The 144,179-nt window shown below is 36.0% G+C and overlaps 1 protein-coding gene and 2 long non-coding RNA genes across 4 annotated transcripts; 2 read left to right on the top strand and 1 right to left on the bottom strand.

Moving 5' to 3' along the window:
• Positions 1 to 32,946: 32,946 nt before the first annotated feature.
• On the bottom strand, positions 32,947 to 62,906 carry LOC130680315 (uncharacterized). Its single transcript, XR_008993268.1, has 3 exons — positions 62,506 to 62,906; positions 50,979 to 51,146; positions 32,947 to 35,677 (listed from the first exon to the last, which is right to left on the bottom strand). It is a non-coding gene; the product is annotated as an uncharacterized LOC130680315 (long non-coding RNA).
• Positions 62,907 to 64,623: 1,717 nt separating this feature from the next.
• LOC118913829 (uncharacterized) lies at positions 64,624 to 73,889 on the top strand. Of its 2 annotated transcripts, XR_005025365.2 has the most exons (4): positions 64,624 to 64,732; positions 65,690 to 65,824; positions 67,185 to 67,377; positions 73,766 to 73,889. It is a non-coding gene; the product is annotated as an uncharacterized LOC118913829 (long non-coding RNA). The 2 variants fall into 2 exon arrangements; XR_008993367.1 differs by lacking the exon at positions 73,766 to 73,889 and having other exon boundaries at positions 67,185 to 68,260.
• Positions 73,890 to 84,987: 11,098 nt separating this feature from the next.
• On the top strand, positions 84,988 to 85,575 carry LOC118919005 (olfactory receptor 14I1-like). The gene has a single exon (XM_036898391.2). It carries the CDS (start codon positions 84,988 to 84,990, stop codon positions 85,573 to 85,575), a length of 588 nt encoding a protein of 195 aa, XP_036754286.2.
• Positions 85,576 to 144,179: the final 58,604 nt, after the last annotated feature.

The raw sequence follows: 144,179 nt of genomic DNA, 5'->3' as shown, positions 1-144,179 counted from the left end.
AAAGGGTACCCTTTAAGGGGGGCATTGATTATGAAGAAAAGCACTCATGTAATCCATATTATTTTTCAAAAGTGTGCACACTTTTCCAGCCTTGCACATTTATAGAATGTAGAAAATTATATTCTTGTATTTATGAGATGTATTTGTAAGTCATGTTTAAGTATTTTCCATACATATTCTTTGTATTCCATACATATTCAGGTTTATATTTTGGTTTATAAACCAAACTAAATATTATTTTAGAACACATTCACTTGATAATCTGAAACTCTCATTTTAATTTATTTGATATAATAAGTAAAAGCCAAGTTTCTTCCTTGGTAGCCTTGTTTTATCACTTTACTCATTTCCCGGGAAATCTCACTTATTTTCAATCAAAAACTTACTTTGACTTAATGTTTGACAGAAAGGTGTCATCAGATTACAATATTCTCTTGTCCTTGAGATTCATTTTAGTCAACATTCTAAGTTTGAGTTTTGCTATCCCATTATCTGGAAGAAGACTAAGATCAGCATCCCCACCGGAGACCCCTCTGTCTGTCTTCCAATGTAATGCTGTGTCCACTTGGGCTCTTTATTCCTTATCACAGACAGTAATGTCTGGGGTCACTCCAGACTGTTTTTCTCCTTCATGGATAACATCTTGGCAGTTATTTCTGTGGATTCCAATTTCTGAATGTCTCTCCTTTCTTTTTCTCTCTAACATTGGTATAGGTGGCTCATAGTCTTTTGACTATTAACCTGCTCTCTCTATGCAGGAAGCTTCTGTATGCAGGAAGCTCAACAGTGAGGATCATTGTTGGAGAAAGTCACAGAGAAGGATCAGATTGGACCCACAACAAATTCATCACTGTCAACTTTTTTTTTGAAGGAGTCCCTACTTATGCATGAATGTTGACTATATCTATTTGAAAATTTTCACTTTCTTGAACATTCAACTCACCACATCAGCTTTTAGTTCAACAAGGAAAGTGTGAAATTCACCACCTACCTGATGGAGAAAAGACAACAGGTATTGCAATTGTACCACTTTCTTGATACCAGACATAAAACCTACCTACATATCTGTCCATCCAATTCCCTTTCGTAAAAATAATCTGTCCATCTTCTCATCTCATCTATTTTATTGTCCCTGCCTTTTTAAAGACCTTATATTATAAATCCCCTATTTCCTAAATACTGTTTTCCCATTTTTTAAAAATTCACTCAAGGCTCTCTCATAAAAAAAATCAAAACAAAAAACTCAATTTAAACTCTCATCACTCCTCAGCTAATCTCTTTGTTTTTTCACGACAAAATTATTCAAAACATTTTCTCTACTTGGTGTGTTTATTTCCCCACCTGATGATTTCACTTACCTGAACTTAAGTTTCATCCTGATAGTCATCTATTCAGAAGTTATTGAAACTGCTCCTGCTAAAGTATTTATAACCTGGAAAATTCTCATCCTTCTTTCCCTTTTAGCAGAATTTAGCCAGTTAACTATGCCTTCAGTTTCCCTCATTATCCCAGTGTGGCTCCGGGAGGAAGGTGATTCCTCACCTGGGCAAGTTCCCTCTAACTCTGATGAGACTAAAGGAAGACAAGGGTAAGATGCTGGGGACAGGGTTTTTTTATTGCTCATGGTTCAGCCTCTCTCTCTCTCTCGATGTGCTCCCAAGTCATCCCTCTCCTGCTCAGCGTGTTTCCCGCCCCCACCCACTTGGCCCCACTCCCCAAAAACCATCCACCCTCCCCCACCCCTTCTTCCAGGAGGAACTCTGTGGTCAGGTCCCTGGTGACTGGCAGGCACTGACCAATTATTTACCAGGAACAGAGGGGAGGAGAGAATGTCCATTACTCTCTACCCCTTACCCCAGATCGGACCGTGGCTCTGCTGTGGCAAACATCCCACTGATGTGCAAACAGGCCCTTATATGCGTGTCCTATCAAGGTCAGGTGAGAAATTCTGGTTGAAAACTTCCATTTGCCCAACACCCAACAATCTCTTGACTCCTTCCAGAATGACCATCTCCTGTCCCTCATGCTCCTCAAGCACTTTGTGCAGTTTTCCTCAGCTTGGAGAGTTTTTCCTTGTTTAAGTACTGCATTTCTTCTGATCCCTGCAGAAGATTTCCTGATAAACCAGACTAGAGCACTGCCTCAAACCTGCTGCCTGTAGCAAGAGCTCATTAAACCGTTTATTTCTCCTTAACCACAGTTTCAGTACTTGCATTGTCACATTTCTCTGTGCTGTCATTTGGCTAGTATCTTCCACCTCCCCAGCTGTAAGGTGCATTAGAGGGAGTGCAAATGACTCATTTGTGTCTCTGAATACTTGCCACTGTTATATAACACATACAACAAGTATATGTACAATTAATGAATGCATATGGTAGTATAATGTGATTCTGTTGTTTAGTCACTTATTGAATCTCAGATAGGTCAGTTATGGACTTTTCAAGTTCATGGATTGACTGTACTCTCATCTTTACTTTCCTAATCAAAAAATATTGATTAAAATAAATTGAGTTGTATGGAGGGTCCAGATAATGAATTATTTAAAATGAAGGTAACATTACTTTATTCTAGTTAAATTATTCTGTCTCTTAAAAAATGATTACAGGAATTATTACATTTATCTTAATTCCTGTGTCAAAATGTTTAAATAACATTCAACGCTGAATAATACCACACAAATGAAACAACAACAAGGGCTTATTTTTCAAGATAATGTGAATTGAATGGAATAACATATTAATGGGAAATCTTATTAATTTTCCTAAAATTAAAATTTTACCTATACAAACAAAACAAGCTTTAAAAAAGTAATGTTTTAAAACAACACAATTCGAGACATCATAAATAGAAGACAAAGATAAGTAATTCACAGGAATGCTCTGTAACTATATAAATAATAATATTTCAATAATTATTTTGGTAATTAGAGCATCATCATCTTCAAAATATAAAATATATTTATAGAATTGATCCATAAAATATATTACATATTTACTAAATATATTTAAAAATAAATATATAAAAGAAAAAAATTTATAATATTAAAAAATAGATTTACACTCACACATATTAGGGAATTAAAGATTAGGGATTTGAAGTCTAACCTAGCTCTTTGTTAAATTAACTATTATGTAAATCAGACAGCAATCCCGAGTTTTCTGACACATAAATTTAATGGGTGGTATAACTATCTAAGGACCTGCAAACTCTAATAGTATAAGTTAGTATAACATGTGATTATACTAATTAGTGTGTTATCAAATCTAAGCAGTCAGTTCATGTAGGTACAGTAGTTTTATATATAATGAATAGAAAAAAGAAACTGGCTCTACTGTCCTGCTGAAATTACAATTTTGCTTTCTATCCAAACTGCACAAAGTGTCAATCAAAATAATTAGATTTCCAAAATATTCAAAAGAGTGAAACAGAATAAATTGCTGATTCCTTCATGAAATCTTTGATAACAATGGTCTTAGATTAAATAATGTTACTATATTAAAACATTGAAATTTACCATTCAGGAATATTTTCATAAAATAATGTATGAATAAAAAATTTTCATACCAAAAATTAAGTTCAAAATAAAACCTTTTACACTTAATTCAATTCTTAAATTTGGTTGACATTTTAAAAGTGTAATAATAAAAACACATTAAGTGTGGGAAGTAAAAGCAAGTGTCTGACTTCCAGTATGATAATTGTTTAATTCAAATAACATCAAATTAAGTTTAAATGATCTTCAAAGAAAACAGAATGACACGGACCACGAAGAGACATTGTCATCTTTTGCCAGAGTTAAGTATTCCTTTGATAGCATCCCAGACATTATGACATTTTTTTGCATAGCATTTTATAAACATCACCTATTTTTGTGAACAAAACTATTAAGAAGCTGTGGAACTGTTGTCTTTTATATTCCTTGCTATGCTATACCTACCTAAAATCATTTACAGTTCTGGAGGTTAGATGTCTGAAAGAGACTTCATTGAGCTAAAATCAAGATGTCATCTAAGTTCCTAATGTATGCTCTAGAAATAATTGGTTCCTTTGTCTTTCCCAACTTCTAGAGGCTACCTGCCTTCCTTAGCTCTCAGCCACTTCCTCCATCACACATGTAACATATTCAAATCTTTCTTCTTGACTCAAAATCTCTTTCTTCCCTTTTATAAAAGCTCTTGTGATTGCACTGGGCCTCTGAATAAACTTGGACATGTGCCTCCCCTCATGATCCTTCACTCACAGCTGGAAGGCCCCTTTTACCATGTGCACTGGTTCTGCTGATGAGGACATGGGCCTCTTTGGTGGGCCATTATTCCACCTATCACAGATGCCTATCAGAATTTCAATTTCACAAGCACGTATGTGTAGATATTTGAAGATAACACATTTGTAATCTAGAGGAGCAATTAGATGTGGTGGAAAGAATGCAGATGTCAGCGCCATTCACAAGAGGTTCAGATCCCAGAGCTGTCATTTGCCAGCTACAGAAGTGGTGGGAAATTATCCATTCTCTAAGTCAGCTTCATAATTTCTTGAATGAAGATGTAAATAAAATGTAAATTGAAGGATTCTTATGAGAACTACAAATATCAGACCTAGCTCATTGTAAAATGCTAATTTCTGTTGATATTATTATTATAGATTAATTAAAATTATTCATACATACACTTGAAATTCCTGAAATTATTATCCAGCTCCTTTTCTCTGCTCCTCTATAATCTAATATAGATGTTGCTGTGGCTAGTTATTTAAAAACTTCGGTAAAACTTGAAAAGAAAATATATTTAGGGCTTAAATATGAAGATCAGTGTAAAGGCAGAGAAAGCTATGACTTTCAGATATTTAAGCTAAATTCTAAGTTATCAGTAGGGTTTTAGTCAAGCATGTAGGGTTAGAAGGGTATTTCAGAAAGATTAAGTAGCATGGAAAATAAGCACATATGCTTGAATGAACATATATGTAGTTAGTTCATTTTAGATTATACAGTACTAGATGAGAATACTTTATTTTTTGCTGCTATCTAGAACATTCGCCCATGTAATTAGGGCCTCAGTAACTGTCTCAATGAGACTGGTGACCACAGTATCCAGTGCTGAAGTTGTTCAGCTTTTATGTAAGTTCTAATTAAAATGTAAACATGTTTGCACCATATAGCAAAACTGCTTCAGAAATCCATTTATTTCTCTCTTGTTTCTAATCATGTATTTTTATTTCATAAATATCCACTTGCAACAAAAATGAGAATTTCAATTTATGAAGTTTGCTATTTGAAGTAAGAATCACCCACACAAAAAAAAGAAAGAAAGAGGAGAAGATGAAAGATGAGGAGAAAGAGAAGAAGGGAAGGAAGAGGGAGGAGAGGGAAGAAGAAAAATAATAAAAAGATACACTCTTTGGTGTATTTCATGTTTGTATTTGTCCATTATCCGTCCATCCTGAGCCTGTAATGTATACCACACTGTCCTAAGCAGAGCATGACTTGTGAGAGGGGAAATGTGCATTGGTGCAGAAGAGGGAGCATCTTGGAGGGGATGGCTGCCTGAAGAGGACAGAGGACCATGAGAACACAGGAAGTCAGGAATGGAATGGCCTGCGTGTAAGACACCTTTGTCATTTAGCAGGACTAGGTGAGGCGCCACTAGAGGCGCTCCTGTGCACGTCGGTAGGAACCACACTACAGAAATGCACACGCCTCCCTTATGCCTCCATAAGTTTTGTCCTCATTGAGAGCTCTTTTCTCTAGATAACTGTTCTTCCCAATTTATCAGCTCATTCTCAAAGACTTCCCTTTCTTTCCTGGTCTTATCCATTGTTTACCAATCCTCCTTGTCTTAGCCACTAAGCTGCCAGAGCACCTGCCTCTGCCTATCCAGCCTAGGATCAGTATAACTGTTAGTCTGACATCCCCTCCGTACGGGCTTCTGAGCATTGCAGGAGACAGACCAGGACCTTGTGGAATTCTGCCGCTGGGTATCTGTGGTTTCCAGTAACAGCTCGTTCCTAAATATGCTCCTGCTGAGTTTGCTTTACTGATCACATCAGGGCTCTCTCACATCCCTTCCTCTCTAGTTATTGCCAATATTTTATAGGTGCTCTATGTACATGCTTTTTAAAGATGTGTGCATTTTTTATGTATGTGTATACCTGCATACAGCCTAGTTCTCCGCAAATTAGGATTTTTGTCGCTGAACTTCATGAAAACAAATTTTGTGGTACATACTGTTTTGTATCTGGCTTTTTTTGTATTTCTGTAAGAATGGTAATATTTCTTCATCCATCAATATCTGGAAGAATTCATTAGTCCAGAATGGAGTATTTGTGCCTGGTGTTTTATGGGAAGATTTTAAATTATGAATTCAATATCTTTAGTAAATATGGGACTATTTAGATTTCCTTCTAGTGCTGTAACCAATTGTTTTGTTCAAGGAATGTGTACACTTCTTTTCTGTTCTTGTATTGGCAGAATGTTTGAATTGTATTGCAGCTTTCCCAAGACATGGTCAGTTTTGGTGTTTGCATACTCTTTTATGGAATTTCTTAAATATATTAACCATAGTTATTGTAAAATGTTTAACTTCTAACTTTATAGTTTGTATCCTATCTGGGTCTCTTTATGTTCTTTCTTTTATCTCTCATTTATTAGTCATTTTTTCCCTTCTTTCCATGTCTAGATGTTATTCTTGCTGTTGCTGTTAATTATTAATTATTTATTGTGTGCCTGTCATTGCAAAGAATATGTTGTAGAGGCTGTAGCTTATGTGACCTTCATTTAAATTTGGTTGACAATTTCTCTGTTAGATAATAAAATTGCCATTGACACACCTGAACCCTAAGGACTTGTTTTAGATGAGTATACTCCAGTTTATCCTATCACTAAAGCACGGTCTTATGTGTAGGGCATTGTTTTTCTTTTCCTCTTCATTGACTGACTGGGGTGTTTATCAGAGTTTCTCCATTTTTATGTAATTTGAACTCCAATGTCTCTTCTGTTTTTTTTTCATCAATATCATAGTATCCTAATTGCTGTCATTTTGTAATAATACTTGATATATAGTAGTGAAAATACAAATTTAGTCTTTGTTTTCTCTGTTATCTTGGCCTTTTAATTTCCCTGTTATTTTTAGAATCAAGTAATAAACTTTTCCATCCCCCTAAAAACAATTCTGTCTAAATGTTTTATTTAATTAATTTATTTATTTTTAATTTTTTCAGATTTCCAGTTTTATTTGTACTCATGTCTCTGTGTATTAAATTACATATAAGTTTATGATACATAATTTTGTGCATCCACCATTATAGTCAAAATACTCATAGTACCAACACCCTAAGGGTCTTTCCTGTTGCTCTGTGACATCCATACTCACCTGACACCAGATTTCCCACCCATTCCAATTCCTTACCATTAAACTTGTTCTCCATTTCTAAACTTCAGCATAAATAGAACAATATATGGCCTTATATATTTTTTCATTCATCATAATTCTCTTATTTATATTGTTTTAATTGTCTATTCTTTTTTATTATTGAGTAGTATTCCATAACATGTATGCACTAGTATTTGTTTAACCATTCACCTGCTGAAGGACATCTGGGCTGATTCCAGGTTTAGGCCATTATGAATAATGATGCTATAAACATTTATTGTACAGACTTTTGTGTAAACATGTATTTTTTTCTCTGGAATAAATACACAAGAATACAATTGCTGGGTTGAATGACAGTTGCAAGTCTAGTTTTTTTAGGGAGCTGCCAACGTTTTCATAATGGCACTACTATTACATAGCCCCACAAAAGATGCCTGAGTAATCCAGGTTTTGTACATATATGCTAATGTTTGACATCATTACTATTGTTTTTATTTAATCATTCTATTAGGTGTGGTGGTAATATCCCATTGTGATTTTTATTTGCATTTCCCTGGTGGATAACAATGCTGAACAATTTTTAATGTGTTTGCCAACTGTACATCCTCCTCATTGAAAAGACCCATGTCTTTTGCCTAAATTCTAATTGGACTGTTTACTATTTACTGTTGAGTTTCTTGTATGTTTCAGGTACTAGTTCTTTGCCAGTCATATCGTTTTAAATTTTTTCTCCCAATATGTAGCTTGTCTTTTTATACTCTTCATGTATTGTGCTTTTGATATCAAGTCTGAAAAATTGTGGGCTGGCCTTAGATCCTGAAGATGTTTACTATTATTCTTAATAAGTTTATGTTTTCACATTTAAGACTATGATGCATTTAATTTTTATGTAATGTATAAAATTTACATTGAGATTATTCCTCTTTTTTCCTTTTTTAGCCTATATATACCCAATTGCTCTAGCAATTGTTGAAAAAGCTGTTTTTTCTTCCATTTAGTTTTTTTTTGGCATCTTTGTCAAAATTCAGTTTGGTGTATTTGTATGGATGTATTCTAATACTGATACCACATAATCTTGATTAAAGTACCTAAATAATAAGTCTTTAAATCTAGTAGGCTAATTCCTCTCACTTTTTACTTCTTTTCCAAAATTATTTTAGCTAGTTTAGTTCTTTTAGCCTTCCTATATATATTTTAATCTTGCCTATATCTAACAAAAATAATGGGTTGGTGTTTTGATGGGAATTACATTCACCCTCCCTGTACATAAATTTAGGGAACATCTGCATCATTACTTTGTTGGGCCTTTCAACCCATGATCACAGTGTGGCTCTCCACTTACTTAGGTCTTAGATTTCTCTCATCAACACTGTAGTTTTCAGCATAAAATACCTACACGGTTTTGTAAGATTTATACATAAATAGTTCATGTTTTGAGTGTTATAAGTGGTATTTGTTTTTAATTTCAGTGTCCATGGGTTGATCTCTGGTATATAGAAACACATACTGCTTGTTGATATTGATCACAAATTCACAGACTGGATCCCTTATTATTTCTGCAATCACTTCTTCATTCTACCTGTTTTTGATCATTGGGATTTTTCTATATAGCTGATCATGTCATGTGCAAATAAGACAATTTTACTTTATCCTTTCTTAAATGCCTTTTATTTCCTTTCCTTTCCTTATTGCACAGGTTGGAACTTCCAGTACTACTTTGAAAAGAATAGGGAGGGTGGTCATTCCCACCTTTGACCCAGTATCTGCACTTATTCTTTTGTCATTAAATATAATGTTAGCTGTAGGTTTTTGGTAAATATTCTTTGTCAATATGAGGAAGTTCTCAACTCCTAATTTTCTGAGAGTTTTTATCATAAAGGCATGTTGATTTTTGTCAAATTATTCTTATACATCAATTACTATAATCGTGTGATTATTTTCTTCTTTAGTTTGCTGATATTGTTGATTACAATGATTGATTTTGTAATGTTGAACCACCCTTGCACCACTAAAATAAATCCAACTTAGTTATGGTATATAATTTATTTTCTATATTGCTTAATTTCACTTTATAGTATTTTAAGATTTTTATGTCTATTTTTATGAGGCATACCAATCCGTAGTTTCCTGTTTTAAGCACACTCTTTGTCTGATTTGGCTATCAGTGTAATACTGGCCTCATAAAAGTTGATGGGAAGAGTTCACTCCTTTATTGTTTTCTGGTAGAATTGGTATTAGTTCCTCTTTAAAAGTTTAGTAGTATTCTTCAGTGAAATCATCTGGTTCTGAAGATTTACTTTTCAGGAACTTTTAACTACAAATAAAATTTATTTGGTTTTTATAAAGTTATTTAGATTGTTTATTTTATCTTCATGAACTTTTGGTAGTTTTTGGCTTTCAAATCATTGGTCCATTCACTTCAAATCATCAAATTCATGAGCATAAAGTTGTTTATATTCTCTTTGTTTATGGGGTGTATAGTGATATTCCTTATTTTATTCCTTATACATAAAATTTGCATCTTTTTGTTGAGTGTTTTGTTTAGAAGTCTATCAATTTTATTTTTATTTTTAAAAAGAAACAGATATTGGTTTTATTGATTTTCTCTATTGTTTTCCTATTTTCAATTTTATTGATATCTGCTCTGATGTTTATTATGTTCCTTCTCTGCTTGTTGTGGCTTTAGTTTTCTTTTTCTAGTTTCCTCAGGTAGAAAGTTAGGTAATTGATTTAAGACATTTTTTCATTTCTAATTTTAGCATGCACTGCAAACCACCATCTCTGTGCACTAAGGCAGTTTTGGCTGCACCCCATATATTTTGATAATCTTTTTGTCTTCATTAAGTTCTAATTATTATTTTAGTAATGTATAGTATCATTTTTTAAATCCAAGATTTCCTCCTTGACCCATGGATTATTTAGAAGTGTGCTGTTTCCCACATGTTCAGAGAATCCTCTTGTTCTATTAGTGTTTTGTTTCTAACTTGATCTTATGGTCAGACAACAGAGTTTGTATCATTTTAATTCTTTGAAATCACCAGGGCTGGTCTTAGGGCCCCACTATGGTCTTTTGGTGAGTGCTCCATGAAACCACCTGCCATGTGGGCCTTCTATCAGCTGGGTGGCAGATGATCCACTCCAAACTCCATCCCAGTAGACAGCCCTTCCAGTTCGAGCCTTCGAAATTTGGGTCCCAGATATGCAGAGCTTCAGTCGGTCATATCGCAGGAAAATTTTGTGGACTCTAGAAGTATTTTAGGAGGAATGGTACAAAAACCTTACTCTTCTTTAGATTTTGGCTTCTTCATGAGTTTCAGCATTGGTGTTTTCTTCTTATCCAGGTGGCTGTGATGAAGTTCTCTGAAGCCAGTAAGAAGCTGTGTCATCCTGGAGAGGTTTCGTCCTTGTCATTTGGTTTTCTTCAGGCTTTATCTTTCGTTGAGAACATATGATTGTGCCTCACTCTGCTTCACTACATGTTGACTTCTGTGCAGGAGGTCAATAACCACCTCTCTCAGGCCTGGAGAACTGGCCTCGTGTAGGGGATGAACCTCATGGTTCACCCCACCCCAGCAACTGGTTGTCTCTGGGAAAACTGCGATCCTCCAAGTGGCCCGTTTTACCTTGAACAGCTTGGAGAAGTGGAGGGAGGGGCCACGGCCTGCAGGGACCCAAAGGGGAGGATCTCTGCACCTAAATACAGGCTAATGGGAGTGAGAAAGCGTCAACACTCCTGGGCATTACCAGCGCTCTGCTAGCGGCAGAGGGAGCGCGGGAAGGTGGCGTCGCCTGAGTGAGGGAAGCCCGGAAGCTTCAACATGATGCCCGTGGGGTGAGTGGCTGGAGTGAGTGTCTGAATGTTTTTTTGCAATGATTTGGTTGCCAAAGCTGGGAGAATTGCCTTCTTTAAAATCTTCCAATACTACTGTGGACAGTGAGTGTAATGGGGTATGTGGGGGGCACTTGATAATAGGGGGAGTCTAGTAACCATAATGTTCAAGTAATTATTTTCTTTTCTTATAAATAGAAAATATATATAAAAATAAAAAATCTTCCAATACTAAGAATGGCATATATCTATATTGGGTCTTTTCAAATTTCTCTGAGTAATTTTTATAGTTTTATGTAGTATTAGATAGATTGAAAATTATGCCTAGCTTTTTGATGGTTTTCAATAATGTCAAATGAAATATATATATATTTTAAATATCATTTTACAACTTTATGTGACTGGTACCTAGAAATACAGTGGATCTTTATATGTATATAGATAGATTTTGATTCAGCAGCTCCAAAATTCATTATAAATTCAAATAGTTTATCTGCAGTTTCCTTTTATTTTTCAGAATATACATTTGTGTAGCTTGCATGTCAGATTTTTTTTCCTTTTAATTTTTCTATATATGATTTTGAGTTATTGACCTTATACCCCAGTACAATGCTGTACCTAAGACATCTTTTCTCATTCTGAAATCAGAGCTAAATCTTGCAATATTTTAACATTAATTAGATCATATCATACAGTTTTTAAAAAGACAACTTAATGAGCCTAAGAAATTTCATATTCATTTCTCATTTGCCAAAATATTTTCACTTCCTTTTATTTTGCATATATACTGAATTCTGTTCAATGCTTTTTTATCACTTATCAGTATGATTATATTATTTTCTTTATTTTCTTAATGTGGTAAATTACATTGAGTTTGGAAACGTTAAACTTACTTCAAATGAAGCAAGCTTGGGCATGATATGCTATGTAGATTTGGTTTGATAATATTTTGTTTAAAATTTTTGTATCTTTATGAGAAATGTGGGTATATGATTTTCTTTTCTCTTAATGAATTTGTCATGCTTTGGTATCAGCACTATATTTACTTAATCAAAGGAATAGAAAATTTTCTCCCTTACATCTTCTTAAGATAAAAAGATTGTATATGGTATTGGTATTTTGTTTAGGAAATATAAGGGGAAAATACACATTGATGTATCTATCTAGGCCTGGAGTTTTATCTGCTGGGAAGCTATTAGTCATATATTCAATTTATTTATTATATATGAGACATAAGATATGTTTTTATTTTCACTTTTTTAATATAATTTTTCATAACTTGTCTCTCTCAAGCTATTCGGGTATTTCAAGTCCATTTTCATATTTATTGGCATAAAGTAGTTCATATAGAACTCCTATGTGTTCAATATTTGAAAAGATCTGTAGTGATGTTCCTTTTTCATTTCTAATATTGTTTGTTTCTACCTTCTGTCCTTTTATTTTGATCATTCTTACTAGGAACTTACCAATTTTATTAGCTTTTTGAAAACTAACATTGATTTTGTGGAATTTCTTTTGGTTATTATTCTTCGGAGGTGTTCACTTTGATTTTCTTTTCTGTATTACAGATATTTATAATTATTTTTATTGGTTCTCTGTTTCAACCATCATGGAGTTTAATTTTATTTTCTGACTCCCACATTTGGATGGCTGTTGTGGGCCAAAATAAGCAAGTGTGTTACTTTAGTTGTTCTTCTCAACTATACTTATTTGACTTGATATTGTTTACAAAGTAATTTTAATCAACTGAAAATTATTGTTTTTATAAGCTCCCATTTCCCTAAAATTAATTATGCTTCTTCAAAGAAGAGTAGTAATTGTTGTATATAAAGTATGTTTCTTAATAAAACAAAAGATAAGTATGGATTTGGTTTATTTTATTACATTTTGAAATGATTGAAAAAACCATGTAATCATTTTTGGTATCCTTTTTGTGTCTGTTATTGACAATCAAGGAACTAGCTGTCAGCTAGAAAGTACAGATAGGAGATGAACGGGTTTAAATGGAACAATGACATATCTGTGAAATGCAATTTAAAGGATGAGATAATTTCACCAGCTTGTCTTTTCAGAAGCAAACACAAAAACACAGACAGAAATGTGTCGATGGTATAGACTTGCTTTAGGAGATTATAGAAAATCTCCTGAGTAACTTACAGATAAATGTCAAAAGCAAGCTCATTATTTTAACATCATTTCATTGGAATATATTTGCAGCCATGTTTTCATATATTATGTGTGGATTGTGTTCTCTATTTTAATACTGAAGAGTGTCTGCAACTATAAAGTATGTGATATAATGACTTGCTCTGAGGTCAGCAGACACTTGAATCAAAGAAGTCAATTTAATAAGTTTTAAAAGGACATGTAAAATAGTTTTCTCCCATCCAGGCCTGACCCTGATTTGCTTCTGAGATCAGACAAGATCAGGCACATTCAGGGCGGTATGACCACACACAGGAATGCAGCATTCTACAGGTAGGAATCAGTAAGAACAGCTTCTTCCTATGATTACTTGGAGATACTTAACAATTAGAGTAAGGTATTATTTGTTGTTCAGCATTAACTTTATTTGAGACTTTATAATTGGATTATGGACTTAGATAATATGTTTTAAAGGATAATCAGATAGACCTACTAAAAGGGAATATCTGCAGAGAAAATTTCAGAATATTATGAATAACAAAGATAAACACAAGAAAACGGAATCAAAGAATAGGTCTTTACTTCCTTTTTTACTATGGAGTTCTGATGTTAAAATTAAATAAAAAATGGAGTCTGGACTTGAGAATTCCCCAAGCAGACAAAACCATTTAAGTCATGTAAGCAAAAGTAAATCTATCTTATTTCATGAACATAAGCAAGAGTTATCTGGGGTCATTTCCTTTAAATGCCTCTGACAATCATAAAAGAAACTTGTCATCTTCCCAAAAGTTGTATGAGATGATCACTTTTAAACGATCCAATGCTGTCTTAGAAACCCCCGTTATAATAACCAGTCACTGTAAAGGGTAAACAACTTGCAAATTTTCACCTTATAAGTCATCCTGTAACTTCATGCCCCCGAGCTTCATATCATATTTGAACCTGAAGCCTCCAGTTCACGAGCTCTTCTTACAGGCACGATACGTTCTTATTAAATACTATCTATTGACTTGGTAGTTTTAATTTTTCTATTTCTGAATTTTTCAAAGTTCTGGCATCAGAAGTGAGACTCAAAGCAGAACCCCCAGTGATTCTGAGGCTGGGGAGCCCCCAGGTGCCAGGCAGACCCTCGGAGCCAACCGAGGTCACCGCTTCCTGGTGACCCCGGAGCTCCTGAGTAGGTCTCTCGGATGTGAGTCCCCAAGTTTATCGCGCATGCCTGCATCATGCTTGTTGAAGCTAAGTCACCCTCTTCTTTTCAAAAGGGAGGGAAACGTGATTCCCTGTTTCAGAACAGCTGTTAAGAAACCAGCACCCTCATGGTTAGAATGTCTTGTGGTATCTTCCTAGTTAACTTCACTGGAAAGTAAAGGCAACTAATAGTTAAAATTTATAATCAGTATGTAAAAATGAGACTACTTAGAACTTAAACTCCTGCTCCCTATATGTATAGCCACTATGGAACAGTTTTGTGCGTTTTTGAATAATGGGTAAGTTTTCGGACAATTTGGAATCGTAGTGACTGACCCCCTTGGAGAAACTAAGTAAGTTCAACTTTAGGAGAACGCTTGAAAGGAGACAATCCCATGCCTCTGAGATGATGGGATGCGTTTTTTAGTGCATATATAGAAGCTTCTGAAAGACAAAATCACTCCAAAAATAGCTTCTGTAAATAAAACCTCACAGTCTACAGTTAACTTAGTCTGTCTGCCAGAAACACAATTTAAATCCAGCTATTCTTTTGTGTTTTTTTATTATTGTATCTGAGACATGGCTAAAGTACTGAAATGAAAGCTATATGATCTTTGATTGTGTCGGGCTATATGTATATGTATATCCATGTATATATATTAAATATATTATAATTTAGATGAGTCCTATTTAATTAGTTTAAAGAAAATTAAGTGCTTATGTAAATTGAATATTCCTTAAACTCTCAGAAATATAGAAACTAACCCAAATGTTTTCAAGTGTACATGATCTGGGATAGTCTTTGACAAACAAAAACTAATTTAAGTTTGTTGGTTTAATAAAAACAGGCATGTCTTCAGAATTGTCAATATTAATTGTAAGGTAATCCTATCACTTCTATCTACATTTGTTAAGTCAAATAAACACACTATCTCTGTGTTAAAAAATTTATCAAGACAAATTAGATAAAGAGTAGCTGTTTAATGTCTAATCTAAGCATAATTGTTGAAAACAAGTAATTTAAATAAATGTAAATAAGATAAAAATTTATATTAAGTTGGACAAAATAATGGAAATTCACTGTATATCTAGATCATTTCCAAATAAGATAGTATACTGAGACATTGATTGCTAAACATAGGTTTCTGGGTTCTTAATTTTTTATAGAGACATAAGATGTTTACATCTATTAATGAAACTCTTATACAGTATTCTTATTTTTCATGAAAATATATATATATATATTTCCAAAAGCTAAATAAGATTCAGCTCTCCATGTAACAGGAAACAATTAGACAAGTCAGATTTTGACAGGTAAAAACTGTGTCTGATTAGAACTCATTTGATTTATTTGATTGATTAAATCTTGGCTCCTGGGAATCTCTGGGGAATTTTTCAGTCTTTGGCTATTATCCTCCTACAGTCATCATATTAACCTGTCTGGTGTGTTGTGTCTTCTCAGGGGTTTTGAGTGTCTCCGGCAGCCACTCACATCAGGTGACATCCACGAGGGTCAGATAGCTTGGAGGAGCTCAGTGACTTGACTGCCACATCCCTGATGACACTACTCCTGGTGGTAACCCTCCATTCGGAGGACTCAACTGGCAGAAACAGCAAATGTGAGATTCTTTGACATCAACAGTGGTAAGTGAAAATAATGCTGTGCTAGTTGAATCATAGATGTAATCCAATATGAAGGTTTACTAATGATTTCCAAGATACAAGTCATTTTAAAAAGAAAATTTCATGTATCGTAAAGTAAATGCATATTAGAACATGATTTAATTTTGTAGCTGTGCACTGACAATGAATAAAATGTTGAGAAGATAGAAATAGGTCCTCTCAAACACTTTCTGTGAAAATAGAAACTGGTACCCTTATGCAGGTTAACTTTATTTTGTCTTTCAAATTTTAAAATGTATATACAAAAATTTCCATATAGGAATTCATTTTATCAATATAAATACACTGGAGCACTGCTACCTGTGGACAGGTATGTTCAAAGCAACCTAAGACCAGAATCATAGAAAATACATATTAGAAGGATAATTCAGTCAGTTAAGATATGCTTAAAGAATGGAAAGCTGTGGAAGGGGATTCAAGATGGAGGCATGAGAGGTGAGACAGAGGCTTCTTCCTAAAACTGCAAATAATATGAAAATATAATGAATACAATGAATCCTGAAAGAGCAACAGGAAAGAGGACTGTGCCAGACTGCATACACCTGGAGAAAAGAGCAGACCTCAGGGAACAGGGTAACATACCAAAGCTGTGGCCCAGTGGGAGCCAAGCCCTTCCCCCACCCAGTTCACTGGCTGGAGGAAGAGAAATGGACTGGGGAGGGAGTGGAGGCCTGGGACTGCTGAATACCTAATTCCAGAGATCAGCTCTGGGAGCACAGACTTATTTTTCATGGTGCTTTCATGATACACTTGTGATTAGGTGATTGGAAAGCTAAGACAGGCAGAATTCCTGGAGAAACTGAGATTCCAGCCACTTGCAGAAAGCAGGGATCCATATCCGGCTGCTCTGGGACAAAAGAAAGGTGGGCAGTCTGAGAGACTTCCTAACAAGGAAGCCCTTAGTAAGTGGGCTGCTAAAGGGGCAAGGATTACACAAAGCTTACTGCTCAGGAGAAAGGACAGGTAAACAAAATTGTCCAGGTGCACTCTGCCCAGCAGGTTGGGAGCTTTCATGATCTTCAGGTGCTCCAGCTCTCTGGCTGGCTACACAGCTCCGGGGACCCCCTCCATGATATGTAGCCTACTGCACCTTTCTGCCAGCCAGCCCCACCTGGTTCACAAACCAGCAAACCCTACCCTGGCATTAAGCCAGCCAGAGGGAAGATCTGTCTACAGCAACTACAAATGCAAAGCATAGAGGCTTATACCTGTGTGCTGGGCCACTGGTTCAGGCAGTAGAGACAGGAATAGCAACTGGGAAGTAGGAAACAGCTCTTTCCTCCCCCCAGGCACCAATCCCACTCCCCTGCAACCCCAAACATTGCTTCAAGGGTTGAGCAGCTCCAGAGAGTAGAGCTTGTGGGCACTAGAGGGCACCACATACAAATATGAAACACCAAAGAAACCTGGTTTAGAGTAAAATTAATATAACTCCTGAGAAAGATGACATGGACTTCATGAATCTTCCTGAAAGGGAGTTCAAAATAAAAGTCATTAACATGCTCATGGTGGTACAGAAAGATATTCAAGAACTCAGGAATGAATTCCGGTTGGGGACCCAATCATTGATGAGCACAATGGAGGGTATTAAAAGCAGATTAGGTATGGTGGAGGTGATGATAAATGAAATAGAAACTAGAGAAGAGGAATACAAAGAAGCTGAGGCACAGAGAGAAAAGAAGATCTCTACGAATGAAAGGACATTGAGAGAACTGTGTGACCAATCCAAATGGAACAATATTTGCATTTGTGGATACCAGAAGAAGAGAGGAAAAGGGATAGAAAGAGTCTTTGAGGAGGTTATTGCTTAAAATCTCCCCAATCTGGGGAAGGAGATAGTCTCAGGCCATGGAGATCCACAGATCTCCCAACACAAGGGACCCAAGGAAGAAAACACCAAGACATATAGTAATTAAAATGGCAAAGATCAAGGATAAGGACAGACAGACTACTAAAAGCAGCCAGAGAGAGAAATAAGATCCCATACAAAGTAAAGCCCATCAGGCTAACATCAGACTTCTCAGCAGAAACCTTACAGGCCAGAAGGGAGTGGCATGATGTATTTAATGCAATGAAGCAGAAGGGCCTGGAACCAAGATTACTTTATCTGTCAGGATTATCATTTAAATTTGAAGGAGGGATTAAACAATTTCCAGATAAGCAAAAGCTGAGAGAATTTACCTCCCACAAATCATCCCACAAATCAGTGTATTTTGGGGAGACTGCTATCGATGGAAGTGTTCCTAAGGTTTAACAGCTGTCACCAGAGGTAATAAAACCACAGTAAAGAAAGTAGAACAGCTATTTACTAAGCAAATGCAAAATTAAATTAACTGTCCCCAAAATCAATCAAGGGATAGCCAAATAGTACAGAATATGATACCTAATATATAAAGAATGGAGGAGGAAGAAAAAGGAGGAGAAAAAGAAAAGAACCTTTAGATTGTGTTTGTAATGGCATATTAAGTGAGTTAAGTTAGACTCTTAGATAGTAAAGAAATTAACCTTGAACCTTTGGTAACCACGAATCAAAGCCTATAAAGGCAATAAGTACATACCTATTAATAATCACCCTAAATGTAAATGGACTGAATGCACCAATCAAAAGACATAGAGTCATTGAATGGATTAAAAAGACAAGACCCATCTATATGCTGCCTACAAGAGACTCACTTTAAAACCAAAGACATGCAGAGACTAAAAGTGAAGGGATGGAAAAGATATTTCATACAACTAATAGAGAGAAAAAAGCAGGAATTGTAGTATTTGTATCAGACAAAATAGATTTCAAAACAAAGAAAGTCACAAGAGACAAAGAAGGACATTACATAATGATAAAAGGGTCAGTCCAACAAGAAGATATAACCATTATAAATATCTATGTGCCCAACACAGGAGCACCAACATATGTGAAACAAATACTAATAGAATTAAAAGGGGAAATAGAATGCAATGCATTCATTCTAGGAGATTTCAACACTCCTCTCACTCTGCAGGACAGATCAATCAGACAGAAAGTAAGTAAGGACACAGAGGCACTGAACAACACATTAGAACAGATGGACCTAACAGATATCTACAGAACTCTACACCCAAAAACAGCAGGATACACATTCTTCTCAAGGGCACGTGGAATATTTTCAAGAATAGATCATATACTAGGCCACAAAATGAGCCTCAGTAAATTCAAACAGATTGAAATTGTACCAACCGGTTTTTCAGACCACAAAGGTATGAAACTAGAAATAAATTGTACAAACGTGAATAGTTGGTTGAGTGAGAGCAAAAAGTGCACACAAGAAAAATATTTGGCTCCTTTGTGTTAGACCAGACTGTACACCCAGAACCAGTTTTCTGTTTCTGAGCTATACTCTTCTCTCGCATAATACATGCATTTATATGTATTCATATATCATGTTATTCATACATTCAAAGATAAGTAGACACATATAGTATAACTAAACAATAGGTTTGAGTGTAGTATTGTTTCATAGGTTCAAACTCCTGGTTTTAAAACAAAAATCTAAAACAAAACAAAACAAACAAAACAAGTAGATTCATAAATACAGAAGACACACTGGTTGTTGCCATAAGGGAGGGGAGTGGGGGTATGTGCAGAAGAGGTCAAGGAGATAGAGGGATACAAACTTTCAGTATAAAATAAGTTGCACATGGGATGAAATGCACAGCATAGGGAATATAGTTAATAATATAAAACCTTGTTTAGTGACAGGTGGTAAGTAATGGTAACTGCTTTATGATAGCATTTAGTAATGTATAAAATTGTCATATCACTCACTATGTTGCACATGAAAAGTAATATTGTATATAAACTATATTAAAATAAAAATTATTTTTGTCATACCTGTTGTGAATAATTAAAATTCATTGAATGAATTTATTGTCTTAATTTGAATGCTATTAAGAGAAATGCATTTATATATAGATGAGAATATGTAAGTGGAAAAAACATAGTTTATCTACCCTTTGATATCTCAAGATATGCAGATTATTATCAAATTATTGCATTATTTCATTATTCTAAACACTAAAATGCATTAGAGATTTCTAGAAAATATTTCAAATTTAACAGAATAATAATCATAGTTGGGAATTTATTTTTAATCTGTGATACCTAAAACTTTATTTGAATAATGCAAGTAGACTAACTTTGAGATCCAAGTATTTTGGGGCAGGGTGGGCAGGGAATAACAAACATACTTCATTTCCTGGCAAATTTCACAAATATGTAATTTAGAGTTATATTTGTATCTGGTGACCATCTATCTCACCTTCCATGGTTCTGTTAATTACATGAATATGTCATAGTACCTATAAACTACATCAAATACCATAAAATTTCTCTTAATGTTTAATCTCCTCAAGTTGGATTTTATTCTATACATTAACAAAATTTTATTAGGCCATGTACATCTCAGGAATAGAGCGATATAGTATATTAAACAATTAATATTTGTTCTCAAGGCTACTTTTGAACTATTTAAACCTTGAGTGGTTACAGATCACTTAAATTACCAAAAATCATAATGTAAAAATTATTCTATAGTGATAATTGTCATTGCTCTTTATTGAAGATAAAGAAGTTAAGTTGTTACAAGGACACTCTGCTACCAGAGAAGAACATAAATTGATGTAAATGAAAGAGCCGTTTAGAATGCATTGCTCATGTGCTGCTGTACTTAATTATTCTAAAAGTGTATATTCTTCTGTCCAGTGTCACAGCATAAAACCTTGGAGCTATTTCTTTCTCTACCCTCATCACCTTCCGAGAGATTTATGGAAACTGCCTGGCAGTTCTCTATGAACAGAGCATCACCTCCTCCAACACATGTCGTCCTCTGATGCCAGACTAATCCTCCTAAAGCACTGCTTTCACTGTGCTCATCTTTCTCACAAACCTGCCAAATCCCCTAATGGCTTGTCACACTGAGTTCATATTCTTACGCCTTGTCTTAACCAATAATTTAAAAATATGTATTAACTTCTATGTTTGCTCTCCCTCCGGTGAGAATTCTCACAGTTGTCTAGACTCATTTTGAAACAGCCTGCAGATTCAGGGCAAGAAGTACAGAATTAGCAAGTGAAGGTGAGGAAAGAGAGCAGCAGAGGGAAAATTGTTTTGTTTTCCTTTCTGGTTCTTTTTCACAATCTTGGCCTTTAGAATTCAACTGACAAGGCAGTAAGATTGGAAGAGGAACTCTGTTCCTCTGGAGCTACGGCGTGGCTGTTTGGGGCGCTGGGTACCAGCAAGGAAGGGTGTCGATCCGATGCGTTCCGGTTTGGGTGGGGAAATGACTGAGGAAGCAGCACAGCAAGGACAGCACAGCACGGGGGAGAGCAATTTCAGATTTGGGGATTATGATTCTGCTGGGCTCTGAAGGATTCCAGAGTGCTGTTAACATTAGATTGGTGAGATCAAATTTGCATTATTTCAGTCTCACTGTTTAGTGAACTAGAGTAAAAAAGAAAAAAATCAAAGTCCCAGTGTGCTTTGAGAGTGACACTTGCCCCATGGAGGACATTCTATGAGTCAGGATTCATAATTTTGCTAAAATACTTGTTTTAACCTGACTTGAGTTTGTGCAAATGTTACAAGACAATCTGCTGTATGGCCACTAATGCCTTAAGGCTCACCTTGGAATCCTTTCAGGTAGTCCTTCATAATTTCTACCCAAATTTTTCCCAGCCTAGGGTGATACATACGTAAAGTTGCCCTTTATTTGTGTTATAAATGAAACATTTAACTCTTGATATTGCAGACTATGCCTTGAATTTTAATTATTAGTGCTTACCTGGCATAGAATCTGGCACCCAGGGGGCACCTTCAAAAATAATGAAATGTACCATTTGTATTTTAATGGATATTGGCTTCCAACTATGCACTTCATGCTGTTCTAAGAATGAAGGATAAAGCAGTGAATCAACAAACAAATAAAAATAATTGGTTTCATAGGGTTTACATTCAGTATAGGTATATAATAAGATAAAGTATGTCTAGTGGCAATGATAAATAGCTATAAATAAAAGAAGCATGGAAAATTAAACAGGCATTTCTGTATGTCCTTATTTTAAAGCCCCTTCCTTAAAATAGTATTTTCATACTCTGGTCTCAAAGCCTAGAAACTGAGTTCTCTCTCACACTAAATTCTGAAAAACAGAATAAGAAAGAAAAAAGGGAGTGAAGAACGGTTCAGTAGGGCATCGTCCCCTGAGTGGAGCTAATCAAACCTTCCTGAAGGGAGTAGGGGGAAGACGCCTGAGAAGTGTGGCAGCCGGTCTCCGCTGCCCAGGCCGGCTCCGCAGGCAGCGTGGGCGGATGGACAAGGGCTCGGGCGCAGCAGGGGCAGGGCGCTCTAGGAAGGGTGCTCCGCTCCGTGTGCCAAGAGAGCCCCAAACAAGGGTCAGTGTGGTAGGAGGGAAAGGGTGGAAAATCTGGCTAGGGGCTAAATTACATAGGACCGTCTAAACCACACCTTATTTCCACCTTTTCTGAGATGCGTATTATGATGACATGGTTCGCAGTCTAGGCTGCACATGGCTGTCCCCTGAGCACTTTGAGCAATATGAACGTGCAGGTTCGGCCCAGAGATGCAGATGGCTACCGAGAATCTTACTTCCACTCTTACAATAATAATAAAAAGACCCTGTGTGACAGTGGGAAACTGAAAATAAATGATTTCTTTAACCAGTAAAAAAATGGAAGGTACAGGGCAAAGAACCATGCTAAAATATGGCTGAGTGTGAGCTGACATGAGACTGTGAAACCTTTGGGGTCACTGATACAGGGGTGTGAACTCTCTTGCCGGCCTTTCCTCCACGAATCCCGCTAGGCACACACCCAGGAGATCAGGGAGAATTCGGGAAAGCTTCCATTGCGATTCTGTCTGGGAGAAGAGCAACCATTGTCCAAATGCCACCGAGACCCAATGCCCTTTTTTACCCCTAGGAAAAAGAGGAGGTCTTATTCTTCAGGAATGACTCGGTGAAGGGGTTGCTCTGGGGCATGGGTGGATGCTCACTGTGGCTAGAGGAAGAGATCAAGTAAAAAGTTCTATCCCTGTAATGCCAGGGTCCTTGTTCATGGAGCTGAAGAATGAACTTCACAAACAGTCAAGGTTGGAGAGCAAGGCAGAGGCTTTTATTTAGAGAGAAAGTGAGAGAATAAAGCTCCTGGCTCAGGTCAGGAGGGGACAAAGGAGCCCCTTGGTGGTGCACTGTCTAGGGGTTTTATAGGCATTTGAGAGTCAAAGGGCTAGGGATGCACACCTGCTGAGTGGTCCCAAAATGTTTACATTTGAAGAAACATTAAGTTTCTCATGAGTCTTCTTGGTTATTTACAAGAATTTTACTGCTCTGATTTCCTCCCAGGATAGAGCTTCCTGGTCTTGGAGCATATCACTCAAGGCTGCCTGCTTTGCTCCCAAGGTGGGCTGAGTTTTTGTCTGTTTGTTAAACTTACTTTTTCACTAATTGGGTTTTAAGATGCAATCCTATTTTTAAGATGGAATCCTTCCTATTTTTACTACATTTTTGGGGCTTGCTTGCTACATTGCCCAAGTTTTAAAATCATTTGTATAGGGCTGGAGGAAGAAAAACAGCACCTGGGTAAAGCCAGAAAAATAAGCTGGGCCCCTCACCAGGCGAAAGCAGACCTCACAATGGATTATCTTGCTTTGTTTTTTTCCCAGAGGCCCTCACCCTACTCTGTCTAGGCCCATGGTCCTTGTCTCACCAGGAGAGGAGCTTATAGACCTGTCATTGCAGATGGATAAGAGGCAGAGACACATGTAAAAGCCATTGTTAACACCCCCATTTAATCATGCCTGATATTTAATTGGATTTAATTAGAATGTCAGAGATTGTCCTTATCTACTTCCCTCCCATACCACACTAACATATTTTGATGAAGGATAACTCTAAAGCATATCTGAGACCTGTAGAAGATGGAATTTCTCTGGTCAACAGGCCAGGGAGAGAATCCAGATCAAAGAGGGGAGTAGATGTTGAGAAAAACTATCTGATTTCTATACCCAGTGAAAATTTCCTTCAAAATTAAAGAATAGGCATATTGAAACTCTATATACTATCTTAGCAACTGTTTTCTAAATCTAAAATTTCAAATAAAAATTAAAATTAAATAAAGAATAAGGTACTCTCTCAGCCAAACAAAAATTGAAGCAACATAGTGCCTGCAGACCAACTCAGTAGGAAATGCTAATGAAAACTATTCAGTTAAAAAGAATGTTTATAGGTCAGAGATGGATCTATTAAAAAAAAATCAGAAATAAAAATTTAAAAAGAAAATACATTCCTTTTTACTCTGATTTGTAATTTCTCTAAAAGATTACTATTAAAGCAAAATAGTAGCAATGTATTGTGTGCTTATATATCAAAACCTATGTAAACACACATGACAACAGAGCCCAAAGGATGAGTGTAGAGTGTAGCAAATGTATTACAAATGTACAGTAGAATCTCATGAAAGGGAATGAAAAGGGAGTGGAGCTAAATAACTCTGGAAAGAATGTCTTACCTAAATACTGTAGGGCCAAACATAAAAAAAAAAACTGTGCTTAAATACTGCATTTGGGTTGGTAAATTTCTTTTTCACAAGGGTATGATTTAACAATCTGGAAACAACTTTCCATGCATACTAAGACTGAACAAATAAGCAAATAAATTGTAGAGCCAGTTTTCCCACTGTCAAAGAATTTACAAATAATCAAAGGTAGGCTAACATAAAGACTGTCATGCTGGGTTAGAGTCAGCAATACAACTATGAACTCACATCTACTTTAATGTACTTATAAATAGATGTAGAAATATAGTTATGTACATATACATAGATTATATACATACATATATTTTTCTCTGTGAGGGCCTGGAAGCAGTGAAACCTCAGCAGCAATGAGCTCACCTAATCTTGGTTTCTAAAGGAAACTGGGCCCTTTGAGAAATGTCTGTTTCAATGACTAAGGCAAGGAAAATATAAAATAAACCTGACACATCTTAAAAAGTAAAAAAGTACAAAAACAAAACTAGAGTATTTCAAAAGGACACAGGAGGCAGTATGAAAGGGACCTCAGTGGCCAAAGAGGAAATAATTTGGGTGAAAAAGAGAGATTATAACCAAAGAATGAAATAAATATCCATGAATCCATATGATATAAATGATTGATAAGTAAATGAATAGGATGAGATTTTCAAATAAATGAGAAAATGGAAAAGCACTATTAAAACACCATTATAAAAATTGCTGATGCATTTTAGAATTAGTTGCTAAAAATTAGTGGATGAAACAAAAGAGAAACAAGACATTTGCAGTTCCAAAAAATCTCCCCCAAGATAGGTATTAGTTAGTATGATGGTTTTAGCTTATGTTCACAATTTCTTAGATACTTTTCCCTTTGGAGGTAGATATTAATTCCTTGTCCTTTAAGATAGCTATAGTTAATCACTCCTAACAGAAAAGGGAAAGGGAAAAATAATAACTTTACAAAGGAGAAATTAGCCTTAAGAGAGGTTAAAGCATCACCTTAACCAAAGAATCAAGGTTAGCATCCTGAGTAATATGTCATGTTAATGTCACATAACCTCACAGACATGGTGCAATGAGAAGGACACATCACTTCTGCAATGCTACTTCCAAAAATATATAACCTCAATCTTATTATGAGAAGACAGACCTAAATGGCTGGACATTCTGTAGATGGATGAATGTTCTAACCAGAACTCTTTAAAAAAATGTCTTTAAGATAGGTAAGAAACAAGGAAAGACTTAGAAACTTCACATATTAGAGGAAATCTTTTCTTCACAGATAAGAAAACATGAGGACTAAATGCAGTCCTGGAACAGAATAAGGACATTAGTGAAGAAATGGTGGAATCCAATTAAAGTGTCTAGTTAATTACATTGCATCAGTGTTACTGTTTTCAGTTTAGTTAATGACATTGCATCACTGTTAATTTCTCAGACAAGTGTAGCAGAGTTAAATAAGATGTTACACAAGAATTCTCTGTATTATCTGTGTAACTCTTCTGTGACTCTAGAATAATTTCAAAATAAAAGTTCTGAAGTTAAAAAAAATTCACTTCCTGTCTTTACTACCAAATATTTTAAAATAATTAATTTAAGCTCAGGCCTAAGGAGTGTTTGTTTTGTTTTTTAATTTGTTTTAAAAATGAATATGAACCAAGTTTTAATTAGACAAAAGTAGTTGTTAGAAGAAATAAGTAATTAGATTAAATATTTTTGATGAGAAGCAATACTGTTCCTCATTCATGACCCAGTGTTACATCTAGTGTGAGTCTCTTGAGTGTGCTGCTCTTTTAAAACTGCACTCAACCCTAGCTACATGATAGAAGATTAAAATTTCTTGGGTTATTTTAACTTTTAATAATCAACTTTATTGAGATATGAATTACATAAAACAAAACGCAAGCATTTTACATGCTGTTGGATGAATTTCAACAAACGTGCTTACCCGTTTAGCCACCATGTCATTCAAGATACAGCACATGTGCATCCCAGGAGCTCCTTGGTTCCCTTCGCATTAAAATTACAGGCCAGCATCCGCTCTGCTCCCCAGGCCCAGAGACATGCTGATATGCTTTCAGTCGAATTTTTACATAAATAAAACAGGATATAACATTTTGTGTCTGGTTTCTTTCACTCAGGGTAAGCATGTTGTTGGGTGTAACAGTTGCTCATCCCTTTCTGCAGACTTCTGTGTTGTGTCCAGTATTGGACCATTATGAATAAAGTTGCTATAAACATATTTACAAGTTTTTGTGCATTCATATGTTGTCATTACTTTTGAATAAATTAGTAGGAGTTAAATGATCATATTAATAGAAGTTAAGTTTATCTACAAAACTGTCAAGTTCTTTTTGAAAGTAGTTATAAAATTTGATACTCACTAGCAATTCATGAGAATTAAATTGTTCAGCATCACTGGCAACACTTAATATTGTGAAACTTTTAACAAGTAATCTTCCCAAGGAGTGTGTAGTGGTATCTCACTGTAGTTTAATTTTCATTTTTCATATAACTTTCTATGTCAATCACTTTTTCATGTGTTTATTTACCTTTCACATATCTTCCTCTGTAGTCTCTGTTTCAGTCTTTTCACAGTTTTTAATGGATTATTTACATTCTTATGATTGAATTATCAGCAATAGTTTCTCAAAATATTTCTCAGTATAAGTATTTCACCCCATGTATGTGTTGGAAATATTTCCTCCATGTGTGTGTGACTTGCTTTCTTATTGTCTTAACATACTCTTTCAAAAAGCATGTGTTATTAATTTTGATGAAACTTCATGCATCATTTGCCATTTTTATCTTTTTTTTTTTCCATTGATCATTTTTTATCTTTCATGATTAGTGCTACTAAGCCCTAAAAAGTATTCGGCCAATAAATAAATGGTGTTGGGAAATCTGCACTACATGCAAAGAACAAAGCTTGACCACTTACACCATGTACAAAAATAAACTTAAAACGATTGAAGACATAAGTGTAAGAACAGAAATTATAAAACTCCTAAAAGAAAACATAGGGAATAAACTCTTGGAGAAGAGACTTAGCAATTTTGGTGGGAGTCTGTTGACACAGGCAAGGTCAACAAAAGCAAAAATAAACAAGTGACACTATATCAAACTAAAAAGCTTTTGCACAGCAAAGGAAACCAACAAAATGAAAAGGCAACCTAGTGAACGGGAAAATAGATTTGCAAATGATATAAGTGATAAGGGGTGAATATCCAAAATATATAAAGAACTCATACAGCTCTACAACAAAAAAACAAACAATCTGAATACAAAATAGAACCTAAAAAGACATTTTTTCAAAGAAGACATGCAGAATGGTCAAGAGACACATGACAAGATGCTCAATTACTAATCATCAAGGAAACGCAAATCAAACCACATTAAGATATTACCTCATACCTGTCAGAATTTTTTTTTTCAAAAAGACAACAAATAACAAGTATTGGTGAGGATGTGAGGAAAAGGGAACCCCTTTGTCCTATATTAGTTGGTACAGCCACTATGGAAAACAGTAGAGAGATTCTTGAAAAAATTAGAAACAGAAATATCACATGACCCACAGTTTCTCTTCTGGGAATTTCCCTAAGTAATATAAAAACACTAATTCAAAAAGATTTATTCTTTCCTATGGTCATTGCAGAATTATTTACAATAGCTAAAATATGGAAGCAATCTAAGTGCCCACTGATGGATGAATGGATAAAGCAGATGGTGTGTGTGTGTGTGTGTGTGTATGCATACACACACAAATACATGCAATGAGGTATTACTTGATCATAAAAAATGAAATCTTGTTATTTGTCACAACATAGATGAATGTAGAGAACATTATGCTAAGTGAAATAAATCAGAAAAAGACAAATATTGTATGATTTCACTTATATGTGGAATCTAAAAATAAAACAAATGAACAAACAGAAGAGAAACAAATTCATAGATACAGATAACAATCTGGTAATTGTCAGAGGGGAGGGAGGTGGGGGCATTGGTTAAACAGGTGAAGAGGATAAAGAGGTACAAACTTCCCATTGTAGAATAAGTAAGTCATGGGATTGGGAAGTACATCATAGGGAATATAGTCAATAATACCTTAATAACTTTGTATAGTGACAGGCGGTAACTATACTTATTGCAATGAGCATTTTGAAGTCAAATCACTATGTGGTACATCATAAACCAATACTGCATGTAAACTATGCTTCAAGTAAAAAAATAGTAATAAAGTAAGACACCTACATCTTCCTTATGCACAGTCTTTTTCACTGGCAACTGGTATAGGATGAAAAATTTGAGATATGCAAAATAATCACCAAAGGGGGGGAAAATTCACTTCCAAAGCAACAAATCTTTGTATGTCATATTTGAATAATTAGAACAAAGTTGAAACAAAAAAAAAATTTTTGCCTAAAGTTCTAAAATACTTTTTCCATGTTTTCTCCCATTCATTTTGTTATAGATATAATATTTTATAAAATTAAACCTACTTTTCCTCTGATGTAGCTACCTGATTAGAATCTGCCTTGCTTAAAATGCTGTTCTCTCAAGATTAGATTAGAATAAATTAAGACTTCCATATCTGATCCATTCTCTCAGAAGTTGTATAAATATTTTAGTTAGATACGGGAAGCTTTGCTGTGAAGAATGACTCCAAATACATCTGCGGATCACTGGAAACTGGGCTCTCTATTTATTCATAAATGACAATCATGCTGAAAAATCCATGGTTATTCAATGTCCCTGTATTTTTCCTTAAAAGATTGAATTATAACTTTCTAAAAAGGGCAGGAGACATAAGTGAGATTATTAATAGCTCATGGTGTTGATATCTGATTACCATGAAACAGACTCAACCTTCTATTACTTCCAAGTGCTTTATTGCATTAAATTGCTAGTCATGGTAAATTTGGTGTATATTGTCTATTTTAGTTTTGCATGTTTCATTCGGAGTGTCCAGAGGGTGAATAACTGAGGAGAGAATGAGACTGCAGCCTCCCACCCATGAGCACACTTTTCACTGGGGAGTTTGAACTTTCCCCGTATCTGTTTAGATTCTTTGTAAGCATAGCTGACAGAATAGCAGAACATTCCTGGCATGCCATTTACTTGGCAAGGAGCTGCTATAGGCAGTGTCTTTCCAACCCCACGTCAGAAGCGTTCACGTGGGAAGGCGTGGCGCCCATAGAAGGACTCCTGGGGCCACAGCGCTTCTGTGCAAAGTGACGGGTGAGACCAGCTGTGGTGGTGCAGCGTCTGAATATGAATTTTTTAATCTAATGTAAATCCAATGTAAAGGCTTTCCAAATAAGTTAACTTACATTTTTATGCCACGGCTAAGAAATGAATGCTAGCTATTCTTTAGGACTTATGGTTTATACTTGAATTTATATATTTCTTTTCAAAGTTATGTATGTATGTGTGTGTGTGTGTGTGTGCATCGCATACATAAATGTATGTATATAGAGAGATTAAAAAAAAATTAGAATGGTGAATCTGGGAAGGATAAAAAGCTGAAAGGGTTTTCATGATAACGGCTCCTCCTTTCTATCCCCAACTCGCATGTCCTGGGTACCCTGTGAGTCAGTGTGTGCGCCGTATGAGGTTGCTTACTTGTATTGTCAGGCTGTCTTCCCAGACACACTCTCGATGTTAACGTGTCACTAACACGGACCCCGACCCCGCTACGCCTGCTGTGGTCACCGGCGCAAGGCCCTTTCCCTCCCCCGAGAAGGGCTGTCTGGCCGGGACTGACGGTTGTGGTGCTGCGGTCGCGGCTGCAGGGAGGCGAGCCCGGGACAGGGTCGGGGCCCGGGAGGGCCGCGGGGACAGCCCCGCCGCGGCGAGGCCTCGAGGCACGGCCGGCGAGGGGACCGCCCGGACAGCAGAGGCCGCGGTCCTGCGAGCACGGCCGCCGTCAGCCTCCGGGTGCTCGTCTTCGTTGCCCCTCCAGGGGACGCAGGGCCGGAGCACGAAGTCCCAGGGCGCGCCGCCCACCCGCGCCTGCCTTCTGCGGCCGGGGCTCCGGAGGCCGCTCCCGTCCCGCGGGGAAGAAGCCCCCGACCGCGACACGCCGTCGTCAGATCCGCGGGGGTCCGTCAGACGGGACATTCCTCCGGACGTATGACAGGGGCTGTATGACCGCAGGCGGCCCCGACTCCGGGGGCTTCCGGCCTTGTCCAAACTCCCCCCGATCCCCGGGCGGCTTTCGGGGACCTGCGCACGGCTGTGCGGCGGCCCAGGGGACGGGCGGTCTCCGCAGAGGCAGCGCCGCGGGTGTCGGCGCGGGCGGGAGGGGCCCCGGGCTGCGGGGTGTCTGTTGCGGAGTGGGGGGCTTCGGGGCGGCCGCCATCTGGGTCCCCTTCACATGGAAGGGTGAGAAGGTCCACCCAGGCCATTTTCTCCCCTTTTTACTTTAGCCATGTAAGGAGTGCTATTTCCATATTTCCCGGGGGTCCTAAAATTGGATTTCCTTTTGTTTTACCATGAGTACATACACAGATCTCAGTTTATTTTAATAAGAAAATACATGTGAAACTTGCAGATACTGTCCTTGGCACATAATAGAAACGCATCTTCTACTATATAGTTCAGTATCCTACATAGTATATTTTTAATACTGATTATTTATTACAAAGCCCCACCTCAAGATCTGTGTCCCAGCACCTCGAACAGCGCCAGGTCCACGGAAGACGCCTTCTAATAGTGTCTACATGGATTTTGTTTCTCCATGCTTTTCCTTTGTTTCCATCTGCCTTTTTCTTTCTTCATTACTTCCGTGTCTGTTCAAGGCACTTCTTGTGAGACTGTACAATAAGTAGTGGAGAGAGAAGATATTTCAAAGGGAAATAGATGCCAAATCACAAGAATGAACAAAGGAAATTACATTCTCATGGACTGGATGTACTTGTATGGGAAAAACAGGTGTCTTCCAATTTACAGCTGAGGGAATAGCAATGGAGAATAAAAAACACAAGTCCTTGTTTATCTATTGGTTTCAGTATTATCCATTACTATAATCTTTTATTGCAGTTGCTAGAATACATAAGAAGTAACTGATATTTCACTTTAAGCCTTTCATTTTTCCCCATTAATGGGTTAGCAAGATGGCAAACCATTAAATGTAATGTGAGAAAATTAGTCAAACACTAGAATAACCAAATGACTCTAACTACTTTCCTTGCCTCAGTACTAGAAAACTTATTTTCTAAATTGAGTAAAGTCAATATAAAATTTTTAATATTATCCTGAGATATTGAATCATAAGAAAAACATTCAGAACATGGGACATTATTGTTATTTTAAGATGGAGACTGGTTTTTAGTAGGTGTTCACATTTTAATGAACAAAAACTTCTAAGTCTTGTGAGTTGTATATGGAAATGTGTGTCCGTATGTGCACGTGTGTGTTGTAGGAGGGTGGTGGGCTCACGATTTCCTGGAAGGCTGAGGAGGTGGACAGTGGAGAGGTGGTTGAAGGATGACCCCACTAATGCTTTTCTCCACTTTTGGTCCCAGGCGAAGGTGATTACGTCCATATATAAGGTTACATTTTTTGCAATTAACCTTATTTTCAGCACAACTTAAAATCAGAATGAAACTGAGTGCCTAGAAGTATTGGTGAAAAGTAAGTAGAAGGGTATTTCTCCAGGCCATATATCCTTCCGGAGGCTTAATGGCATTACAAAAAATATGCAAAAGAAGGAGCAATGCTGCTGTTTTTAGAAAGCAGCATTCCATCATCTATGCGAGAAGGGATGGAAAAAGTCTTCAGCTTTAAATCCTGTAAGTATCAGCAACTTCTCTTTTCCAACAGTTATATATTCATTTAGGGGATATTTACAAACCATATATTTTGTTTGGTGTTTTGTGTGTGTTAATTAATCCAAGAACAATTTTAAAAAATGATATAGATAAGTGAATACAATTAAATTGATAGGTAGCTACTATTCTATATGCATAGAATAAAGCATGCAAACTGGATAGCATAAATAATTAAATCATTTTAAAATGGAGCTTGTTTTTTCATTACAGATTTATCTATTTACAAAATCAGGGTTATAATATCCTAAGGAACCACCAATAGCATTATATATAAAGATCTAGAATTCCACACTACCAGACAAATATCTTGGGTTGTAAAACCCAACGGCCTTATTCCCCCCTAGTGAGAAAACGAACGAAGGCCACGGCAGATCGATGCAACAAGCAAGAGGTTTATTGTTATTCCAGTTAGCTGGGGTCCAAGTGTCTGCCCGACACAGCGGGTTTCAACGAGGACCCCGAGCACTTAAAGTCAGAGGTTTTTATAGCATTTTCAAAAAGGGCAGTATTTTTCCACAAGCACATCACATTGTTTTTCCAAAAACATATACATTTCGGCTGACGCCACATCCTGGGGGTCTGGCGAGATAAGATCACCCTTGGAATGTTAGGGTGGTTCTTAGTAAGATAAGCTTGGCATGTATGATTAACTGATTGAGGTTAGCTAACTAAAGGTCACTGCAATCAACACTGGCTGACTAACTTGTTTTTCAAGGTTCTAATATTTTCCTATTTTCTTCCTTCTCGGTTAGAGAATGGTGTCTAAGCTTTTTAAGATGGCTACGCTTATGCTAACTTTCTATCCTTGATAAGGTTGATTCTTAATGATGGATTCCACATTTCCCACTTCTTTTTAAGGAGCATTCCAATCATGGAATGCTTGTGTGTTCTTGTTGTGTGAGTGAATGATATTGTTGCTTCAACATCAGCACTTGAACGGTACTCACTCTTTTTCTAACAAAAGTTATCAGCCGATTTAGTATACAGGGTCTTAAAGTGAGGAGTAGTACAAGAATAAGTAAATGCTCAGTCAAGGTGGATATCAAGGTTGTAAGCCACGGAGATCTAGTAAACTAGGACTCAAATAGCTCTTGGCTGGCTTCTCGCTCTCTCTTCCTTTTGATCTAGTCTTTCTCTGAGTTTAGACATTGAATCTTTTACTATTCTAGAATGGTCTGCATAGAAGCAGCATTCTTTTCTCAGGGCTGCACACAATTTTCTTTCTTTTAAGAACAGTAGATCTAATCCTCGCCTGTTTTGCAGGACTACTTCAGAAAGAGAGGTTAAGGATTCTTCAAGTTTGGTAATGGATTGTTCTATGGTTTTTAAATTTTCATTAATAGCTGCTCTTAATTTCTCGTAATGCTGGTTCTCTTGGATAATAGCGGCTGTCCCCGTTTTTACTCTAGCTGCAACTCTTACTCTTAATAGCACAGCTAGAGTCAGCGAAACTGGTTCTCTTCTATATCTCCGTCTGGGTTCAAATTCACTGATAGCATGTTTTTTTCTGCACAAGCGAAGCTTAAATGGGTTATCAGTCCGAGTTACTCGCCAATCCGGGTCTGGCTGGTGCGCTTTCTTCAGATGTGATGCGTGTACTCAGGAGGAGATGCCGTCTACTTTCACGGCTGTGGAGGTGGTCAGGAGGACGATAAAGGGTTTTTTCCACTGAGGCTCAAGATTTCTTGTTTGGTGTCGTCTCACGTAGACAGAGTCTCCCACCTGGAACTGATGGGGCACTGAGAGGTCTTCTGGCCGATAGGCTTCCTGGACGGAGGCCCACACTTCTCTCTGTACAACTTCTAGGGCCCGTAACCTTGGCCAAATTAGTGGGGCGCCTTGCGGCCCCACGGAGACTCGCCACTAGAGCCTGGCAATAGATGGTTAGTCGCTCTCTACTTTCTGGAGAATTAAAGTCTTAGTTGGGTCTGGTCAGCGGGAACCCTCTCTCTATATTATGAGGGAGTCGCGATGGTCGTCTATCAGTTCTAGGCACGTTCTTTCGTGCTTCCAGGAGGATCTTTTCTCTCTCTTCTCGAGGTCTCTGCACCTGCCAGGAAGCGACCTTCTTTACTCACCTGGTAAGGCTGCTGGGAACTCTGTAAGCAAGGTACTAGGCTAGTTCTTCCAAGGGGCTTTGTTGACTTTATAAAGTCAATCTTAGTTCTTTAAAGTTGTTTACATCTGAGTCTATGCACATGTCTCTCAGGTATGACATTCTAGCCAAAGCCCTGGCAGTATTACCAGTGTTCTTAATTAGTCTTCTCACAAGGAAAGCAGATTCTTACTAAACTCGTGCAAATAAACATACTGCCATGGAATACAAAAACAGTCACTGAAAGTTTTTAAACTCTGTAGGGATCAGGTAGAGAGAAGGATGTTTCAACTCTGCTTATAAAGACAGCTATTTACTAAACTGTTGTTGGCTTAAGAGAACAAGCTCAAAACACTCTATCAGCAACATTCGAAACAAAAAGACAAAACTATTTTTTTTAGTTTATGTAATCTTATGTAACTTATACCTGTTCTGCTGAAATCTAGTTCTTTACTAGTTTAGAAATAATAAAACAGTGACTATAAATGACAAAAGACTTACAAATGACAATGGTTAAAGATCTGATGAGAGCTTACTGTAAGACAGTTGACATAAGGAAATTCTGATATTTCTGCAATACAAAACATTCAGTAACAAAGTTTAGCATCATTCTCTTTGACAGTGCTTTTCTGGTAAATATATATATATATATATATATCAGATAAATAAGCCAAATTAGTCAAAATACTTTCTCTAATGAGAAAAAATTCTTCTGACATGTTCCAGGGGCCCTCTGGAAAATATCAGAGTTAACTAGAGGTAAAAGCACTTTTTTGCATTTAATTTTTTTAGAACTGTCTATCATTACACATTTATTGTCTATATACCCAGCACAGTAAACAAGATATCTTAAAAAGGTGGGGCAGCAGGGGAGACTGCTGCTGTCAGTTTTTAAAGACAATATATAGAAAGTCAAAATAATCTAGGTTACCAAGCATTCTTGAGAGAATGGTAGCAGATGGTAGATTCTTCTGCTTTCATCTTCAGGAGGGGAAAAAAAGGTACAATAAGAATTCACATTTAGCTGAAAGAACTGTCCAAACTCAAGGCAGAGTATAATATTACCAGGCATACAAAAGACCTGTTAGAGATACATACAAAGAATGAATATGGCTATAGTCGAATTCAATTTAAAAGTTTAAGCAGAATCTCAAATTTAAATGTCTCTTTCTTTCACACAGATATTCAGATCTGACCAGAAATATGCTTTGAGATGAAAGAGATCAGGCATTTTACCTCTTCATTTGGGGATTGAGAAATGATGACTTTTGGCTTTCTAACCAGCCATTTCATTCATGGGGTCAATAGTGGGTTGTGGTGACATGGAAATGTATGCTGGATATTTGGATGGTTTAAATATTATATACAATCAATAGCTTACAAACAGTGAAAATAATAAGAACATAACTCAGCATAAGTGTCTAAGACCAGATACAAAAAGCAGAGAAAGCGCTTAAGTCTACAGGTCTTCCCTGAAAGCTTCAAGAATGTTTTACTCTTTAATAGTAGATAGAGCTTTTAATAGAATTTGCATAGCAGTTTATAAGATCATTTGCATTAAAAAATATGGAGAGTCCTCCATGTTTTTTTTAAAACATACAAACATATCTACAGCATATAAATTAAACAAGAAGACCTGGTGGTTCTCAAAAAAATCTATTACAACTTTTCTCAAAAGTGGTCACACGTTTGTCTATCTAAACTTTTACAGTGAAACTTGTTTTTCTGGGAGAAACATAATCTTGTCTAGAGTCTACACAGTTTAATTTTTAAGAATAAATTTTGATTTGTTAACTAAGTGCATTTAATCAGCTAAAAAAAGCTTTGTTACTATTCTGCTTAGGAGGATAAATTAAGAAAACAAATAATCAGTAACAACTTTAATCATTTGTTGGTTAGAGAGATTTTTCTACTTATAAAAACATAAGGAATAAACAATTCAATTTTTCATGCCATGCAATCGTTTTCAATAACAAAATATTTCAAAGGCAAATAAAGGTTACACAGTTGTTAACAAACTTTAGCTTTTAGTTTTTTTAATATTAAGATTTTATTTTTTAAAAAATATTCTGGCAACTCACTGAGACTTTAAGCATGAGAAACTGCTTTTATGAAACAATTAGAGAACTCTTTGCAATCTTTCAACATTAAGAGCAGACTAACAGTTAAAGAAAACTGTTTTTTTGTTTGTTTTTTTTTAACTGGAAACAAAATTCTAATTTTGCTGTGCACTTGATATCAAGACTCACTTGCTTTAATTTCACATAGCACGACTATATCTGTAAGAATATAGTAATTTATTCTTCATTTGCCCCATGGTCTCAAGCACATAAACGGGTGAGAATTATGCCTGGGCTTGCCTGGGTTTGTCCCGCCTTATCTCTGAACATCTTGACCTTTTTCTAAAGCAACGGGCTGAGCGGATCCGCTACAACAAAAGGCACTACACTGCTGCACTACACTGCTCTCTCTTTGTCTCTGTCTCTCCGTCCCTCACTAACAAACAGCTACACTTTAGAACAAAGCCACTTTCTTTTATCAAAAAACACATTCTTTAGCATGCAGACGAGTTTCTATTCTTTATACTTTCTCTTCTTAAAACATACATCTTTTAGCATAGAGAAATGTTTTCTTTATTTAAGTAGTTTTCATTAGAACTTAAAATCATTTGATATTTTAACTTTCAGTGAACACTGAAAAATAAGCCACTGTAAACTGGTACACTAGCATTCTTCAGATTGATACATATATGAATATATATTATCATTTTTGGAAATGTGCTTTACAACACAATTTCTCATTAGGCACAAAATATGTCTATATAACTTAGCAAATTTTAAGAACTTTGATTATCACAAAAATTCTCAGGCTGTTTGCATATATATATACTATTATACATTAATACAGTATTATTATTAAGATGTTTATTTGCTACACTTTTTTACTTATTTTTAGCAACCATGTCAGATTACTTAGAAAACTTTTACTAAACATTAGACAAAGTCAAGCTTTTCTTTAAGCATCTTCTTGAAATCTTTAACAGGTAACATCAACTTAAATGACTTTAAGTAAACTTTGGCAGCTGATAACCACAAGGACATGCCCGCCTCAGGCAAACTTAAATTAGCATTAATGCTTAACATTTTCTATCATATTTTCTGGAAGTTTTAGAATGCCCAATTTTCACAAGCGCTTGTCTTTAAATTAATTTCATTAATACTATCCGGAGGTAGAAAGATATTTTTATTTACACACTTAGGGGGTCGTCTGAGTCTGTCTCATTTCTTATGTCAACAAGACTAAGACAAACAAGACAAACAACAAACAGGCGCCTAAAAAGAAGAATCTGCCGCGGCCGCGGAGGCAAAACTGAAACTGAGTTGAGGGCCTGTCAGGCTGCAGCGGCAGCCGACTTTCCTCACAGATGAGGACCTCGTCCTCCAGACGGGGGTAAGGGACGTCTTCCAAGACCCTTGGCCGGTGACCTGCCAGCGCGTCCGCCTAAGTCAATGCCGACCTAGACACAGATTGGAGCTCCCACAGGCTTCATACAGGTTTCAGGCTTGTTAGCTAACAAAAACACTGGGTGCGCTCACCATCCGGCAAGGCACTTTCTGATTAAACACAGAACATTCTTACAGGTTTGACAAGAGACACACGGACACAAACACAGTAATACCTGGCCAGGGCAAGCCTCTGATCCTTGCCTTGCCGTTCTTCCGGGGGGGGGGGGGCACGTGATCCCGGACGAGCCCCCAAATGTAAAACCCAACGGCCTTATTCCCCCCTAGTGAGGAAACGAACGAAGGCCACGGCAGATCGATGCAACAAGCAAGAGGTTTATTGTTATTCCAGCTAGCTGGGGTCCAAGTGTCTGCCCGACACAGCGGGTTTCAACGAGGACCCCGAACACTTAAAGTCAGAGGTTTTTATAGCATTTTCAAAAAGGGCAGTATTTTTCCACAAGCACATCACATTGTTTTTCCAAAAACACATACATTTCGGCTGACGCCACATCCTGGGGGTCTGGCGAGATAAGATCACCCTTGGAATGTTAGGGTGGTTCTTAGTAAGTTAAGCTTGGTATGTATGATTAACTGATTGAGGTTAGCTAACTAAAGGTCACTGCAATCAACACTGGCTGACTAACTTGTTTTTCAAGGTTCTAATATTTTCCTATTTTCTTCCTTCTCGGTTAGAGAATAGTGTCTAAGCTTTTTAAGAAGGCTACGCTTATGCTAACTTTCTATCCTTAATAAGGTTGATTCTTAATGATAGATTCCACAGGGTAGCACAGAAACTGATTTTTTACATAATATATTAGATTAATGTTTTTTGATATCAACAGATTTATTTAGACTAAAAGGAAAGGTGTGTAGAAATCCAAAACAAAGTATTAATTAATGTTGATATACACAGAAGTCTATTTAGAAAGTCTGGTTAGGAAGACCTAAAATCTATTAATCTTTTATATTAATAAATCATGAATTATATATATATGTGTGTATGTGTGTGCGCATATACATATAGTTGTTACACCACAAGAGGTATGGTACTTAAAGATTACTCAGATAATTATTTGTGTATTAATGGGTTCTGGTAAAAAATATGCTCAAATATTTGGGACAGAAATTGGTACATATTTTGTGTACTTGATTTGGAAGTTTTCTTTGCTCCAGATATATTTGACAGATATGCTCAGGTAGATATTTTTCTTCATATGTTTGAAAATTAATGATCACTTCTGTAATTCTTACATAGGTTTAACAGATTTTGAATTACATACAGAAAAAATGTTGCCTAAGCAGAGGTTGTTTGTTGTTTCATCTCAAATACAGACAATACTGTCTATCTTCTAATATCCAGTTATTCAATATAATTCTCGAATAATTTATAAAGTCACTCTGGTTGATAGATAGATAGGGTCTGTGTTGCATGTTAAAACTATTGATTACTTTTACAGAATTATCTCAAACACTAATAAATTAAGTGTTATGATCCATATAGTTTCTCATGGTCATTACTATTGACATAAATAATTCACAGGGAGTTTTTCCAGAAGAACGTCTGGCTATTTATTGGAGAGCATTTTAAAGCCTCCTTGGTGAGAGAACAGTTCTTGTAACTGTAAAAGACTGAACTTACACATTTCCCAACAGACCAACAGAAAATCTCTCAGGAAAAGATAAACTATATCCTTGGAAATGAAATTATCAAGTTAGTAATGCATCATTATTGTGTGTTTTCTTTCAGTGGTTAATATTCCACAATTCCCATTTTCCCACTTTTGAAACTCACTTATTTGGGGATGTAACAAATCAGTATCATACTTAGGCAATATGAGAAGTTCTAACATGGTAACCACCTGATTTTTTTTCAATATGTTACCTAACACATTAGAACTGTTCAGATACTGATACTGGTAAGTTTTCTTCATTAGGATCCAAACTGCTTCCTGGGGTCTAGGAATTATTCTGGCCCATAAATCATTTTCCTTCCCTTTCCACCACCGGAGATTTTGGGCTGGAAAAATTTGCCCCATTAGTCACCCCTTGTTCTTGCCTTTGCAGAGGCAGTTACATGAGCTTTTCTTATTATCTGCCTTTTCTCTCAGATCTTCCAGCTCAGCACAGAGATGAACTAAGGCACAATTTATCCTGAGATAAGGGAGAATAACATTTTTGTTGATTATTAGTGTCCTGCCTGCTGGGAGGGCAGGGAAGCTGGACTGCATGGGAGGCCCTGCTCCTGCTGTTGATAATGCTGATTTACGGAGTTCTGCTGAGGATATCAAGCACCTTATATATTGTAGGCATTTCCCTTCCTATTGCTCATGTTATTTAGACATTGCTAAGCTAGATGGCAGCTCCTGAATCACATGAACTCAAAGATGCTTATCTGTGTGTGAGTAACTTTCAAGTAATATACTTAAATTTTCAGTGAAGGCTTCTGAAGGTATAACAATTTTGGTAGAATGAGTAGTTCTCTGTGTACAGGACAGACCTGATGATGGGTCAGCAGGAAAAAGGATATGCTGGTGCTAAGTGTACCCATCGTAACACCACGTAAGGCACCAGCCACTCTGCCTGGTTGGGGTGAGGCTGAAGAAGAAAAGTGACTTACATTCGCAAGAATTCATCAGAGAGAATTTTAGCTTCCTTTTCCTCTTTAATACCTTATAATATTTTAGAATTTAATGACTATAGTTCATATGTCTTCTGATGATAGAGAACATTCTTTTTGTCGTTGCTTTGCAATGACTTACAACCTAGTTATTGTCCAGTGATATAACTGCACATCAACAGTTTATATGTCACCTGCCTCTGGCTCTTCATCCTGGAGAGATAAAAAATGAGCTTACTAGGCTTGCAATATTTTAGGGTAATTTCAGTGTTTGCTATTTTGGAGAATACATTGTGGTTTTTATGGTGCTTAATGGATTGTAGACTTTAATGAAATGCTGTCATGTGTTACCCACTGTATAGTATGTAGCAAAACATTCATTTGCTGTCACGTTTGCATAATTGATATCATTGGTGACAGTTCACTGACTACTCTGGGGGTGGTAGAGCTCTGTGGCAAGGGCTGTTTTTCTTTTTTTCTTTTTTATGATGATTGATATATAGAAATGAGTTGTGTAGAGAAAATAAACAGTAACCAAATCAGTCAGATAATAGTTCTGCTCACATATCAGATTAACTGGGATCAGTTTTTCTTCAGAAAGAATATTTGAAGTGTTATTAAATTCACTATGATCATTTGTTAAGGTCCAATTGATGTTGCATAGATGCACTGTTTATAAATCTATTTTAATTTTACCTGAATTCAGACCTTTGTGAAGCAAACATCGAACTCTGTGATTTCTAAATAAAGGACTACAGTGTAATGATGAGGGTTTCATATGGCCTTTGGGGGTAAAAAGAAACAAACAGTTGTTGACCGGGGTATATGTAAAGGATTTTCAAGCAGTACTGACGGTACTCTTGATACTACTACTGAAGTAGGGAACATAAACTTTATTGGCACTAATTCCAACAATTGTGTAATTTTCTCTGGCAGTGCTTAGCAGCCCAGGTTTATAAGCTCAATTATATTAACATGGCACAATGTAATCAAGAGTTAATTGTGCTTATAAATAAAATGGGGATTCATCTCAAATTGAGTCACTTTCCTGATTGCAGGAATAACTGCCTTGCTATCCTTCATTTGCTGAATAAAATCTTACAGTCCTTAGCTTGGTACTCAGTGAACACGCCTGTCCCCGACTCTCCCATTCATAAACATTTTTCTTCATCCTATTGCACTCTTAACAATGACTATGTTCCATTCTGCTTGCCATGCTCTAAACTGAGTGGAACTACTTACAGCTCTACGGAGAACCCCTTTTTTCTGGACTTTATGCTTTCATTCATATTTGCAGAAGACACACCTGATAGAAGGCTGTTATAAAAAATGTACAAAGAACTCTTAAAACTCACAATAAGAAAAATGCATAATTAAAAAAGGAGTGTAACTCCAGGGGGTGGAATCCTGGGGCAGATTACCTCCAAAACAGAAATCAGTCAAAGGGAGATATAAAGTTAAGAAACCCTTTCATTTCTTACAAGCAGTCGTCCCATCTCTCTTTTGATGTGGCTACAGCAGAGAAGAGCTCCACCCAACCGCTCTGGTCCAGATAAACCCTCTCAGGCCCTTGTAATTACCTATTGATATGTAGATGGACTATTTCTCTCCAGCTCTTGGAAACACCTGATATGCAGATACACTAAAGCCAGGTGAGAAATTCTGGAAATACTGCAATTTTACCCGCAATGGGCCAGAGACATTAACAGACACCTCACCAAATAAGATATGCAGATGGCATGTAAACATATGAAAATTGTATGTCATCAGAGAAGTGAAAATGAAAACAACGAGATACCACTACAGTCCTGTTAGAATTGCCAAAATCTGTGACACTGACACCACCAAATGCCGGTGAGGATGTAGAGCAGCAGGAACTCTTTGGTGGGAATACACAGTGCTGCAGCCGCTTTGGAAGACAGTTCAGTGGTTTCTTAGACAACTAAATATACTCAACATATGATCTAGCAATCATGTTTGTTGTAAATAATCCAAAGGAGTTGAAAACGTATCTCATACAAAAGCCAACATACAGATGTTAAAAGCAGCTTTCTTCATACTTGCCAAAGCTTGCAAGCAACTAAGATATTCTTCAATAGGTAAATGGGTAAATAAACCATGGTACATCGACACAATGGAATATTATTTGTCATTAAAAAGAAGTAACAGGAATAATAATAATAATAGTCATGATAATATCAGCTAATATTCATTGAGAAATTATGTGCATGATTTTTGTGTTAGAATTATATTGTGTGTTCTTGCCCACAAATATAATGGATATTGTACTAATGTGTAATACAAGGACTGAAGGACCAGCACTATGCAGCTACTAGACAGATGGATTTGTTTACAGAAGTGTCAAGTTGGATCTTAAAAGTTATTCTATTTCGTAATAAATTTTTATACTGATAACCAATTAATTTAGTATTTGTGCTATTAAAAGAACACAAGTAGGACAGCGAATGAGTTGAATAATACAACCCTGGTTTCCAGGTAAATAGAAAAGAGGACACATCTTGAGAATAATAAGAACTTGCCATCAATAATATTAGGCAACAATTTTCCAGGAATTATGCTAAACTTTTTATATGAATTACTTAAATTTCTTTCTATGAGGTGAGTAATGGCATTGCTTAAGAAATATATTCATGCTCAGGTAATTTGTAAATGAATAAATAGCACTGTATTTAGACCTTTTTGATGGCATAGTCTATGTATATAACCAATAAACTCAAGAGATACAGGAAAATTTGCATTAAACAGCAGAAAAGGAGGAAAATGAACCTACCCATACATTTTCAGAAAGTCAGATTAAGTCAGTCCAGGTCACCTCTTAATAGATGAGCAGAAACTGTAAAAACTGCCTGTTGTCACATGAAGGGGCAGAGCAATTTCACCCTCAGGGGCAGATAAAAGGACAATTTAGGTTAAAAAAGAAAAAGTGTTGACAATGTTGAAATGGAAAAATGAAATAATTTACATTGAAAAAGTAGGGATTTAAACTTCATAGAAACGATACAAATAAGGCAAATTCTAAGGAAATCCACCCTTTGCTGTGTTTTTCTTTCCTTCTTATACTAATAGATCTGCAAAGAAAAGGCAGACCACAAGGTAGCCAGTTATTCTGCCTCAGCCCATTATTCTCCATTTCTTGGTATTGATCACCTCATCCTCTTTCTGCCAGTCAATTTTGATTGACATTGTGAATAGAAAATTAGTTGTCTTCAACAATAAGTTCTTTGTGGTAATATTTGGAAGTATTCCATTATCGATTCTGATCTTTGGTAACTCTTCCTTTCATATGTTCACATTTTCTGTCATTTCTGTAACAATTTTTGAGCTTGTATAGTAACAGCATTGCTAAGCCTACTCAGCACAGCTCCTCTTTAAGATCTGGAATTTCCATTCATGGTATTATTAATTTTTAGTGACTGTGCTTATTTTTATTAACTGATGTAGGTCAACATTTATAATTAATCTGTGTAAAATAAAAGGGGCACATATTTTAAAAGGAGCCGTGTTTGCTGAGGTAGAGAATTGCAATTCAAAATCATCTATTTAATTACTGAATTTTCATTCATTCTTTTATACATGAGTTATTTTTGTTGACTTGGAAAAATTTCCAGTGAAGTAAGAATAATAATTTTTGAAGACCTCTGTCATTTGGAAAAGTCATTGCTTACATGGATTTTATGATTTAAGAAAAATCTGAAACAAACAAGTAGTTTCATTTTCTTGTTTGACCCAGGACCGGCAATTTTAAATGTGTATTTAAATAAAACTCTAGGGACCAACAGGAGATTGCCAAGAGATTACCTAAATCATTCAAAATATACATTCATTAATTGTATTTACATGGCATTCTAATACCTTTATGATTATAGGAAAAAACAAGATTGTTTTTATTCAGTGTCTCCTCAGAGGGTTCAGTGCAGACAGCATAGTCAGTTGGGCATCTCAAGGGGATGAATCCATGTCAATCATCCCTGTTCATGTCACTGTATCACTGATGGAGAAACTTTAGTGTAGCTCAGAAATTAAATCTTGGAATTCTTCTATTATATTTTAAAAAGCCAATCTGAAATATGAAGCTGTATGTATGTATTTATTTAAAATTGTAATGGACATGCCCTCAATATAGAAAATTACAATTTTTTCAATGATAGTTTCTTCAGTTTCTTTGCTCATCTTAGACTATTTTAATTTAAAAGTCATATTATTTCTCTGTTTTAGTTTTTACTGTTATAAAAATCATGTGAAATAGCTTGTTTTATCAAGCTAATCACTTTCCTGTTGGCTTATTTCTCTTGTTCTATTTAATATGGGAATTATTCAAAATCTGGTTATGTGTTTTGTTTTCTCAGAAAAAAGAGCATTTTTTTCTTTACATATACTTATTCATTCATAGGGATACAAAACGAAAGAACATTGTAAGAACTATCAACTTATGTGTACATGAAGCTTCCTCTCAGCATGTAATTTTAAAATTTCCCATCACTGATATTTAGCAAGTGGTCATGAGTAGTTGTACATAATGGGCTATTCTGATCGGTCAGGTAACTGTTCTGATATGTTTCTATAGATATTATAGATACTCTGCTAGTCTGTATATATTTTGAATATCAATTCTTCATATGATGCATAATAAGTAGAGCCAGAGACATATTTTCACTGAAAAATATAAATCAGTCACAACAGACATCTAGTGTCTGGTTTCCATTTATTAAGTGCTAGTCCACACCAGGTGCTGTGTTAAATGCTTTTTGTTCTTTAACCGTTTAAACCTTCACAGCTACTCATGAGAAACTCACTATAATTAACTCTTTTAAAGGAAAATGGAAGCATCAAAAGTTAAGTAAATTTTACAGAATTACATAGATAATCAAGGAGCTAAAACTCTAACACACCATTTGATACCAAAGCCCATAGTGTTTTAATCCCAAACTATACTGCCTCTTATAAAATATGAAATGCCTTCTTGTCTCTTTAAAGTAAAATTTAGATAGTTAGTCCAATTAAGACTGTTTTTAATTGGTGCTTGCATGGAAGATTATTTTTAAGCCACTAGTGGTGATTGATAAAAATTCATTGAAATCAATTTTATATGACTTCTCTGATCTGGACTCCAAAATGGTTACTTTTTTTCTATGTGACTATATTGATAAAGAGGCAGAAAATAGTTACTATTTTGTGAGACAGGGAAATGAAGAAATCACTGAACCAGAAGCAGAAGTTTTGTTATTGGCTTAACTTTACTTGGATGCAAGTATGTATTTAAAAGTAATTTTTGTTTCTGTGCTACAATGCTGGAGATTATAGGAAATTTAGTGAAATTAGGCATATAAATTGCTTTAGACTTCTAATGTAATGTTCCATGAATACGGTAATGGAATAATCTTGATATTAATTTCAGGAATAATCTTTGGTGTAAAAGTTTGATTTCATTTTATGTTAATTAGGATGGTCAGTCTGATTACTGCTTTCAAGTAATATTGCTATTGTGAGCATTGGTTTTATGCTATTTATTATTCTGTAAGAATTACAGACACTTATTAAGAAGAGTAAAATGTCATAAATATTTATCAGTGAGAGTAAAAATTAATAAGTTACAAAAGCTGAATTTAAAATCCTATATGTCATGAAAAAAAACAAAACCTGGAAAGTGGAAGTGGTTAGGAGGAGAGTGAAAACATGCTTATTTCCCGGGCTTTTATGATTGGCTGGTGGCAGACAGTTGATTTTTTTCCTTCATATTCCAAGTAGAGAAATAACATTTTGAGTATTATAAATGAATAGCCCTTGATTATTCCAAATGTAATGTTCCAAAGTGAATAACAGAAAAGATCCATTTCACATAAAAAGGAAGCAAAAACATTTAAAAACTAGAAAGTCTAAATGGTAAACAAAGACCAGATTTAAGGTGTGTGACAGTAATTATGTATTAATATTAGAAAGGAAATATAAAAGTTCTCAAATCCTGTTTTTAAACAAAGCTAATTGGCATAGGTTAAAAGTTAAAACATGGAAAGAGATATAAAGATGAACATATAAAAGCAAGAATTATTACAAGTCTATTAGAAACTTTAACTGCACATAAACAATCGTTACCTTAAACCAAACAGGACATTGTATAATAGTGAGAACAATGTAAAATTCAATAGAGCATTTATGCATCAAATACCACATTACACAAAGTAGCTATAAACACAAAAAGGATGAACAATTACAGATTCAAAAAGTTAATCATAAACACAATTTTACAGTGAAATTTTAACTATTTCTCTGTCTTCAATAAGTTTGTCAACATTATTACACTTTTATAGAAATATATCTTATTGTATTATCATTGTTATTACAGTAGTTAATAGACATTACATTTTATAGACAAAAGGGAAATAATCTTTCATTAAAAATTCCAGGTTTCATTTATAAATAAAATAAATATATTTAACCAAAATCAAAACTTCTAAAAATTTTAAATAATAAAAATATGAACTGTATTTAATCATAATATTAGAACACTTTAGTATAATTTTAAATAACAGCAAAAAGGAATATTATTACTAAGGAAAATAAAACATCAAAAATTAAAGAAAATGAATAGAAACTAAAATTATAGAATATGTAAAATTGATGATAGAAAAATATCTAATGAAACATGGAATGACATCACATTAATAATTGATAAAAGTTTGTAACTGTAAGAATTTAGATTATTAACATGTAATATTGAGGCCAAATTATCTTAACTCTGGCTGTATATTAGATTTGTATGAAGAATACCCCCTTAGGCTGGTTAAATTAGAAACTCTGGCAGTGGATCATGGTATCCATGGGTTGTTTTTTTAAATAAATGCAAGGGTTGTTTCTAATGGGCAGCAATGGTTAAGAAATACTACTCAAAATATCCTAATATTACAAAAAAAACCCAAAAAACCATAACTTGAAAAAGGGAATAATATAAAAGCAAAGGAAAATTTAATTTATTAGACAACAGAAAATATTTTTAAAAGTTAGAAAGCAAAAAATAATATAACTGAGAAATAAATCTATAAGCTCCTTATAGAAAGATTAGCAGAACAGATGAAATTCTCAAGAATCCCACTGATAAAAAGAGAAAATAGTAATATTTCAATTAAAATTAAGGAGTATTAAAAATAAATAAAGAATTAGTCAAAGGGGATATTCTATAAGATTTCATAAAGGCCTTTGATAAGCTGCAATACACATTTATTTTAAAATTAAATTATGTATAAAATGTTAGCATACACATTTTCATGAATGTGGGCAGTTGAAAAATCAACATACAAAAGTAAATAACATATTTACCTATTAAAAATGGATGCTTTTCAAATTTCCTTTTAAAATTCCAACTACAAAGCCATAAAGATTTAAAAAACTGTTCAAAAATTATATGAATAAAAATATAAAAGTTGACTTCTAAACCAGAGAAAACCTGCTCAATTTGAGAATACTCCTTTGTTTCTGGACAGGAAGGCTTAATTTTCAAAGAAATGAAAATGTACTCAAATTAATTTTTAAACTTTATATAATTCCAATGAAATTATTTTTAAAAATGAAATGATTTCATTCCATTTGAAAAAAGTAAAATAAAACAAAAATGTGAGACTACAGAAGAAGATGGGAGGACATGTACTGTCAGATATTAAACATATTAAGAAATTACAGTAAAGTAAGAACAACAAGGTATAGTATCTGGAAAATGGGTCCTCACTGGAACACAAAAAATGTCTGGAGTAGGTGTGATTTATGGCACCTAATAAAATTGGCATCTCAAGTCAGTGAGGAACCTTAATTTAATAAAATTTTATGTTTTTCTCTCATACATTAAATTCCTTGTGAATTGTACATGTGATCATAAAAAATTTTTAAATAAATATAAATAGCATGTTGGAAATATTTAACTGATTATTGTGGAAAATAACTTTCTAATCTTAAAAGCAAGAGTAGTTTATAATTCCACGTAGAATGGATAAACTGACACAAGAGAGTTGATTCTACCCTAATAAGAAAGAGACATAATTTAAATTCATAATTTGAAAGCCCATCAAGGAACTTAGTCACAACCAGTGGAACCCAAGTAGATGGCTGGCATCTCAGGGAAATGAGAGGACACAGGAAATGTTTTGCCTTTTGCAGAGGAAAGAAAAGGTAGCAAAGCCATTATAATCTCACTGTGGGAACAGTTATAAAAATATGATTTAATAAATGCTATTAATGTAAACAAGGATTTGTAAAAAAAACCCCAGCTAAATGGCCAAGAAACTAGAATTCACAGAAGATATATTTTTAAAGGTCAGGATTCAATGGCAGAGAACAGAATACACTCTGGTTATGGTTTAAACAGAAAGAGCCTTGATGACTGTGCACTTAAGTCACATGCTAAATGTTTAGAACTGTTAGAAAAAAGTTGGGCTTTAAGCAATGGCCCCCAAAGCCACACTCCAGACCTGAGTCAGAAGCTGCATCTTCTATGATCAGGAATCTGCCTAATTGGGAAGTTTCAGCAATGACTGCTTAAGTCACCATGTCACCATTCTCAAGTCCAAAAGCAGACAGGAATTGGCTGTTACAGCATCCAGCATTAGAACAGTTACATGCCTGCTGTCATCCACACCCAGAGACCACATACCCAATACCTGTGGCGGCCATGAAGCCAGTGTCTGTACATCGCAACCACTGCTAATATTTCCCCAGGAAAAATAATTCCACCCAGATATTTGCCATAAAGAGAGCAACAGAAATGAAATCTGTGTCTCCCTTCTGACGTCCAAATTTGTAATACATCTGAGCAATAGATCCCAGTTCCCTCCTAGCCACAACCAAGGCTTGCCAAATAGTCTAGAAAATAGTTTTTAGCTTCCCAGTCTCTGTGAAGTAGGCTTCTCCACTAGAAGACTGGATTGGTGGGTACCAACCAGTTAACCATAGAGACTATCACAATGTTTGCTCTGGGCCTTAAAGAGAAAATAATGTGCCAGCAGGACAAATTGTAAGACCTTAGGCAGAGAAAGCAATGTGTATAATGAGAAAGAAAGAAAACAAGTGAAAACAAATGGGAAGTTTATTTTCTTGAAGAATGAATACATTGGGTAACTGAAAAATATTCATGTGGATGGGTGGGTGGTGGGTAGAAGGATTTTAAATACCATTTTATAGTGATAAGTTTTTGCCTTAGGAGAAATGGGGAGCTGATGAAAATATTTAAAATGAAAGAGTACCAAATCCTAGTTTAAAAAAAACTATTAGTGATTTTCATGTTCTTCCTGCAAGGATCTTAATGCACTCGCATATATTTCTGTTCTCCAGCATGAAATTCAGGCCGTAGTATAGAGAAAATGCCCAACTGTTTGTTACTGTTCCAAATGTCATAATGTCCAAGCATTTAGAACAACAACAAAAGCTTAAAATAACTGGATGTAGGTTTGAAAGGATATGCATATGTGGGGTAAATTGCAGAATTTCCAGAATCTCCTGCCTTAGCCTTAGTCTATTTATATATCAGTAACTGCTTACCACTGCAGCCTCCTGCAGAGTTCAGGGACCAGGGGTGGAGAGAGAACAGCCATTCTCTCTTCCACTCTGTTTCTGGTATGTAATTGGTCTGGCGTCTGCCAATCATCAAGGACCCACCCACGGAGTACCTCCCAGAGAGGTGCGCAGGAATTAGCGTGCTGAGAGGGCAGAGTGTGAGTGTCAGCCTGGGAGTCAGATGGGGCCGGGCTTAGCTAGTGGATTGAGCAAGTTGTGAGCAATAAAAGCGGTTTCTCCCAACCTATCCTTTCCCCTGACTTATTTTGGTTTCACTGGTTTCATAGGGGTTTCACCCCCAGCCTGAAACACCCTTCTCCCCGGAGTGACAGCATATTTTTTAGCTTTCTGTATTAAATGAGCTCTGGAAAGAGAACCATGAACCAATCACAAAAGTTTGTTAGGAAAACAAGTTTGGGCATGACTGAGTTAAAACACATCCGCATGGCTTATTGTGAAATGTTCAGTTTTTATAAACTGATGTATAATTTGAATCTTCATGCTGATATTATGCACCATTTTTCACAATTATTTAACAAAGCATATTTTCCCATGGCATTTTGGAGGACAAGGGTTTCATGGAACAGACTTTGAATGTACTTACTGAAACTCATTGAATTTCTCAATTCTTTTCAGACTTCTTGGGAAATACTATACTTTAAAAATTTGAATTAAGTCATCATTTGGTTTATCTTTGGATATTTGTGTTCCTTTTTAATGTGCTTCCCTTGGGCATTTACAAAGCCAGGCAGTTCTTCATTTAACTGGGCAGCTGGAAGGGAAAGATAGCAATGAACAATTAAATTTGTAGATTATTTTTTAAAACATTTTTTATCCATTTTCTTTACTCCTCCTCACATCACAAATATCTTTTTCTGAGGCAAGGTTAACAATTTGTAAAATTTAGTCTCTCCTTTTTTATGCTTACTAGGATTAAAAGAAACTGCTGTAGATGGCTGAGAGCTACAAAATAGAATAAATGAAACACAAGTCCTGAAAACCCATGGGTGGTATTGATGTCAATTATTTTAAATTATTAAGAATGCTAATTTAAATAAACAAAAACATGTAGACTTGATATTTTAGCGGATGTCAAAACAAAAACTGCTAAACATTCACTGAACAAAGTTAAATAATTAAGGAAGACCTTATTCAAGGTTATTGCAATAGGGTGGAGAGGCCAGAAATCAGTCTGAGCTCAACTCTGCTTGAAACACAGAGCTGGGGAGTTTTTAAAAGGTAGGCTGGGAGATGATAGGACATCTCTTTTTGCTTACTGACTTTACACAGAGGAAAAGTAAACTTCCTCTTATTTTCATGACAGCAGGTAGTTTTGCAACTTGGAGCAAGTCATTCTGCCAGAGTGAGGCTCCTGAGCACTATCCCCCATCCCAGACCCTGGGAGATGGGGGCTCTGTCTTCCCTAATGATCACATTTCAAAGGCATGGCTCCCAGGGCCTCTAGAAAGACTAGCCTAGGTTGTAAAACTTACAAGAAGACTTTTTAAAAATTTACATCTGTAGTTCTGTAGTGGCAGTGAAAGGATTCATAATTAAATGTTTCCTACACTAAATGTCCTAAGAGAGGTCAGGAGTCCATGGTCAGGAAGAGCCTGTCCAAAGTTTAGTCAAGCTGAGGAGAAGATTAAGACTCTCTTGGGCACAACATGTAGCCAGAGATGTTGGATGTGAGATTTTCTGGACATTTTCACAATATTAAGTTTGACATGTATGCAATACCGGATATACTATAAGATATACCAAGTATACATTAGGAGAATGTATCTTCTCAGGGACTGGACTAAACTAGTATTTTTAATCTCTTTCTGCTTCCAGAATGTCTGTTCACTAAAAAGCAGAGTAAGAAGGGATATACTTTCATACTTGTCCTTTGAAATTGCTCTCTGAGAAAGTAAAAAATGTAAAAACTGTCATAATCCTAAAATACCCACAAATGAAAGATAGGTACATATTAATACTTAACCCTTCTGTATTTTAATGTGTTCACAGTAGAAAATATACATAAAATATATTTTTCTCTCCTATCGCTTACTCTGGTTTCCTGATTTCTCCATACCTAAGTAGCCAGTAGTTACAAATGGGGCCACATTTCATGCTTCTTGGCATCTCCTTCATTGGAACTCTTCAGACTAAACACTTTGGGAGTGGTCAGGGTTATTTCACATGTGCTCGTGTGAAAGTTCTGGTTGGCCATTTTGTGACTTTTTTTTACACAAATATTGCTTCTGAGCTTTACTTCCACTTCTGCTGGTTTCATTGCACATTCAAGGCTGTCCCACATCAGCGGGTTGCTGCTACCATTTCCCTCAGGTGCTGTGGTCTGAACCAGGTCTCTTGATAATAATGCCCTAATGTGCTCAAGGTAATGTTGCTGATGAACTGGGTTTTGTGATTCTTTCTTCTTTTTGTGTATAACTGTTTTTAGAAGATTCTGAACCTCTTGCTGCATGTGCAGTTATGTGTTATAAAGTTGTGAGTTAAGACTTTTCCATATTTATTAGTTCTTCTTATAGGGGTTCACAGAGAAGCCCATGATGGAATGAATAGTAGAGAGACTGCCCTTCTCTGCATTCTTCCCTCTGTCCGCCCCGAGGCCTTATGAGTGTGCTATGCGTGGCGCATCTGGCTCTCCCTTCTTTTGGGATGAGTCTTTCCAAGAGTCTCATTAGACACTTGTGCAAGGAAATTTTTGATTAGACAACCCATACTTTTCTTGGCTATCCTCAGACAGTTTAGGTTTTATCTGGGATTTATAATAGTTGATTCTTACTAGTATAGATTCATTCACTCTGGCTTTCACTCTCTTTCAGGCTTAAGTTCCATTAATACAGGTGTATCAAATTGTGGTCTCTAAAATGTAGTCACTTGAAGAACGTGTAAGCTTCAGCTTTTACTTTATATAAACACTGCACACAATTTTCAGAAATAATAAAAACTTTGATATTTTGTACAATGTACAAAGAAGTCAGGTCATGGCTCCTGTACTTGCCCACCTGCATTTGCACTATACTATTTTGCTATTTTTTTAACAAAGTGTCATTTTGTGTAGAACTAGGAATCTGGCTACACTAATGAACTGACTAGACTATATTTCTTGTCCCCATGAAGATTATATATAATAAATATACATATGCATGTGTGTATATGTGTGTGCATATGTATATAATTTCCAAATGAATAAAAATTAAGAAAATATTAAGAATTTGTCTTCCACATATATGCTGATGACTGTCCATTGCTTCTTTTGGTCCTATTGTTTTCATATATACGATAAAAGTTTGCATTTCCTTATAATTGTCTGTGACAAGTCCTTCACTCCCAGTGTGGGCTCCATTTACAGAAACTGTCACATAATCTTTGGAGAAAAAATATAAAACTGTTGCATTTTTTTCTAAATAGAAATTAATGGTAAGGAGGCAAGCCAGTGAAAAAGATTTTAGATCCAAGAATTCTGGCGGCCATTTTTTATATATGTTGCTCAGTAATGGAGTAACTACTTGATTAATATAAATCTGTTTCCTCATCTGTAAAATTCAGATACTAATAATTTCTTGAAAGGGTTGTTACAAGAATCGAAGAGCGCAGTAATTGTGAGTGAGGATGATGTTGAACTTGGGCCTCAGGTGAGCACCTCAATCACTGGTTATGTTCCCTTGCTGCTCTAGCTCTCAAAAATTAAGACTGACAACTAGCAAATCATACTTCTCAAATCAACTTTAGAAAATAGATAAAATTTAAATAGATACAGCCTCACCAAATTTGAATCCTCTCTTCTTCAACACCTCATACTTAAATTTTAAATAAAACACTTATTATTGTCTTTCCTGTATATGTTTGTTATCCTCTTATCTCATGTCTCTGCTATGGTACAACCTCCTCATTGTCATAAATATACTGAGATTATCTCTGGGCTCTAAAGAATGCCTTGGAAAGGGCTTTGCCCAAAGTATATTCGTAATAAGTAATTTCTGTGTTTTTAATTTGTGGATGTAGCCTTGTAATTTTACATAGTTTCCCTCAATAACATATTTTTAAAATGATAAAAGTATGCCTTGTTTTAATAGTTTGTCAGGAAGAATAGATAATTCACTTTTAGAAGGCATTCCCATGTTTTATTTTCCTCAATTTAGCTTTTAATTGTCAGTATTTCCAAATGCATGAAAGCATAAATCTCATTTCTTTCTGTATCCCCAGTTGGTCTTAAATATATTGCTTCTGTTGTTAATGACAACCAAGATAAACTGTATTACTGTGCGTGACAGAGCACTAGAGCACCAGCGAGCCCAGTGCACTCAATTCTGCATGTCTTTGATGGGCCTCCACACATAGAAACAGAGGATTTACATACTGAGAAACAGTTATGTATTCCAACCATATATACTTTCTACCCCTTTTAAAAGTGATCCAGACTCTTTTTTAAAGAATACAGACTTTGCCACATGCAGCCTCATCAACAATGGGTTTCAGGATAAATAAACCAGCAAGGAGATCATGTTGGCAAGGTGTTCACTGCACTGAGTAATAGCACTCATAGGGAAGAAATCCTTAAAAAGTTGCCAGATAGATCAGATGCATATTAGAACAGTTAGAAGAAATGATAAACAGTGACTACCATTTTATTTCAATTTAGCCGAACTAGAAAACTTTCTCTGGAAAACAGTCTGGTCTCGGAAGCTATGGGGTTCAGGAGATTTGGGTTCCATTCCTTCTCCCAACCTAGAAGGTCATTTCAGCAAGTTCTTTATGATGCTATGTCCTTTTTATCCCTTCCATGAAGCCAGGATTGAGAATTGGGTATTTTCCATTAAGTGGACAGGAAAAGTTGGAGGAGGAAGCAGGTTTTTGTTTCCTGTGTAAAGTCACTGACTGGTAATAACATAAATGGTACATAAATTTAGACTCCTTGGGCTGTCACCTAAAGGACTCAGGTATGCAGTACTTGAACACAAGAGATTGGAAATTCATTCTGAAAGGTATTATTGCCAGGCAGCTGCATTTGGGAGGTCTCTCCCTGTGCACCAGGTGAAACCTCAACCTGGATGAGGGAGGATTCTTGACTCTGAATAAGAAAGAATTTTCTAGCAGGTCATAAGAGTATAGGTAAGGAATTCATTAGAGCGAGAGTAGAAATGAATGGCAGCAGCATTGAAGGCAGCTGAGAGCAGGAAAATGCAGAGGTGCAGAGGGAAATGTTTGCTAAACATTCTCTTGGCATAAGTCAGATCCCCTTGTTGTCTCTTAAAGCCAGGGTCACTTGGTGTCCCTTGTCCACTTGGATCTGCATTGCATGGGGAGAAGCCTCTATTATCCGGGATTTGGCAGCCATGCAGCACAGGATAGAGTGAGATGATATTCTGAGAACTTCCCAAAGAAAGGAAATTTTTCAGGCAGTGTCCTGCAGTTGCAGTTCCCTGGATCTCACCCAGGTGAGGGTAACTTGCAAGCCCAAATCTGAGCTCTCAGCAGCCCCTCCCTACTTATAGGGGCAAAATGGAGACTTGTAAATAGAATGAAATAGCAAAAAGACAAAACACAGTAAGCTGAGCAGTGAAAAAGCTTTCTTTAAAGGTATGCACTTACAGAGAGAAAAAGTGTGGGTGCCCTCAGAGATGAGGCATGCTAAAAGACTGGGGTTTCTGTCTTTCAAGAATTTTTCAAAGGACCAGGGGATATAGACTTGTAAAGTGGTCTCAAAATACTTATCACCAGTGAAAGACATTAAGTCTCTTCTATTATCAATCTTCCAGGTAATTCTGCAAAATTAACTTAACACAAGAAATTGGTCAATTCCTCTGCAGGATAGCAGCCTCCCTCTGGGACCATATCCATCTAGACTGCACACCCTGCCCCCAAGGTGCTCTGAGTTATTGTCTCTTCGCTAAAGAATATGTTAGGAATTTTGCTTTCTAACTTACTGGTTTTTAAAATGGAATCTTAGCTTTAAGGTGGAGTCCTTCCTGTTCTTACTATACTGTTTATATCTCAGCATTTTTCATCATAGTCAGGAAAAGTTAACCATGCTGCTTGTCCCAGGGCCCTGCCCTACCTCAGTACGATTCCTGAAAGCAGCATAGTTGATTGTCTAAAAGGTCCCATTATTGTTTTCATCCCTTCTTGTATATTGACCATACCCATCCAATCTTCCAATAATAGCACCAATAACCAAAGGTGGCAAGAAAATTATCAAAAATAAAAACAGAAAACAGAAAACCCTGAGATTAAAAAAAAGAAATGAGGTTTGTGGGTAAAATTGCACTATTTCCAGAATCTCTCGCCTGGCCTTAGTGCATTTCCATATCAGGAGGTGTTTCCAAGGGGTGGAGAGGAGTTGTCCTACTCCACATCAGTAGGTGATCCCAAGGGGAAGCGGGGGCTTATCTGGACAGAGAGGTTGGGTGGGGCTCTTCTCTGGCAGCTGGGGTGCGGCAGACATGGGAGAGCAGAGGTGGATGACTGCTTGTAAGGAATAAATGGGTTTGTTTCTCCCCCTTATTTCTCCCTTTGACTGTCTTCGGTCTCAAGGGTATTTTGCCTGGGATTTCCCCCCAGAGTTACGGGTTTGTTGGTTTCATCGTGACATTCCACCACAATTCACCATTACACCAGGACATAAGGAGGAAGGGAGAAAGGGGATATTGTCTAGTTTAGAGCAAACTGGGAACTGGGGTTTGCCAGCAGAGGTGTCAGCCCTGAGAAAGCTCTCTTGCCATTGCTTGAGCGGTCGCTGTACTTTCAGGGAAGCCACAAAGACAGAGTGAGAATTAGGAGAAGTAGCTAAAATTTGTACACTGACATCACCGTGTTCTTTAATTCTGATTACCTATGAAGAAGATCTCATTATTACTCCAGTTTTGCAGAGTTGATAAGGAATTGGAGGCTCAGGAAAAGTGAGGAGAAATTTTCAGTCACATACCAATTATTTTTATGTGTAGAACTTGGTTCTCTTGATAGTACAATCCAAGCTGTTTCTAATACTTATACAATAACATTGCTTTTTTAAAAATCATTGAGCATATAAAGATAAAGCTCTAAGTAAACAGTTATTTAGAAAAAACATATATATATATACACATATAAAATTTACTGACTGGCTGTTTTTGTGAAAAGATGTGAGATAGCCTTTCCAAATTAAACACAATATCAAAGATGTATATTTTTAAAATAAACTAATGAAAAAATATAGAAAAATATGTCAAAAATATCTTAAGTATTATTGAAATGGTACGTTTATTTAGGTTCTCAGTTTTCTAATGCTAGATCAAACACTGTTAAAAGAAAATGTACAAGCTCACACATAGAGGCATACTTCTTTCTAATACTAAATTACAAGATTATTTCATTTTTATCTTTATTGAGAAGACACTGGATATAACAAAAATGGCATCTTCTATAAATTTTCCAAAAAATGTTATTAAAATTACATTTATTCTTTGTCTTGGTAAAAACATAGAGTACAATATACAAATTAGGCAAGCCAGTTCTTCGGATGTTAGGATTACATGGCCTCCTCCTATTTCTTTAGATTATCTAATTCCACATTTCCTGAAATGGCCTGTAGAAAAAGGCGTTTAGCAGGATGACAGTAGGGGCTTTAATGATTTTCCTCATTTGTGGAGTATAACAACAAAGCAAAACTGAAGGAACTCCCAGAGTCCAAGAAGGGATTAGCCATTACCAAAGGGGAGGGTGGGGGAAGGTGGGTGGGGAGGGAGGGAGAAGGGGATTGAGGGCCATCATGATTGGCACACGTGGTGTGTGGGGGTCACGGGGAAGATAGTGTAGCACTGAGAAGACAAGTAGTGACTCTGTGGCATCTTACTACACTGATGGACAGTGACTTCAGTAGTGTATGGGAGGCACTTGATAATATGGGTGAATGTAGTAACCACAACGTTTTTCATGTGAAACCATCAAAAGAATGTATATCAGTGACACCTTAATAAAAAAAAAAATCTTCACCCATTTATACTCCCATCAGCATGGTACTACGTGTACTTGCTAAAGCATGGTCAAATGCAACTTTCCAATAGTTGCCAGTCTTGCATTTATAAAGTTTCATCTCATTTTCATTTTTGTTTCATTTCAGATTGCTAGTGTATTAGAAGTCCTTATAACTTATAAGTATGCAGAAATTGTGGGTATTTTAATGTACCTTTTTGCCTATTCTTATTGTATTTCTGGACATACCACTTTGATTTAAAAGTGTTATTATTGTGTATTTAATATATCAATAGAAGTTATGTTTTTCAATTAGAAAAACATCTGTTATTTCTATGTTTATTTAAATTTTGACCCTATATTTATCTTTGAAGAATTAAATTTTCTTTTAATATCACAATATACTTTTACCTGCATCATATCTGTTTCGGCAATGTTTGTGGAGTTTATGCCGAACTGAGATTCCAAAGGAATCTCTGTTTCTACTATTTCTGTTGTATCTTTTAAATTGTCTTTTAGTAGCATCTAAGATGACTTGTAAATTATTCTTGGTTTTCTGTAATAAATGATGATGATGAAGATATACTATTAGTAAATTTTACTTAAAAATTTAAAAAGTAAAAATATTATGTCAAAATCAATAATGCTTTAAATTTACCAATACAATTGTTACTATCAATGTTACTACTATTACACCTAATCTGATGGAGTCTAAATCAAGAGGCAATTTGTCATTAGAGCCCCGCCTCATCTCAGAATGGCAGAAACTCTAGTTTTGCTTATGCTTTAAAAAGGTGATGTTTTTCTTCTGGCAGAATAATCTCAGAAATACTTGGAATTCTGAAGTTACAATTATTATATTATTTAATCAGCTGTTCAAATATATATTTAGTCATGGAAATAATCCTCATTAATTGTAAAATTAGAGTATAGGAGGCAATGTAGATCATGATATCTATCAAAAAGTTGTTTCAAATCTCCTTGAAAACAATTCTATATCCCATATGTATAGCTTAAGTTCCAGTTTTAAATGAACACTGGGCAGTTCCATTGAATAAGCTGGATCAGTACAGTGCACATAGAACACACTCCTGGTTCCTGGAAAAATATATTTAATAACAGACCTCACTAACTGTGAATATGTGCTGGTTACATCCTTGTCCATTTAGATTGGGAGAATTGAGCATATTTAGCTTTTTCTGGTTTATTACTCTAAAATACCTCAATCTACTAGCTCATCTGTAGGCCTATAAGGAATTTTGGCTTTAGGAATAAAAGGACACAGAAGGACCTAAATGATTCCTGTGCTGGTAACTGCCTGAGACTCCTGAGGGTGTGAACCAATGGACATTTGAAAACCTATTTCCCACTAGTGTACATTTGTTTTTCATAAGCCAATGTAATTTTGTTTATATAGACTTATTTATACTTTTAAGACACTACTTTACCGAAGCATAATTCATATATCATTCATTAATATAAAGTATAAATTCAACTTCAATTCAGAGTTGTACAAACAACATCACAATTAATTTTGGAACATCTTCTAATCATGGAAAGAAACCTAAAATTCTTTAGGAGTTACTCCCAATTTCCCCAACCTTCTTTTAATTCTAGGGAATCACTAATCTACTTTCAGACTCTTTGGATTTGCCTATTTGTATCTATCATATAAATGAAATCGTACAATATGTGCTTTATAAACTGCCTTTTTAAACTGAGTGTAATGTGTTTCAGGGTTCATTCATGTTATAGGATGCATCAATAAGTCACTTTCCCTTCTTGTCCAATAATATTCTATTACATGAAAATATTATAATTTCTTATTAATTCGTCAGTCAATGAACATTTTAGTTACTTCTACTTTTTTTGGCCATTATAAATAATGCTATTTTAAACATTCACATACAAATTTCTTGCAGACATATGTCTTCTTTTATCTATATACCGAGGAGTGGAAATACTATGTCATATGATAACTCTGTATTTAATCATTTTGGAAACTGCAAGTCTGTTTTCAAAAGTCGCAAAACCATTTCATATTCCCACCAAAAAGATAGGGTGCTCAAATTTCTCTACATCCTTATTAACACCTGTTATGCCTATTTGCAGATGGCATGATTTTCTGTATAGAAAACCCTGAAGACTATACCAAAAAGCTGTCAGAAATTTTCATTCAGTAAAGTCACATGATATTAAATAAATACACATAAAACAGTTACATTTCTATAACTTAAAACAAAGTATCTGAAAGAGAAATTTAAAAAGCAATCTCATTTACTATGGTATACTACTGAAAAGCAATAAAATACTTAGGGATAGATTTAACCAAGGAGATGAAAGACTTATACAATAGCAACTATAAGGCCTTCATCAAAGAGATTGAAGAAGATAGTGTCCATCATTAGATGAATGGATAAAGAATATGTGGTACATATACACAATATTCAGTTATAAAAAGAAAAGAAATCCTCCCATTTACAAAAACATGGATAGATCTAGAGGGTATTTTGTTCCATGAAATAAGCCAGGTGGAGAAAGACAAATACCATATGACTTCACTTGCACATGGAATCTAAAAATGAAATAAAACAAAATGATCAAAACAGTAATAGACTCATATAAATGGAGGAAAGACTGGTTGTTACCATGGCAGAGGGCTTGGAGTGGGTGGGTGGAACAGGTGAAGGGGATAAAGGGGCACAGAATCACAATATAATATAAATTAGTCACAGGGATGAAAGTACAGCATAGATAATATAGTCAATAGTCCTGTAACATCTTTCTATGTTGACAGACACTTAACTACACCAGATGGGGTGAGGATTTAATAATATATATGACTGCTGAAACACTGTGCTGTATACCTGAAACAAATGTAATGTTGTGTGTCAAATGAACTTCAATAAACACATAGCAACAACAAGATACATGGTCCTCAGCACACATCACAGGATTCAGGATTAGAATCATCTATCATGTTCCCCATATTCTCTGGTAGACAAAAAAAATTCTGTTAGCCCAGATGTTCAAAAGACTTAAAAATTACTTTCCAGGAACCAGCTACAAATGGTTGAAACTTTCTTTAGACTTGGTGTGTTCTTTTCTACGCAGTGTAATACTTTGTCCTTTGCCAAGACCTTTTATTAGCAAAATTATTATATATGCCTGAACATTTGAATTTAGTCTAACATTTGTTTCATTAGTTAAACAGTATTAGAATAAATATGCTTAACATGTGGAGAAGCAATATGTGGTAGGGACAGATGTACACAAAAATATGAATCATTCCTAAAAAGCCATTACATATGTTTTAATATTTTTGTTTATTTGACAACTCATCTTCCCATCCTTGAGGTACCATACATGTAATTTATGATAAACTTGTGCATAAGGGAAGCTGCACCCTCTACTGCTGCAGCAACTGGGGCATCCCCAGTATCCACAGATGGTTGTTCTGGGCATCTCCCCACCCACTCTAGGGGCAGCCCACACTCAAGGGTTGCACCCATGCACACAGATTTCAGGTTCAGAGGTCCTGCCATCTACCACCAGATGTAATTCAGGGGGCAAATACCTTTAAACCGAAATCAAAGGGAGAAATAAAGTTTATTTCTTACAAGCAGTCATCCACTTCTGTTCCTCTGTGTCTCTTGCAACCAGGCTGCAGAGGAAGAGACCCCCACCCAACCTCTCTGGTCCAGATAAGCCTGCACTCCCCCTTATAATTACCTATTTACATGGAGATGGCCTACTTCTCTCCACCCCCTGGAAACACCCATTGAATGGAGATGCACTAAAGCCAGGCAAGAGATTCTGGAAATATTGTAATTTTACCCACACCACATAATCAATCCCAGCACTCATGGGACCTTGTAAAGAAACAGTTGCTAAAAGCCTGTTCCTCCAGTCTTCCAATGGAAATTAATGCTCTCTCTACTCAATTACATCAACGATTACTTGATATTCAACAAAAAATACAAATACAGGTTGAACAGGAGTTATCCAATAATATGAAATGATTAAACCCAACAAACTGGTTCCGTGGTGTTAATTCACGTATTTGGGTCATTGGAGCCCTTTGTCTGTTAATCTTATCATTTGTTTTGTAGCCTTTTAATGGTTTGTTTTGTTATGACCTCTTCCAAGCATCAAGAACAAAAATTGGTTACCTTGCTGTGTTCCAAGAAGCACCAACAATATTCAAACAAAAAGGGGGATCCGTGGGGAGCCAAACGGCCAAGTCCGGGACCAGAAAGCGGAAGGGCCGCCCTGGAAGCAGAACACTGTTTCCTTTGCAGCATGACGTCCTTCGCTTGTCTATTACTGGGTGCGGAGGGTTTGCTTTCCTTTGAAGTCATCAGAGTGGCTCTGCGTGGCTGCCTGCACGCTCCCTGCAGCATCCTGTTTGGCACACAACCTTCTGATGTGCTGTGCATTGTTTTTTCAAACGTCCGCTCAATAAATATGAGAGCTTGACAGCGGCTCGGGGAAACCTGCCCAGTGTCCCTCTCACCTCTTGCCTTTCCTATAGTCTCACATAATTCTTCCGGCCTCCGCTGACTTCGCTGGACAAAGCCCGACTTGCCCGGCTTTACCGGCCCTAACACGGAGCTCTTTAACCAGCAGAACCGGCTTGTTCAGGAGAAGAAAAGGAAACCCGACCAGGGCTCATCCCGTGAGGGACAGCTGCACCCTCTGGGGACAGCTGCCAACGTGTCTCGTGTCCAGTGAGAGTATGTTCCTTTTCTGTGTTTACTGTGGGTCAGCAAATGACTAAAGGTCAAATAAATGTATTAGACTGAGTAACTCATTCTAAAAATATCGGCACAGCATTCCTGATGTCCAGATAACTACTCAGAGATGCACTGCGTGTCCCCGTGGTCAGGAAACTGGGCTTCCTGGTTCCGTGCAGTGCTGATTGTGTGGTTACTCAGGCTTTCGTCTGATTTAATTAGCTGAATATTTCAGTGGTGCGAGCAATTTGTACCATTTAACTAATTATTAACAGTGGACTAGTCTTATTCAAATATTGGAAAGTAGTATACGTTTACCTGAGTCAAAACATTTTTGTTGACTGTACATTTTTTAAGTCAAATCAATCACCATTAAAAAAAGCACTTTATGTCATGAAAAGTATAAAATGGGGTAATCATTTATTGATTGTGAAAATATTTATTAACACAAATACTTCATAAATTATAAATAATAGCATAAAAACAAAATAAAAACTCCCCCAATAGTGTGGTTACTATCTGTAAACATAGAAGGATGTGAAAGAATCATTTACTATAATCTCCATGCTGTACTGCTATCCCTGTGATGAACTTTATTGTGATTGAGAATTTTTGTGCCCCTTTATCCCACTCATCCTTCCCCCGACTCCAGCCCCTCCCCCAGGGTGACCACTAGTCACTCCCAGTGTCTCTGTGTCTACTGGCTGTTTTGTTCATTCTGTTTTGCTTTGTTTTTATATTCCACAAATAAGTGAAATCATATGATATTTGACTCTATTAACACAGTTTATGAATATATTTATTTATTAAAGCACTACACATCTGTGACCTATTTGAGGACTTGTGCTTTCTCAAGTTTTATCAAACCTGTTTCAGTTATCATCTCTAAAAATGGACTCTTGTTGTTCTAATTAATCTCAATGGATTGGCCAAAATACCTACAGAAAACAAAGAATTGAAGAGCCATTTTGCATTTCAGAGAGGTGAAAGTACTAGTCTCCTGGGGTTTCCCAGAGGTGCAAATAAAACATTGCCTTTTCAAGATACCTAGTAAAATGGAAAAGCCCAATGCGTGTTATTTCATCTCGCTTAGAATGAAAGTCCTTTCACCTCCAGGAAAGGACTCTCCGAGTTGTGCCTGATGCAGGAAATTGAAGAGTGATATCAGTGGCCTTTACAGAAGAAACATGTCTTTGTGAGAAATACTGATATATGGGGAGAAAGACCTCATGTGTCAGTCATCAGCCTATCATTTCTGCTTCTCTTCCTGCTCATTCCTTTATTAGATTCTACTTTGATTTTCATACCCCATTGGACAAAACAAAACATTTTCAATGTGTGTATATAGTATGTAATATTTTTGCTTTATTGTGTTTTCTTATACCCTAATTATTTCATTAGCTAATTAGTAAGTACTCCTCAAGGTAAAACCACTGTGTATGAGTTTTATATATTTAATTCAATAAACCAATCTGTGTCACATTTTTTGCAGCACGTAAGGACTGAATTGCTCTCCCACCATTCTGTCCCCAGCATCATCCTTTCTCTGTGTAACTGACCACAGGACACTGAGGCCTGTTCGCAGACACAGGGAGCCTCACCACCCTCATGGGGCTCCTCCTTGGGGACATCTCCCGCTCCCAGGAGCTCCAGGGTCTGCAAGGTGTGGTGTTCTCAGTCACTTATCTGGGTGCCCCGGCTGGAAATTTTGTGACGTTTACTGTCCCTGTTGTAGACCCACATCTTCACTGTCCTCTTTACTTTTTCCTGGGCAGTTTATCCCTTATGGATTTCAGATACATCTCAGTTACTGTTCCCAAATCCATCACAACGTCTCTGATGGGCAGTAAACTGATTTCCCTCACAGCCTGTGCTGCTCAGACTTTCCTGCATTCCTCCTTTGGGTCCACAGAGTTCCTCTTCCCTGTGGCCATGTCCTCTGACTGGTCCGTGGCCGTCTGCTGCCCTCTGCACTGTGGGCCCACTGTGGCCCCCGTTCTTGCCCACAGGCATGAGGTGGCTCGTGGGCAGGTAGGCTGGTCCTTGCTGCCATCCACACAGTGACCCTGTGCATACATCCCCTCAGTGGGTCCAACGTGATCCACCAGTTCTTCTGTGATGTGCCTCAAATTATGAGCATGTCATCCCAGGCTGTGCAGTTCCCTGAGTCTGTGACCCTTGCTGTGAGATCTTGCCTCATGTTACTCTGCTTTGTCCTCTTATTTGTCTCATATGTTCACATCTTTTCAACCGTGCTGCACACACATTCTGCAGAAGCCCAGAACAAAGCTTTGACCACCTGCTCCCCCCAAATAGCTACACTTATTCTGTTCATAATTTCTGGATTGTTTGCTTGCTTAGGCCCTGTTTCAAAGTCACCAAGCATTCAAACCCTCCTCACAGCAGTGCTCTACCCCCTGGTGCCGCCCTTAGTCAACCCCATCATTAGCCTGAGGAACAGGGAGATTAAGTCTGCTGTGCACAGAATGTTAAAGAGAGTTTTCCAGTTCCACAGAAGAGGTCACATAAAAAATAGAAACACAAAATAGTAGTTGTCATAGAGAACATACCATTGTGATTGTGTTTTAATTAATACTTTAAAAGTGTTACTCATTTACAGGACAAAGACTAAGAACATGGAGCTAAGATGATTGAATTCAGTCACTGGCCTTCCTGCACGTGGAAGCTGGGTGGCATGTGATGGGGTGAGGCACAGGGAATCCAGATTTGGGGCCAGGAGAAGCTCGCCAAGATGGTAGGTAGGGGAGAAAATGCAGCTTAACACCGTGCATGATTCCCATCAGAGAAAAAGTATTTTTTGTTCTCAGTAAACTTAAGAAGTTCATATGAAATTGTTTGTATAATTCTTATTTCAGTGTTGAGTTAAATATTTTTTATCAGAAGAGGAGAGGCATTTATATTTATAAAAAGACATGAATTCCATGATTTCCAGATACATAGACAACCTTGATCTAGCCTAAAATTAAATTTTAAATTGAACAAACCATGACCTGTTATGGTCTAACACCCTAATTTGACAAACTCAAAGGGAGAACTGCCTCAGAGTTAGTTGGCAGATAAGTCAATTCATATTAAATATGGTCATCTGTGTGTGCTGTGTGATTCATTCATTCTAATAAATATTACTAGAAATAAATTTCATTATATTTTATTATAAAATGAAGGAATCATTGAAACTGCTGAGCTTAACTTTTTTAACTTGTACTCATCCTGCATTGCACGTCATAGGACTCACCACATTATACTGATTCATATCCTAATCAATGAATATCTACATTATTCCAATTCCAGTAGTAAAGTATCTTGTTAAATCTCCAACCATCTCTACTTCTATTTGTAATGCCCCTACCTGATGATTACTGCATATCCTTAGGAAATTGGGTGCCCAGTTTTCCAATTATTGTCATTTTTGTGCTAAAAATTTTCATCTCAGTTGTATTTTAGAATATTAGTGAATTATACTTTCTAATTGATAAATGTAGTTATAAATATGTAAGGGAGTTATTTTCTAAATATATAAAGCTATTCTTTTGCCCATTTTATTGTATTTCTGACCACATCACTGTGATTTAAAAATGTTGTTAGTACATTTATTTTAATAATATATACATTCCTTTCTCACTGTGAAGAAAGAGAAGCAATCTCCTATATTTATATTTCTAATTAAGTTTTGATGTTTTCTCTTTGATTACCAACAAATTATTTTATCTGAATCTTCTAGGCTTCAATATTATTTTAGATGTTTTTACCAACTTAAGAGGTTAGAAGTATCTCTTTTTATTTTCTCTATGATTTTATTAATATTTTGTCTTTTAATTATCCATAGTCCAGCATTTTAAAGCAGAAAATAAATTATACATGTGATTTTTCTCCCAATGGTGATATAGTTTACTTGTCACTATCTACCAATCCACTTTTCTTTTGCTTTGGGAAAACCCTTAATTAAAATATAAATTTACCTTGAACATATACATCTATTTCTGAACACTTTACATTAACTTCATATATTTACTTCTCTACATTATAATTTTGGTCTGACTACCTAGAGCTATTGCAGGATCCTTAATTTTATCTATGTATTTGTTCTTTTTCAGATTGAGTCATCTCAGGAATACTCTGAGAAAACTTATTTTAGAAATAATATGTAACATAGTCATTTTTTTCCCATAATATTTAGGCATGGAAGTAATACATATTAATTGAAAATTTGGAGGATAAAAAGAAGGGATAGACTTTAATGGGGACCCATAAGGCAGATCCAAGTTTCCTGTAAATAACTGCACATCTGTATGTATTTATGTAAATTTCATTTCTTTCTAATTTTAAAGATATTCTTGGACACATTCATTAAATAAGTCAATCATGGTACAGTGCTAATAGAATCCATCTCTGCATATTGAAAAATGCATTGTTATATCAAACCTTCCTTCTCCTAAGATGTACCTACTATATCCTTAACAATTTAGAGTTGGAGAAAGGGACATGTTTAGCTACTCTACTCTCATTACTCTAAATGTTATTTACTAGCTTCTGTTTAGGCACTAACAGACTTAGGGCAGGAAGAGGAAAGCAGTAAAAAAAGACAGAAAATCCTAAATGTCTATATTACTGGTAATTGTAATGGATGCCCTGTGTGTGTTATCAATAGACATTTGAAGATGTATTTCTAATGGTACACTATTTCTACACATAAACTAGCACACTTTTTTTTTGGTATCATTAATGTACAATTACTTGAACAACATATGGCTACTAGACTCTCCCTATTATCAAGTCCCCCCCACAGACTCCCCCTATTATCAAGTCCCAAGTCACTGTCCATCAGCATAGTAAGATGCTATAGAATCACTACTTGTCTTCTCTGTATATACTGCCTTTCCCATGACCCCACCCTGCTACCTTATGTGTGCTAATTGTAACGTACCTTTTCCCCACTTATCCCTCCTTTCCCACCCATTCTCCCTAGTCCCTTACCCTTTGGTAACTGTTAGTCCATTCTTGGGTTCTGTGAGTCTGCTGCTGTTTTGTTCCTTCAGTTTTTTTCTTTGTTCTTATACTCCACAGATGAGTGAAATCATCTGATACTTGTCTTTCTCCACCTGACTTATTTCACTGAGCATAATACCCTCTAGCTCCATCTATGTTGTGGCAAATGGTAGAATTTGTTTTCTTCTTATGGCTGAATATTCCATCGTGTATATGTACCACTTCTTCTTTATCCATTCATTTACTGATGGACACTTAGGTTGCTTCCATTTCTTGGCTAATGTAAATAGTGCTGTAATAACATAGGGGTGCATCTGTATTTTTCAAACTGGGCTGCTGCATTCTTAGGGTAAATTCCTAGGAGTAGAACTCCTGGGCCAAATGGTACTTCTATTTTTAGTTTTTTGAGGAACCTCCATACTGCTATCCACAATGGTTGGACTAGTTTACATTCCCACCAGCAGTGTAGGAGGGTTCCCCTTTCTCCACATCCTTGCCAACATTTGTTGTTGTTTGTCTTTTGGATGTTGGCCATCCTTACTGGTATGAGGTGATATCTCATTGTGGTTTTAATTTGCATTTCTCTGATGATTAGTGATGTGGAGCATCTTTTCATGTGCCTGTGACCATCTGAATTTCTTCTTTGGAGAAGAGTCATTTCAGCTCCTCTACCCATTTTTTAATTGGATTATTTGCTTTTTGTTTGTTGAGGTGCATGAGCTCTTTATATAATTTGGATGTCAACCCCTTATCAGAGATGTCATTTATGAATATATTCTCCCATACTGTAGGATGTCTTTCTGTTCTACTGATAGTGTCCTTTGCCGTAAAGAAGCTTTTTAGTTTGATATATTCCCACTTGTTCATTTTTGCTTTTGTTTCCCTTGCCCAGGGGAGGTATGTTCATGAAGAAGTTCCTCATGTTTATGTCCAAGAAATTTTTGCCTATGTTTTTTTCTAAGAGTTTTAAGGTTTCATGACTTACATTCAGGTCTTTGAACCATTTTGAATTTACTTTTGTGTATGGAGTTAGATAATGATCCAGTTCCATTCTCTTACATGTAGCTGTCCAGTTTTGCCAACACCAGCTGTTGAAGAAGCTGTCATTTCCCCATTGTATATCCATGGCTCCTTTATCATATATTAATTGACCATATATGCTTGGGTTTATATCTGGGCTCTCTATTCTGTTCCACTGGTCTCTGGGTTTGTTCTTGTGCCAAACTAGCACACATTTTTATCAGGTTTATTGAGTCATAATAGAAAGCCAAGATATGGAAGCAACCAAAGTGTCCATCAAGAGATGAATGGATAAAGAAGAGTGGTACATATACACAATGGAATACTACTCAGCCATAAAAAGAAAGTGATCTTGCCATTTGTGACAACATGAATGAATCTAGAGGATATTATGGTAAGTGAAACAAGCCAGGCAGAGAAAGACAAATACCATATGATATCACTTATTTGTGGAATCTAAAAACAGAATGAACAAAACAGCAGTAGACTCACAGACACTGAGGAGCCACTGGTGGTACCATGATGGGGGTGTTGGGATGGAGGTTGGGAGGTTGATGGAGATAAAGAGGTACAAAATTCTTAATCATAATATAAGTTGTTCACAGAGATAGTAGTAGAGCATAGAGAATATAGCCAATGATTCTGTAATACCTTCATGTATTGAAATATAGTAACTACTTAATTGGGGTGAGGTTCAACAATATGTAACTGCTGAACCACTGTGTTGTGTACATTAAACCAATACAAGATTGTAGACAACAATATTTCAATTAAGCAAAAGAAAAGTAACACTGTATAAGTTTAGGGTGCACACCATGAAAATGTTCAAGCTATATATATTGTGAATGACAACAGCAGTAACGTTGGTTAACACATACATTGTTCCACATAATTACATATTTTTGTTGTGTGACATTTAAAATATACTATCTCAACAACTTTCCATTACATAATGCAATATTGTTAATTATATTCAACATGCTGTACATTAAATCCCCAGAACCTATCATCTTGTAACTAGAAGGTTTCTCTGGAAACCACCATAGTACTGTTTGTTCTGACTTTTTAAAAATGGATTCCACATAGAAGTTAAATCACATAGTTTTTGTATTTGTCCAATTTATTTCACTTAGCATAATATTCTCAAGGTCTATTCACTTTGCAGTAAATGGTAACATCTTCATTTTTATGGCTGGGTAAGTTCCGTTATATACATGTACCTCAGTTTATACATTCAACCATTTACAGACACGTGCATTGTTTCAAGTTCTTGGCTATTGTAAATAATGCTACAGTGAACATGAGGTAGTAATCTCCTCAGGATAGTTTCTTTATATGTACCCAAACTTAGAATTTGTGGGTAATACATTATTTCTATTTCTAATGTTTTGAGGAATTCCAATACTGTTTTCCATAGTGACTATACCAATTTGTACTCCCACTGAAAGGGAATATGTACTCCCTTTTCTCCACATTCTCACAATCACTTACCTGTTGTCATTTGATGATAACCATTTTAAGAGGTGTGTGGAGATACTGCATTTTGGATTTGATTTGTGTTTCTCTACAGATTAGTAGAGTTGGGTACCTTTTATTGACTCTGCTTGCCATGTGAGTATCTTCTTTGAATATATGTCTATTCAGGTCCTTTAGTCCTTTTTATTTGGAGAATGATGATGGTGATTAACTAATTTGTTAGTGAGTTGTATGAGTTCTTCATCTATTTTGGATATTAATACATGTAGATTGTAAATATCAGATATGTGCTTTGTAGTTTATCCAATTCCAAGGTTGTCTTCTCACTTTGTTGAATGTTTATTTTGCTGTGCAGAGATGTATTAATTGGACATCATCCCACTTGTATATTTTTGCTTTTGTTGCATGTGCTTTATGTCTCAGATTCAAAAAATCATTGCAAAGACCCATGCAAAAAAGATTTTAGCCTATTTTCTTCCTGCAGTTTTATAGTTTTGGGCCATGCATTTAACTCTTTAAACTATTTTAGTTCATTTATGAGAGTGGTGTCAGGTGGGGTCCAAATTACTTATTTTGCATGCAAATATGCAATTACACCTTTGCCATGAGAAAGACTGTCATGATCAAATTTTGTTTGTTGTGGCTCCTTTGCTAAATAGTGATTGACTGCATATGCAAGGATTTACTCTAGGCTCACGATACTGTTCCACCACTCTATTCTGTTTTTATTTCCAGAACCATGCTGTTTTTATTATGATTGATAGCACTGTAATGTATTTTGAAATAAGAAGTAAATAACTATCACTGCTATTCTGTTCCAGGATTGCTTCGGCTATTCAGGGATCTTTGTGGTTCCTTATAAAATCAAGGATTTCTTTCTCTTTCTGTAAAAATTGCCAGTGGAATTTTGATAGGGATTGCATAAAATCTATAGATGGCTTCTTTGGTTAGTATGCACATTTCATAGTGTTAATTCTTTAAATCCATGCACTCAGATTTTTTCCCTTTGAGTCCTCTTTAATTTCTTTCAGTATCTTATAATTTACAGTATAGAGAACTTTCAACTACTTGGTTATTTTTCTCTCTTTTATTGTTTCTGATATTGGAACTAAAATTGTTTTTTTTTTTAGAAATTGTTCATTTGTGTATCAAGAATTCTACTATATTTTTCATGCTGAATTTGGGTCATTCAACACACTGAATTTGATTATAATATTAACCATTTTTGGTGGAATGCCTATGATTTTCTCTATATAAGAGCATGTCATCTGATAATAGAATTCGTTTTATTTTTTCTTTCTAACTCTGATGCCTTTTCTTTCATTTTCTGGCCTAATTTCTCAACTAAGACTTCCCATACTCTGTGCAGTAGGAGCAGTAACAGTGGGCACCCTTTCTTAGTTCTGATTTGGAAGAAAAGCTTGGAAATGCTCACCACTGAGTATGATGTTAGTTGTAGTCTTTTCATATATGAAGTTCATCATATAAGGTTCTGTCTTCTACACCTAATTTGTTGAGAGTTTTTATCATGAACAGTTTTGAATCATGTCACTACCTTTTGCAACTATTGAGACGATCATATGATGTTTTTCTTTCATTCTATTGATGTGTTGCATCACATTTGTTATTTGCATATGTTAGATCATCCTGGCTTCCGAGAGGTCAGTCTTCTTATTGTGGTTTAAGACCATTTTCATGTGCATCTGACTTTGGTTTCATATTATTTCCTTGAGAACACTTTAATATATATTTTTCCAGGATTATGGCCTATTGATTTTTATCTCTTAGTGTCCTTCTCTTGCTTTGGTACCAGGGATATATTGGGCTCTTAAAATGAATTTGAGAGTGTTCATCTTTTCCAATTTTGAAAAGAATTTGCATTCATATTTTCAATCTGTTTTTTTAGAATTCACAGCTGAAGCCATATGATGAAGCGTTTTTCATTTTGCAGATATTTTTATTATTGATTTAATCTCCTTACTTGCTATTCATATATTCACATTTTATGTTTATAATCCAGTCATGATTATATGTATTTTCTAGCAATTTATCCATTTGTTCTATATTGTCCTGCTATTTGGCATACAATTGTTTAAAGTGGTCTCTTGTGATTCTTTTTATTTCCTTGGTATCAGTTTTAATGTTTCCTCATTCATTTATAATTTTATTGATTATGATCCTCTCTCATTTTACCCCGTTTAGTCTAACTGGACTTTGTCAATTATGTTTTTCTTTTAAAGTATCAACTCAGGTTTGTTAATCACCTCTCTTTCATTCCCATTCTCTACATTTGTTTCTGATTCAATCTTTATTATTTACTTCCTTCTGAAAACTTTGGACTAAGTTTTCCCTTTTGTAATTCTTTAAGTTTTAAAGTTAGGTGTTTATTTGAAGCCTCCGTATACTCTTGGTATATGCATTTACGTGTATAAACTTCCCTCAGAATGTTTTTTGCTATATCCCATAAGTTTGGAATGTTGTCCTTTCATTTTCTGTTTGTACCTTTTTATTTCCCTTTTAATACCTTACCTGATCCACTAAAGCTCAGTAGTATGTTGATTAATTTCAATGGATTCGTGAATTTTCTAGTTTCCTTCTGTTCTTGATTTTTACTGAGATTTATGCTACCATTCTGTGTTTTGTGATCATCCTCATTGGGATTATTAGGTGAGAAACACAGAATCAAGTTTGAATCCATGAGAAATGATATCCTTCTCTTAAGTAGGTGTTATTTGGTTGTGTAAAACTGGGTAAAGATTTGCAAATTTTTAATAGATTTTATCTGTGTTTTATCTTTATAAATAATATTAAAATTATTTTATAATAACATTTTTTGTAATAGCATAGGTTTTTATTAATTGTAATGGTTTGTATAAATAATTTTTAAAAATCACTTTACTGAATTATGTACATATAAAATTTGTATAATTTAATGTATACAATTCAATTAGTTCTGGGATAAGTATTAACCATAAAACCATCACCACCGTCAAGGTCATTATCATCAATCGCTTCCCAAAGTTTCCTTATGCTGCTTTATTATTTTTTTTCTATGGTAAGAACATTTAACCTAAGATCTACTCTCTTAACAAATTTGAAGTATACAATAGAATATTGCTAGCTATACACTTTGTGTTGTACAGTAAATCTTGGAATTAAGTCTTGTCACCTACCCATTTCTCGTTTTCCCCAGGCCTGGAAAACTACCATTTAGCTCTCTGCTCCTGTGAGATTGATGCTTTTTAATATGAAAGTGAGATCATACAGCATTTGACTTTCTGTATCTGACATATTTCATTTAATATAATTTCATTTGGACTTATCCATGTTGTTAAAAATGTTATGTTTTTCAATACCTTAAAAGTGGAAAAATATTTTTGATAAGCCTTTTTTACATGTACAGTACGTATATTTTGTATGATTTTGTTCAGTGTTTGTTACAAATAAAATTTGTTCATATATTTTATGCATTGGTCAGGAAATCCAGAGCAAGGTTAGGTTATAGCATTGCAGTTTTGCCCTTGATTGCAGAAAAAGATCAAAAAATATTTCATATTTATATAGGAAACTTGATGTTTTTTGTTATAGTAACTGTTTATGAGAATAAAGTTGGCCCTAACATTACTATTTTGCTGATATTTTAAAATTAGGAAGTATTGAACTGTATTAAATTATTTTAGATTCTATGGATATATTCTGTGTTCTCTCAAATATTTGTTACGGTTCAATAAGAGTTCTTGAATTTCCTCAATTAGAATACTTTAGTTGAAAATTCAAAGATTTAGTAGAGGCAGAAACATTATTTTTTCTAATATTTTATCTTGCCAATTTTGGTAAAGTTGTGTTTTAGAATAATGTTTCAATATTATAATATCTTATGTTCTTATTTATAATGATAACTCCTTGACATATCTCCCCATAAATTCGCACAGAACTCCTGAGTGTATAAATCCCCAGAATATCATGAAGCGGAGGCGGCGCTATGCAAGCACACGCAGCGAGCAGCAGCGCACTCCGGCGGGGCGGGGGCTTCTTCAGCCTCCCGGACGCAACAGTTGGCCTGGTCCTTGGTAAGTCTCACCAGGGTTTCATTAATTTTATTTATGTTTTCAAATTTACATACATCATGATAAGTGTAAAATGGGGCCATAGTTGGTCGATTGTGAAAATATATATTAACACAGATACTTTTATGAATTTTAAATAAAAGGACAAAACCCAAAAACACCTGTTCAGAAATTATTGAAGAGCTGTTGCTATGAAGTCCAGGGACCATAAGTCCAGAAAGTAACCATCATTTCCCTACTGAGAGAAAATCACCTGTAATTTCAGAAGGATGAACCCGTGGACAGTGTTACCTTGGGCCTGAGCAGAGACAGTCCTGGGCCGGGCGGCCACAGCAGGCCCTCTCACCCTGGGTGCCGCCGCGCTGGGGCGCTGCGCTCCACACCCCTCCCCTGCTCTTCCCAGAGGCAACTTCTGAGGACACTGCAGCCCTAGAAATTTTAATAATTGTTTTTTATGCTCTTTTAAAGTGCTTGTCGAAGATATTCAACAGTAAAATGTACTTTATGCTTTTTTTTTTTTTTTAGCATCAAACTTTTCTTTTTTTTGAGAGGACATCTCTCATATTTTTTCATCAAATGGTTGTTAACAACAATAAAATTCTGTAGAGGGGACTCAATGCTCAATGCACAATCACTAAACCACCCAAGCCTAATTCTCGTCAGTCTCCAATCTTATGAAGCATATCGAACAAGTTCTTACATGGTGAACAAATTCTTACATAGTGAATAAGTTCTTACATGGTAAACAGTACAAGGGCAGTCATCACAGAAAATTTCAGTTTTGATCATGCATTATGAATTATAAACAATCAGGTCAAATATGAATATTCATTTGATTTTTATACTTGATTTATATGTGGATCCCACATTTCTCCATTTATTATTATTTTTATTATTATTTTTAATAAAATGCGGAAGTGGTAGGTAGATACAAGATAAAGGTAGAAAACATAGTTTAGTGTTGTAAGAGAGCAAATGTAGATGATCAGGTGTGTGCCTGTAGACTATGTGTTAATCCAAGCTAGACAAGGGCAATAAAACACACACGGATGCAGAAGATTTCTTTCAAAACAGGGGGGGTGAGGTTCTAAGCCTCACCTCTGTTGATCCCCAATTTCTCACCTGATGGCCCCCCTGTGACTGTGCCTGTCTTAGGTTGTTCCTCCCTTGAGGAATCTTACCCGTCTCTGGCTAACCAGTCATCTTCTGGGGCCATACAGGGAAATGTAAAGTTGGTAAGTGAGAGAGAAGCCATATTGTTTGAAAACGTTAGCTTTTTACTTTGCAGATTAATGCCCTGTGGCTTCTATGCCCAGCATTTGTCTAGAGGTATCTTCACCTCTTGGAGGAATTATGATACTCGGTAAATTCGATATGATGCACAAATTCTATTTAAGGGTTGTAATTAGGAAGGAAGAAGAAAGGCTATAGAGGTAGCAGACAGAAGAAAACATGGGAAGATTAATTATTTATTTGACATATTTTCTTGTAGAGTAAATTAAGCATGTATAGGTTTCAAACTACTATTTAAATTGCGCACACACATTAACATAATAGGAATACAGTCACATAACCAAAGCAGATCTATAATTACCAACCATCTACAGTGAAGCCAAGAAAACCAGTTAAGCAACCCAGGCATTTATGAAAATTTGTCTATGATATGATGGATATTGTCCAACTGTACTTGAACAGTCTGGGAGAAATCAGACAAATTAAAACAGTACATTTCTGGGAACTTTTCACATCCTGTATTTTCCTTTAACAGTAGATAGTCTGTAGTTGTAAGATTTTGGAGAGCTACAACTTGCACTTCTACTAATTCTTGGTTGAGTTCCAACAGTGTATATCCAGTCAAATTTGTTGTTTTACTGTATGCATAGGCCAGCTTAGATATCTCCTTATTCATTCCAATGGCAAGTCCATGAACCAGTGGGATGAATGCAGCTACAACTGTAGCATCGCCTGGATCTTTGTTGAGGTTTTTTGATGATCATCTTCTGGTATGACTCATCCAGAGAGTGCTGATGTTCGAAGTTCTTCATATCATATCTTACTTCATTTTCTGGGTAGACAAATTAGGCTTTGGTCCTCTGTATAAACACAAACAGACCCTTTGCCCACACATTGATCTGCCCTTTATACCATTGTGTAGATTTCATTGGAGGTCACCACACAGGAACTGCTTTTTTTTTGTTATATTTAATCTACACTTACATGAAGAATATTATGTTTACTAGGCTCTCTCCTATACCAGGTCCCTGCTATAAACCCCTTTATAGTCACTGTCCATCAGCATAGCTAAATGTTGTAGAATCACTACTTGTCCTCTCTGTGTCGTACAGCCCTCCCCTTGCTACCACCCCCGCATGCATGCTGATCTTAATACCCCCTTCTTCCCCCACTGTTATCCCTCCTACCCACCCATCCACCCCAGTCAGTTTCCCTTTGGTAACTGTTAGTCCATTCTTGGGTTCTGTGATTCCGCTGCGGTTTTGTTCCTTCAGTTTTTCCTTTGTTCTTATACTCCACAGATGAGTGAAATCATTTGGTATTTCTCTTTCTCTGCTTGGCTTGTTTCACTGAGCATAATACCCTCCAGCTCCATCCATGTTGCTGCAAATGGTAGGATTTTCCCTCTTCTTATGGCTGAGTAGTATTCCATTGTGTATATGTACCACATCTTCTTTATCCATTCATCTATAGATGGACATTTAGGTTGCTTCCAATTCTTGGCTATTGTAAATAGTGCTACGATAAACATAGCAGTGCATTGGTCTTTCTCAAACTTGACTGCTGCGTTCTTAGGGTAAATTCCTAGGAGTGCAATTCCTGGGTCAAATGGTAAGTCTGTTTTGAGCATTTTGATGAACCTCCATACTGCTTTCCACAATGGTTGAAATAGTTTACATTCCCACCAGCAGTTTAGGAGGGTTCCCCTTTCTCCACAGCCTTGCCAACATTTGTTGTTTGTCTTTTGGATGGCAGCCATCCTTACTGGTGTGAGGTGATACCTCATTGTAGTTTTAATTTCCATTTCTCTGATAATTAGTGATGTGGAGCATCTTTTCATGTGTCTGTTGGCCATCTGTATTTCTTTTTTGGAGAACTGTCTGTTCAGTTCCTCTGCCCATTTTTTAATTGGATTATTTGATTTTTGTTTGTTGAGGCATGTGAGCTCTTTATATATTTTGGACGTTAAGCTTTTATCGGATCTGTCATTTACAAATATATTCTCCCATACTGTAGGATTCCTTTTTGTTCTATTGATGGTGTCTTTTGCTGTACAGAAGTTTTTCAGCTTAATATAGTATCACTTGTTCATTTTTGCTGTTGCTTTACTTGCCCGGTGTGATATGTTCAAGAAGAGGTCACTCATGTTTATGTCTAAGAGGTTTTTGCCTATGTTTTTTTCCACTAGTTTAATGGTTTCATGACTTACATTCAGGTCTTTGATCCATTTTGAATTTACTTTTGTGTATGGGGTTATAAAATGGTCCAGTTTCATTCTCCTACATGTAGCTGTCCAGTTTTGCCAGCACCATCTGTTGAAGAGACTTTCATTTCGCTAATCTATGTCCATGGCTCCTTTATCAAATATTAATTGACCATATATGTCTGGGTTAATGTCTGGAGTCTCTAGTCTGTTCCACTGGTCTGTGGCTCTGTTCTTTTGCCAGTACCAAATTGTCTTGATTACTATGGCTTTATAGTAGAGCTTGAAATTGGGGAGTGAGATCCCCCCTACTTTATTCTTTCTCAGGATTGCTTTGGCTATTCAGGGTCTTGGGTGTTTCCATATGAATTTTTGAATTATTTGTTCCAGTTCATTGAAGAATGTTGCTGGTAGTTTCATAGGGATTGCATCAAATCTGTATATTGCTTTGGGCAGGATGGCCATTTTGACAATATTAATTCTTCCTAGCCACGAGCATGGGATGAGTTACCTTTTGTTAGTGTCCCCTTTATTTTCTCTTAAGAGTGACTTGTAGTTTTCAGAGTATAGGTCATTCACTTCTTTTGTTAGATTTATTCGTAGGTATTTTATTCTTTTTGATGCAATTGTGAATGGAATTGTTTTCCTGAATACTCTTTCTGTTGGTTCATTGTTAGTGTATAGAAAAGCTACAGATTTCTGTGTGTTAATTTTGTATCTTGCAACTTTGCTATATTCCGATATCAGTTCTAGTATTTTGGGGGTGGAGTCTTTAGGGTTTTTAATGTACAATATCATGTCATCTGCAAATAGTGACAGTTTAACTACTTCTTTACCAATCTGGATGCCTTGTATTTCTTTGTTTTGTCTGATTGCCATGGCTAGGACCTCCAGTACTATGTTAAATAGCAGTGGGGAGAGTGGGCATCCCTGTCTAGTTTCCTATCTCAGAGGAAAAGCTTTCGGCTTCTCGCTGTTCAGTATAATGTTGGCTGTGGGTTTATGATATATGGCCTTTATTATGTTGAGGTACTTGTCCTCGATTCTATTTTGCTGAGAGTTTTTATCATGAATGGATGTTGAATTTTGTAAAATGCTTTTTCAGCATCTGTGGAGATGATCATGTGGCTTCTGTCTTTCTTTTTGTTGATGTGGTGTATGATGTTGATGGATTTTCGAATGTTGTACCATCCTTGCGTCCCTGGGATGAATCCCACTCGGTCATGGTGTATGATCCTTTTGATATACTTTTGAATTCGGTTTGCTAATATTTTATTAAGTATTTTTGCATGTATATTCATCAGGGATTTTGGTCTGTAATTTTCTTTTTTGGCAGCGTCTTTGCCTGGTTTTCGTATTAGGGTGATGTTGGCTTCATAGAATGAGTTTGGGAGTATTCCCTCCTCTTCTATTTTTTGGAAAACTTCAAGGAGAATGGGTATTATGTCTTTTCTGTGTGTCTGATAAAATTCCGAGGTAAATCCGTCTGGCCCAGCTGTTTTGTTCTTGGGTAGTTTTTTGATTACTGTTTCAAATTCTTTGCTTGTATTTGCTTTATTTAATTTTTGTGTTTCTTCCTTGGTCAGTCTTGGAAGGTTGTATTTTTCTAGGAAGTTGTCAATTTCTTCAAGGTTTCCCAGATGTTGGCATATAGGTTTTCATAGTAGTCTTTAATAATTCTTTGTATTTCTGTGAAGTTTGTCATTATTTTTCCATTCTCATTTCTGATTCTGTTGATTTGTGTTGATTCTCTTTTCCTGGTAATAAGTTTGGCTAGAGGCTTATGTATTTTGTTTACTTTCTCGAAGAACCAGCTCTTGGTTTCATTGATTTTTGCTATTGTTTTATTCTTCTCAATTTTGTTTATTTCTTCTCTGATCTTTATTATGTCCCTCCTTCTGCTGACTTTAGGCCTCGTTTGTTCTTCTTTTTCAAGTTTCGATAATTGTGATTTTAGACTATTCATTTGGGATTGTTCTTACTTCTTTAAGTGTGCCTGGATCGCTATATACTTTCCTCTTAAGACTGCTTTCGCTGCATCCCACAGAAGTTGGGGCTTTGTGCTTTTGTTGCCGTTTGTTTCTATATATTCCTTGATCTTTATTTTAATTTGTTCGTTGATCCATTGATTATTTAGGAGCATGTTGTTAAGCCTCCATGTGTTTGTGAGTCTTTTTGTTTTCTTTGTAGAATTTATTTCCAGTTTTATACCTTTGTGGTCTGAAAATTTGGTTGTTAGAATTTCAATATTTTGGATTTTGCTGAGGCTCTTTTTGTGGGCTATTATGTGGTCTTTTCTGGAGAATTTTCCATGTGTACTTGAGAAGAATGTATATCTTGTTGCTTTTGGATGTAGAGTTCTATAGATATCTATTAGGTCCATCTGCTCTACTGTGTTGTTCAGTGCTTCCGTGTCCTTTCTTATTTTCTGCCCGGTGGATCTATCCTTTGGGGTGAGTGGTATATTGAAGTCTCCTAAAATGAATGAATTGCCATCTATTTCCACCTTTAATTCTGTTAGTATTTGTTTCACATATGCTTTTGCTCTTGTGTTGGGTGCATATATATTTAGAATGGTTATATCCTCTTGTTGGACTGAGCCCTTTATCACTATGTAGTGTCCTTCTTTATCTCTTGTTCCTTTCTTTGTTTTGAAGTCTATTTTGTCTGATATTCGTACTGCAACCCCTGCTTTCTTCTCTCTGTTGTTTGCCTGAAATGTGTTTTTCCGTCCCTTGACTTTTAGTCTGTACATGTCTTTGGTTTTGAGGTGAGTTTCTTATAAGCAGCATATAGATGGGTCTTGCTTTTTTATCCATTCTATTACTCTGTGTCTTTTGATTGGTGCATTCAGTCCATTTACATTTAGGGTGAATATTGAAAGATATGTACTTATTGCCATTGCAGGCTTTAAATTCGTGGTTACCAAAGATTCAAGTTTAGCCTCTTTAGTATCTTATTGCCTAACTTAACTCGCTTATTGAGCTGTTATATACACTGTCTGGAGATTCTTTTCTTCTCTCCCTTCTTATTCCTCCTCCTCGATTCTTCGTATGTTGGGTGTTTTGTGCTGTGCTCTTTCTAGGAGTGCTCCCATCTAGAGCAGTCCCTGTAAGATGTCCTGTAGAGGTGGTTTGTGGGAAGCAAATTCCCTCAGCTTTTGTTTGTCTGGGAATTGTTAAGTCCCACCATCATATTTAAATGATAGTCGTGCTGGATACAGTATCCTTGGTTCAAGGCCCTTCTGTTTCATTGCATTAAATATATCATGCCATTCTCTTCTGGCCTGTAGGGTTTGTCAAGAAGTCTGATGTTAGCCTGATGGGTTTTCCTATATAGGTGACCTTTTTTTCTCTAGCTGCCTTTAAAACTCTTTCCTTGCCCTTGATCTTTGCCATTTTATTTATTATGTGTCTTGGTGTTGTCCTCCTTGGATCCTTTCTGTTGGGGATTCTGTGTATTTCTGTGGTCTGTTCGATTTTTTTCTCCCCCAGTTTGGGGAAGTTTTCAGCAGTTATTTCTTCAAAGGCACTTTCTATCCCCTTTTCTCTCTCTTCTTATTCTGGTACCCCTATAATATGGATATTGTTCCTTTTGGATTGGTCACACAGTTCTCTTAATATTGTTTCATTCCTGGAAATCCTTTTATCTCTCTCTATGTCAGCTTCCATGTGTTCCTCTTCTCTGGTTTCAATTCCATCAATGGCCTCTTGCATCTTATCCATTCTGCTTATAAATCCTTCCAGAGTTTGTCTCATTTCTGTAATCTCTTTTCTGGCATCTGTGATCACCGTCCAGACTTCATCCCATTTCTCTTGAGTATTTCTCTGCATCTCTGTCAACATGTTTATGATTTTTATTTTGAATTCTTTGTCAGGAAGACTGGTTAGGTCTGTCTCCTCTGGTGTCTCTGTGATCTTGGTTTGCCTGTAATTTTGTCTTTTCATGGTGATAAGAATAGTTTGCAGAGCTGGGACGAGTGACGGCTGGAAGGACTTCCCTTCTCATTGGTTTGTGGCCTTCCTCTCCTGAGAGAACAGCGACCTCTAGTGGCCTGTGCTGCGCAGCTGCGTGCAGACTGGGCTTCTGCTTCCTGCCTGGCTGCTATGGAGTTCATCTCCACTGTTGGTGTGGTCGTGGCCAGGCTCTGGCTGCTGCTTCAAAGTGGTGGAGTCCCCTTGAAGGGGGAGCAGCCAGGAGGCTATTTATCTCCGTAAGGGGCCTCCGTGCTCCCTGCAGCCCAGGGAATAGAGTACCCAGAGATCCCCGAATTCCCCACCTCTGGACGAAATGTCCTGTTCTGCCCCTTTAAGACTTCCAAAAAGCACCCGCCAAAACAAAACAACGACCACTAAAGAAAAATTTTAAAAATCAGAAAAATAAAAAAATTAAAAATGGCCACTCGTTTTTCTTTATTCTCTGGCACCAGCCTCAGGCTCCCACTCACCGATCTTGCTGCCCTGTTTCCCTAGTATTGGGGTCCATATCCCTTTAAGACTTCCAAAAAGCACTCGCCAAAACAAAACAACAACAACAACAACAACAAAAAGATGGCCGCTTGCTTTTCTTTTGTTCTTTGGCGCCAGCCTCTGATACCCGCTTGCCGGTCTTGCTTTCCTATTTCCCTATTATTGGGGTCCCTGTCCCTTTAAGTCTTCCAAAAAGCACTCAACTCAACAAAACAACAACAACAACAAAAAATGGCCCCTTGCCTTTCTTTTGTTCTCTGGCGCCAGGTCTCCGGTACCCACTCACCGTTCTTGCTGCCCTGTTTCCCTAATATCCAGGGCCCCGCGCATGCACTCTGCACTCTGGTCCCGATGGCTGGGGCTGGGTGTTCAGCAGTCCTGGGCTCCCTCTCCCTGGCGCTCTACCTCCTCTCCTCCCACCGGGAGCTGGGGGGAGGGGCGCTCGGGTCCCGCTGGGCCGGTGCTTGTATCTTATCCCCTATGCAAGGCGCTGGGTTCTCACAGGTGTGGATGTGGTCAGGATGTTGTCCTGTGTCCTCTGGTCTTTATTCTAGGAAGAGCAGTCTTTGTTATACTTAAATAGATATATGTGGTTTTGGGAGGAGATTTCTGCTGCTCTACCCACGCTGCCATCTTAGCTCCGCCCCTTACTCTATGCTTTTTTAAACCATTTCTACATTCCACACAAATTTACTTTTAATGAGTATGTAACCCAAATCGGGAAATATTTTAAGTGGTATATTTTTCTTGTTACTATCTTACTTAACTGGTGTCAAACTTCTTACACTATACAATTTTGAAGTTATTTTCATAATTTATTCAGTGTTGTTCTATTCATTCTTCATGACACTTTTCAGGATCATTTTGATATTTTGTCCATTTGCCTTTTATCATTATAACCTCCTCATTAGTTACATACCAGAGACTCATCCAATCATAGATAGTAATTTAAATTTTCCTGTAATAGCCATTTTCATTTTTCAGTCTGTGGCTACAACATTTTTTAAGTATTGCATTAATTTTACCACTTACAGGGGTGAATTTGAGTCTGCATCAGGTAATTTTGGTAAACAAATCAGATCTGTGTTGAACACACCTTTTAATGTGGTTTACTTCACTCTATTAACACACATTTTATAAATATATTTATTCCTTAAGCCACTACTGACACATGAACGATTTGAGGATTTGTGCTTTCTCAAGTTTTATGAAACCTCTTTCAAATATCGTCTCTGAAAATGGACTCTTGCTGACCTAAGTAATCTCAATGGATTGGCCAAAACATCTATAGGAAACAAGGTGTCAATAGGCTGTCAGTTATTCAGGAGGCTACAATCACTAGTCCCTTTGAGGCTTTTCAGAAGCACAACTGTGCCTCCAGAGAGTGATCACCAAACAGTTCAGGGAAGCCTCGTGCTCATTTCTCCATATGGTTTATAATATAAATACACCTATATGAAAGGGCCTGGGGATCATGCTCACTGAAGAACAATGGGATGGTACTGGATTTGTGTCTGCAAGAGTGACGTGCAAAAAAGAGAGCTCCTTCATCAGTCCTCAGGTATGACTGTGATCTGAGGGCTCATTCCTATGGGGATAAAATTTTATTTTTGTATTTCATTGAAGAAAACCATAAAATCTCCAAGGTATAGAAAGAACATTCAACGTTATAATTGTGTTTGTGTTTTCCTGTACCCTGAGCTTTTCACCTTACCAATTACTAAGCACTCTACAATCTATAAACTTATACAAGGTATGTATAGAGGGTAAAATACTTTCCCTCCTCCCTGTTAGTTTTATTGTTAGGTCTCCCAAAGAAACCAAGAGCTGGTGCTTTAACAGAAGAAAAGGCATACGCATTTATTAACATTTAAAATTCAAATGCAGAGGTGTATCACAGAAAAAATATCAATATGTAAAAAAGGGGTGAGATTTGAGAGTTTTATACCATCTCTTCATATGCGTCTTTAATTTCAGTAAATCAATGTATATGAAAATTAAGCAGAGGAGGATCATTTAGCACTGTCTTCATTTTGATTGTAGCATCGTTTCATCACTTTATGCATCAACTACAGGTCACTGCAACATGCTGGCACATGCAGAGAACTTCACCGTCTTCACAGAATTCCTCCTCATGGACATCTCCAGCTCCCGGGAGCTCCAAGTATTGCAAGGTTTAATATTTTCAGTGATTTATCTGGGTGCCCTGGCTGGAAATCTTGTGATCTTTACTGTCATTGTGGTGGATTCACATCTTCACTTCCCTATGTACTTCTTTATAGGCAATTTATCTCTGATAGACTTTGATTTCATCTCAGTTACTGTCCCCAAATCCATCATAAATTCCCTAATGGGGAGTAAACTGATTTCTCTCACAGAATGTGCTGCTCAAACATTCTTATTTATATTATTTGGAGCCACAGATTTCTTCTTCCTTGTGGTCATGTCCTATGACCGCTATGTTGCCATTTGCCACCCTCTGCACTATGGGCTCACCATGACCCCACGTCTGTGCACACAGGTGGCAGGTGTTTCATGGGCCAGTGGGCTGGTCTACTCTGCTGTCCACACAGGGACCATGTTCAGGCTTCCCTTCACAGAGTCCAATGTGATTCACCAGTTTTTCTGTGACATCCCTCAAGTTCTGAGCATCTCATCCCAGAACGTGCAGTTTTCTGAGTCGGTGGTCCTGGCTCTGAGTGCCTGCATTGCCTTGTTCTGCCTTTTCATCTTATTCACCTCATATGTTCGCATCTTTTCAACTGTGCTCCACATGCATTCTGTGGAAGCTCGGAACAAAGCCCTGTCCACCTGCTCTCCCCAGGTAGCTACACTTATTCTTCTTGTGATTTCTGGATTGTTTGCTGTATTGGGTCCTGTCTCAAATGAATCAACCATTCAGACTCTGCTTATGACCATGTTCTATTCCATGATCCCACCCTTTATAAACCCCTTTATTTTTGGCCTGAGGAACAGGGAGATAAAGAATGCTATAGGCAGAATGTTCAAAAGCATTTTCAATTGTGACTAAACAGGTATTTTTGTTTGACTTGACGAAGTATATCAGAAATTAAAGTGGAGAAAAAGATTTATACGCATAAAAAATTATCCACAAATTCAGGTAAATTTATAATTTTCGATATATGATTATTTGGTACAGTAGGGTATATATAAATAAGCTATAGTTAATCATATGAAGAGAATATTTCCTTGAGCAAATTGAATTATTCACTGAATGCATTATGCTCTTTTTGAGTGTTAACATTAGTAGTAAAGAGTGAACTTTTCTTTTGTCTTACCATACTGATTTTGTTATAAATAAACTAAGGCCTGGAAAGATATTTATCTTCCCCATTTACATATTGATTTCAGTAGCAAAGGTAGGATTAAAACTCAGCACTCTCTAACTCTGAAATATGCCTTCTTCTTTTTTCCAGTATGTAATGTAATCTTATTTTTTCATATTTTGTACAAAAAATGTATATATTATTTAATATATATGTTCACATGCAAAATAAAATCCTACACTTATAAACAGGTCCAGCCATATCATTAACACACACAACTTAAAATCTGTTTCTTAATCCCCATGAATAAGCCTGCAAGCCGTGGGCAGGAGACTGCGATCAGCACAGCACAGGAGGGGCTCAGAGGTCACTGTCTTGCATCAAGAAAACATATGGCTATGAATAGCAACTACATTTTTTTAAACTGTAATCTAAACATTTAGAAAAACAAAGACTAAGAAGATGGCCCTTAGGTTGCTGCTCTCAGCCACCGTTGCTCCTGCCCAGGGGATACAGATTGCATGTGATGGATGAGGCACAGGGAACCCAAACGTTGGCCCAGGAGAAGCTAATAATGATGCAGAGAGGACAAGAATGCACTGATTTATACTCACAATGCATAATACCTCTCAAACATAAAATAGATTTTGTGTTCACTATCCTTAAAAAGTTCACAGGCAAGTACTGCTTATATAATGTTTTATTCCGTGTGTAGTTGAGTAGTAGTATAGTTGAGTTGGGTCAGGAATTCTTAGGAAAAAGTCTTAGGAAAAAAGCTGTTTTATTTTCATGATATCCAAATATACCGATAACCATGGTCCATAGTAAGAATGAAATCTTTCATTGAACAACCTGTGACAGTCATGATTCAAGAGCCTGATTGAGTAAACTCAAAAGCAGTTCTACATCAAATATAATTTTTGAATAAAAATTTGTACTTTTTTTTTAGTTGTCATGAGAATGTTTTATTGATTTTTAATAACCCAGATGGAAAGGAATTACACTGAAGAGTTATTTATTTCCATGCCTTGAAATTGTAGACAGTTTTTGGGCTGTATACCTTTGTGTTTTTTTTGAAAAATGAATAACCTTTTACATCTATAATCGAATTATTTTAACAAAAGAAAGTATGCAGAGGAAAATGTGTTTGTATGTTTAAATCTAATAGATGTTACTATACAATAAACATGAAACTTTGTTTTTCTTAAATGATGAAAGTATCTGAGAATAAACTGTTTACATTTGTGCTGAGTACTGCGTTGCAGCATGTGGCCCACAGCCCGTCTAGTCACCTGCTTTCTCATGCAGAATGCTTCAGCGTCCGCACCCAGCCCAGCAGCTGGGACGCCAGCTATAGGGAATCACCACTAGGATCACCCCATGTCTTGTAACATAACACACCAAGCCAGGCTTTCTAGTTGCTATCTTATGTTTATAAGTTGTGTTTTATTTTTGTCTAAATTGCATGTTTCATATAAATAGTGAAATATAGCCTTTCATAATTAATATTCCCATGGAAATTATGTTATTTGGGTTTCCGGCCATACCTCTTATATTTGACAATGTTATCAACATTTATTAATATCTAATTTAAAAAATTAATTTGGAGTATGGCAAGTAGCTCCTATTCTCCACTTATCTTGACACTTGGCTTATGTACTAGTCATTATTTTACTATGAACCATTTTACTTGTATCTTTGAATTTAGGTATTGTTTTGGGAGCTTTGGCCAACATGATATTACAAATCTATGATGTGATAGACATGTTACATATACTACAGTGTAATTATATTGCTATATTTGTACAGTGTAATTACACTTCTCCATATGTGTATTGAATCAACATGTTGCATACATTAAACCTGCACAGTTACATGTCAATTAAGTCTGCACAAATGCATATAAGAAATGACTGATATTTTTTGGCATTTTTTCCAGTATGAATGGAGGCTACTATGAATCCTGAAAAAGTATCTACAGATACATGTATATATTTCTGATGGCCAAATGCATAATGCATAACATCATTCTGCCAAATTTGTTTTGTAGTCAGACCTCAGAAATTGACCCCCATGTGGTATAATTGTAGTATTTACAGAATCTCTCCCCTGGCCTTATTGGATCTCCATATCAGTAGGTGTCTCCTAGGGGTGGGGAGAAGTAGGCCATCTCCATATCAATAGGTGATTACAAGGGGTACAAGGGAGAGTGAGGGCATGACTGGACCCAAGAGGTTGGATGGGGTCCCTTTTTGCAGCCATGTTGCGAGAGACACAGGTGAGCAGAGGTGGAAAACTGTTTGTAAACAATAATCGGGTTTCGCCCACTTTACGCCTCCCTTTGGCTGGCTGACTTTGGATTCAGAGGCATTTGCCCCAGACTTTGCCCCTTGGACTTGTGCTCCCTTGTATCTCACCCATAGTATCTCTAACAACACGCTATGGAGGACTCCTCATCCTTACATCCCTTTGTAATTACCTATTGATATGGAGATGCAATAAGGCCAGGTGAGAGATTCTGGAAATATTGCAATTTTACCCACAGGTAGTTTACCATGTTATGACTAACATCACTTGAGCAATGATAACACAAACACAAACTGATAACGGCTTTATGCAGAGGCTGCCAGCTGTGGAGGCTGCTCTTGAGTGGCTTGGGGACCGACAACAAGCTCTCATTGATCAACAACACATGCAATGTGACTGACAACATGACAAAATCTGGTCACACCATTGCCGTATGATCAGTCCCTGCACTCAAGGGACCTTGTAAAGAAACACTTACAAGGAGCCTTCTCCTCCAATCTACAGATGGAACTTAATGCTCTCTCTACTCAATTACATCAACAATTACTTCATATCTAACCAGAAACACAAATACAGGTTGAACAAGATTTATCCAATATCGTGAAATGGTTACCCAACAAATTGGTTCCATACCGTTAATTTATGTATTGGGTCATTGTAGCTCTTTGTCTATAATCTTTTTCATTTTTCTCACAGGCTTATGAATGATTTGTATCATTATGACTGACTCAAAGCATAATGAGCAACAGCTGATTACATTGCTGTTTTCTGAGAAGGCTGAAGTATATTAAAACCAAAAAGGGGGGATCCGTGGGGAACCAAATGGCCAAGTCCTGGACTAGAAAGCGGCTGGGCCACACTGCAAGCAGAACATTGTTTCCTTGGCAGCATGATGTGCTTCGCTTGTCTATTACTGGGTGCATGGGGTTTTACTTTGTTTGAAGTCATGCTAATGGCTCTACTTGATTGCCTGCACGTACCCTGCAACATCCTATTTGACACATAGCCTTCTGATGAGCTGTACATTGTTTTTCTAAATGTATGCTCAATAAATATGAGAGATTGATAGCGGTTCGGGGAAACCTCCCTTAGCCTCCCTCTCATGTCTCTTTACTTTCCTATCTTGGCTGGTTCTTTCTGCTGCCACTGACGAAGCCGGACAACAGAGCATTGTGCATTTCAAAATGTATTAAATGAATAGATCTCATGTAGTGTTCCTACCACACAAAAGCTCACGCACAAACACACATAGGAACATGAGGAGACTCTGCGAGATGTTGGATATGCCCATAACCTTAACGGTATGATAGCTGTTTGCATATGTCCAAACATACCAAACTGAATACGCTAAATATGCATAGTTTTTGTATATCAATTATGCCTAAATGAAACTTGGAATATATAAAATGTAAGAAAAATAAATAAATGAAGTTTTTGAAGCCATCTTCCTTCTTATTCCCAACACAAAACTATTAGGGCATGGAAGCTTTGGAAGTTTAATTTAGTTCATTCAGTTAACTTACTGAGATTTAAACACTGAAAATCAGCTTAGCTTACTCTTTATACATGTTATCTTTTACTGCTCAGACTAATCTGCTTCTTTTGCTATGTTTCTTGAATCATCACTATTTTGAAGTAGTGCATCGCCTCCTCACGACACCTCTCCACACTGGAGAGACAGAAGACCACTTTGGGACTGTGATGCTGGCGTCTAGAACATTTGCTTTTTTCCCCACTCTGGACTTGCCTCAAAGTCTTTCTACTCAAATGTTGATGATATCTCAAAATCCATGAGGATTTTTTCATCATGTATCAACCATTCAAAACCTTCTCAACGCCATGTTCTATTCTATGGTGTCCCCGTTTGCAAACCCTATTACCTTTAGTCTAAGAAATAGGGACATTAAGAGTGCTTTGGGTAGAATGTTTATTAGAATGCTTCATTTCCCTAAAATAATTTGTATGTGTGTGTGATTGGAAATATTTCTTTCAATAATCAAGGTGGAAATTGAGTTCCTATGAAATATTAATCCAAAATTCAGATACAGTTAAAATTTAAGCCACATAATTGTTTTATACATTCAATGGTACATAAATAAATTAGTTGTATTTAATAATTTGAATTAGATCATGGATTGTGTAAGAATAATTCCTTGCACTCAGTCTTGTTGAAAGGTAACATTAGATAGTAAATAGTAATTTTTTGTTTTACCATCTCATGATGTAAGTGAATTAAGATATAAAAAAAATCTTTTCCTATGTGAATAATGACTTGTTGCAGCAAATCCAAGTTGCAAACTTAGTTAGAACTAACTGCAATATTATGCCACATCTTCTTTTTGTAACATTTAATATATTTAGATATACAGGTCTATTTTGTTTGCATATACATAAGGAGTAGAGAACTGAAATAAAGTTCTGCATTTCAAATACATTTATATGTATAAGCCTTTATATATATGCATACAGAAATATAGAAAACATAAATATAAATTCAAATTTTATATATAATATATACAAAAGTTAATTAACATAAAAATCTGTGGTTTAAATTAACTATATATTTGCATTAAGTATGTGTATATATACATATTTTTATGTGTATATACATATGAAAATTTGAACAACAGAATTTTGTTTCAGTGTATCTACTTATCATAGCTATGAAAATATAACCTGGGGTTTTTCTAGGCAGTTACAAAGAAAAGCACTTATACCTATAAAGGGATCCAATCATATTTATAACATATACAGTAAAAAATATTTTTCAGGGGGTCCCTGTAGCTTGAAGACCTGTTTATGGTGAGAAAAAGACAATTGGTAAAAACACCAGTTTGTGAGAGATTACTGGTTAGTAGACATGAAAAAACTGTAGATGAACAATATGTAATCGTGTCCAACATAGGAAACAGATGATTCTAGTGAAGTTTTAATGCTTAATATAAATATAAATAATTTAGAGAAACAAAGATTAAGAAAATTACAATAAGGTGGCTGCATTCACTTGTTTACAGTCCAATACATATCACAATAATAACAGGAAATAGTGAGGGGCAAGAATCAAAACGCAGATCCAGGAGAAGCTAGTGACAATGAAGACTGGGCAAGAAAATGGGCTTTGGCACACAGTGTATGATTTGTATCACAGGGAAATATATTTTGTTCTCTGTACAATTCAAAACTGCTTATGCAATTATTACTGTTTTATAATGCTTAATTTTGTGTGTGGTTGAATAGTTTTGTTCCAGAAATGATGGGGGTTATATGCTTAGGAAAAGAAAGTATTTGCTAATTCAAAAATGTCTGGATATTTGATAATTTTGATCTACTGTAATAATAATCTTTCATTTAACAAATTATGACAACTGTCATTCAGGCCTCAGTGCGCTGTGCCCAAAAACATTTTTCCTTCAAATGCAATGAGTACTGAAGGCTTAATTCATATTGAATGCCACTATCTGTGTTTATACATTTCATTAATTCTAATAAATATGATTGTAAAGTAATACAAGTTGTTTTTGTTCAAAGGTTTTTGTTCAAATCAAATGGGTCAGTGAAAGCTCTTGAACTTACAACTAAATATACAAATTTGTACTAACTGCATTGAATCTCATACCAATCATCACATTTCACCTCTCTGTTCCACAGACCGTGAATATCTAAGTAGTTACAACCCTCAGCATATAAAGTGTTTTCAGAAAAAAATTTCACACATTTAAACTCCCATCAGCAATTCACCAGCATGGCACTTATTCCATAACTATGCTAAAATACTGTCAAACCTAGTTTTCCAGTCGTTGATATTTTATGTTCATCAAGTTATTTCTAATTTTTGTCTGAGTTGCATTTTTCAGATTACTATTGAATTAGATGTCATAACTGATATACATGTGGGAATTATCTCACAGATATTAAAAAATATTAGTTTTCCCATATGTTTTAGTTGATGTATTAATGTGAGAATTAATTTTTTACACGTTCACATTCTGAAATAATTACCACAATTATAATTAACACACTCATCATTTTGCATAATTACCATTTTTGTGTGTGTTTCATTGGAAAACAGGATTTTCCTTCTAAGAAAATCTCAAGTACACAATACATTAGTGTTACTTATAGTCACTGTGGTATACATTAGGTCTCCAGAAAACTGGAGTTACAGGCAGGCACATGCTGAAAGCAATGCCTTAACTAAATATAGACTCTCAAATGAAAACCACCTTTGGAATCAGTACAGGGATGGGTAGGAAAGCCTGGACTTCAATTGCCTAATTGCTGAAGACTCAGTTTTGCACTCAGTTTGCACAACTCTTAGAGTCACAAACTCCAGGGGATTCAGTCAAAGTGATGTTGATATCTCATGTCATTTTGATTTGCAAAACCATGATGATTAATGAGAAGGAGCATCTCTTCAGGTGCCTGTTGGCTATCTGCATTTCTTCTTTGGAGAGAAGATCTGTTAAGGTCTTCCACCCATTTTTTTCATCAGTTTATTTGTTTTGCTGGTGTTGAGGCATAGGAGTTCTATGTGTATTTTGGATATTAACCCCTTATAGGAGAAATCACTTATGAATATATTCTCCCATACTGTAGGTTGACTTTTTCTGTGGGTCTGACACATTCTGTGGATGGTGTCTTTTGCTGTATTGAAGCTTTTAGTTAGATGTAGTCCCACTTGTTCCTTTTATTATTTTGTTTCCCTTACCTGTGATGTGTCCAGGAAAAAACATTGCTCCTGCTTATGTTCAAGAGGTTTTTGCTTATATTTTCTTGGAAAAGCTTTGTGGATCAATGTCGTCATTTAATACTTTAATTAATTTTGAGTGTACTTTTGTGTGTGGAGTTTGACAGTAATCCACTTTCCCTTGTACATAGCTGTCTAGTTTCTACAGCAAAAGTTATTGATGAGACTTTCTTTCCCTTATTGTATTTTCATGGCTACTGTATTATACTTTAATTTACCATAGATCATCATGGCTCTGGTCCTTTCCATTGATTTCTAGGTCTATTCTTGTATGAGTACCATACTGTTTTGATTACTGTAGCTTTGTCATATAAATTGAAGTCAGGAAACATACCCTCAGCTTTGTTCTTCTTTCTCAAGATTGCTTTGACTATTGTAGTCCTTTGTGGTTTCGTATGAATTTTATGTTTATAGTTATTTGAAAAATGCCATGGATATTTTGACAGTTACTGTATGGAAGCTGTACATTACTTTGGGCATAATGGGCATTTTGACAATAATAACTCCTCCTATCCATTAACATGGGATAGATTTCCATTGATTTTTCTCTTCTGTAATTTCACTCAGAAATGTCTTATAGTTATCAACCTAGATATCTTTTACCTCCTTGGTTAGGTTTATTCCTAGGAATTTTATTCTCTTGGATGATGCAATTCTAAATGGAATTGTTTTCTGAATTCACTTTCTGCTATTTTGTTGTTAGCATACAGTAATGCAACAGATTTCTGTTTATTAACTAATGTCTTGCAAATTTGTTGAATCTGGTTATTTTTCTAATACATTTTGGTGGAGATTTTAGGGTGTTCTATATATAGTATCATTTCATCTGCAAATAGTGACAGTTTTACTTCATCCATACCAATTTAGATGTCTTTTACCTCTTTATCATTTTCTTATTACCTTGGTTAGGGCTTATAATACTGTGTTGAATTAAAGTGGTGAGAGTGGACACCCTTGTCTTGCTCCTGATCTTAGAGGAAAAGCTTTCATGTTTTCACTACTGAGTATGAAGTTAGCTTTGAATCTGTTGCTTATGGCATTTATTATGTTGAGGATTCTTCCCCTCTATACCCATTTTGTTGGTAGTTTATAATCATGAATGGATGTTGAATATTTTCAAATAACTTTTTAGCATCTATTGAGGTGATTATATGGTTTTTATCCTTTTTTGTAATATGGTGTATCATATTGATTGATTTATGAATAGTGCATCATCCTTTCATCTTTGGAATTAAGCTGGCTTGATTGTGGATGATTATGTTTTGCTAATATTTTAATGAAGATTTTCATATCTATGTTTATCAGGAATATTGATTTATTATTTTATTTTTTTAGGGCCTTTCATGACCATTATTTCATTTATTTTTTTGAAATACAGAAGTCAATTATTATGCAGAATGCTTCTTATTTTGTGTCTGATGCTTTCTCATAATTAGATTTGAGCTATAAATTCGGGGAAGAGCAACACAGAAGTGAAGATCCCTTCTCTTCCATTCTATCACTGTGTATTTTAGATTAAGTTAATTAACACTGACTATGTTAATACTGATATTTTTTTAAGGTGCTGTCTGGTGTCACCATCAACATATACATATGTTAGGCAAAAGGACCTATGTATCTCAGGCCAACACCTGGCTGGGGAAACAAGACCAATGACACAGGTGTGAGGAAATGGCCAATAAATGGAGCCTCCATGACAAAGAATCTCAGAACTTATGGGTAAAATTATAATGTACAACATTCGGCTTAAGAGAAAAAGGGGATATTACTATTGATGGGATGAAGGTGACAGTTTGGATAAAATCTGGAATATATGAACAAATTTTATCTGAGTAGTTTCATTTGTCTGAATTTATTATGGAAATTAATATATCTACTCTTTAAAAAAAGGAGGCATGTAAATCCAACATTAGTGGTTTATCAACTCTATATGCTAAATGGCAATATGTAGAAATGCTGAGATGCCCACATATTTTTATTTTGAAATAGGTAAATATATCTGGTGCATAAAAAGAGATTAATATTTTAATAAATAACATGTTAGAAGCCCAGTTTTTCTTTGGAAATTTTAAGACTCCATATTCCACATCTGGGGATAGTGCTCTCCTGTATCCATAAAAGTACTTAAGTACATATTTATTTATTTATTTATTTATTTTTTGAGAGGGCATCTCTCATATTTATTGATCATATGGTTGTTAACAACAATAAAATTCTGTATAGGGGACTCAGTGCACAATCATTAATCAACCCCAAGCCTAATTCTCAACAGTCTCCAATATTCTGAAGCGTAACAAACAAGTTTTTACATGGTGCTAAGTACATCTTTAAATGGTGAAATAAATATTGGACAATATGATCTGAAAATAGTGGTCTTCACCTAGATGCTTGGGCCCCAAGGATTTTGGAAGTGCCTATAGCACATCCTTGTGCAGGATGGAACTTGTGGAAAAGGCTGTGAGAAGCTTCTAACAGGGACTACTTGAATTTAGACCACAGAATTTTCCGTGGAGAGATACTAGCTTGGTATTGCCCTTAATAATATTGTAGTCTGGATGAAGGACCTACAATAATCATAAAAGTTGAGATAGCGCACATGTTTGGTTGATGCTGAATACTCTAATGGGATGGTGGTGTCCAGATGAGTTCTACAGCAAAGTGCAAATGGATTCTGCAAGAACATGCTACCGTGTAATGAAACCACTCACCTTATTCACAAGCTGATAATGTCTTTTTCCAAGAATGACATTGGAACCACCTGAGGAACTTCTGAGTCCTGTTGTCTTATGGTCAGTGCCCTATGAACACACCAATTTTGAACAACAAAGAGTTGCCAGCAGCAACCAGGAAGCATGAAAGGGGTTTGCCCTCCCTGAAAATACCCATGCAAAATTCTTAATCATAGTCTAAGTTGTTCACAGGAGTAGTAGTAGAGCATGGAGAATATAGCCAGTGATTTTGTAACACCTTCATGTGTTGAAATTTAGTAACTACCTAATTGGGTTGAGGATTAAACAATATGTAACTGCTGAACCACTGTGTTGTGTACTTTAAACCAATATAAGATTGTAAACAACAATATTTCAATTAAGAAAAAGAAAAGTAACGCTTTGTAAGTTTAGGGTGCACACCATGAAAATGTTCAAGCCATACACATTGTGAACAATCACAGCTATAATGTTGGTTAAGACATAAATTGTCCCACATGATTACATATTTTTGTTGTGTGACATTTAAAATATACTATCTCACCTACTTTCCATTATATAATGCAATATTGTTAATTATATTCAATATGCTGTACATTAAATCCCCAGGACCTATCATCTTGTAACTAGAAGGTTTCACTCTTTGACCAATATGTCCTATTGACACACAACCCGGTCTCTGGAAGACACCGTAATACTGTTTGTTCTCATATTTTTAGTTTGACTTTTTAAAACTAGATTCCACATAGAAGTTAAATCACACAGTTTTAGTCTTTGTCCAATTTATTTCACTTAGCATAATATTCTCAAGTCCTATTCACTTTGCAGTAAATGGTAACATCTTAATTTTTATGGCTGGGAAATTTCCATTATATACATGTACCTCAGTTTATACATTCAACCATTTACAGACACGTGCATTGTTTCAAGTTCTTGGCTATTGTAAATAATGCTACAATGTACATGAGGTAGTAATCTCGTCAGGATAGTTTCCTTATATGTACCAAAATTAGAATTTCTGGGTAATACGTTATTTCTATTTCTAATGTTTAGAGGAATTCCAATACTGTTTTCCATAATGACTATACCAATTTGTACTCCCACTGAAAGGGAATAGGTACTCCCTTTTCTCCACATTCTCACAATCATTTACCTCTTGTCATTTGATGATAACCATTTTAAGAGGTGTGTGAAGATACTGCATTTTGGATTTGAGTTGTGTTTCCCTACAGATTAGTAGAGTTGGGTACCTTTTTATTGACTCTGCTTGCCTTCTGAGTATCTTCTTTGAATACAGGTCTATTCAGGTCCTTTTGTCCTTTTTATTTGGAGGATGATGATGGTGACTAACTAACTTGTTAGTGTGTTGTATGAGTTCTTTATCTATTTTGAATATTAATATATGTAGTTTGTAAATATCAGATATGTGCTTTGCAGTTATTTCCCATTCCAAGGTTGTCTTCTCACTCTGTTGAACGTTTATTTTGCTGTGCAGACGTGTTTTAGTTGGACATCATCCCACTTGTATATTTTTGCTTTTGTTGCATGTGCTTTATGTCTCAGATTCAAAAAATCATTGCAAAGACCCATGCAAAAAGGATTTTCGCCTATTTTCTTCCTGCAGTTTTATAGTTTTGGGCCATGCATTTAAATCTTTAATCTGTTTTAGTTAATTTATGAAAGTGGTGTCAGGTGGGGTCCAATTTACTTGTTTTGCATGCAAATATTCAATTACACTTTTGCCATGAGAAAAGACGGTCATGATCAAATTTTGTTTGGTGTGGCTCCTTTGCTAAATAGTGATTGACTGTATATGCAAGGATGTATTCTAGGCTCACAGTACTGTTCCACCACTCTATTCTTTTTTTATTTCCAGAACCATGCTGTTTTTATTATGATTGATAGCACTGTAATACATTTTGAAATAAGAAGTAAATAACTGTATCATTGCTATTCTGTTCCAGGATTGCTTCAGCTATTCAGGGATCTTTGTGGTTCCTTACAAAGTTTAGGATTTCTTTCTCTTTTTGTAAAAATTGCCAGTGGAATATTGACGGGGATTGCATAAAATCTATAGATGGCTTTGGTTAGTATGCACATTTCATAGTGTTAATTCTTTCAATCCACGCACACAGATTTTTTCCCTTTGTTTGTGTCCTCTTCAATTTCTTTCAGTGGTATCTTATAATTTACAGTATAGAACTTTCACCTACTTGGTTATTTTTTTCTGTCTTTTATTGTTTTTGATATTGGAACTGAAATTGTTTTATTTTTTAGAAAATATTCATTTGTGTATAAGAAATTCTACTATATTTTTCATGTTGAATTTGGGTCATTCAACACAATGAATTTGATTATTAGATTAACCATTTTTGGTGGAATGCCTATGATTTTTTCTATATTAGAACATGCCATCTGATAATAGAGTTGTTTCATTTTTTCTTTCCAAGTCTGATGCCTTTTGTTTTCATTTTCTGGCCTGATTTCTCAACTAGGACTTCCTATACTCTGTGCAGTAGGAGCAGTAACAGTGGGCACCCTTTCTTAGTTCTGATTTGGAAGAAAAGCTTGGAAATGCTCACCACTGAGTATCATGTTAGTTGTAGTCTTTTCATATACGAAGTTCATCATATAAGGTTCTGTTTTCTACACCTAATTTTTTGAGAGTTTTTATCATGAACAGTTTTGAATCATGTCACTACCCTTTGCAACTATTGAGGCGATCATATGATTTTTTTCTTTCATTCTATTGATGTGTCGCATCACATTTGTTATTTGCATATGTTAGATCATCCTGGCTTCCAAGAGGTCTTCTTATTGTGGTTTAAAACCCTTTTCATGTGCATCTGACTTTGGTTTCATATTATTTCCTTGAGAACACTTTAATATATATTTATCCAGGATTTTGGCCTATTGGTTTTTATCTCTTAGTGTCCTTCTCTTGCTTTGGGACCAGGGATATATTGGTCTCTCAAAATGAATTTGAGAGTGTTCATCTTTTCCAATTTTGAAAAGAATTTGCATTCATATTTTCAATCTGTTTTTTTAGAATTCACTGCTGAAGCCATATGATGAAGGGTTTTTCATTTTGCAGATATTTTTATTATTGATTTAATCTCCTTACTTGCTCTTCATATATTTACATTTTATGTTTATAATCCAGTCATGATTATATGTATTTTCTAGCAATTTATCCATTTGTTCTATATTGTCCTGCTATTTGGCATACAATTGTTTAAAGTGGTCTCTCATGATTCTTTTTATTTCCTTTGTATCAATTTCAAAGTTTCTTCATTCATTTATAATTTTATTGATTATGGTCCTCTCTCATTTTTTCCCATCTAGTCTAACTGGACTTTGTCAATTATGTTTTTCTTTCAAAGAACCAACTCAGGCTTGTTCATCATCTCTCTTTCATTCCCATTCTCTACATTTGTTTCTGATTCGATCTTCATTATTTACTTCCTTCTGAAAACTTTGGACTAAGTTTTCCCTTTTTGTAATTCTTTAAGTTTTAAAGTTAGTGTTTATTTGAAGCCTCTGTATATTTTTGATATATGTATTTACATGTATAAACTTTCCTCAGAATGTTTTTTGCTATATCCCATAAGTTTGGAATGTTGTCCTTTCATTTTCTGTTTGTACCTTTTTATTTCCCTTTTAATACCTTACCTGATCCACTAAAGCTCAGTAGTATGTTGATTAATTTCAATGGATTCGTGAATTTTCTAGTTTCCTTCTGTTCTTGATTTTTACTGAGATTTATGCTACCATTCTGTGTTTTGTGATCATCCTCATTGGGATTATTGGGTGACAAACACAGAATCAAGTTTGAATCCATGAGAAATGATATCCTTCTCTTAAGTAGGTGTTATTTGGTTGTGTAAAACTGGGTAAAGATTTGCAAATTTTTAATAGATTTTATCTGTGTTTATTCTTGATTCTTTATAAATAATATTAAAATTATTTTATAATAACATTTTTTGTAATAGCATAGGTTTTTATTAATTGTAATGGTTTGTATAAATAATTTTTAAAAATCACTTTAATGAATTATGTACATATAAAATTTGTATAATTTAATGTATACAATTCAATTAGTTCTGGGATAAGTATTAACCATAAAACCATCACCACCGTCAAGGTCATTATCATCAATCGCTTCCCAAAGTTTCCTTATGCTGCTTTATTTTATTTTTTCTATCGTAAGAACATTTAACCTAAGATCTACTCTCTTAACAAATTTGAAGAATACAATAGAATATTGCTAGCTATACACTTTGTGTTGTACAGTAAGTCTTGGAATTAAGTCTTGTCACCTACCCATTTCTCCTTTTCCCCAGGCCTGGAAAACTACCATTTAGCTCTCTGCTCCTGTGAGATTGATGCTTTTTAATATGAAAGTGAGATCATACAGCATTTGACTTTCTGTATCTGACATATTTCATTTAATATAATTTCATGTGGACTTATCCATGTTGTTAAAAATGGTATGTTTTTCAACACCTTAGAGGTGGAATAATATTTTTGATAAGCCTTTTTACATGCACAGTAAGTATATTTGTATGATTTTGTTCAGTGTTTGTTACAAATAAAATTTGTTCATATATTTTATGCATTGGTCAGGAAATCCAGAGCAAGGTTAGTTTATAGCATTGCAGTTTTGCCCTTGATTGCAGAAAAAGATCAAACAATATTTCATATTTATATAGGAAACTTGATGTTTTTTGTTATAGTTACTGTTTATGAGAATAAAGTTGGCCCTAACATTACTATTTTGCTGATTATTTTAAATTAGGAAGTTTTGAACTGTATTAAATTATTTTAGATTCTATGGAGATATTCTGTGTTATCTCAAATATTTATTACAGTTCAATAAGAGTTCTTGAATTTCCTCAATTAGAATACTTTAGTTGAAAATTCAAAGATTAAGTAGAGGCAGAAACATTATTTTTTCTAATATTTTATCTTGCCAATTTTGGTAAAGTTGTGTTTTAGAATAGTGTTTCATTATTATAATATCTTATGTTCTTATTTATAATGATAACTTCTTGACATATCTCCCCATAAATTCGCACAGAACTCCTGAGTGTATAAATCCCCAGAATATCATGAAGCGGAGGCGGCGCTAGGCAAGCACACGCAGCGAGCAGCAGCGCACTCCGGCGGGGCGGGGGCTTCTTCAGCCTCCCGGACGCAACAGTTGGCCTGGTCCTTGGTAAGTCTCACCAGGGTTTCATTAATTTTATTTATGTTTTCAAATTTACATACATTCTAGTAAGTGTAAAATGGGGCCATAATTGGTTGATTGTGAAAATATATATTAACACAGACACTTTTATGAATTTTAAATAAAAGGACAAAACCCAAAAACACCTATTCAGAAATTATTGAAGATCTGTTGCTATGAAGTCCATGTACCCCAAGTCCAGAAGGAACCATCACTTCCCCGCTGAGAGAAAATCAACTGCAATTCCAGAAGAATGAACCCGTACACAGTGTGAGCTTGGACCTGAGCAGGGACACTCTCGGGCCGGGCGGCCACAGCAGGCCCTCTCACCCTGGGTGCCGCCGCGCTGGGGCGCCGCGCTCCACACGCCTCCCCTGCTCCTCCCAGAGGCACCTTCTGAGGACACTGCAGCCCTAGAAATTTTAATAATTGTTTTTATGCTCTTTTAATCTGCTTGTCGAAGATGTTCAACAGTAAAATGTACACTATGCTTTTTTAAACCATTTTTACATTCCACACAAATTTACTTTTAGTCAGTATGTAACACAAATCGGGAAATATTTTAAGTGATACATTTTTCTTGTTACTATCTTATTTAACTGGTGTCAAGCTTCTTAGACTATTCAATTTTGAAGTTATTTTCAGAATTTATTCAGTGTTGTTCTACTCATTCTTCATGACACTTTTCAGGATCATTTTGATATTTTGTCCATTTGCCTCTTTTCATTATAACCTCTTCATTAGATACCCATCAGAGACTCATCCGATCATAGATAGTAATTTAAATTGTCCTATAATAGCCATGTTCATTTTTCAATATGTGGCTGCCAAATTTTTAAGTATTGTATTAATTTTACCACTTATAGGGGTGAATTTGAGTCTGCATCAGGTGATTTTGATAAATCAGATGTGTGTTGAACACACCTTTTGATGTGGTTTACTTCACTCTATTAACACACATTTTATAAATATATTTATTCCTTAAGCCACTACTGACGCATGAACGGTTTGAGGATTTGTGCTTTCTCAAGTTTTATGAAACCTCTTTCAAATATCGTCTCTGAAAATGGACTCTTGCTGACCTAAGTAATCTCAATGGATTGGCCAAAACATCTATAGGAAAGTGTCAATAGGCTGTCAGTTATTCAGGAGGCTACAATCACTAGGTCCCTTGAGGCTTTTCAGAAGCACAACTGTGCCTCCAGAGAGTGATTACCAAACAGTTCACGGAAGCCCGGTGCCCATTTCTCCATATGGTTTATAATATAAATACACCTCTATGAAAGGGCCTGGGGATCATGCTCACTGAAGAACAACGGGATGGTACTGGATTTGTGTCTGCAAGAGTGACGTGCAAAAAAGAGAGCTCCTTCCTCACTCTTCAGGTATGACTGTGATCTGAGTGCTCATTCCTTTATGGGGATACAATTTTATTTTTGTATGTCATTGAAGAAAATCATAAAATCTCCAAGGTATACAAAGAACATTCAATGTTATTACTGTTTATGTTTTCCTGTACCCTGAGTCTTTCACCTTACCAATTACTAAGCACTCTACAATCTATAAACTTATACAAGGTATGTGTAGAGGGTGAAATACTTTCCCTCCTCCCTGTTACGTTTATTGTTGGTTCTCACAAAGAAACCAAGAGCTGGTGCTTTAACAGAAGAAAAGGCATATGCATTTATTAATATTTAAAATTTAAATGCAGAGGGGTATCACAGAAAAAATACCAATATGCAAAAAAGTGGTGAGATTTGAGAGTTTTATACCATCTCTTCATATGCGTCTGTAATTTCAGTAAATCAATGTATATGAAAATCTGGCAGAGGAGGATCATTTAGCACTGTCTTCATTTTGATTGTAGCATCATCTCATCACTTTATGCATCAACTACAGGTCACTGCAACATGCTGGCACATGCAGAGAACCTTACCATCTTCACAGAGTTCCTCCTCATGGACATCTCCAGCTCCCGAGAGCTCCAAGTATTGCAAGGTTTAATATTTTTAGCGATTTATCTGGGTGCCCTGGCTGGAAATCTTGTGATCTTTACTGTCATTGTGGTGGATTCACATCTTCACTTCCCTATGTACTTCTTTATAGGTAATTTATCTCTGATAGACTTTGATTTCATCTCAGTTACTGTCCCCAAGTCCATCATAAATTCCCTAATGGGTAGTAAACTGATTTCTCTCACAGAATGTGCCACTCAGACTTTCTTATTTATATTATTTGGAGCCACAGATTTCTTCTTCCTTGTGGTCATGTCCTATGACCGCTATGTTGCCATTTGCCATCCTCTGCACTATGGGCTCACCATGACCCCACGTCTGTGCACACAGGTGGCAGGTGTCTCATGGGCCAGTGGGCTGGTCTACTCTGCTGTCCACACAGGGACCATGTTCAGGCTTCCCTTCACAGAGTCCAATGTGATTCACCAGTTTTTCTGTGACATCCCTCAAGTTCTGAGCATCTCATCCCAGGACGTGCAGTTTTCTGAGTCGGTGGTCCTGGCTCTGAGTGCCTGCATTATCTTGTTCTGCCTTTTCATCTTATTCACCTCATATGTTCGCATCTTTTCAACTGTGCTCCACATGCATTCTGTGGAAGCTCGGAACAAAGCCCTGTCCACCTGCTCTCCCCAGGTAGCTACATTTATTCTTCTTGTGATTTCTGGATTGTTTGCTGTATTGGGTCCTGTCTCAAATGAATCAACCATTCAAACTCTGCTTATGACAATGTTCTATTCCATGATCCCACCCTTTATAAACCCCTTTATTTTTGGCCTGAGGAACAGGGAGATAAAGAATGCTGTAGGCAGAATGTTCAAAAGCATTTTTAATTGTGACTAAACTGGTATTTTTGTTTGACTTGAAGAATTATTTCAGAAATCAAAGTGGGGAAAAAGAGTACTCATAAAAAATTATCCACAAATTCAAGTAAATTTATAATTTTCAATATATAATTATTTTGTACAGTAGGGTATATATAAATAAGCTATAGTTAATCATATGAAGAGAATATTTCCTTGAGCAAATTGAATTATTCACTGAGTGCATTATGCTCTTTTTGAGTGTTAGCATTAGTAGTAAAGAGTGCACTTTTCTTTTGTCTTACCATACTGATTTTGTTATAAATAAACTAAGGCCTGGAAAGATAATTATTTTCTCCATTTACATATTGATTTCCGTAGCAAAGGTAGGATTAAAACTCAGCACTCTCTTACTCTGAAATATGCCTTCTTTTTCCAACATGTAATGTAAACTTACTTTTTCATATTTGTACAAAAACATTATATATTATATAATATATATATGTTCAAATACAAAATAAAATCCTACACTTATAAACAGGTCCAACCATATCATTAACATACATAACGTAAAATCTGTTTCTTAGTCCCCATGAATAAGCCCACAAGCCGTGGGCAGGTGACGGCGATCAGCACAGCACAGGAGGGACTCAGAGGTCACGTTCTTGCATCCAGAGAACATATGGAGATGAACAGTAACTACATTTTTTAAAACTGTAATCTAATCATTTAGAAAAACAAAGACTAAGAAGATGGCCCTTAGGTTGCTGCTCTCAGCCACCGGTGCTCCTGCCCAGGGGATACAGATTGCATGTGATGAATGAGGCACAGGGAACCCAAACGTTGGCCCAGGAGAAGCTAATAATGATGCAGAGAGGACAAGAAAGCTCTGATTTATACTCACAATGCATGATACCTCTCAAAGATAAAATAGATTTTGTGTTCAATATCCTTAAAAACTTCAAGGCAAGTACTGCTTATAGAATGTTTTATTCAGTGTATAGTTTTGTAGTAGTATAGTTGAGTTGGGTCAGGAATTCTTAGGAAAAAGTCTTAGGAAAAAAGCTCTTTTATTTTCATGATATCCAAATATACCAATAACCATGGTCTATTGTAAAATTGAAATCTTTCATTGGACAACCCGTGACAGTCATGATTCAAGATCCTGACTGAGTAAACTCACAAGCAGTTCTACATCAAATATAATTGTTGAATAAAAATTTGTACTTTTTTTTAGTTGTCATGAAAATGTTTTATTGATTTTTAATAATACAGATTGAATGGAATTACACTGAAGAGTTATTTATTTCCATGCTTTGCAATCATAGACAGTTTTTGGGCTGTATACCTTTGTGTTTTATTGGAAAAATTAATAAACTTTTACATCTATAATCTAATTATTTTAACAAAAGAAAGTATGCAGAGGAAACTGTGTTTGTATGTTTAATTCTAATGGATGTTACTATGCAATAAACATCAAACTTTGTTTTTCTTAACTCAAATGATGAAAGCATCTGAGAATAAACTGTTTACATTTGTGCTGAGTACTGCATCGCAGCATGTGGCCTACAGCCCATCTCAGTCCCTTGCTTTCTCATGCAGAATGCTTCAGCGTCTGCACCCAGCTCAGCAGCTGGGACGCCAGCTATAGGGAGTCACCACTAGGAACACCCCATGTCTTGTAACACACTAAGCCAAGCTTTCTAGTTGCTATCTTATGTTTATAAGTTGTGTTTTATTTTTGTCTAAATTGCATGTTTCATATTAATACTGAAATATAGCCCCTCATAATTAATATTCCCATGGAAATTATGTTATTTGGGTTTCCAGCCATACCTCTTATATTTGACAATGTTGTTATCAACATTTATTAATATCTAATTTAAAAAATTAATTTGGAGTATGGCAAGTAGCTCCTATTCCCCACTTATCTTGACACTTGGCTTATGTACTAGTCATTATTTTACTATGAACCATTTTACTTGTATCTTTGAATTTAGGTATTGTTTTGGGAGCTTTGGCCAACCTGATATTACAATTCTATGACGTGATAGACATGTTACTTATGCTATAGTGTAATGATATTGCTATATTTCTACAGTGTAATTACACTTCTACATATGTGTATTGAATCAACATGTTGCACATATTAAACCTGCACAGTTACATGTCAATTAAATCTGCACAAATGCATATAAGAAATGACTGATATTTTTTGGCATTTTGTCCAGTATGAATGTAGGCTACTATGAATCCTGAAAAAGTATCTACAGATACATGTATATATTTCTGATGGCTAAATGTATAATGCATATCATCATTCTGCCAAATTTGTTTTGCAGTCAGATCTCAGAAATTGACCCCCCTGTGGGCAAAATTGTAGTATTTCCAGAATATCTCGCTTGGCCTTATTGCATCTCCATATCAGTAGGTGTCTCCTAGGGGTGGAGAGAAGTAGGCCATCTCCATATCTATAGGTGATTACAAGGGGGAGTGAGGGCATGACTGGACCCAAGAGGTTGGATGGGGTCCCTTTTTGCAGCCATGCTGCGATAGACGCAGGTGAGAAGAGGTGGAAAACTGTAAACAATAATCAGGTTTCTCCCCCTTTAGTCCTCCCTTTGGCTGACTTTGGTTTCAGAGGCATTTGCCCCAGACTTTGCCCCTTGGACTTGCGCTCCCATGTATCTCACCCATAGTATCTCTAACAGCACGCTACGGAGGACTCCTCATCCTTACATATTCCAAATGACAAGCAACAATTTAGATAAAATTTTTGACAACACATATTATATTTTTATGGTGACTTCCATGGTTTGGTGTATGTCCTGCATTAGCCATTATCATGTGCCTAAACACAATATTTCACACGTGGTTATATTAAAAAGACATCCCCAAGTTTGGTTGCTGGTAAATTTGGCACGACCCTGGGAAAAGTCTAATGGTCTTGCTAAATTGACTCCAGCCATGTATAAATGGAGACCCAAGAGATTTACTGGACGGCGCATTGCCTTCCTCAGTTCTGCAGCCATTATTTTAGCTACTGCCTCTGTAGCAGCAGTGTTATTAAAGAATCTATCCACACGGCTAAGGTAGTGTAACTCTAGGGGGGAGTATTTTCCCAGCCTGGGGCAAAATACCTTTGACCTGAAATCAGTCAAAGGGAAAAATAAAATGGGAGAAACCTGTTTATTGCTCAAAAGCAGTTGTTCACTTATACTTACCTGTGTTTCTCACAACCTGTCTGCAAAAAGGGACCCCACCCTACCTCTCCTGTCAGATATGCCAGGCTCCCCTTGTAATTACCTACTGATATTGGGATGCACTAAGGCCAGGTGAGAGATTCTGGAAATATTGCAATTTTACCCACAGGTAGTTTACCATGTTATGACTAACATCACTTGAGCAATGATAACACAAACACAAACTGATAACGGCTTTATGCAGAGGCTGCCAGCTGTGGAGGCTGTTCTGAGTGGCTTGGGGACCAACAACAAGCTCTCATTGATCAATAACACATGCAATGCGACTGACAACATGACAAAATCTGGTCACAGCATTGCCGTATGAACAATCCCAGGACTCATGGGACCTTGTAAATAAACACTTGCAAGGAGCCTTCTCCTCCAATCTACAGATGGAACTTAATGCTCTCTCTACTCAATTACATCAACAATTACTTCATATCTAACCAGAAACACAAATACAGGTTGAACAAGATTTATCCAATATCATGAAATGGTTACCCAACAAATTGGCTCCATAGCATTAATTTATGTAATGGGTCATTGTAGCTCTTTGTTAATCTTTTTCATTTTTCTCATAGCCTTATGAATGATTTGTATTGTTATGGCCGCCTCCAAGCATCATGAGCAACAGCTGGTTACATTGCTGTTTTCTGAGAGGCTGAAGGATATTAAAAGGAAAAAAGGGGGTCCATAGGGAACCAAATGGCTAAGTCTAGGGCTAGAAAGCAGCAGGCCACACTGCAAGAAGAACAGTTTCCTTGGCAGCATGATGTGCTTCGCTTGTCTATTACAGGGTGCATGGGGTTTTACTTTGTTTGAAGTCATGGTAATGGCTCTACTTGATTGCCTGCACGTACCCTGCAACATCCTATTTGACACATAGCCTTCTGATGAGCTGTACATTGTTTTTCTAAATGTATGCTCAATAAATATGAGAGCTTGATAGCAGTTCTGGGAAACCTCCCTCAGCCTCCCTCTCACCTCTCTTTACTTTCCTATCTTGAGTAGTTCTTTCTGCTGCCACTGACGAAGCCGGACAACAGAGCATTGTGCATTTCAAAATGTATTAAATGAGTAGATCTCATGTAGTGTTCCTACCACACACAAGCTCACGCAGAAATACACACAGGAACACGAGGAGACTCTGGGAGATGTTGGATATGCCCATAACCGTAACGGTATGATAGCTGTTTGCATATGTCCAAACATACGAAACTGAAAACGCTAAATATGCATAGTTTGTGTATATCAATTATGCCTAAATGAAACTTGGAATATATAAAATGTAAGAAAAATAAATAAATGAAGTTTTTGAAGCCATCTTCCTTCTTATTCCCAACACAAAACTATTAGGGCATGGAAGCTTTGGAAGTTTAATTTAGTTCATTCAGTTAACTTATTAAGATTTAAACACTGAAAATCCCCTTACTCTTTATCCATGTTATCTTTTACTTCTCAGACTAAGCTGCTTCTTTTGCTATGTTTCTTGAATTATCACTATTTTGAAGTAGTGCATCGCCTCCTCACGATACCTCTCTCCACTGGAGAGACGGAAGACCACTTTGGGACTGTGACGCTAGCGTGTAGAACATTTGCTTTTTTCCCCACTCTGGACTTGCCTCAAAGTCTTTCTACTCAAATGTTGATAACATCTCAAAATGCATCAGGATTCTTTCTTTACTATCCTTCAAAAGCAGTAAAGGATCAGAGACTAATTCTAAGCTTCAGGTTAGGATCTTAAATCTTGTTTTAATAGACATTTAATGTTGTATTCTGTGTCTTGTGATTTTCAAATTTATACTTTATTAATCTATTAATGGTGACATTGAGGCTGTTTCAAACAATTGTAGATGTGAGAGGTAGGTGAATAGATCTTGTTTTATTTCATATCTTCACATATTTTTAAGGCATTTATTTTTCAAATGTGATAATTGTATTGATAATACTTTAATTTCAGTAAAATACTTATATATTTATAGATGCATATATGCATAAATAAAACACTATATTATATAGTTCTAATTTTCACTCTAAGTATATTGTTCCTGTTATCATGAGACCTTAACTTTGAAATGTCATAAACCATCACTGACCCAGACCCCATTTTAGAGAAATGATGCTTTTTCAAGTAGTGTAAAAGCCTCTAGTCAAAGTTATCTTCTAATAAAGTCTATTATGAATCTAATTAATCTCACTGGATTGGCCAAAATATCTATGGGAAACAAAGCATTGAAGGCTTTCAGCTTTTCAGGAATCTGCAATTATTAGTTCCCCGGAGGGCTGTAAGATATGTAAGTACTGCAGTGCCCTCCAGGAAGAAATCACTATGCAAAATGGAGAAACAGTACACACGTCCTCATGTGATTTAGCGTAAGGATACACTTTGGGAAAGGGCTCTCAGGGTCATGAGGAGTGAAATAAGATGTAGGTTAATGTACTTCACTTTAGTGAGTCTGTTAGAGGTGCTGGTGTGTGAGGGAAGACAGACCTTATGTCTCAGCTCTCAGGTATGCCTGCTTTTACATCATGTTATTTCGGGGACTGTACTTTGGTTTTTAAATTCCATTTTACAAACCTCTAAGATGTCCAGTTTAAAGTGATAGCATTTGTTATTAGCATTTCTGTATTTTCCTATATTTCCTTTTATCGATTTCATGTATTTGACTAGTGCATGTACTGCACATTGGTGATTATAAGGCATGCAACCTTAAAGTCAGTAATCAACTCATAAAAAAATTTTTACAGTATATGACAATAATTTTATTCTCTATTTTGAGTGTAGCATCATCTTACAACATCATCTTCTGACTCAAGGTCATCAGAGCATGTTAGTAGACATGGAAAATCTCACCATCTTCACAGAATTCATTCTCATGGATATCTCCAGTTCCCAGGAACTTGAAATCTTGCAAGGTCTCATGTTCTTAGTAATTTATCTGGGTGCCCTGGCTGGAAATATTCTGACCATTATTATCATTGTGATAGACTCAAGTCTTCACTCCTTATGTACTTCTTCATAGGTAATTTATGTCTCATAGATTTTGGTTTCATCTCAGTTACCATTCCCAAATCGATCATGAATTCCCTAAAAGGCAGTAAACTGATTTCTCTCAAGGCATGTGCTGCTCAGACTTTCCTGTATATTTTCTTTGGGTCCACAGAGATCTTCCTTGTGGTCATGTCCTATGACCGCTATGTTGCCATTTGCCATCCTCTGCACTATGGGCTCACCATGACCCCACGTCTGTGCACACAGGTGGCAGGTGTCTCATGGGCCGGTGGGCTGGTCTACTCTGCTGTCCACACAGGGACCATGTTCAGGCTTCCCTTCACAGAGTCCAATGTGATCCACCAGTTTTTTTGTGACATCCCTCAAGTCCTGAGCATCTCATCACAGGAGGTGCAGTTTTCTGAGTATGTAACTCTTACTGTAAGTGCTTGCATTGTTTTACTCAGCTCTGTTGTCTTATTCAGCTCATATGTTCATATATTTTCAGCTGTCCTCCAGATGCTTTCTGAAGAAGCCCGGAACAAAGCCCTGTCAACCTGCTCCCCCCAGATAGCTATTTTCATCCTATTTGTGATGTCTGCATTGTTTGCTTACTTGAGGCCCATTTCACATGTATCAACCATTCAAAACCTTCTCAACGCCATGTTCTATTCTATGGTGTCCCCCTTTGCAAACCCTATTACCTTTAGTCTAAGAAATAGGGACGTTAAGAGTGCTTTGGGTAGAATGTTTATTAGAATGCTTCATTTCCCTAAAAGAATTTGTATGTGTGTTTGATTGGAAATATTTTTTTCAATAATCAAAGTGGAAATTGAGTTCCTATTAAACATTAATCCAAAATTCAGATAGTTAAAATTTAAGCCACATGATTGTTTTATACATTAAAGAGTATGTAAATAAATTAGGTGTATTTAACAATTTGAATTAGATCGATTGTGTAAGAATAATTTCTTTTTCTTGTTGAAAGGTAACATAAGATAATAAGTAGTAATTTTTTGTCTTACCATCTCATAGTGTAAGTGAATTAAGATATAAAAATAAAATCTTTTTCCTATGTGAATAATGATTTGTTACAGCAAATCCAAGTCACAAACCTAGTCATAACTATCTGCAATATTATGCCATATCTTCTTTTGTAACGTTTCATATATTGAGACATGCAGGTCTATTTTGTTTTCATATACATAAGGAGTAGAGTACAGAAATAAAGTTCTGCATTTCAAATACATTTATATGTATATGCCTTTATATATATGGATACAGAAATAAATATAGAAAACATAAATATAAATACAAATTTTATATATAATATAAGCAAAAGTTACATAAAAATCTGTGGTTCAAATTAACTATATTTATTTGCATTAAGTATTTCTGTATATACATATTTTCATGTGTATATATATATGCATATCTATATAAAAATTTGAACAACAGAATTTTGTTTCAGTATATCTACTTATTATAGCTATGAAGATGTAACCTGGGGTTTTCCTAGGCAATTACAAAGAAAAGCACTTATACCTATAAAGGGATCCAATCATATTTATAACATATACAGTATAAAATATTTTTCAGGGTCCCTGTAACTCAATGACCTTGTTGTGGTGAGAAAGGCAATTGGTAAAAACACCAGTTTGTGAGAGGTTACTGGTCAGTAGACATGAAAAAATTGTAAATGAACAATATGCAATCATGTCCAACATAGGAAACAGATGATTCTAGTGAAGTTTTAATGCTTAATATAAATATAAATAATTTAGAGAAACAAAGATTAAGAAAATTACAATAAGGTGGCTGCATTCACTCGTTTACAGTCCAATACATATCACAATAATAACAGGAAATAGTGAGGGGCAAGAATCAAAACGCAGATCCAGGAGAAGCTAGTGACAATGAAGACTGGGCAAGAAAATGGGCTTTGGCACACAGTGTATGATTTGTATCACAGAGAAATATATTTTGTTCTCCGTACCATTCAAAACTGCTTATGCAATTATTACTGTTTTATAATGCTTAATTTTGTGTGTGGTTGAATAGTTTTGTTCCAGAAATGATGGGGGTTATATGCTTAGGAAAAGAAAGTATTTGCTAATTCAAAAATGCCTGGATATTTGATAATTTTGAACTACTGTAATATTAATCTTTCATTTAACAAATTATGACAACTGTCATTCAGGCCTCCGTGCGCAGTGCCCAAAAACATTTTTCCTTCAAATGCAATGAGTACTGAAGGCTTAATTCATATTGAATGCCACTATCTGTGTTTATGCATTTCATTAATTCTAATAAATATGATTGTAAAGTAATACAAGTTGTTTTTGTTCAAAGGTTTTTGTTCAAATCAAATGGGTCAGTGAAAGCTCTTGAACTTACAACTAAATATACAAATTTGTACTAACTGCATTGAATCTCATACCAATCATCACATTTCACCTCTCTGTTCCACAGACCGTGAATATCTAAGTAGTTACAACCCTCAGCGTATAAAGTGTTTTCAGAAAAAAATTTCACACATTTAAACTCCCATCAGCAATTCACCAGCATGGCACTTATTCCATAGCTATGCTAAAATACTGTCAAACCTAGTTTTCCAGTCGTTGATATTTTATGTTCATCAAGTTATTTCTAATTTTTGTCTGAGTTGCATTTTTCAGATTACTATTGAATTAGATGTCATAACTGATATACATGTGGGAATTATCTCACAGATATTAAAAAATATTAGTTTTCCCATATGTTTTAGTTGATGTATTAATGTGAGAATTAATTTTTTACACTTTCACATTCTGAAATAATTACAATTATAATTAACACACCCATCATTTTGCATAATTACCATTTTTGTGTTTGTTTCATTGGAAAACAGGATTTTCCTTCTAAGAAAATCTCAAGTACACAATACATTAGTGTTACTTATAGTCACCGTGGTATACATTAGGTCTCCAGAAAACTGGAGTTACAGGCAGGCACATGCTGAAAGCAATGCCTTAACTAAATATAGACTCTCAAATGAAAACCACCATTGAAATCAGTACAGAGATGGGTAGGAAAATCTGGACTGCAATTGACTAATTGCTGGAGACTCAGTTTTGTAGAATTCTTAGAGTCACAAATGCCATGGGATTCAGTCAAAGGGATGCTGATATCTCATGTCATTTTGATTTGCAAAACCATGATGATTAATGAGGAGGAGCATCTCTTCAAGTGCCTGTTGGCCATCTGCATTTCTTCTCTTGAGAGAAGATCTGTTAAGGTCTTCCACCCATTTTTTCATCAGGTTATTTGTTTTGTTGGTGTTGAGGCATAGGAATTCTATGTGTATTTTGGATATTAACCCCTTATAGGAGAAATCACTTATGAATATATTCTCCCATACTGTAGGTTGACTTTTTGTTCTGTGGATGGTGTTATTTGCTGTACTGAAGCTTTTAGTTAGATGTAGTCCCACTTGTTCCCTTTTTTAATTGTGTTTCCCTTACCTGTGATGTGTCCAGAAAGAAAAAAAATTGTTCCTGCTTATGTTCAAGAGTTCTTTGCTTATATTTTCTTGGAAAAGCTTTGTGGATCAATGTCATCATTTAGTACTTTAATTTATTTTGAGTTTACTTTTTTGTGTGGATTAAGACAGTAATCCACTTTCTTTCCCTTGTACATAGCTGTCTAGTTTCTACAGCAAAAGTTATTGATGAGACTTTCTTTCCATTACTGTATTTTCATGGCTACTGTATTATATATTAATTTACCATAGATTATCCAGGCTCTCGTCCCTTCTGTTGATTTCTGGGTCTATTCTTGTATGAGTGCCATACTGTTTTGATTACTGTAGCTTTGTCATATAGATTTAAGTCAGGAAACATACTCTCGGTTTTGTTCTTCTTTCTCAAGATTACTTTGACTATTGGAGTCTTTTGTGGTTTCATATGAATTTTATGTTTATAGTTATTTGAAAAATGCCATTGATATTTTGACAGTTATTGTAAGGAAGCTGCACATTGCTTTGGGCATAATGGGCATTTTGACAATGACAATAATAATAACTCCTCCTATCCTTTAGCATGGGATAGATTTCCATTGATTTTTGTCTTCGGTAATTTCACTCAGAAATACCTTATAGTTTTCAAACTAGATATCTTTTACCTCCTTGGTTAGGTTTATTCCTAGGAATTTAATTCTCTTGGATGATGCCATTGTAAATAGAATTGTTTTCCTGAATTCACTTTCTGCTATTTTGTTGTTATCATAAATTAATGCAACAGATTTCTGTTTATTAACTTAGGTCTTGCAACTTTGTTGAATCTAGTTATTTTTCTAATACATTTTGGTGGAGATTTTAGGGTATTCTATATATAGTATCATTTCATCTACAAATAGTGACAGTTTTAGATCATCCATACCAATTTAGATGTCTTTTACCTCTTTATCATTTTCTGATCACCTTGGTTAGGACTTAAAATACTGTGTTGAATTAAAGTGGTGAGAGTGGACACCCTTGTCTTTTTCCTGATCTTAGAGGAAAAGCTTTCATGTTTTCACTATTGAGTATGATCTTAGCTTTGGATCTGTTGCATATGGCATTTATTATGTAGAGGTTTTCTTTCCCTCTATACTCATTTTGTGGGTAGTTTTTAACATGAATGGATGTTGAATATTTTCAAATGCCTTTTTATCATCTATTGACATGATCATATGGTTTTTATCCTTTTTTGTAATATGGTGTATCATATTGATTGATTTATGAATAGTGCATCATCCTTTAATCTTTGGAATTAATCTGGCTTGATTGTGGATGATTATGTTTTGCTAATATTTTGTTGAGGAATTTTGTATCTATATTCATCAGGGATATTGATTTATTATTTTATTTTTTGTAGTGTCTTTAATTTTGTTATTAGAATAATGCTGCCCTCATAGCATAAGTTTGCAAAATATTCCCTTCTATTCTACATTTTGGAATACTTTTAAAAAGCAGGTATTATCTTTTCTTTAAATGTTTGGTAGAAATCAGCTGTGAAGTTGTCTGGTCCTGGAGTTTTGTTTCTTTGGAATTTTTTTTATTACAAATTCAATTTCGTTGCTGGTAATGGTCTGTTCATATTTTCTGCTTCTTCCTGGGTCAGTCTTGGATGTGTACTCTTCTAGGAACTTTTCCATTTCTTCTAGGTTGTCGAATATATGGGCATATAATTTTTCATAAATTTCTCTAAAAACTCTTCATATTTCCGTGGTGTTAGCTGTAACTTGACATACTATGTTGACAATTGTTTTCTGGCACAATATCAGGGATATATGTAGAATATTGCATGTGCTCCTGGGAAAATAAATTTTTTAAATTTTTTAATGAAAAGCATTCTTTTCTTGTTTGAGGGTATTGTCAGCATGTCTTTTATGCCAGGTTATTTTATCATGCTCTACAAAATCCGGACTTATCGATGTTCTTTTGCTGACATTACTCATGTTCTTGAAGAGATGTTAGCTGAAAAGTAGATCAGCCTGGGGGTTATTAAAACAATGGTCATCCCTGAGGCCATCCCAGAGTAAAAAGTGTGGCTTAGCAAAACACAGTGCACATCCTTATAGGACAAGTTTCTTACAGACCAACGTGACTCCCACACATGAAGTAGGAACACAGGCCACAATGTCCATTTCTGTCTGTCATGTGATGGGGTAACGTGGGATGATAGTCATTCTGTGAAACATCCGAATTCAGCATAATTTGGAAGTATCTTTCAGGCTCAGACATGCTCTTGAATGTTGCAAATGTTATTCTGGAGTTCTGATATAGTTTTTCCTGACAGGTATTTCCAGAACAATAGTTTTGATGAAGGGACTAATTCCTGGACTATCCTGGAGATCACTTCATTTCCGTAGAGATTTACAGATATTATTTCTTCCTGGGACATTTTTATTTTTGCTATATACTGTGAAAATGTTGCTCCTTTATCTTCTTACTTATATTGTTTAAATGAAAGTTTACAATCAAACTTATTCTTTGTCTTTTATATGTTTTTTTCTCCAGCTGATTTTCAGTTTTACTGTTAACAACTAGGAGCAATTTTACCATGACGTGTGTTTGTGAAGCTTTCTTCACATTTGTTTTGCTTTCAATACATTTATCTCAGACATGGCAGTTTATAGTTAACATCAAATTTGTAAAAATTTGGCAATTATTTCTTTAAACATATTTCTTCCCCTTTTTGTTACTCTTCTCCTGTGTGGATTCTATGTCAGATGGGCTAGTTTAAGTTGATTTTTTACATTTCAAAAACTCTTTTGTGTATTTTATTCCCAACAGTTTCTATCACTGTAATTTCAGTTTCACTCTTTTCTTCTGCAATGCCTAAAATGCCATTATTCCTGCCAGTACTTTTTCCTAGGTGGGAAAGTGTGTATTAACTCTAAAATTGAGATTTGGGTTTTTCAAAATTTAAACCAAGTTACAGACTTCATTGGTATTTTGTTTTCCTTCTTGTCTTTTCTTGCTCTCATTTCTGTCCAGCATCCATTTATGATATGGAGTCGTGGCATTGAATCCACTATATTACATGGTACTTTGTGATCATGTTATCTAGTGTCTTCACATCTCTGGCCAATTCTCAGTCTTCCTTGTGTTTCATGACCATTATTTCATTTATTTTTTTGAAATACAGACATTAGTTATTTTGAAGAATGCTTCTCATTTTGAGTCTGATGCTTTCTCATGGTTAGATATCAGTTATAAATTCTGGGGAAGAGCAAAACAGAAGTGAAGTTCCCTTCTCTTCCATTCTATCACTGTGTATTTTAGATTAAGTTAATTAACACTGACTATGTTAATACTGATTTTTTTTAGGTGCTGTCTGGTGTCACCATCAACCTATACATATGCTAGGCAAAAGGACCTATGTATCTCAGGCCAACACCTGGCTAGGGAAACAAGACCAATGACATAGGTGTGAGAAATGGCCAATAAATGGAGCCTCCATGACAAAGAATCTCAGAACTTATGGGTAAAATTATAATGTACAACATTCGGCTTAAGAGAAAAAGGGGATATTACTATTGATGGGATGAAGGTGACAGTTTGGATAAAATCTGGAATATATGAACAAATTTTATCTGAGTAGTTTCATTTGTCTGAATTTATTATGGAAATTGATATATCTACTCTTTAAAAAAAAGGAGGCATGTAAATCCAACATTCTTGGTTTACCAACTGGATATGCTAAATGGGAATAAGTAGAAATGCTGAAATGCACACATATTGTTACTTTGGAATAGTTAAATATATCTGGTGGATATAAAGGGATTAATGTTTTAATACATAACATGTTAGAAGCCCAGCTTTTTTGCAATTTTAAGACTCCATATTCCACATCTGGGGATAATGCTATCTCCTATCCATAAGAAGTACCTAAGTACAACTTTACATGGTGAAATAAATACTGGACAATATAATCTGAAAATAGTGGTCTTACCCTAGATGCCTTGGGCCCCAAGGATCCACACTCAGATTTGATTTTGGAAGTGCCTATAGCACATCCTTGTGCAGGGTGGAACTTTTGGAAAAGGCTGTGAGAAACTTCTAACAGGGACTACTTGAATTTAGACCATAGAATTTTCAGTGGAGAGATACTAGCTTGGTAATGCCCTTAATAATATTGTAGTCTGGCTGAAGGACCTACAGTAAACATAAAAGCTGAGATAGCACACGTGTTTGGTTGATACTGAATACTCTAATGGGGATAGTAATGTCCAGATGAGTTCCACAGCAAAGTGTGAATGGATTCTTCAAGAACATGCTACCATGTAATGAAACCACTAACCTTATTCACAAGCTGATAACATCTTTTTTCCAAGACTTTTTTCCAAGGAACCACCTGAGGAACTTCTGAATCCTATTATCCTATGGTCAGCGCCCTATGAACAAAACAATTTTGAACAACAAAGAGCTGCCTGCAGCAACCAGGAAGCACAAATGGTCTTTGCCCTCCCTGAAAATACCCACATGACTCGCCTGCAGCCCCCAGCATCACTCTAGGCCACAGCAGCTTAGGGGATTAACCCAGAGGCTGCTCCACATGCACCATTGACCAGCACAGACAGCAGAGACAGGCACTGTGACCGGGATGCACGAACGGGATTTGTCCTCATGACAGAGCCTGCACCACTCACCTGAGACCCCTAGGCCATCCTGAGGGCTGCCCTGTCCATGACATTTTAGGTCATTAACCAGACGCCACTCCCTGCACACAGTTAATTGGCACAGACAGCAGAGACAGGCACTGTGACTGGGAAGCAGGAAAGGAGTTTCTCCTCCCAGCTGACACCCATGCCACTTGCCTGCAACCACTCCCATCACTCAAGGACTATGAAAATGCAGAAGATTCTTGTTCAATCCCAAATTCCTTAAACACCAGAAAGAGGTCTTAGTGAGACTGAAATCACCAATGTTTCTGAAAAAGAATTCAAAATAAAAGTCATAAGCATGCTAATGGAGTTATAGAAAAATATTCAAGAGCTAAGGGATGAATTCAGGAGGGAGGTAACAGAAATGAAACAAACAATGGATGGAATTAAAAGCAGATCAGATACAGTGGAGGAGACTGCTAGTGGAATAGAAATCAGAGAACAGGAATACAGAGAAGCTGAGGCAAAGAGTAAAAATGGATCTCCAGGAATGAAAGAATATTAAGAGAACTGTGTGATCAATCCAAACAGAACAATATTCACATTACAGGGGTATGAGAAGAAGAAGAAAGAGAATACGGCATAGAAAGTATCTTTGAATAAATAATTGCAGAAAACTTCCCTAATATGGGAAAGAAAAGATTCTCTCAGACCATGGAGGTGCACAGAGCTCCCAACACAAGGGAGCCAAGGAGGACAACACCAAGAGATATAATAATTAAAATGGCAAAGATCAAGGATGAGGACAGAGTATTAAAAGCAGCCAGAGAGAGAAAAAGATGACCTACAAAGGAAAATCCATCAGACTTCTCAGCAGAAACATTACAGGCCAGAAGGGAGTGGCATGTTACATTCAAGGCAATGAAATAGAAGGGCCTCTAACCAAGAATACTCTACCCAACAAGATTATCATTTAAATTTGAAGGAGAGATTAAACAATCAGTAAAGTTGAGGGAATTTACCTCCCACAACCCATCTATACAGTGTATTTTAAAGAGACTGCTCTAGATGGAAGCACTCCTAAGGCAAAATAGCTGTCACCGGAGAAAATAAAACTGTAGCAAAGGAAGTAGAACAACTGAATACTAACTAAATGCAAAATTAAATCAGCTACCCATGAAGTCAGTCAAGGGATACACAAAGAATACAGAATATGATTCCTAACATATAAAGAGTGGAGGAGGAAGAAAAAGAAAGGAGAGAAAAAATAATCTTCAGACTGTGTTTATAACAGTGTAATAAATGAGTTAAGGTAGACTGCTAGAGAGTAAAGAAGCTGCCCTTGAAACTTTGGTAACCACGAATCCAAAGCCTGCAATGGCAATACATACATATCTATTGATAATCACCTTAATGTAAATGGGCTGAATACAGCAATCAAAAGACAGAGTTACAGAATGGATAAAAAAGCAAAATCTGTCTATATGCTGCCTACAAGTGATACACTTCAAATCCAAAGATATTCACAGACTGCGAGTTAAGGGATAGAAAAACATATTTCATGCAAACAAGAGAGAAAAAAGCAGGAGTTGCAGTACTTCTATCAGAGAAAATAGACTTCAAAACAAAGAAAGCCACAAGAGACAAAGAAGGACATTACATAATGATAAAGCAGTCAGTCTAAGAGGATATAAATATCTATGCATCCAACACAGGAGCACCTACATATCTGAAAAAAATTCTAACAGAATTAAAATAGGAAATAGAATGCAATGCATTCATTTCAACATACCACTCACTCCAAAGGACAAATCAACCAGACAGAAAATAAGTAAGGAGACAGAGACACCAAACAATACATTCGAACAGAAGGACCTAATAGACATCTACAGAACCCTTCATCCAAAAGCAGAGGACACACATTCTTCTCAAGTGCACATAGAACATTTTCAAGAATAATCATATACTAAGCCACAAAAAGAGCCTCAGGAAATTCAAAAAGATTGAAATTGTACCAACCACCTTCTCAGATCACAAAGGTATGAAAGTAGAAATAAAGTGTACAAAGAAAACAAAAAGGCTCACAAACGCATGGAGGCTTAAAAACATGCTCCTAAATAATCAATGGATAGATGGATAAATAAAAACAGAGATCAAATAATATATGGAGACACATGACAACAATAATTAATCACTGCAAAATCTGTAAGACACAGAGAGGGCCATGCTAAGAGGAAAGTAAACTGCAGTACAGGCCTTCCTCAGGAAAGAAGAACAATCCCATATGAACAGTCTAAACTCACAATTAATGAAACTAGAAGAAGAACAACAAATGAGGCCCAAAGTCAGTTAAAGGAGGGACATAATAAAGATTAGAGCATAAATAAATAAAATCAAGAAGAATAAACAATAGAAAGAATCCAAGAAAGTAAGAGCTGGTTCTTTGAGAAAACAAACAAAATAGATAAGCCCCTAGCTAAAGTTATCAAGTAAAAAGAGAGTCTACACAGATAAACAGAATCAGAAATGAGAAAGGAAAAATCACTGTGGACAGCACAGAAATACAAAGAATTATTAGAGAATACTATGAAAATTATATGCTAACAATCTAGATAACCTAGAAGAAATGGACAACTTTCCAGAAAAATATAATCTTCAAAGGGTGATCGAGGAAGAAACAGAAAATCTGAACATACCAATAACCAGCAATGAAATTGAATAGGTAATCAAAAATCTACCTAAGAACAAAACTCCTGGACCAGATGGCTTCACCCCTCAATTTCATCAAACATTTAGTGAACATCTAATACCCATCCTCCTTTAAGTTTTCTAAAATTAGAAGAAGAGGGAATACTTCCAAATCCATCTATGAGGCCAGTGTCACTAATACCAAGCCAGGCAAAGACACCGCAAACAAAGAAAATTACAGACCAATATTCCTGATGAACATAGCTTCAAAAATGTTCAACAAAATATTAGCAAACCAAATTCGAAAATACATAAAAAAGGTCATCCATCATCATCAAGTAGAATTTATTCCAGGGATGCAAGGATGTTAACAATATTTGAAAATCCATCAACATCATCCACTATATTAATAAAAAGGACAAAAAATCACATGATCATCTCCATAGATGCCAAAAAAGCATTTGACAAAATTCAACACCCATTCATGATAAAAACTGTCAACAAAATGGATATAGAGAGCAAAGGCAAGTACCTCAACATAATAAAGGCCATATGTGACATACCCACAGCCAACATCATACTTAACAGCACAAAGCTGAAAGCTTTTCCTTTAAGATCAGAACAAGACCGGGATGCCCAGTGTCCCCACATTTATTCAATATAGTTCCAGAGATCCTAGCCATGGCAATCAGACACAAAGAAATTAAAGGCATCCAGATTGCCAAGGAAGAAGTCACACTGTCACTGTTTACAGGTGACATGATACTGTACATAAAAAACCCTACAGAATCCACCCCAAAACTACTAGAACTAATATTTGAATTCAGTAAATTTGCAGGATACAAAATTAATACACATAAATCTGTTGCATTCCAATACACTAATAATGAACTAGCAGCAAGAGAAATCAGGAAAACAATTCCATTCACAATTGCATCAAAAAGAATAAAATACCTCAGAATAAACCTAACCAAGTAAGTGAAAGACCTATACCCTGAAAACCAGAAGACACTCTTAAGAGAAATTAAAGAGGACACTAATAAATGGAAATTCATCCCATGCTCTTGGGTAGGAAGTATTAATATTGACAAAATGGACATCTTGTCTAAAACAATCCACAGATTCAATGCAATCCCTATCAAAATACCAACAGCATTCTTCAACGAACTGGAACAAATAGTTCTAAAATTCATATGGAACCACAAAAGACCCCAAAAGGCCAAAGCAATCCTGAGAAGGAAGAATAAAGCAGGAGGGATTTCACTCACCAACTTCAAGGTCTATTACAAAGCCACAGTAATCAAGACAATTTGGTACTGGCACAAGAACAGACCCATAGACCAATGGAACAGACTAGACTACAGATATTAACCCAAGCATATATGGTAAAATTAATATACAATAAAGGAGCCATGGATATACAATGGGGAAATGACAGCCTCTTCAACAGCTGGTGTTGGCAAAACTAGACAACTACATGTAAGAGAATGAAACTGGATCACTGTCTAACTCCATACACAAATGTAAACTCAAAATGCATCAAAGACCTGAACATAAGTCATGAAACCATAAATATCTTAGAAGAAAACAAAGGCAAAACTCTCTTCAATTTAAACATGAGCAACTTTTTCATGAACATATCTCCCCGGACAAGGGAAACAAAAGCAAAAATGAACAAGTGGGACTATATTAAGCTGAAAAGCTTCTGTACAGCAAAGGACACCATAAATAGAACAAAAAGGCATCCTACAGTATGGGATAATATATTCATAAATGACAGATCCGATAAGGGGTTGACATCCAAATTATATAAAGAGCTCATGTACTCAACAACCAAAAAGAAAATAACCCAATTAAAAAATGGGCAGAGGATCTGAACAGACACTTCTCCAAAGAAGAAATTCAGATGGCCAACAGGCACATGAAAAGATGCTCCACATCGCTAGTCATCAGAGAAATGCAAATTAAAACCACAATGAGGTATCACCTCACACCAGTTAGGATGGCCACCATCCAAAAGACAAACAACAACAAATGTTGGTGAGGTTGTGGAGAAAGGCGAAACCTCATAAACTGCTGGTCGGAATGTAAATTAGTTCAACCATTGTGAAAAGCAGTATGGAGGTTCCTCAAAAAACTGAAAATAGAGATACCATTTGACCCAGGAATTCCACTTCTAGGACTTTACCCTAAGACTACAGGATCCCAGATTCAAAAAGACATGTGCACCCCTATGTTTATCGCAGCACCATTTACAATAGCCAAGAAATGGAAGCAACCTAAGTGTCCATCAGTAGATGAATGGATAAAGAAGATGTGGTACATATACACAATGGAATCTTATTCAGCTATAAGAAGAAGAAAAATCCTACAATTTGCAACAACATGGACAGAGCTAGAGGGTATTATGCTCAGTGAAATGAGCCAGGCAGAGAAAGGCAAGTACCAAATGATTTAACTCATCTGAGGAGTATAACAAAGCAAAAACTGAAGGAACAAAACAGCAGCAGACTCACAGAACCCAAGAATGGACTAACAGTTACCAAAGGGAAAGGAACTGGGGAGGATGGGTGGGCAGAGAGGGATAAGAGGAAAAGGGGGGCATTATGATTAGCACACATAATGTAGGGGGGCACAGGGAAGGCAGTATAACACAGGGAAGACAAGTAGTGATTCTATAGCATCTTATTATGCTGTTGGTCAGTGACTGTAATGGGGTATGTTGGGGGGACTTGATAAGGAGGGGAATCTAGTTTCCACAATGCTGCTCATGTGATTGGATATCAATGATACCTTAAGAAAAATAATAATAATAACAAATGGTGACAGAATGTAACAAGGTCTGAAGAATGTAGAGAGATGGGAATCCTCCTACACTGCTGAAAGGAATGTAAATTGGTGCAAACATTGTAGAAAGCAATGTAAATATATAATACATAATACAGGTAGCTTTTTGATTACCAATTCTGTTTCATTGTTAGTAATTGGTCTAAGTTTTTGTTTCTTCCTGGGTCAGCCTTGCAAGGTGGTATTTTTATAGAAATTGTCCATTTCTTCTAGGTTGTCCAATTTATTGGCAAATAACATTTCATATTATTCTCTAACAATTCTTTGTATTTTTGTGGTGTCTTTTGTGATTATTCCTTCTTTGTTTCTAATTTTGGTTATGTGTGTATCCTCTCCTTTTATTGGTGTCTGGCTAGGGGGTTATCTATGTTGTTTATTTTCTCAAAGAACAAGCTCCTGGTTTCATGGATTTTTTCTATTCTTTTGTTCTCTATTTTATTTATTTCTGCTCTGATATTTATTTTGCCACTCCTAGTAACTTGGGCTTCATTTTTTTCTTCTTTTTCTCTTTAATTGTGAGTTTCAGACTGATTATTTGAGGTTGCTCTTGTTATTTGAGTTAAGCCTGTATTTCTATTTACTTCCTTCTTAGAATTGCCTTTACTGCATCCCACAGGCTTTGGGCTGTTGAGTTTTATTTCCATTTGTCTCCATGAATTGCTTGATTTCTGTTTTAACTTGGTCATTGATCCATGGATTATTTGGAACCATGTTGTTTAGCCTCAATGTTTTTGTAAGCTTTTTTGTTTTCTTTGTGTAATTTATTTCTTATTTCTACCATTGTGGTTGGAGAAGCTGCCTGATACAATTTCAGTCTCTTTGAATTGACTGAGCCTCTTTTTGTGGTGTAGTATGTGATCTATTCTGGAGAACATTCCATGTACACTTGAAGGAAACATGTATCCTGCTGCTTTTGGCATGAATGTTCTGTAGATATCTGTTAAACCACCTGAGGTAATGGATTGTTCTGTCCATCTTTTCACTTTTTTATTTTCTGTCTGGTTGGTCTATCTGTTGTTTTGGGTGGTGTTTAAAGTATCCTAAAATGAATATGTTGTAGTCTATTTCCCCCTTTAATTCTGTTAGTATTTGTTTCACATATTTAGGGGCTCCTAAATTGGGTGCACAGATATTTATAATGGTTATATCCTCTTGTTGGACTGACCCCTTTATCGTTATACAATGTCCTTCTTTGTCTCTTTTTTACTTTATCTTTGACATCTATTTTGTCTGATATAGTACTACTAATTCTTTTTTTTATCCCTATTATTTGCATAAACTATCTTTTTCCATTCCTTCACTTTTAGTTTGTGTATGGCTTTGGGTCTGAAGTGATTCTCTGGTAGGCAGCATGTAAATGTTTGTTTTTTTTACCATTCTGCCATTCTATATCCTTTGATTGGTGCATTCGGTCCACTTACATTTAAGGTGATTGTTTATAGATATGAACTTATTGCCATTTTATTGATTTTTTATGGTTGTTTTTATATCTCCTTTCTGTTTCTTTTTTTCTCTTTAATTTGCTCTGTTTTTTGATGGATACCTTTAGTGCTGTGATTGGATCTTTCTCTTCTCTCCCTCCTTTCCTTCCCTTCTTCCCACCCTCCTTCCTTCCTTCCTTCCTCCTTTTCTTTCTTTCATGTATCAATTGTAGGCTTTAATCTTGTGGTTATTAAAAATTCAAAGATAGATTTCTTACTACATAACAGTTTGTCTTAAATTGCTGATTACTCTATTTCACACATAATCTAAGTGTACTTTTTTCTTTCTCCTCCACACTTTTTGTATTAGATGTCATAATCTGCACTTGTTTCTTTGATTAGTTTTGTGAGTAGTTAATTTTGCTTCTTCTGTTTGAATTTTATAATTGTTTTGATACTAATTTATCTACTACCTTTACTGTGAGTTTATTTTCACTGGTAAAAGCTACTTATCCTTAGGAACATATCCATCTATAGGAGTCACTTTAACATATCCTGCATGGCTGGCTTAGTAGTGGTAAAGTCCTTCAACTTTTGTTTATTTGGAATTTGTTTAGTCCTTGCTTCAAGCTTAAATAATGCTCTTTCCAGGTTGAGGATTCTTGGCTGGAGGTCCTTTGGTTTCATTATATTAACTAGATCATGCCTTTCATTTCTGGACTGTAAAATTTCTGCTGAGAAGTCTGCTAATAGTCTCATGGGGTTTCCTTTATAAGTAATCTTTTTCTCTCTCTGCCTGCATTCAATACTCTCCCCTTGTACTTGATATTTGCCAATTTATTATATGTCTTGGTGTTTTCTTCCTGGGATTCCTTTCATTAGGTGCTTGCTGTGCTTTCATGCCCCGAGTGTCCAATTCTATTCCGAGATGGTGGGAATTTTCAACATTTATTTCCTCAAAGAGACTTTCTTTTCCTATCTCTCCCTCTTCTTATGGCACCTCTATTATGTGAACATTATTCTGTTTGGATTGCTCACACAGCTCCCTTCTTATTCTTTCATTCCCAGAGATCCATTTTTCTCTCTGTTTTTGGCTTCATTGTTTTCCTGTTCCCTAATTTCCATTTTTTACAGCTTCTTCAACCTCTGATAAACTACTGTAAGTCCTTCCACTGTATGACTAATTTCTGATACTGTGTTCTTAAGGTTGAGTGTTTCTTTTGCAGGTCTTCTGTCATTTTGTTGACATCCTACCCGAGATATTGAATATTTAAATTTCACTTTGAAGTCTTTATGAAGATTGATGATTTGTGTTTCATTTAGCCCTCTTTTGGGGTGGTGTCTTGTAATTTTGTTTGGAACATATTCCTCTGGATGCTTATTTTGTTAGTGTTTCTGTGTTTCTTCCTTTGTATTAGATGGCCCTGCTACATTCAGACCCTTTTCTGTGAGGTCTTCTCTTATTGCCCAAATGTAAGTGGTCTGTTTTGCAAACTTCAGGTCATTTTCAGGTTTAGTTGTTTTGCTGTATTTTTGTGTCTTGAATGTTTTTGGGAGGAGATTTCTACCTTGCTGAACTTCTCTGACACCTTTTTCTCTGCCCACCACTTTTCTGTGTTTTTAAAGCACTTAGACTTATTCAGATAAATACTCAAATACTTTTATAAGTTGCTAGTAGCATTCGTGGCATAAATAAATGGTCTAGATTATTCTACAAGTTTCTAACAATGTCAAAATTTGATGGTGGTTTAAGAAATAGGGGACCTTTCATTTAAATCAGAGTGGAGTACTTAGGTAATTTTGGACAATCCGGTGTCGTGGGTATAATGTGTTCATAACAAGTATATTAGATGAATCTTTATCTGAGGTGGTACCTTAAAATTATAATTTTAACAAACATCAATTAGAGCAATGGTAGCACCAATTAAATAGCAATAACTAAATTAAAAGATAAATAGAAATGGTTTCAAAGAGGAAAGACATGCATACAAACTCCCTGGTAATTTTCACAGGTACTGTGAAAGCCAAGGGAAACCTCTAGGTGACTCCAGATCCCTGATCCTTAACAGCAGGACCCTAAATTCATTGTTCAGATACCTAATGACCCCAGATTCCATGACAATTCTAAGCCACTGTGATCTGGGCAGGGAACAGGAGGAACAAAAGGGCTACTTGAGAAATGCTGGAGCTTGAACTTGATGTTAGCAAGTATTTCCCTGATGAGATCATTAACTTTACTCAGTTCTTTGAACTTCCTCTCAGTTGACAGAGATGCCTTACAGCTTCTTGAGCTCTTTTCTCATGGAAAACGATCTTCTATTGATAGAAAGAAAAGGTTTTCTCCAATTATTTCTCCATGTCTTCATCCTTCTACTTATAGTAGTTGTATATCTGAAATGTTCAATACACTAAGGGAAGCTGCCTTTAGATTTCTAAACAGTGTATTTCCTGCTCAAAATAATATGTCTGGAGTGTAATTGTATATTCTTTATGTGATTTATGAAATATTTAGGTACTTTCTACACATTGTACATTTGCAATTATTATTTTTACTTTTCATAATTTTAATGAAATATATAAAAGACCAAAATACGTAAGACAAATACCTCAGCAAGAGAAACTAATAATAACATGAAATTAATCATTGCTACAGAACATGTATGTTGGTCTTGCTAGACTTTCAAAACCAGTTTTATGTAAGCACTAGATTCTCATTTGAATATATTAATATGTGTTACTGTAATATAAAGTGAATTTTGAAGAATCCCCAGATAATAACACTTTCAATATAAAACTAAAGATATGTGTACCATGGAAGATGAAATTAACACAAATCAACTATTTGTGAATATTCACTTAGTGTATATGTCTGTATAAGCATACATGAAGAGATATATTAAAGACCTAATAGATAACTTTTATTTATAAAAATTATTGTTGTAGACAAGATGCATTTTATAATGGCTCATAGGCAAGGTTCCCACTTAAGGTACTGAAATGATTAATTAGGTAGCTGAGCATACGGGATTTCTTGGGAAATCTCTAGGGAATTCTTAGCTTCATGTTGAGCTGTCTTGTTGAGCATGTTCCCATTTCTACAGTCAGTATCATGGAAGAAATACTTTCCCCTGAATTAGACCCAGGGGAAATTTGTTAAAAATCTGTTGAAATTTCCCAGGTCCCCAAACTACAGCCCCCTATGCTGGTCTCTCCTGTCTCAGCTCTTCCTCCCCTGGGTGTTCTTGGGGACACATCACAGCCTCAGAGCTGCAATCATTCACCTTTTCCTTAGAGAGCTTTGAAGTGGTTCTTTCCTCACTGAAAGGATAACTAAGCTCCCCCAGTCCTGAGGAGGCGTGAAGCCTGCTACTTGCTTCTATGATGTTAGATGAAAGGAACTTTCATGGATGAAGAGAATCTATGAAGACTGGAGAGTTCACAGCACATGTGAAGTCATTATAATGAAGGAGTCTCTTTACATCCCAGATTTTCAGAGCTTAATGCACAATCACCATGTGAGTAACAGTTGTTTAGCACTCTGGGGAGGACAGAACTGTCCTTGACTATGGCAAAAAGAAAATATTATTTTCCTCATATATTATTCAATTAAATGGTTGTGATATTTTCACCTTTGGATATATAGACTGATATAAAACCTGAATTTTCCTCTAAAATTAATTTTATTGAAAATTGCAAGTATTTTCTCTCACATAAAATTAAGAGAAAAATTCTGGAGTTAAAAACAGTGTGAGCATGTTTTTAGGGAAAACACACACAAGACTTACACATATGCATGCACACTCACATAAACACATATGCCCACAAATAGAAAAGTAGAATTAGGAATGTGGTATAGAGAAAGTCATTTTATCAAATTACAATCAACTCATTGACATATAATAATTGCAAGTTTTTCCTGCCAAATAGTAAAAACTTTACAGTAAACTAAAATCATAATATCTTCTCATACACTGCAGAAACTTGTAGCATTTGGTACTTCTATCTACATACACCTTCTTAAGAAACATCTTTGAAATTAATGGTTACAAATAAATACTGACCTTATTTTGAATTTAAATTATGAGAAAGCTAGTGTGCATTATAAATTAGTGTTGCAATTGAAAATATAAGAATGTTTCCTATTTTGCATAAATTAATGCTGCAGGTCATTCTGCAAGCAAGAAAGTGCAATGATTCACAAGTTCTTGCTAATCAGGACTGAACAAATGTCAGAAGCAGTGGTTATCAAAATTATATCACGGAAAAAATGAATTTCTCTTTCATTATCCTTTTGTCTTTGGATCTCTGTAAAATAGAGGATTGGGAGAGGCAAACTCACTCTTCCAGGCTTCCCTTATAAAATAAATTATCTGCCAAATGCATTCACATCATATTTTGTATATCTGTGTTTTACAGTAGTACCTCCATTACAAGACTATGCCTTATCCTTGTCAGAAATGGGCAGTTGTTAGGTCATTACACTGGAATTAGTTTGATGTGTAGAACTGCAATGTGGTAACCAAGTCGCAGTGTTTTATTTAGAGATGCCTCAGTATATCAATCTATCACCAAGACAAATAGCGTCCAGGGTGGGCAGACATGACAGCAGGTTTTTCATTTCTCAGCCCCCAGGTGCCCTGGATCAGGGAGCATCAGACAGCAGTAGACTGGGCAAAGTGGGAGTGGCCTGACTGGGAACGGCCCACCCGTTATCTTTGGGAAATTCTGCATCAACAGGTGAGTGTTAAGCCTTCAGACGTAGCACAGAGGTTTCTAAGGCACGATAGTTACAACACGTCTTACTGCAAAACTGAGTTACATTTTCTGATTTGTACAAACATGAAATCCAGGTTTAGTTGGATTTTGAAATCCACGAATATACTCAGGGTGAACCGGAGAAGTTTCCAGCCCTGATGACGTGGAGTCCATGTCACAGAACGAGTCCCTTGGTATTTGTTCAGAGTTCATTAAACAATTTAGAGGTGAGGAAGGACTTGCTGTATTACACTTCGGAGAACTAAGGCACAGAAACTAAACAAAGCCAGGAACTGTGTCTTTCAACAATGGGTGGTGGTATTTAGACCATGACGAGAGGAAGAGAAAGTGTACATTTTGTTGACTTCTGGAATTTTGAGTTAGAATTCCCACAGGTTAGGAAACAGCTGAAACTATAGGTGGTGGTTCATTGCCATTTAGACCCAGGCTGAAGTAAGTAAATGAACTAAGAAATTATTCTGAAAGTATAAATACTGTTTAATTGATAATAAATGCTTACTTATAAATCCTGGAAGAGTTTAGACAAGCCTCTTACTGAGGCAATATTATCCTGTTTTTCCCATTCACTCACGAATGTTTAAGTGCACAAGCTTCACACATATAAACACACCCTTTCCATCCAGTGAAAATAGCAGGAATTACTGAGATGAACTTAGCAGCAATCAAAGAGCCTGGCTTTATTTTCCAATTAATGATAATCAATGTTAGGTTAAAAAAACTAACCTTTTTATTGTTTTCTAAGTGACATCCATTCCCTACTGCTGACCATGAACTCTCCATGCAGGGTGTCTTTGCAGAAAACAGTCATAGAAGTCCAAGAAACCCACTGCCCCGTCATATCTGTGCATTTAATGGTCACGCCCCTTGACCCTGGGGTGGGGGGAGGGGGCTACCAACCTCTTCATGTCTTACTCCTTCAGCTGTAAGATTACAATAGTATTGGGACTTTCTTCTCTCTTACTTGTGCTGATTACAATTATTAATAAATAACAACTTCAATACCTTCAACAACCAATGTTGATTGTGAACATTACCACTGCTAAATCTTTTTTTATTGAAGTATTGTTGATACAATTTTATATTGGTTTCAAATATACAACACAGTGGTTCAACTGTTGCCCATATTGTTAAATCCTCAACCCCTCTAGTGTGGTTACTATCAACTTAGAAAGATGTTACAGAGCCATTGACTACATTCTCCATGCTGGGACCAATTTATATTGTCATTGTAAATTATTGTGCCTCTTTATCCCCCTCCCCCACCACCAACCTTAACCCCTCCCCCATTATAACCCCTAGTAACTTCTCAGTGTCTATGAGTCTAGTGCTGTTTTGTTCCTTCTGTTTTGCTTTGTTTTTGTAGTACACATATAGCTGAATTCATATGGCATTTATCTTTCTCCATGTGGCTTATTTCACTGAGTGTAATATCCTCTACATCCATCCATGTTTTTAAAGATGTCAAGATTTCTTCCCTTTTTATGGCTGAATAATATTCCTTTGTGTATTTATACCACCTCTTCTTTATCCATTCATTTATTAATGGACAGTTAGGTTGCTTCCATATCTTGGCTATTGCAAATACTGCACCAATAAACATAGGTGTGCATATATCTTCTTGAATCAGGGATTTTGTTTTCTTCAGGTAAATTCCTAGGAGTAGAATTACTGGGTGAAATGTAGATCTATTTTTAGTTTTTTGAGGAACCTCCAAAGTGCTTTCCATAGCAGTTGCACCAATTTACTTTCCCACTAACAGTGCAGGGGTGTTCCTGTTTATCCGCATCCTCAGCAGTGTTTGTGATTTCTTGTGTTTTGGATAGTGGGAGTATTAACTGGTGTGAGGTGATAACTCACTTTGGTTTGGATTTGCATTTACCTGATGATTAGCGATGTGGAGCATCTTTTCATGCACCTGTTGGCCATTTTATTTCTTCTTTGGAGAAGTGTCTGTTCAGGTCTCCTGCCCACTTTTTAATCAGGTTATTTGTTTTTTTGGATGTTATGGCAAATGAGTTATTTGGGTATTTTGGGTGTTAACCCTTTATCAGGTAAGTTGTTTATGAAAATATTCTCCCTGACTGTTGGATGTCTTTATGTTCTGCTGATGGTATCCTTTGCTGTACATTTGCTGTACAGAAGCTTTTTAGTTTGATGCCATCCCACTTGATCATTTCTTTTTTGTTTCCTCTCATAAAGTTTTCAAAAACTTCTAAACACATATATTAGTTAATTTAGAATAGTCCTCCTAGAAAATGATGAAACCAGTACACAGGGTTTTATTAATTTGACAAATGTGTATAGCTAGTAGGAACAATGAGAAGGTACAAACACATACACATGCTACATGTGAAATGGTCACTATAGATAATTCACATGTCCATCAATACAACTAGGTAACATTGTCTTTATTGTCTATTTTTGTTTACAGTACACAGCTCACTCCTGGGGACCACAGGATTGGATGAAATTATCAACTATACAGGGGTCACTGAGTTCCTTCTCCTGGGATTCTCTGAGGACCCAGAGAGGCAGACCCTGCAGGGTGTCCTGTTCCTCGTGGCTTACCTGGCAGCCCTGTTGGGAAATGGACTCATTATCTCGCTCATTACTTGGGACCCTCAGCTTCACACACCCATGTACTTCTTCCTGAAGAACCTGTCATTCATAGATTTCTGCTACATCTCTGTCACTGTTCCAAAGTTTGCTCTCAACTCCTTGATAAATAGGAACAAAATATCCTTCCTTGGATGTGTTTTCCAGCTGCTGTTCTTTGTAACATTTGGTGTCGCTGAATTGGCCATTCTCACAGTGATGTCCTATGACCGCTACGTGGCCATCTGCCGTCCACTGCACTATGAGACCATCTTGAACAAGGGGGCCTGTGGGTGGATGGTGGTGGCTTCATATGTCAGTGGGGGGGTCTCTGGAGCCATGCACACGGCAGCGACATTTTCCATAACTTTTAGCTCCAATAAGATCCATCATTTCTTTTGTGATATCCCTCAGATTATTTTGATTTCAGATTCCAAAAAGAACACAAGTGAAATGTCAGTGACAGCTTTTGTTGCAAGTATCTCACTAGCATGTTTCATTTCTATTTTATATTCCTATGTGCACATCTTCTCTGCTGTCTTCAGGATCTCCTCCCTGGAGGGCAGGTCCAAAGCCCTCTCCACCTGCCTCCCTCATCTGGTCGTTGTGACTGTCTTTCTTTCAACAGGTGCCTTGGCCTACCTGAAGCCAGCCTCTGAGTTGAAGTTCATTGCAGACCTGGTTTTGTCTGTATTTTACACAGTGGTTCCTCCATCAGTAAACCCCATCATATACAGCCTTAGAAATAAGGACATAAAGGTAGCTCTGGGAAAACTCCTCACGGTTTTAGTAATTAAGTCAAATTAAATAATTTGTGTAGTTTAGATAGAGTTTTCTCCTTTGTTCAAACACATATCCCTTTCAAATTTTATATTTTATATAAAGTGGCTGTTTCATATTGTTAATGTACTATATAAGTCATTTGGGAACAGCAATAGATCTGTCAGTGCAGCATGTTCTTCAGACAAATGGAAGAAAACAAAGATACCAGTGGAACACTATTACTGTGGTATATTTTGGGCAGTGGCCAGCAAAAATTTTTTAGCAGTATAAATATATATTTTTGTAATCTAGACTTCCTCATTGCAAAATTAGTTTAGGAGGTTATGAATAATAACATGTTATGTGCCCATTTTCTCAAGAAAAACTTCATTGGCAATATTCTTTATTAAACAAAACCTAATATAGTTGTTACAACCTGCCTGGCCCTGCACAAGAATGATCCTACAGTTTATCAAATATGTTGCTTACATTCCCTAGATTTTCAGCACCCTTACAGCTATATCATTTCCTGTCATGTGGATCCACACCCTGCTTTTATTGTCCCCACAACCTCAGTATGGACAGCCTGGCCCAGATATGAAACCATGGCCCTTGCTGTTCAGACTGTCAGAAGGAGAGATAATTTATCCTTATAATGGAAGAATGCAGTTTTCCTTTCTCTTGTAGGCTCACGATTAAATAGAAAATAAAGGAGTGAGTGGGTGGAGGGAATGCTGCTCTCCTAGTGTTTTTACTTTCTTCCTCCTGCTGAGAGGCTTCCCAGGTATGTCCCTCTCCAGGACAAGGAGGTGAGAACACCTGTGCACCACACTGTCCCACTGCAACAATATGCTGTTTACAGTACACATTCAGTAAGTGCCTCATGTCAATGGTTCTATTTCCCTGGGTTCATCATGACACTTGCCATTACAAAAAAGCCTCCATTACAATGGTTTAAGAACATATTATTACGTTCTGGGCAGTGTCAGAGGTGACATGACATGGAACTTAAGGGACATGTCCTCATGGTTGGAGCCCCTCCTCCTTCCCCCCCGTGGTGCTCACAGGAATGTGGCTTTGGTGTGGAGGCATTTGGAGCATGTCACAGACATCCACTTACCCAGGACACAGCCATCCCATGGGATTCCAGCAGAAATGCTCACTTACATTCACCAAAAGTCATGTCCAGTGAATTATGTTGCAGAGACTGGAAACTAACACTATTCTGTAACCCAGTCAAACAGTTATATTATGTTTCTGATGGTGACATTGAGAGAAACAATATGTGTTGATTCAGACAATCACAATCACAATAAAAAGGAGATTGTCAAAAGCAGACCTCATAGGATGATCCCATTAATAACAGACATAGTCATGCTTACTAATTGACAGTTTGAAGTCATTCAATTGCTTCACCTTGAAAGGTCAATGACTGAAAGTGGATAAAAACTATACTGTTGGAGTGGTAGTAATTTTTATTCTTGTTTCAATCCCATAGTAAGTTTATAAAAATGATCAAGCTGTATGCTTTATTTTTTGTTAATTACTCATATTGTTACACTTTGATATACAATGAAAGTTTACAATGCAATATCCACAAATCAAGAGACAAGATAAAATATCACATGTAGTACACATATTCTATAATCTTTCTCATAGATATACCTAATTCATGATTAAGGAACAATTGTCAGGTTTAACTTTATATATTAAAATGTTTAAAGGATGTGGAGAGAGGGCAACCCTCTTGCCCTGTTGGTGGGGATGTACATTGGCGCAGTCACTGTGGAAAGCTGTGTGGACATCCATCAAAGTCTCAAGTAGAAATACTACACAACCCGGTAATTCCTCTTCTAGGAATTTACCCAAGGAAAAAAGTGTAACTTGAAAAGATATATGCTATGTATTCCATGTTTATTGCTGCATTATTTACAAGAGGTGTTCATCAGTAGATGAAACGATAGAGCACTCATAACCACATTTTGTCTGGTGCTGCATGGACACCCAAACAAACTCTTGAAAATTAAAAAAATCAAAGATGAATGAATGAATTGGAAGTGGGACATATATGCAATGGAAAAGTATTCAGCCATAAAAAAGAAAGAAATGTCGCTATTTGCAACATCATGGATAGACCTAATGAGCATTATGTTAAGTGAAATAAGTCATTTAGAGAAAGACAAACGCCATATGATTTCACTTATAAGAGGAATCTAAATATAAAACAAAATAAAATTAACAAGACTGCAGTGGTTATAGACACTGAGAAGAGAGTGGTGATTACAGTGGGGAATGGGATGTGATTGGTGGGTGAAACTGGTGGAAGGGATAAAGAGGCACAAAATCTCAATGCTAGTATAAATTAGTCATGGGGGTGAAAGTATAGCATAGAGAATATAGTCAGCAATCATGTAACATTTTCCTATGTTGTCAGATAGTAACTATGCAATTTGTGATGAGCATTTCATAATATAGACAGCCATTGAATCACTAATGTATACTTGAATAGAATAGAATATTGTATGTCAACTATATGTCAATAAAAACAAATCAATCAATAAATACTCCTCGGCAAAAAAGTACAAATATACAAAATTTAATCCCTGGTGAAACTAATAAAGAAATAAGGAAGTTATTACCTACTGTGAAGTAACAAAGAATTTTCCTAGTCTTTAGATACATTTTGTTCCTCTTCTTCTTTAGTCATTATGTGGGTATCTTAATTTCATGAAATTGTATAGATCCATTTTTATGGGATAATATATAAAGAATACATCATTAGAAATGTTATGTCAAAAATATAAGATATTGTAAAAATGAAACACTGCTCCTAAACAGAACTTTAACAAAAGTGGCATAAGAAAGTAATAGAAAAAAGAATGTTTCTACATCTACTAACAAAATTAAATTTTCAATTAAAAACATTCTAAATGAAAAATTCAACATATCATTGATTCTAACAAACATTTAAAGGAATTATTAATTCTGTCAAAAATATAAAAAATGATTTAATACATTCATCATGTTACCTAATTTTAAATAAGTCTTAGCAAAGTAGGAATATAAAGGGCCATCTATATTCTGATAAACAGTAACTATAATAAATATCAAACCAGACAAATATGAAATGTTTGCTAGTCTTCTAAATTGAAGAAAAATACAGTGACAGTATAATCTAATCTTGCTCTGGATTTTATAAACAATGAAATAAAATATGTAAAGTATTTATAGCAAATATTGGAAAATTTTTATAGTGTATTTAATGTGGATTTAAGGATATTTTCAAAAATATTCCATCTCTAAAATGTAGGAGTATATGTCCTTTCTGACAACATGGATAAACCTGGAATATATTATATAAAGTGAAATAAGCTAGATACATAATGACAAATAATAAATGATCTTATTTTATATGGAAACTAAAATAGTCAAATTCATAGAAGTAGAGAGTAATGTGGAGGAAACTAGGGGCTGGAAAGGGGGAAATGGACAGCCAAGGACCCAAGGGTGCAAACCCCCAGTTATGCAAGACGAATGCTTCCCATAGATCCACTGTACAGCACAGAGGTAGCCCTAGAAATACTGCGTTACATACTGAAATTTGGTAAGAGGGAATCAGGAAACCTCCAGAGGCGATGGACGTGTCTGCGGCCTCATGGTGATGCAGGTTTCATTGGTTATTCTGATCCCTAAGGTCACTGAGTTGTGTATAACAAGTATTATGTCAATCATACCACTGTAAAGTGATTTCTTAAAATTCTGTACACAAATTATTCAAATTAACAAAATTCCATATATAGAAAATATTCCATTATGAAAGAAAATGTCATTAGAAAATGATGTTTAAACATAATTTACAAGTGCAACAATAAACACTTGGAAGTTCACTCCTGAAAATTCACAAGTCTTTACCCAGAATCTATCTATACTACAAAAAAACCACCTACTTAACCGAAGCATATAGTTTTTTCCTGGACTCAAAACATGAATTCAAGTACACTCATTCAAAAGGATTTAATGCTCATCCTAAAGTTTACACTGGAATTGAAAAGGCCAAGAATAAAGAAGTCTTAAAGAAGTTCAAGGGATTGAGAATACTTAAAGATCCTTGAGTAATAAAAAAAAGCTGGAAGGTTTATGTCATCAAATATCAAGACTTCTTATGCACATAAATAGTTACAGTACTGGGTCAGAGAGACACAAATCATCTTAAAGAGCAGAATTCAAAAACAGACCCACTCAAATACAGGCAGTGGGTATATAAGAATTTTCTACAGTAGGTATATAATAAATTTCTACTACCGAAACATGGAAGAAAAGACCATCCTCTTAATCAATAATGCTGAACCAATCTAATAATAGTTTGGAGGCAATTATTAATGAGCTCCTTCCCCTGTCATGCTCAGATGGACGACCATAGTGAAGGAACAGAGAAATGTGAAGACCAAAACAATAAACTCTCTGGAAGAAAACCTAAATATATGTTCATAAATTTGTGGTTAGGAAAGTTTTTTACACTAAACAAAGTAGCAGTTATAATCTTAGTAATGATGAATTGATATATATTAAATTTGATTAATTTTGAAAGATACCACAGAAATATATAAAAATAAGCCACTCAAGGACAATCTAAGAGGAGCTGCATAAATGGCACTAGCTCAAGTACTTCCTTGTGGCCCCGTGGGCACTACAAACTGACAGACATTTGGGTATTTCCTCTAAACATCTCCTTTCCTTCATGACTAGAATTCAATGTATTAGAACACACACAGAGACACACACACACACACACACATCTATACACACTTAGAGATCTATGTAATTCATCCAACAATATATCAGAATCTCTGACTCTTGTGAGATCAACCTTTTATTTCTCATGTTTAGAATGTCCATAAAACAAAAAGCCAAATATTAAATAAACATGTTATGTGCATGCAATTTTTCTACCTGAAATCACTAGCTTATTATTAAAAAGACAAATTATTTGTTTTAATAAAAAATATTTTGCCTTCATGTATCCAATTATGAAACACGAATTCTCTATTCCTACTTAACTTCATAATTATCTTTTTAAAATAATTGCATCACTAGTAAAAAGGATGTCTCATTGGTACACATTGGTAAACAGGCAAGAACATTTAGCAACCTTACATTATCCTTTCCAGAGCATCAGTATTTACAGAACATACTTTCTAAGGATGTACTGAGTGTCATTAAGACTATAATATGCAAAACACCGAAGGAAGTCAGGCTCTGTCTTTATTTGAAATTTAATAGATCTACTGTTCATTTCATTACTCATTTTAGAAAATGTTCTTTACCCATGGAAATATTGCTGTTTAGAATATTCATTCCTGGAGGAATTTAAAGATGCAGGATATAAAGAGCCAGAACCCAAGATCCTGCTACACACACATACACCAAATCCGCTCCTACACACAGAGCAAATCATCATTAGGATGAAATGAGGCCTGAGTAGACACTTGAGCAGACAATTTGGGATAAATGACCAAATAAAAAATGGCAGGAGAGTTGGAGACATTACTAAGGGAGACCCATCTCCAAGTAAGCCCCTCAGTAAGGAGGCACAACCCTGAGGGACTGGAGCACAGACTGGCCTGCCCTGGGTCAGGAAAAACGCACAGTTTAGAGGGTTTAAGAGTCTAACACACTATTAGTGAAGGTAACAGATTTTTTATTAGAGCACCTGCCAAATGGTGGGGACCTGTTAGAACTCTCCTCAGGACCAGAGGCTCTGGTGAGTGCCAGTGTTCATGTCACCCACACACATCATTGTTCTATCTCCAACCCTCACTTGCTGTTTTCTCTTAAATCCATTCTGAGCAATGTCCCGAATCCTGCACCACACGTCTCTCATCAAGGCACTTAATAACCTCCAAATTGTTAATTCTAGTAGTTGAGTTTCAGTCCACATCTTACCTGGTCAGCCACCATGAGAATATCAGCACCTCAGTTACTCCTACCACACTGCAATAGCTTCTGAAATTGTCTCCCAGAAAAACACACATTCCTGATTTGTGAGATCTTGAAACCTTCAAATCACTTGCACTTAAATACTTGCAACTCAGGAATAGACAAATAACCAAATAAAGGTGGGAAAGGACTGGAAAACTCATCACACAAAATAAGATGAGCAAAGCCTAATATGACAATAATCCCCCCAAAACTACAATTACATAATTAAAAATAAGATTAAGAATGCTGAATCTGGCAAGGGTGTGCTGCAATAAGAACTCTTATTTCCCTTTGGTGGCATTGTGAGAAGATGCCACAATATCTCTTTAAATTAATGGCAGTTACTTATCAAATAAACACATGCAGAGCAATTGTATTCCCAGGTATTGAGCAATAGAAAGGAGCCCATTTGAATAAAAGGCTTCTAAAAGAATATTCATAAAAGACTATTTTTTATAACCCCAAAATGTAAGCATCCCATGTGTCAGTCCTTGAAGAATCAACAAATTCTGGCACATTCTCTCAGTGTCTTACTACCAGCCACACTAAAGAGGGAAACAAAAAGAAAACTCTACTGACATTGGCAACAAGTACCTGAGTATCAAAATGTTATTTGCACTAAAAAATCATATGGTGAAGCTCACATATATGAAGATCAGGCTAAACTATTCTGGAAAAGAATCCCTAACAGTTGTTGCTTATAAAGGGAAAATACAGAGGGTGGGTGAGTTAGAGCATCAGGAATGATTTGTGAAACAATTTCCTGACATGGATTTGCACTGAACATGTGTATATATTTTTGAAAATCCATCGAAGGATAAACTTCTGCTCTATAAACAATAAAGATTAATACAAAATGGGTGGTATACCAAAATGTAAAACACAAACTATAACTCTCCTGGAGGGTGTTTCATGATGACAGAGTAGGAAGACCTTAAGTTCACCTCCTCCCATATACATAGCAAATTCACAACTTCATATGGAATAATTTTCCACTGATAAAACCTTAGAACTACATGAACTGCACCTACACAGCAAAAGACAAAAGAGAGACATCAAGGTTAGGCGAGGCACAGACAAGACTTTTATGGAACCCCAACCAGATGCACTGACCCTGCACACAAGAGGGGTCCCAAAATATGGCACTTTCACTTGAAGGGATTGTGTTCCACATCAGACACCCTGACTCGGCAGATGACACCGGAAGGAGAAGCCCCTCATATGTCTGATTTTCTAAATCAACATGGATTGAGTCCATGAAAATCATAGAACTATAGGGAACAAAGATTCTACTCCTGAAGGACTCATAAGCAGACCCTATCACCCTGAGGTCCAGTGCCAACCAACAGAGTGAAAATTGTCAAAACGAAATGCAAGGGAGATGCACTTACTCATTTTAAAGGCACTTCCAGAGAGGCAGGAAACTGCAGGGTCTTCATCCAGGGATGGAAGCCCTAGTAAACAATATGTTCTCAGTCTCATTCCACAGGTGGAGCTGACAGACACCAAAGTGAGTAAAAGAAAGGTTATAATAAAATCAGAGTGGAAATAAATGAAAACAGAGTAAAAAGGGACAATAGAAAAAGATCAATGAAACTTATAACTGGTTCCTTGCAAAGTTAAATTAATTGTGTAAATTTCTGGCAAAACCAGTGAAAAACAGAGAGAGACCAAATAAATAAAAATAGAAATATGAAAGTGTAGAAGTTACAACTGATGCAACATAAAGGCAAAGGATCATACAGAATACTATGAACAGTTACAAGCTAACAAATTAGAAGACCTCGAAGAAGTGGTCAAAATGTTAGAGAAATAAAATCTTTTAGGAATAAATTGTGAAGAAATAAAAAGTCTGAATAGGCTAATTAAAATAGTTAAATTTGAATCACTAGGTTAAAAACTCCTAAAAATAAGGCCCAGCATAGGCAGTTTTACAAGTAAATTCTACCAAATGTGCAAAGGACAGACATGTATCCTTCACAAATTTCTCCTTAATATTTAAAATTAAGGAACACTTCCAAAATTATTTTATATGGTTAGCATAACACTGATTACAAAATGAATGACTCCACAAAGAAAATTCTAAGCCAATATACTGATGAACATAGACATGACAACCCTCAACAAATCAGCAAACTGAAATCAGCAATACATTAAAAAAGATGAGATACCACTATCAAATAGATATTCCAAGGATGTATGGATGATTCAAATGCATAGATCAATCAGTGAGGTACACACATGAACAAAAGATGCAAATCATATGATCATCTCAATAGATGCAGAAAAAGCATCGTTTTTGTGCTATAAACTTACTTTATTGTTTAAAAAAATTTTTTTATATCATTAATGTACAGTTACTTGAACAACATAATGGTTACTAGACTCCCCCTATTATCAAATCCCCCCCCACAAGCCCCATTGCAGTAACTGTCCATCAGCGTAGTAAGATGCTATAGGATCACTACTTGTCTTCTCTGTATATACTGCCTTTCCCATGTCCCCCTCCACTACATTATGTGTGCTAATCATAATTCCCCTTTCTCCCCCTTATCCCTTCCTTCCCACCCATCCTCCCCAGTCCCTTTCCCTTTGGTAACTGTTAGTCCATTCTTGAGTCTGCTGCTGTTTTGTTCCTTCAGTTTTTGCTTTGTTCTTATACTCCACAGATGAGTGAAATCATTTGATACTTGTCTTTCTCTCCCTGGCTTATTTCACTGAGCATAATACCCTCTAGCTCCAACCATGTTGTTGCAAATGATAGGATTTGTTTTCTTCTTATGACTGAATAATATTCCATTGTGTATACATACCACATCTTCTTTATCTATTCATCTACTGATGGACACTTAGGTTGCTTCCATTTCTTGGCTATTGTAAATAGTGCTGCAATAAACATAGGGGTGCTATGTCTTTTTCAAATAGGGTTCCTGCACTCTTAGGGTAAATTCCTAGGAGTGGAATACCTGGGTCAAATGGTATTTCTATTTTTATTTTTTTGAGGAACTTCCATACTGCTTTCCACAATTTTGAACTAGTTTACATTCCCACAAGCAGTGTAGGAGGGTTCCCTTTTCTCCACAACCTTGCCAATATTTGCTGTTGTTTGTCTTTTGGATGTTGACCATCCTAGCTGGTGTGAGGTGATATCTCATTGTGGATTTAATTTGCATTTCTCTGATGACTAGCGATGTGGAGCATCTTTTCATGTGCCTGTTGGCCATCTGAATTTCTTCTTTGGAGAAGTGTCTGTTCAGCTCCTCTGCCCAGTTTTTAATTGGCTTATTTCCTTTTTGTTTGTTGGGGTGTGTGAGCTCTTTATTAAATTTGGTTGTCAGTCCCTTATCAGACCTGTCATTTGTGAATATATTCTCCCAGACCGTAGGATGTCTTTTTGTTCTATTGATGGTGTCCTTCACTGTACAGAAGCTTTTTAGTTTGATATGGTCCCACTTCTTCATTTTTGCTTTTGTTTCCCTGCCTGGGGAGATATGTTCATGAAGAAGTTGGTCATGTTTATGTCCAAGAGATTCTTGCCTATGTTTTTTTCTAAGAGTTTTATGGCTTCCTGACTTACATTCAGGTCTTTGATCTATTTTGAACTTACTTTTGTACATGGGGTTAGAAAATATCCCAGTTTCATCCTCTTACATGTAGTTGTCCAGTTTTTCCAACACCAGCTGTTAAAGAGGCTGTCATTTCCCCATTGTATATCCATGGCTCCTTTATCATGTATTAATCGACCATATATGCTTGCATTTATATCTGGGCTTTCTATTCTGTTCCACTGGTCTATGGGTCTGTTCTTGTGCCAGTACCAAATTGTCTTGATTACTGTGGCTTTGTAGTAGAGTTTGAAGTTGGGAAGCGAGATCCCCACTGCTTTATTTTTCCTTCTCAAGATTGCTTTGGCTATTCTGGGACTTCTGTCATTCCATATGAATTTTAGAACTATTTTATCTGGTTCACTGAAGAATGCTGTAGTTATTTTGATAGAGATTGCATTGAATCTGTAGATTGCTTTAGGCCAGATGGTCATTTTGAAAATATTAATTCTACCTATCCAAGAGCATGGGATGAACTTCCATTTATTAGTGTCCTCTTTAGTTTCTCCTAAGAGTGTCTTGTAGTTTTCAGGGTATAGGTCTTTTACTTCCTTGGTTAGGTTCATTCCTCGGTATTTTGTTCTTTTTGATGCAATTGTGAATGGAATTGTTTTCCTGATTTCTCTTTCTGTTAGTTCATCATTAGTGTATAGGAATGCAACAGATTTCTGTGTATTAATTTTGTATCCTGCAACTTTGCTGAATTCAGATATTAGATCTAGTAGTTCTGGAGTTGATTCTTTAGGGTTTTTATGTACAATGTCATGTCATCTACAAACAGGAACAGTTTGACTTCTTCCTTGCCAATCTGGATGCCTTTTATTTCTTTGTGTTGTCTGATTTCTCTGGCTAGGACCTCTAGTGCTATGTTGAATAAAAGTGGGAAGAGTGGGCATCCTTGTCTTGTTCCTGATCTTAAAGAACAAGCTTTCATCTTCTCTCTGTTAAGTATAATGTTGGCTGTGGGTTTGTCATATATGGCCTTTATTATGTTGAGGTACTTGCCCTCTATACCAATTTTGTTGACAGTTTTTATCATGAATGGATGCTGAATTTTGTCAATTGCTTTTTTAGCTTCTAGAAAAAGCATATTTTGAGAAATTCAAGATCAATTTGTGATAAAAACTCTCAACAAAGTGGGCATTCAAGAAACATTCTCAACAATTACAGTCCTATTTATGAAAAACCTACTGCTAACTTCAGTTTTTCCTCTAAGATCAGGCATAAGACAAGGATATCTAAACTGACTATTTTTATCCCATGTAACATTGAAAGTCCTATCCACAGGAATCACAGAAGAAAAGCAAATGAAATACATCCAAAGTGGAAAGGAGGAAATAAAACTGTCACTATTTGTACATGACATTTTACTTTATATGGGAAATTATTTTTTTAGTTACATTTTTTTTTGGTATCATTAATCTACAATTACATGAGCAACATTATGGTTAGTAGACTCCCCCTATTATAAATTCCTCACCACACACTCCATTATCTATGA

This window comes from Manis pentadactyla, chromosome 13, assembly GCF_030020395.1.
Source record: "Manis pentadactyla isolate mManPen7 chromosome 13, mManPen7.hap1, whole genome shotgun sequence".
Classification (NCBI taxonomy): Eukaryota; Metazoa; Chordata; class Mammalia; order Pholidota; family Manidae; genus Manis; species Manis pentadactyla.
Note: the sequence above shows the minus strand (reverse complement) of the source record. Positions and strands in the feature narration are given on the sequence as shown.

Bases quoted from the DNA above. Each gene is read 5' to 3' on its own strand.
- LOC118919005 (XM_036898391.2), top strand. From the start codon at position 84,988: ATGTCCTATGACCGCTATGTTGCCATTTGCCACCCTCTGCACTATGGG.